Source organism: Gobius niger (genome assembly GCF_951799975.1).
Source record: "Gobius niger genome assembly, chromosome: 1".
NCBI classification, from domain to species: domain Eukaryota; kingdom Metazoa; phylum Chordata; class Actinopteri; order Gobiiformes; family Gobiidae; genus Gobius; species Gobius niger.
In genome coordinates, this window is record NC_136852.1 from 28,839,107 (window position 1) to 28,983,285 (window position 144,179).

Genomic DNA, 144,179 nt, shown 5'->3' on the forward strand with positions numbered 1-144,179 from the left:
AAGTTTTTGATGGTCATTTTTCTGTTTTTGGTACTCAATGTGTTAATACAGCTTGGCACCTCTGAGGGATTCCATAAGTCCCACCAGAAGGCAGTATTTGTCCACATTTGTTCTCATCGCGGCTTACAAAACTTTCAATGATGATCTGTACAGCGTGCTCCTCCATGGGGGCGCCGCCCACAACAAATGCACATTCTTTGCTCCTGACTGGTTTGGTAAAAAAAACAAAAAAAACTGATTATTATTAAAAGTAATCAAGGTTGAAGAACATTTAATAATATTACTTTCAAGCAGCTTCAGAGCAGGTATGCCTAATAATGAATCACACGTGGCACTTTTTGAAACGATACCATGACTTTCCCACAATGTTGCACGCTCACTGACCCGTCCCGCTGTCGTCTTTGGGACGGGTCATCACGAATGACTTAAAGTGATGGATAAGACTTTTTTTTCACGAGGCACCGAAAGATTTCTTCTTCTTCTTTTTTTTGTTTTTTGTTATTGCACTTTTGGTCAGCTGCTGCCACGTCCGCCGTCTTGGTCCCCAAAGTTTCCCTCGCGAGTCTCGGAGTGACTTGTGTGACCCGTTTCCTTTTGTTTGTCCGCACAAAAAAAAAAAGAAAAAGATCTTTAAAGGGTTTTTCAGACTTTTTTTTTCTTTCCTGGAAGTCTGTGATCGATCTAGCCTATCCCCGCTTTACAGCCACCTCTTCATCTGTCACTCTCCTCGCCGCGACCTTTGAGCTTTCCGAGTCCTCCGCAGACGACTACAAAAGCGTCCCAAAACATCAATGAAACAGGAGAGAGCGGGGGAGGGGTGTAGCAGTGGACACTAAAGCTTGGAGATATACTTACTGTTTACACATACATGATAATCATTAAGTATTTTTTCACAGTGTTCTCTATTTTGACGCTTTAAGATTTGGGTAAAGCCAAACTAGAGAAAATGTGCTGGGCTCAGGTGGGGGTTAAGAGACTGGAGAGTTGATTTGATTTGACTTTGGACCTTGTGAACAAATTTGACCGTATCCAGGATAATCGTTTGCTCTCTACGGCTTTTCCTGACAAGTAGTTGTTTTTAAAAGTGCATTTCACATGATGCATTTTCCCAAGGATGTCCCCTAAGTGCTCACAAATGGAAATAATGATAGAAACAGAAACTCAAAAAAATCAGATGTGTCTGTACTTTTCTAGAAGATAAAGGTTGAAATAAATGTAGCTCAGAAAAGGGTTACCTCGAGGATCCTGCCCATATTTACACAAAGTGATCCAGGAAGCTACAATACACTGAAATTCCAACATTTTACTGATGAGTTAGAAGTACCCCTGATTGGGAAACACTGCTCTAGAGTCTATGTCAGGGGTCGGCCAGTGTGCGAGGGACGATTTTCTGTATTGCCAAAACACCATCTCATGGAGCGTTTTGCAAGAAAACACAAAAAATATTGAGAGTTTTTTTCATGCATCGTTAAGAGTATTTGAACAGGTAATGATCCCGGATTTGTAATGATATTCCTCAAATATCATGTTGGGGGCTGGAGATTCTATGCTGGAGGGCCGGACTTGGCCCACGGGCCTGACGTTGCCTATCCATGGCCTATATACGGGGTCTTACTACAGTAATAAGTTACAAAAATATATTATGTTAGTTACTATTTTCAGTAACTTATTACTGAAACAAAATACAGGAATATCTTAGTCAATATAATTTAAATAACACAAGTTTCAAGTGCATTTAAATGGTTTGTATTGATGTATGAACAGAAAAATGCCAAACTCCCTACAAATGAAATGCAGCACCAAATCAAGTTTGACACAGATGTAAAACATCTGCAGCTGCGTGTAGCTAACGTCGTCATGACAACACACCAGAGAATGGAGAGAGCGAAGGAAAAGGAAATCCTTTTCTTTCTTTTTTTTTGTCGGTGGCATTATTACTATTTTCAGTTTATATTAATACATTTAGTAACCACTAAAAGTAGGTAACTTTGAAACAGTAATATGTAATACAAACATATTACATTTTAAATCAGTAACTACTAATATAGTAACTTGCCCAACACTGCTTATCTTTCCTATATCTCACAGTGACGCTGATGCGTGTACATGCATATGACTTTGAGCCCCCCCGTCTGTGTCTTTACTGCTTTTTTTAACGTGTTCTTATTCAGCGTCATTTTGGCGACTTCCTCAGAGAAGTGGAATTATCTGCCTTTATTTGTTACTTGTTTACTCAGTACTTTGATGGCTCAGCTCGTGAAATGCAGCTTTCAGCATCGGAGAACAAAACAGTAAATAACACTGTTTATTATTGGTAAAGCATGAGCACTCTACCACGTTGCTTTCATCCTAAAGTAGCGCAGTAATGTAACCAATTAAGTAACTTTAACAAGTACCCAACAGGGCAAATATACCTGCACTTTACCGATATAAATGTCGTAACAGCAAGTATATCTCCAAGGCTTTAATAAAACCAGATTGGCTCGGAATCAGTCCCTTTTTCAGATCCCCCTCCCCGAATACAAAACGAGAAAAGTTCATTTCGTGGTCCTTACTTCTTCCGTGGTGTACAGAAAAAAAACGCTCTTTAAGACTCTGTAATGTCCATTCATCGTAATGACGTTTAAAAATTCCTTTGTTTACTCCTCCATTTAGAAAGCACACATTTAGTCCCAAATGTGTCCCTGGAATCGGTTAAAAAAACAACAACAGCATTTTGGTCCAGAATTTGGTCCATTGGAAATGTCCCCGGGGGCCCACACATCGCTGTAGTCCAGACTTTAGGTGATCTCGGGCCTCAGATAAGGAAGGGCACCTGTGAAAAGCCGTGAAACAGGTGTGAAATTATTACCAGCGAAAAGGGAAAAGGCAGAAAGACAATAAAAAGAGATATATGGCCGTAGTAAATTCGGGAACATGTGGACTGTGTTTGCGCGCGAACAGAGGTTTGGGTGTAAAAGATCGTAGGGTCAAGAGAGAACAGAAGCGTGACGCAGTAAATTTTCAGATAAGACATGGCAAAGTATTTATTTTATTTATGTCGATGTGATTGGATATTCCATAGAGCCTATAGGTTAAGGGGAGACACTGCTGGCAAAACTCATTTTTTTCAGTTTTCAGGTTTTGGGCCAAATTGGTCTCTGAACATACAAGCTTTCACCCGGAAACAGAAAATATGCCTAATCTTCACAATAACATGTTTAAATATTGCGCTGATTCAATGTTCCCCCATAGACTTATATGGGAGAATGCAAATTCAAGGGCCTTTTTCTCAAAACACATTTTTCTGTCATTGTGGCGACACTATGTCCACGTCAGTCGGACCTAAAGACTTCACATTTTCCAGCCTTGGACTGAACAATATTTGGAAGATTTTTTCAGAGGGATTTTTTATTATTTAATTCCTAAGCCCCATTTATTGAGTTTTGAATGTCAAAAAATGAGGCGAAAATTACATTTTTTTTACACATTTTTCCACTAAAAAACAGCTTATTTTAAAACCAAACAAAAAAATCCCAAATCCCCTCTAAAAAAATCTTGGTAACTCATTCATCAATAAAATGAAACAATACATTTGAATGTAGCTCTATCCATTATTCAGATTTCGTCGCCGAATAGATGGGAAATTTGGGGCATTTTTAGGCATAAAACACCTTGTTCTTATATGAAAAGATAAAATGACAGAAAACTTGCAATGTATTTTTTTCTCACATTTATGCCAGTGATCTACAGCAAAAGTTTCAAATTGATATCTGTAAATTTAAATTTTTTCCCTATTCACCTGCAGTGTCTCGCCTTAATATTTATAAGGCTTGTATACCGGAATTGTAACGCTTGTCCCATAAGCAATAGCCTTTCAAGACTGTCCGAAGCTACGCAAAATCTGCATAAACTCTCTTAATTCAAGCTAATCTAACTTAAGCGTCGGACATTTCTTTCTATGTTTCTGGGTGAAGAACATACAGACCACAGGTGTCCAGAAGAATCCCCGCAATGATCGCAACAGAAGTGGACCTTTCTATGGTCCCATTCAGCTCCAGTGTTGGTCTACGAACTTAGTTAGGACCCTCTTCCTCCACATCTGACCTCGGCACTAGCACCTGTTTCCAATATCCACCCTGCCACGGGCTATTAGGATCAGCCCCCCCACCCCACCCCTTCAAAAATACCCCCAACCGCACACCGGCTGTACGCACTACCTGATTAATCGACTCAACATGGCGCTAACACGGTGGAAGCGCGTCCTCGTGCTGTTAGCGCTACGCGGACATCGACTTCCCTGTCAGTGCCTTCTCTTCCGTGATCCCGAAGCAAGTCATTTCTCCGGACAAGCGCGGCTTTTGGGATATTTAACCCCGCTGCTAATTTGATACCCCCCCCAAAAAAAGCCCCGTCGCGGCTCGCTCTTTTGAAGGCCCGAGTCGTCGCGAGAGGTTGCCAAGAGGTCAGCGGATAGACAATTCTGATTGGCGCACCCCCCACCGCCCCCCCATCCCCCTACGGAGAGAAAGTTTTGGACGTTGGCTGCAATCACAGGGACGCGGCCGCCGCCTCCTCGCGAACTCGGAATTGTCGTTTGAAGTTGATTCCGTTAGCGGTGATCCCGGGCGACAGGTTCCCCCCTTCGCGGGTGACGAGATTGGAAACGACGCGCGCCCGGCAAAATTGTAGCTAACTTGATTTTTCGGCTTCGACGCTGACCTGATTGCTTTTGGAGATGCAATCAGACGCGCGCAATTAACCCCGACACTTGAGGCTGCGCGGTCCGAGGCGGGGGAACGGGCCGCGCCAACGCCGCGCCCAGACCGCAAACAGTTATTTCGAAAAACGTGATCTCTTGATTTACGTTTAAGTGAAATGGGAAGGTGACCACACGGTTTTCTAACTTCTAATTCCGCTCACATGTTTGGTTTTATGCATTGAAGACGAGGAACTGAAACATTTCAATTTAAACATTTTGTTGTAGCTTACGAACATAAATATGGAAGGAATTCTATGGATAAAAAACAATTTGAACTATGGATAGAAAGAGTCTGAGTAGATTTGGTCTGGTCTTCGATAAGATAAAACCGTTTCAGTCATTTTGAGAGATTTGTAAGTCTTCGCAAGAGATAAAGTCTGACAAAGTTCGCTCCGTTTCCGAAATGGTGCTGGCTGGAATAGTAACAAAAAGCCGTATTGACCTTACTTTGTGCGTACTGGCTGTACTGGTAGTGCCCCACGTGGTCCACGGTGTAGCCCGGGGAGGGGTAGGGCGCCGACGGGTGGTAGGACTGGGAGCTGGGCAGGGACGGCAGGGCGGACATGGACGGAACGCTGCTCAGCCCCTCCAGGCCCTTCAGGTGCTCCAGGCGCTGGCTGCAGCTGGACGCCACGCCGGCGGGGGGCTCCAGGGCGCCGGTGAGCGGGGAGATGGCGTAGTCGCTTTGGGGCTGGTGGGGGACGCCACCGGGATTCAGCAAACCCATCACCTGCAGGAGAGAGAGAGAGAGAGGACAATCAGAAGACGTTTTTAAACGAACACACCTGGAGTATAATATTTCACTTCATTTACGCGGGTTTGAGCAATCGTTTTGACTTGGGGTTTCTTCTTCTATTGCAAAAGTGCTCCAATCTATTTGGTTTTTTTGCATCATAGTAGAAACACGAAACTGTCCAACTTTTTTTTTTTCTTAAAGTCTTCCATCTCGTTGTTCTGCACTCAACGCATGTTCATCAAGGCGCCATTGATCAGTTGTGAATAGCATGCAAAAGTGAATAGAGTAGGTTTCCGCTAATGCCTACAGAGGGCACTCCAGGTCGATTCAAAACCCTGAGCAGACAGACAAATCCAATATAAAAACATAAGACAAGCGACTAAATGTGTCAGCCAGGTAAGTCAGCTGAGAGACAAATCTCATGTACAATGGCCACAGTGTGAAGAAGCAAAACATACAAAGGCAAAGCATGCACGCTGATCACGGAGTATCGCAAAGATCACATTTTCAAAGGATGTCACTGACACAAAAATAGTTCCGGAAGTTTAGTTTACGGAACTTCCTCCATGAGCCCGCCCCAGGGCAGCTGTGCCTCCAAGTGTGGAGAGCGAATAAAAAAGCACTAGTCTAATGCATTGTTCCCAAACCAAAGTAACTGACGAGGACCCATGAGCTGACCATGAAAACGACGCATGGACTTGTTGATTGTAATAATTTCAGGCAAAACAAATGTCCTTAATTACTGATGAAACTCAATCCAGTTGTGTTCAGAATCAGAATCAGAATAGGTTTTATTGCCATGGTTTGAGAACAGGTTCACAAACTAGGAATTTGACAATTTGACATTGAACAACACCGGGATTGTAGGCCTATAAAGCAATATAAAGTGATATAAAGCGATTTAAAGTGATATAAAGTGATATAAAGCGATATAAAGTGATATAAAGCGATTTAAAGTGATATAAAGTGATATAAAGCGATTTAAAGTGATATAAAGTGATATAAAGTGATATAAAGCGATATAAAGTGATATAAAGTGATATAAAGCGATTTAAAGTGATATAAAGTGATATAAAGTGATATAAAGCGATATAAAGTGATATAAAGTGATATTAAGCGATTTAAAGTGATATAAAGTGATATAAAGCAATATAAAGTGATATAAAGTGATATTAAGCGATTTAAAGTGATATAAAGTGATATAAAGTGATATAAAGCGATATAAAGTGATATAAAGCGATTTAAAGTGATATAAGTGATATAAAGCGATTTTAAGTGATATAAGTGATATAAAGCGATTTTAAGTGATATAAGTGATTAAGTGATAGGGCGATAGCAGCGGATCTAAGTGTCGGCACACCACACAGTGCAAGTGCAGATTACATCTACATGAGTCCGTAACTAAGCTGAGTCTGTAAAACACTTGTGAAAAAAAAAAAAACACTGCTGCTGCGTGGCGTATGAGTGAGTGATGAGTGGTTGAAAATCTGGAAGTAACATTTTTGTGAAAAAAAAAAAAACAGTTTGCTAATTGCAATTGCTAACATTACCTGGTCATTCACTGACAGCGACTTATTCCCATAAACAAAAATAAACAAAAAGTATCACAGTTTGGACCACAACTGATTATTTAAAATAAGCTTCATGTTTTCAGTTTGAAAATGGGTCAAATTTGGTACGGAGCCTTTAAAAATGTGCGATTTGCACGAGAAACTGTACTAAACACACACTTGTTGAGGAGTAGTCACAGATTATGCAAAAAAAAATGTACCTGCCAAATTTAGTACAATGCAATGTGTAACAAAATGTTTGATAACTTGTAGCTGTACAATAATGTTTATTTGTAGTTTGGATGTACACAGTGTAATAAGACAAAAGACTGTAACCCCTGGCCCTAAAGGTATTTGGTCTTATTACATTATGTACCTCCAAACAACACACACATACTAGTAACCCATTGGCAAGTTATCACACATTGTTACACGCCAAAGAAAAAAAAAAAGATTTTGTGGCTAAAATGTAGTAAGACAAACCCCTCAACGTGTGCTTGAGACGCTATTTTTGAGCAGAAAATATAAAAAGAGAAATCCATCTTCAGAATGTCCACAAGGCCCTGCTTCAAACCCGGCCCTTTATTAGATTACCAGGGAAGTTGGGTCACTATTGAGTTACATTCTCTTGCCCAGCGTTGGCGTCTGTGTTGCATCAGGACGGGGGCGGCGAGGAAATCCCCCGCTGTGCACTTCAAACGCAGCTCAGCGTGGGACGTCCCGCACGCAGATAGCTCAAGACTCAACCAATTTGTACCAACTCGGCGTGGCCTCACTTTCCCTCGTTCTGAGATTCCTTTTCGCCGCCGCTCCGAAGCGTCTACGGCGCGAGATAGCGGCGACTTATCTCCGAGCCGTAGATGTTCGGACGGAGATAAGTTTTAACAAAGAGCGAGGGCCGCGGTTTTCATGGGAGGGGGGAAATCCTCCGGCGCTTGACCTGGTCTGTATTAGCGACAGGTAATTGAATTTAGCGGGAATATTCTTTGGGCCACGAAAAGGATGGAAAAACACTGCGGGGCTAAGCGGATTCCAACACCACGTCCCCTCTTTATTTAAGGAAATGCAGCGAAAACGCCATTCTTTGAAGGTCGGACGTAAAAATGGAACATTCAATTAAAAGGGAACATTTAATCTCTACAGGTGTTTATTTAGGGAAACACATCATCAGCAAATCCAGTTTCAAACTCCCATATAGTCTTGTTGGCTCCGTCTTTAAACTGAGACAACAAATTGATCCCTTTCCTGGAATAGTTTATTGAAAATATTACCAACATCATTTAATAATTATCTTTTTAAAATAAATAGGTTTGATGAAGGCGGGCAGATAACTCATAATATCTAAAGATGGGATAGCACCTTTTGATTGAAATCTAGGGCTGAAACAACTGATCGATTAATCGACAACTAATCGATTATTGAAATAGTTGTCAACTATTTTAGTAATCGATTAATCGTTTTCTAGTAAACACAGACTTAAAAAGAGCAAAAATTACATGAACATTTTTTTTATTTTTGATGGAAACGGTCTGTAGAGTTTTGTACATTAATAATTTCATAGATATCTGTCTGTGTCTCATCCAATTAATAAAGCAGAACTGGCACCACAAAAACACTTTACAACACAGTTTAAGTTTACTCCATCAACATGTCCTCAAGAGATGCCACTTTAGCTTTGTGTGATTCAAAATAAATGAAAAAATACAATTTTCATACACCATTCACAGCCAAGCGATTAATCGATTAATCGTAAAAATAATCAGTAGATTAATCGATTGCCAAAATAATCGTTAGTTGCAGCCCTATTGAAATCCACCAAAATGACAATGGGACTGATTTAACGCCTTGAAAAAAAAAAAGGTGTCTTCAAAGTGATGTTCAGAGGATGAGGAGGATGAGGAGAGCGGGCGCTTTTGGGAAAAGTCCGGATCACAATGACACTTCTGCCTTTTCTGGAGTAATCTGACCGTAAAACGCTTGATACAACCTGTCACCCTTCATCTCTGTTGCTAATACTTATGTATTTGAATTCATTTGTTGAATTACTAATACTTTATTACTTTGTTTTAATGAAACTTGCCTCTAAGAATTGCGTTGAAACTAGAAGGAGCAGTAGGATCAATGTACATTTTATTAATTATGAAGGAAGAGTGTTGTTGTCATTTCTATTGTATTCTATTCTTTTATTGTATTTGTAAAAATACAATAAAAGAAACAGGGGAGGCGAGCTATGAATCTGCTGAGAGAGACCCTCCCAACGGTCTCATGAACTCCGTCTTTTAATGCACCACACAGCATAGGAACATCATCTACAAAATCAGCTGTTAGGGCAGCTGGATGCGGGTTAGTGGATAAGGAGCCACCGCCCTCTGAAACTGGCCCCCTCTACACCCTGGCTTTTAACGCACTACACTATGTAGGGCTTACATCATACAAGACAAATTGTACACAAACAAGACTAATACTATAATGAGGATGGAAATGACAACTGGGAATGAGCAAGATCACGGAGGATAATGGGTGCAGTAATGTGCCATTGTGACTTTCGGTTATTTTAACAAGGTTTGGCGTTGGGAACCTTCTGAACGAAATATAATGATCGCCTTTTGTTGCTTGCTTTGTACAGGACATCGTACAGGAAAAAGACCGTTGTTGTAGTAAGACACATTGAAGTGTAACAAGTTCTCTTTTGCCAATGAGACTAATCACAATATGATGTTGCTAAATGTATGATTGATAAAGTAATGCTATAGGCAGTTATATATCTTATTTAAAGTAAATGCCGTTAAGAGTGCATATCATTTTTTGCTGCTGTTGTTTGTTGTTGTTTTGTTCGTTTTGTACTATGTCCTTGTGTATTATTGTGAGACGTACATTTTGATTGTATTGAGTTGGGGGTGGGCGCTCATAAGCTTCTTGCTTCGGCCCACTCCTTTTGAGCAGAATGCTCAAATAAACAATTAAACTAAACTAAACTAAAACTTGACTAAACTGTTTTGAGTTATCATCGACTAGACTAAGGCTGTCCTTTTTTACTTTTACAGTATTTCTGTCTTCTCTCACAGCGTAATGCTCCTGAACGTTGCGATTTCATTTTATTTGATTCATTCACTCATTTGTTTTCATTTTTATTGTAAAATCACATTCCGATTTATTCCTATATTGTTCAGGCGTCGTCAGTGCCTCCAAATCGAAGTCATGAGCAACACTGTTTCCAAACGCATTATATCTGTGTGTGTAAAGGGCTGAGGGCCTGATCCAAACCAGGTCTAAACACGGCGGACACGGTCCTGCAAACACACACACACGGTCCTGCAAACACACACACACGGTCCTGCAAACACACACACACGGTCCTGCAAACACACACACACGGTCCTGCAAACACACACACGGTCCTGCAAACACACACACGGTCCTGCAGATGCAAACACACACACACGGTCCTGCAGATGCAAACACACACACACAGTCCTGCAGATGCAAACACACACACACAGTCCTGCAAACACACACACACACACGGTCCTGCAGATGCAAACACACACACACAGTCCTGCAAACACACACACACGGTCCTGCAGATGCAAACACACACACACACAGTCCTGCAAACACACACACACACACGGTCCTGCAGATGCAAACACACACACACGGTCCTGCAGATGCAAACACACACACACGGTCCTGCAGATGCAAACACACACACACAGTCCTGCAAACACACACACACACACGGTCCTGCAGATGCAAACACACACACACAGTCCTGCAAACACACACACACGGTCCTGCAGATGCAAACACACACACACACAGTCCTGCAAACACACACACACACACGGTCCTACAGATGCAAACACACACACACGGTCCTGCAAACACACACACACGGTCCTACAGATGCAAACACACACACGGTCCTGCAAACACACACACACGGTCCTACAGATGCAAACACACACACAGTCCTGCAAACACACACACACGGTCCTGCAAACACACACACACGGTCCTGCAGATGCAAACACACACACACAGTCCTGCAGATGCAAACACACACACACACACGGTCCTGCAGATGCAAACACACACACACACACAGTCCTGCAAACACACACACACGGTCCTGCAGATGCAAACACACACACACGGTCCTGCAAACACACACACACACACAGTCCTGCAAACACACACACACACACGGTCCTACAGATGCAAACACACACACAGTCCTGCAAACACACACACACGGTCCTGCAGATGCAAACACACACACACGGTCCTGCAAACACACACACACAGTCCTGCAAACACACACACACGGTCCTGCAAACACACACACACGGTCCTGCAAACACACACACACGGTCCTGCAAACACACACACACGATCCTACAGATGCAAACACACACACACGATCCTACAGATGCAAACACACACATGGTCCTGCAGATGCAAACACACACACACGGTCCTACAGATGCAAACACACACACACAGTCCTGCAAACACACACACACGGTCCTGCAGATGCAAACACACACACACACACGGTCCTGCAAACACACACATGGTCCTGCAAACACACACACGGTCCTGCAAACACACACACACGGTCCTACAGATGCAAACACACACACACGGTCCTGCAGATGCAAACACACACACACGGTCCTGCAGATGCAAACACACACAAGGTCCTGCAAACACACACACACACGGTCCTACAGATGCAAACACACACATGGTCCTGCAAACACACACATGGTCCTGCTTTAAACATTTCCACACTGGGAACAGACGGAGGTGGGCGGTGAGTCTGCAGACAAGAGAGTGATATGTGGAGCGTTGTCATATCAATGTGATGTTGTACGGGAGTGCTTTTATTTCCTTACCAGGGACCATTCACATTACGTTAAGTCATTCATAAAAGGATGTTTGAAGCTCCGCCTAAAACTAACTAGTTTAACAAACTGGTTAGATTGCTGGTACACTTGACTGCAATATGGACTTTGTTGGGTAATAATCAGTTACAGTACATGGCCTTGAGAACCTTTTTGAAGAAATGTAAGTTCATATTTGAAGCGTCTGTGAGTGAATGTGGCCAAAGGTTTACGTTGTTAGAGATAAATCAGACATTTCATGAAACAGACAGAAAGAGAACTGGACAAAACAGGAAACATTTTGGAAAAAATTCAACTGAATGTTTTCGATCCGCGACCCGGACCCCAAAGCCTTTTCATCCTCTCAATATACTTAATATCTAAGACTGAATTAACCATTATCTGAACAACTCTAATAACATTAAAATAAGATCAAAGGTAATGGCACAATTGTGGATTCATTAATCGGTTCTGTTTTGTAATTAGACAATCTTTTAAGAGCAATGGGTGCTTATGTCCGGACCCTGGACACATGAGGAAAGTCAGGAAAGTAAACCTTGAGCTGATTTACTTGGGGATCCCTGTTTTAGATCATCATTTTGGTCTTTTCTATGAACTTAAACCTTTTGAGTACTGTCAGAATTACCCAATACATTTAGAATTGAATGCCAGTTTTAATGCTTTTCAATGCCATGCGGAAAACCTTTCAATGTTTTGTATTACTAATGAAAATATCACCGTTTTTGAACACCTATCACACTGAAACTCAAACAGAACTTTGCCCGTAAATAGTATTTTCACCTTTATTTTCTCACCGTCTTGAGTAATGACCTTTTTTTTTATTTCTGCAGGAGTAAAATGATCTACCTGAGTAAATATTTCTGCTGCTCAATTGAACAAAATGCAATGTTACATTTCTCCATGTTTGCACTAAAAACCTCAACACTCAAGGGGTTTATGTTCTCTATGCCACAGTGTTTCTTAATATAAAGAGATCCCAAAGACAGGACGACTAAATCTTATTTCATCTTGTAAATACATTCATGTTTTATACATAACTCTTTCATTCATTGCAGTCTTAAACCTCAAATGCAGAGTCACTGTTTCCCTCAAAAAAAAAACCCGTCCACCTTCTCCGGCTCGTTGTGCAAAAGGAAATGCGTCGTTCAAAAGCTCTTCTTCAAATGCATTTCTGAGCGCTCGCGTCATGTTGTCTAGTCTTTGTCCCGAACACGAGTGGATCGCCCTCGGGCCCCAAACCCTCTGCATCGGGAGCACAACGGCGAAGAATGCCGGGGACGCCGGACATTCCTGCCTTTCTACATGAAATACAAATACGGGCCTTTCAGAGCCAGGAATGCCCCGCCAAATGTTTAGATGATACGGTAACACGGGGGCCTCAGTGGACGCCCGGTCTGTCTGAATATTAATTAACAATAATATTTCATTTATCCAATTAAATGATCCTGTGTGTTGGGGACGCTATGAATATTAAGTGATTTAATTTAATCAAAAACACATGAGAAACTACAATGAGAAGAGCAATACACACTTTAGAGTGGTCAATAAGTAGCAACATTTTTAAGTAAAAATTCTCACAAAGAAAATAAAAAATATTGACTTGATGTTCATGACATTTCATGTAAAATCACGCGGTATTAGAATTATTTCAGGACCTCAGGTCAAAGGTAACATTTTCCTTGGACTTTCTATGCCTGTGGGAATATGCCGTGTCAGCAATTTGCAGCAACATTTGCCCAGATTTTTACTGTTCGGATGATTACAATAATAATTACGATAAATGTGTGAATCGATACATTAAATATAATATAATAATATTGGGAGTGGGACTTTAACGCTTAATTTCGATTAATTAATTACAAAGATTTTAACGCGTTAATTTTTTTAACGCAATTAATCATATTTCCCCCGATTTCCCCCCCAAGTCGGAACTCCCGAGCCGGAACCTTTCTATTTGCATGTTTCTGGTACGCCCGTATATCTGACGCACATCCGCCCACAACAGCGGTGGACGGAGACGCTTCACTCGGTCCGTCGGGGACTCAGTTTAGTTTTAAAACATCCTGATGGGACGATGGACAGCTGCACGGATGTGGGCAGGTTGTGTTAAAAAGAGTTCTCCTTCCACCGGAGTTACTCAAGTCTAAAATACCATCTCAATGTAAAACATGTTGGACAAACACAGAGACGTCCTCAATGCTAATGTTAGCGTTAGCCTCAAATATACGCTCCAGCCACGCCCACTGAGCCACAATAACCCTAACCCTTGTCAGGATAAGACATGGTGTTTTGATTTCTGTTTACTGCAATTGTTAAACACCTAACGACTCTGTTTTATGGCCCTTTTGCTTTATTTATTTCTTACTTTTATATAAATGTGGCATCATTATTACTGTTTAATGAACTCTACAAGTTTGATAACTAACCAGTATGATAAATAGCGATTTAATGTTTTCCTCTATCCTATGTTAACACTTTCCATCTGCAACGCTCCAGGATGTTTCATAGGCTTTCAGGTGGGAGGGTTCGTCAGCAGGAGACACCTACCAGAAACTCTATAAACAATGGATCCGGGAACCAAAGGCGCCATGCTAATCACTCATATAGGTCAAATATGCAATCCAAAGCATTACTCAGACTCCATTTACCAATATTAAAGAGAGAGGAACAATGTTACGGACGTGACTCGGAAGTAACTTGGTGGCTCTTTGAGAAAGTCTGGATGTGTTGACTTTAGAACGAGGAGGCAACAGGTATTCTACGAAAACAGGAAAATCACAGATGCATATACACGCAAAAGATCAGTGCAACGCTACCAACATCAACAGATAAAGGATTGTCGTCATCATTGTTTTTTACTATTACCAGTCCATCATTTCTGGAAAAAAAGCACCCACAAATGAGTGAGTAATGAGTGAATGCTAATTCCATTTGAAAGCCCATAAAATTTGACCAACGTCCAGTATCAGTAATTCTCATCCCGTGCAAATGGGGCTTCAGCTACAAATTGTTTTCAAAAATGAACACCGGACCTACATAATATTCAAGCTCTGAGCTGCAGCCCTCACCTGTGGAGAGAGTCCGTTTCCCAGGGCCTGGTTGATGGCGTTGGCCGGTCCTCCGGGGCTCACGAAGCTGTCGGAGTACCCGGAGAAGGAGTGCCGTCCCGAGGCCAGGCAGTAGGCCGAGCTGCCCTCTGCCTGGGTCGCACTGGAGCTCTGGTGTCCCGACGACGGGGGCAGAGGCTGGGGCCGGTGCACTGTGCTGGGGGGGTCTGACGGGGGAGAGGGGGCAGATGAGAAGATTATGGATTATTTATACAGTTAAATTCCAGTTTATGATAACGGTTATATCGGATCGAAAACCGACTCTCGTTTTCACCTACAATCCAGTGTTTTTCTTTTGGTTCATCTGGGTGGGACAGTAATTCCGAGCTATCATAACCATGACAAAGAATACTTACGACGTATGCAAGTGTAGTTATAGTAAAATAACTAAAGAGTATTTTTTGCCAGATCTCTGAGTGCCTCTAGACCTGAATTATCTCTGTGAGGCGGTTTAAGGTTGTAACTTGGTCTGCACAATCATTAGTTGCAGATCGAGATTTGCCCAAAGCAAGGACAAAAATATACATGTAATTGTAGAGGAGCCTGCTTTTAGTGGGAACGTTCAGTTTGAGAAGCACTGGACGAGACTTTGTACATTTGTGTGAGCACTTTTATACAGTACCGGTCAGAAGTTTGGATTCCCACTGAAGGCATGGAATTAAATTTTAAACCAAAAAAAAGGTGAAATAGATTCTTCTTTTGCCTATATACCGCTTTGCACTTTGGACATTTTCTCTATGAGCTTCACGATGTAGTGACCGGAAATGGCTTTGACTTCACAGACTGTTAAAAACCATATCAGGTGACGGCCTTATGAAGCGCATTGAGAAAAGGCCAAGAATAAAGGGCGGCCATTTTGAAGAATTCAAAGCCGCTACACCGGATATTTTCTAATGGTTGAAAGAAATTTGTTTTGTCCTCCTTTAATATATTGTAAATGCAGACATTACAGGGAATGGGAAAACATATGCATCGAATTTAAAACATTTGTATCGATTTCATGAACTTGCAGACTAGTTTTGTAGCATTTGTGTGAAAGTGACCCCTCCCATTGTGAAATGTGCCTGTATATTCGTCCCTGTGAAGAATCGGGATGCTACAAATATGTTTGGAAAAGTCGGGAATGATTTTGGACCACAGCGAACATTTTAATTTCCTGGATTCCTTTTTCATTGTTTGGCATAAAAAATAAAACATAAACAGGCATAGGGCCTTTAAAATAAAAAAAGCTGGAGTTATTTCACCCTTTTTTGTTTCCTATACAATCCCATATGTGACTTTATAGTTTAATGTCTTCAATGAGGATCGTACAATGTAAATATATATAAATAAATGCATGTTATGGTGGGTGGGTGTACTGCCTATAGCATCAGCAGCGGTACTGTACCTTGCGTAGACGTGTAAGAACTCTCGGAGAGCTGGTAGGGCTGCAGGCTGGACATGGCTGAGGGAGGGAAGCCCCCGGGGATCAGGTGATTAAACGCCATCAGCTGATTGGCTCCTGCCTGCTTCCTCCAGCGCGCTCGCCGGTTACTGAACCACACCTGCGACGGCACGGGGATGGGAGACCACGGTACACGTTGGTAACAGTAAAAAAAAAAAAAACGTCGCCAAAATGATGTTCTCAGATGGATCACACACAAAAAAAATACACTGAAGCGACTTATGGGCTACATCTGGTCAGAGAATTCTTTTTACGTATTGCAATATTCAAAGGGCACGGAGAGGCTGGATCGCACCACGGGGACAGGGATGAGCCGTGTGTGTGTGTGTGAGAGTGTGTGGGATTCGGCATCTCGCAGCAGGTTAGAGCAGTTAAATAAAGGGAGAGTCTGTTAAAAAGTCTATAAACGTGTGGGAGGGGAGGGTTACAGTGTGTTTGCTCAGATGTGAGGCTGAGGTCACACGGCATTCCCCGCACGTGCACTTATGAAGGCCTTCTGTAAAAATGATGGTGGAATTCGTACCATCTGAGAGAATGGGAAGGCTCGCACGTTACTGTTTCTTTACCTTTCTGTGTGAGAATTTCGATTCTTGTCTGAACTAAGAACATTTTGATTGAAGCCATACGTCTCCATAAGTTTTCTCACTGATACGACGGGCATAAGAATAAAGTAACTCTTTCAAATGGTTCGTGTGTCTGCGCAGAGCGATCCAGTTTCTCCAACCGCAAAAAAACATGTGTAATAGGGTCCACTCTAGCATCAGGGCTCAGGATAATAATGGGAGTAGCTAGTAGTCCGAGTGGCTAATAATGACAGTCGCTAATAGTCCGATTAGCTAATAATGACAGTAGCTAATAGTCCGAGTGGCTAATAATGACAGTAGCTAATAGTCCGAGTGGCTAATAATGACAGTCGCTAATAGTCCGATTAGCTAATAATGACAGTAGCTAATAGTCCGAGTAGCTAATAATGGGAGTAGCTAATAGTCCAAGTAGCTAATAATGGGAGTAGCTAATAGTCCAAGTAGCTAATAATGGGAGTAGCTAGTAATGAGAGTAGGTAGTAATTGGAATGGCTGTTAGTGGAAGTAGCTAATAGCCCGAGTAGCTAATAGTCCAAGTAGCTAATAATGAGAGTAGCTAATAGTCCGAGTAGCTAATAGTCCGAGTAGCTAATAATGAGAGTAGCTAATAGTCCGAGTAGCTAATAATGGGAGTAGCTAGTAATGAGAGTAGGTAGTAATTGGAATGGCTGTTAGTGGAAGTAGCTAATAGCCCGAGTAGCTAATAGTCCGAGTAGCTAATAATGAGAGTAGCTAATAGTCCGAGTAGCTAGTAATGAGAGTAGCTAGTAATGGGAGTAGATAGTAATGGGAGTAGCTAATAGTCCGAGTAGCTAGTAATAGGAGTAGCTAGTAATGGGAGTAGCTAATAGTCCGAGTAGCTAATAATGGGAGTAGATAGTAATAGTTAGTGGAAGTAGCTAATAGTAGGTGTAGCTAATAATGTGAGGAGCTAATAGCCCGTGTAGCTAATAATGGGTGTTAGCTAATAGTCCAAGTAGCGAGTAATGAGAGTAGCTTGTAATGGGAGCAGCGTGTAATGGGAGCAGATAGTAATGGGAGTAGCTAGTATACTTACAGTGGGGGAAAAAAGTATTTGGCCGAAATCCAATACAAAGTCTATGGGGATTTGACCAAATACTTTTTTTCCCCACTGTATGTGAGTAGCTAGTGATAGGAGTAGCTAGTATTGAGAGTATTTAGTAGTGGGAGTAACTAGTAATGGGAGCAGGTAGTATTGGAATGTCTGTTCGTGGAAGTAGTGAAGTATTAAGCAGTAGAGTGATTTGGACACGGTTCCTCCATGACCTCCGTGACAGGGTGTGCGTGTCACCTGTACTCTGGCCTCCGTTAGCTTAGCCCTCTGCGCTAGCTCCTCTCGCGTGTAGATGTCCGGGTAGTGCGTGCGTTCGAAGGCCCGCTCCAGCTCCTCCAGCTGCTCCGCCGTGAAGGTGGTCCGGCTGCGGCGCTGCTTCCTCTTCAGGGGCAGGTCCGGCTCCGACTCTATGTCCGAGCCCTCGTCCGACTGCGGGGCTGCAGAGATTAAAACGAAACATCCAAATTAGCTTCTTCATCGAGCCGAAGTCACAAAGCACCAAGAGGATCGGAGTTTGCGTAAGCTCGAGTTTGACGTTAAATTCGATTAACGTTCAGTTGACCGAATCTTAAGTAGATGGTCGACGTCACGCTCCGGGAAGTTAAGTATGAAAGAAGAGAAAGAGTTCCCGGATTACGCTTTGCATGAGCCGGAGTCTGATGTTTAATTAGATTAGGTTCAACTGGTTAAAGACACCAACTGCCGTCACACTGCTGCATTATGGGACTATACACAATGTCATGTTACGTTTGAAAGTCTGGCTTTTGTGTTGAATTACCTTGTACACAGTTGACTAAATCTATTGACGTTATAAAAGTGGCTTAACATCAAAAGGGATCCATAGTTCTATACCGCAAAGTGGAAAGAGTGAAAAGGGTTCTCAAAATATTCGCGATCATTTGGATTGGGAGAATTACATTTTGTCCAGCGTATTCAAAGGTTCACATTAGGCTTCCGGAATGGCACTCTTCACAAATGAAAACCCGCCCCAGCTCTCAACCCCTTCGATAAACAAAAAAACTGGATTCTGCGGCTCCGCGGGTGTAGCTACTGTCGGACAGGGGCGGACTGGCCATATGTCCATTCTGGAAGAGCACAGAAAGGGCCACCGGCTCTAGGGCCACCGGTCTGGCCTCTCACTTCACCTTACCCCGGGCGTTTTATCCCAATCTAAAAGCTTAAAAGAAAAGCATCCAAAACCAAAAATGTGCTGGAAAAGCAACAGAAAAGTGACAAAAACACAACAAAATGTGAAGGAAACGTGACGACAAAGCAGTGAAAAAAGCGAGGAAAAAACAACAACAAAAAGATGACCGAAAAAAAAGAAAACAAGAGACGAAAACACAACGAAAAAGTGACAAAAACATGCCATAAAGCCACAAAAAATTAATGAAAAAGCAGCAAAAAGCAACAAAAACATGACAAAAATGCAGCGACAACGTGACGAAAAGTTACCGTGACTTTTCTAGATTTTAGCTTTCAAATGAGGCGTTACAGTGTTGCCTTCCAGTCAAGAAGCCTTTAGGTTTGGGTAAAGCCGAACTGGGGAAAATGCTCTCGGTTAAGGCGGGTGGTAAGAGGTCAACATGTGTCTTTGTGGAAGTGTCGCATTTACGCTAATTTGGACCAGGCTGGCCAGAGTGCAGGGCTGTTTTTCAGTCCCGGTCCGCCCCTGCTGCCGGACATCAGGAGGGGCCCCGGTGAGGCTCTAGCACAGGCATGTCCAAAGTGTGGATCTCAGATAAATTGTCTGTGGCCCTAAGGTGTCTTGTTTTATTGGCACATAAGAGATGGTAGCCTATGGTAGACAAAATATCACAAGTTATATTTAGTTTGGGGACCACCAATGCATTTTCTCGTAGGAGAGATGTGGTTTACGATTCCATAGCCGTTTATTGGGCGCTATGAATGTCTATATGTGTATCTGCACGTCGCCACAGCCAATCGTATCATCGTATCAGATGACGTATGACGAACCCGCTGTAAACTTTCAAGCTAAACTATTTAGAACACGGCCTAAAGCTTGATCAAAATATGGCGTCGCCGTATGGAAGTCAAATGCATAATTCTCAAAAGTCAACTAAAAATACATAATACATTATCAAAAAGTAAATTGCGTAACACATGGTAGAATGCATAATTCTCAATAGCATTGTAAAATGAATAAAGAGACCAAAATCCCATTGCAAATATGTAATGCAATCAAAACTTTTACATTTAAAACATAAATAAAATATGTATTGGCAAAATGCATATACATAATGCAAAATACATCTTTGTAATGTAAAATACGTTTTTAAAATGTAAAATGCATGTTGACAATACATATTGCAAAGACACATTGCACGGTGAAATTAAATATTGCATGGCCAAATGTCCAATACAAATCTAAAACGCATACCGAAATAACATAATGTAAAGCCATTTGACAATTGCGTTACAAATCGAATAAAGCTACCAATACGCTTCCATATCGCCGCTGTCATGTTGGATCTGTAAATAAACTAAAAAAAATAAATGTTTTATCTATAAACAAACTACAAGCTTCCGTATGTGGGATAGTGTGTCATCGTCTTGCCGTCCCTCCTCGTTCTGTGATTGGTCCCAAATCCATGCGAAGCGTCCGGCCACGGTCCCCAGACTGTTGTGCAGTTGGCATGGGTATTCCCCGGCTAAAGAGATGGTACTTTTTACTGCAATCTTTACTGCAAACTGCAATTCTAAACAAAGGAGTGGAGCACAGTTTAAACCTCTCTGAATGAATGTACACATGTCAATATGCGGCCCTGAGTGAAAAGGTTTTGGACACCCCTGCTCTAGTGCATGCTTTCGCCCCTTGTCGCGCTGCGATGGAGGGGTACGGATGGAAGCTGCAAGGCAAGAGTTAAGGACAGCTCTTCCTGGTTACGTAAGGCCGCGGCAGGGGAGATAAACCTGGCCATGGATCACAGAATTTTGAATGGTTGCCACGAGAATGTCAACACTCATCCACAAACCTATACTCAAACAGACATGAGTGGATGTTTTCGACGAGGAAACAACACCCGAAAGCTCTAGACAGATATTCGAATCAACAAAAAGGTGTCACTAGTGTTTATACTCTTAGCTTGACCATTCCAGATATTGGTGATCGTTCCACTTCTCAACTTAACACAAGCCCAGGGTCCGCTCCCCTTTAAGGCCCTGCTTCTTAACACGCCGGTGCTTCGCCCGGGTTTATTGGCGCTCCGCTGGGTTCACCAAGGCCACGGCGCTCGCTCCTTTTATTTTGGGTGTCACACTTAATTAATTCCCCCTCGGCCCATGCAAAGGAGTGGGGGGGGGGGGGGGTGAGTTTTGTGTGCAACAGTGTATTAGTTCCCCCTCGGAAACAACAATCAAATACAAGGGAGAGCAAATAGCTGCGGGCCCCTCATGTGAAACTGATCCGCCGGATTCGATTGGCCGGCAGCGGTGGGAGTCGACCGAACACGCATTAGCGGCTAAATTGGTAAAGAAACACTGGAGCCATGAGAGCGGGAGAGGGCCAGAGGAACAATATTTTCTAAAGGGGTGGGGGTAGGGGGGGTGGGGGGGTGAACGGGGACGCTTTCAGGAATTTCGGTAAAACCCGTACAGTCGAATTAGCGACGTGGAGGTCGTTTTGTTGAGATTTCAATTCATTTGCATAATTTTCACTTAATGTGGCCAAATCCCAGGGCGCTATTTCTGTAATTATTCATTTTGTCAAAGATAAAGCTCCTCAAGCTGTCATCTGTACTGGGTTGTCGAGGATGACGGTTTCCCTCTCGCCTCAAGAGGCTTCATCGGCAACTAAGGATATTTCAGCAGCAGGCTGTATTTATGCATTGATTCTCTACTACAATCTACTTTACTACACATTACACATTTGTATTATTAATATATACAGCATTTATTTTGTGATCGATATTTTTATCATTGAAAAATACCTTTTTACAAAATGAACAAGCATCTTGTTCAAAATAGGTTAGGTCCTCATCCAAAGCCAGTCTTTGATTACCCACTGCAAAAATCACATTTTCTGTCTATCTTGTCACTTGTTTTTGGTATTTGCAGGCAACAGTAGAATGCAAAATGTTATGCAGTGTGCCTTTAATGGAACATACTCCATTTAATTGTTTAGTAAAAATATGTAATTACTCCTCCTGGTTACCTTTAAACTGTGCTTTTTAAAGTGGGTCCTTGTAACTATGAATGTGTGGCCACTGCAGCAGGCTGTATTTGTGCGTTGACTCTACTACAATCTACTTTACTACACATTACACATGTGTATTATTGATATTTGTTTTTTAAGTTATAACCTGATTTAGTGAGCTTTTACCGCAAAAATACAAGGCCGGATTTTACTTTTTACAGATTTATTGTGAAGGAACAGCTTTAAAAAGTTTAAACTGTGAGTGAGGGATAGTTTCCTGAAGTGGAAAAGTGTTTTTATGATGTGAGTAAAGTAATACTTTCATATGTTATTATTGTATTGTATGTTCAATTCTAGTCTTGTTTTAAGTCTTGTTTTGACACAATTTTCTGGATAACTAGTTACAGTTTGTGTTTAATTAGAACATATTGTGTTGAAATGGTTTAGTGAAATACACAATATATCGTTATTGCGATATTGCACAGTGGTATCGCATATCGCAAGTTACTTCAATATCGTGCAGCCAAAGTGGAAATTAATTTATTTTTGCTATTACCTGGCACATGACATCTCTTTTTTAGACTTATGTCTTTTGTGCATTGTCCCTGATCAAATAAAATACAATTCCAATTCAAAAGTAAAATACAAAAAAATCTTAAATGGAATGTCCACAAAATAAAGCTAGAATTTTAAATGTAGCTCTAATGATAACTCTAACTCGTTTAATAGAGTTTTTCTTCATTTTTTAAAAATATCATTTATCGTCAGTCATCTCCAGCAAAAGTTTGGAATATCTTACTGGTGTAAACACAGGTTGCTCTTGTTTTTTCCCAGAGGGGGGCAGCAGTGGGGAATGCTTTTCACTCCCCACAGACTTTCATGGGCGCTCGCGTTCCTTCGAATTTCACAGGGATTTGGCTCCTGGGAAAAGCTCGAAAATCCTTAATCACTTTGGAATTACCCATCGGTTCGGAGCGCTACTGGGATTGTGGGCCGCGACTGAGTGGCACCTCGGACGGTTTTCAGGAGTCCAGTCTTAATAAGCCCCTCAACTCTGCTCCCAGCGGAGAGGACGGAGGTGCCGCCTTTGTCCCGTTGCTATCTGCGGCACAAAGACTCCAGATGGAGCTGTCATGGAATTTTGTTCATTTTTTACCTTAAATTGACTTGTAGCACCACAACGCCACAGTTTAGGCTAGCTTCTTTTTTAGTCACAATTTAGTCATGATTTTCTTAACTGAACCTTGGTTTGGTCCAAATCATTTGTCTTGTTTTCACACAATTAGACGATCAACAAATTGCTTACAAATTTAAAGCCGCATCGTGTAACATTTCACACAATAAATGGAGTAAAAAAAGGTCCTCATCCGAACCCAGTCTTTGATTACTCACTGCAAAAATCGCATTTTCCTGCGTCTTGCAAGATAAATAACTTTTGTCACTCTATCACTAAAATATTCAATCAAAATATTCAAAGCATTTACTCAATTACCTCTACTCAGTGGGTTCCTGGTATAGATAATCACGGACTATATGTTCAGAACTATGTGAGTACTTCACAAGAGGACCGCATTCATCGGGCTGTAGGCATGTTTGTAGAGCTGATATGGAAAAATATGGAAAATGTTAAACAAGGGGATATTGTGTTGGAGAATAGTGGCAAAGTTCTTGGATTTGATTTGCATCCCATACGATAAGTGTGACGTGACGACTTCCGCTTCCGGGTCCTAGCAGACAGGCAAATATGCGAGAAAAAACATAAAAAAAACTCTTAAAGCAGTACTAAGTAACGTGTTTACCTTAGTAAATCCTTTTCATAGTCCCTGTGGGGGTAATACAAGTGTTTATGCGATGATTGGAGGGTCTTTCATCCCCCCCTGGTGTCTTTGGCCAGAAAACCATGTTTGCAACTTGACTGCCACCGGTCCGGAGAAAGCAATACACACTAATGGAATCACGAAGAAGAAGCTAACCTGCTAACGGGCAAAGCTAACTGCGGGCTAACGTCACTTTAAACAGTATTTACAGCCAAGTTTGAGTGAAAAAAAAAAATTTCCATTGTATAATTGGATGCACAGTGACCCTGTCTCCCTTCGCCTTTCCTGTCGGCGTAGTATTTACTCTCCAAGACAATTAATAAGTTAAAAAATCGTAACTTGCTACGACACCTGCAGTTGCGCTTATGGCCTCTAGGGGGAAGAGTTACTTAGTACTGCTTTAAAAACAACCATCAATATTTCTGAAACTCAGCAAAGAGTTACTGACCCGACTTATTTCTCAGACTCATTAGCCAAAAACCTACTGCTAAAAAAGTATTATTTAGGCTAAAGCCGGTACTTCCGGGGGTTAGCGTAGCTGTTCCGCCGTTAGCATTTATCTTGGCTCGGATGTAGCGACTTTGGTAAATATTACTCTTATAGCAGTAGGTACAGCATTTTTGGCTAATGGGCCTGATAAATAAGTATGTTCAGTAACTCTCTGTTGAGTTTCACAAATATTGATTGTGGTATTGAAGAGTTTTTTTTTAAGTTTCTCGCACATCTGCGGACCCGGAAGTAGAGCTGTGACGTCACCACTTCACAAACGTATTGGCTTTGCTTTAGGTCACATGTGTCAAACCCCGCGAGATGATTGAATCCGGTCCTTGACTTGTAAAAGCATTTCTGAGTATGTCAAAAAGAAAAAGTAAGTATCAAGCCCATTCCTGTGTGGAGTTCTGAATTATGAAAGAAACAACCAGATGCTCATTCCAGCCACTAGGGGGCAGCCAAAATATAAAAAAAAATAAAGGGAAACAATTCCTCACATGTCCAACAGAGGGCACTGACATAATAAGAAATCATAATATAAACCAGTGGGGTAGCAGGGGGTACTTGGAACTATTTCAGATTTAAAAAAAGGGGAAAATGTAACATAATTTTTTATAGGAAAAGCTATATTTTCCAGTAAAATGTGTTGCTTTGGGAGAATTTTAGGTTTATTTTGACTCTAACATTGTCCTTTTTCTTACAAATACCACTTTTAAGTAATTACTTTTTAAATAAACTGTAACACCCTTGAGGTAGGGGGTACACGGTTGACCACTGAAAGGCCAAAGGGGTACGAAAGACAAAAAAAAAATTGGGAACCACTGATATAAACAACACATTATAGCCACGTGGTAATGGTCAGTCTGTGTGGAGTGATTATTATTTATGAGGCTACAGTCCTTTATTGAACTCTGGTATTTTCCTGTTTACATTATATGCGGCCTTGGGGGAGCAGACACCACACTGGCAGATACACGCAGTTTGTCACACTTTTTAAGTTTTAGCAATAGTCTAGCTTTGGGTTTCAATCCTGAGTCTTTTACCCCCCAGATTCACGAAGGGAAAACTGTTCAGGAAACAAACACAACAAAAGCAAAGGGAAACGGTGAAGCGTATTCCCGACAGGCCCCAAAAGTCCGCGCCAGGTCTCTCTCAGTGAGCGCATTCTCTGAAACTGGGCGCACGTTTTCTGCTGACTAAATCTTTCTGCCACCGCCACCTCACCCCCCCCCCACCCCCCGACATCGACGTGAAGCCAGCGAGAGCGACCACAGACTGTATCCAAGGCAAACAATAACGCAGATGCCCTTTCGCTGTCCCCACGGGCCTATTTTACAACCCCCCCCATCCCAATACTGTCCCATGAACAGTATATAACAGGGATGGTGTGGTAGAAAATGACCCCCCCCCTCCACCCCACCGTCCCTCTCCAAACTCCCCGGGAGCACCCCCCATGGGGCAGGTGACAGGCCCCCGCGGAGAGGGGTCGGTCCGGCCATGACGGATTCCACAGATGGAGCGTGGAAATCGGCGACGCAAAGACCCCAGCGCTGTCCTCCGGCGGCAACAAAGAGCCAGGGAAATGCGGGGCAGAAAGGGGAGAGGCGAGGGGAAGGGGGGAGGAAAAGTACTGCGAAAAAAAAAAAAAGTATGTGCACGAAGGACTAGGGCTGCTACTTCGACAAGTACTACGAGAACTGCTCGGTTAGCAACAAACCAGCGAAAGGACGGGGAAAAGAGTTACGAGGGTATGGAAACAGGCTGACTACAACATATACTTATACTGAGAGCTGTGGAGAAATACTTTTACACACGATACAACTGACGACAACACATCAGAGATCCTGCATCAAGATCGGAAAAAAAGAGTTACTACTGCGTTACTCTCAAGGGCTGCATTGTGGTCACCCAAAGCAAAGGACCTCTTGGCGATGTGGTCAAAAGCAGATCAGGGAAGAGCTGTTTCTTAACTGTTTGGCTTCGTTTCACTTTTTTCCAACGCAAAACCTCAAATGTTGTGCCGCCAGATCAAGCAACGCTCATCCTTGAAAGTTTTACACTGGGAAAAATAAATAACGCGAGCACGGAAATTGAAATCTAAGTTGCTTTGGCTAGATACGATGTAGCCGGACATTTTCCCTAGATCGTTTCAACGCCTTTTGTCTTGATTTCAGAATCTTTGCTAATGGGATAAGGAAATTGCTCCTGTCCCATTAGGCAGTTTTACTTTCCTACTTCAAGCGAGACTACCTTGAAGTGTCAAATGTCGTCAAACAAGCAAAGTAATCTTGATCAAGCCACGGAAAAGTCTAAATGAGTGAAAACCGATCACAACAACATCGATATTCTCTATTCAAGTCATTGAAACCCATGCTTGATATTTGCTTTTTTGTAGTGTCCTTTTGATCAAAACCAGTATGAACAGGCAGGGGCGTCGAAATCCTCCTTCACATCATCATAACTCTTTAATGCAAGGATAGAGAAACGTTTCAGACGCTGGTTACCAGGATATAGTCCAAGTATGCATTTATTCTGGGTGTTTTACATTGATGAAGGGAGCAGGAACTTCCACGATTCTCCTCTGCGTTCACATTGTTTTGTCTTTTAAGTGAAGTTTCAAGTGAAAACAAAAAAGCGCGAAAACAAAGGAACAATATACTCCTGGAGAACTTAGTTGAAAGAGGGGGAGAAGTATAAAATGGACAGCTACAGCGTTGGTGGGAGTGGGACATCACCAGCTGTTTGGCCTGTACGCATCATCTGGACTCATATTGGTGGTCAGGTGGGAACTATTGTTTGGTCATTTGTTTCCGCTCGTGCGCTTCATTGAGATGCACGCCCCCACAAGAACGGTGAAGCATGGCGAGTCGCGGCGAAGGAAAGCCGATCCAAGTCAATCGAAGTTTGCAAAGTGCAAGAGTTTAAAGTCGTCATTCCCGCCTCAGTACAAAGTCAAAGAGTTCAGCATGAGGATTCTCCAAACAGTTAAAAACAGTGTAAACAACTTGTGATGATAAAAAAAAAACCCAGGCACATGGCTGTCACATGTCCACTGCTCGTCTTCCACGGACTCCTCTGACAGAGCCCGTTCACCCCGAGGCTCCATTAACAAAGCGCTCCCTGATAACATCACTCTGAAAGCTTAGCTCTTAGTAACTGGGACTTTTATCGTCTGTTCAACAAACACAGACTAGAATACTCTGAGACTTGTTAGAAGCAAGAAAGTTTATCAGTGTAGTGATATATGTGCGATACCTCGAAGAAAAGGCCCAAGAGACAGTGCACAGACTCAAAAGGAAAGTGCAATGTGAAGTGGCTCAATATCCATATATCCCAGTATATCACAACATTATTCAATTTCTTTCTGTGATTTACACATTTTTTGCTTACACAGCCAAAAGCAAAAAAAACTATTCAAATTGTTTGTTAAAACATAGCTATAATATCAAATCATTAAGGCAATATATCAAATATTACTTAAACTTTTATTAAATCTATTGTCAGTTTAGCTTTGGTATTTAAAGTCTTAAAGGGGGGGTATTATGCAAAATTGACTTTTTCAAGCTTTACATCATGTTATTATGTCATTCCCTCATTAAAAACATGCCTGAAGTGTTGCCTTGGCACATTCACGTATTTTTTGAGTCATCTGTAAAAACTCTGATGGCAGCCATTTTAGGGACAGGTTTGCCTGAGTCCTCCTAGGAACGCCCCCACCTCCTGGAGACGCCTCCGAGCTTTCGTCACCAGCCGAGTAACCAACCACTGCTCCTCAGCAGAACCCCCTCCCCACTGACGCCACAGACAGCGTGTGGAGGGGGCGTGTCGGAAAGGGTCAGAGGTTCTTAAAGAGACAGAGGCCTATTTCAAGACATTCACTACAGCCATTTTGAGAGAGCAATTTTATACAAGGCAGTTATTCTAATTTACTGCATTTACAGACCAACAGAAGGTTTTGTCATCATTGTAGTGTGATATAGACTGGTGCCATGTGATTGAAAAAAGCATAATACCCCCTCTTTAAAACTTATGATATACACATAAAAGGCTTTCTAGGAGAATGGACTAGAGCAGAGCAGTTTGAGTGTAAGGTAAAAGGTAAAGGTGCTTATTATCATTATACAACACTGCGCGACGTCCTCTGCATGTGACCCATCCCCACTGGACGCCACTGGGGAGGATTCACCTATTGCACATGTTTTTTGTGGTAGGGGAAACCGGAGTACCCGGAGGGAACCTACACAAACTCCACACACAGAAAGGCCCCGTCCAGGTGAGAAAGGCTAAGGAGAAACACTGTGTGCAAAGGGAAGACATCAGGTGGACCAGAGCGTGTAGGATTTGTAGTATTTCACGCATGACAGAAACGTGTTTTTCATCTGGACGCAGGGTTGTAACCGCTAAAAGTGATGTAGCAGAACAAAAGAAAAAACGCCCTTTCAAACCAGCGCTTATAAACATTCTCCTGGGTATTCTATAATTTATTTTACAAGTTACATCAAATTGACCTGGAGAGCCCTCTGCAGGCAGCCGGATAAACGACCCATGATGAATAGCTTTCACTCTTCGCCCACAGTACGCTGCCAAATCGACGGCGTTGTGATGAACACGCTTGAAGTGCTCCGAACACTTTCAAAACATGGAGGACCGTTTTGTGTTCCCTCTTTATAGAAAGGTACAGATTGAACTGGATTACTCAAAACTGTAATAAATTCAAACCCGGGCATGTGTGTAAGGAGACAACGTAATGACATGGTTAAAAGCTCCAAAAAGCAGCCATTTTGGATCATCTCCAGCCTCTTAAAGCTGCGGTTTCGTACAGCGCCCCACCACTTCACTTAAACCTCTATCCGCCAGATCTGATCACACCGATTTGGCGCCGGTCAGATAGCCGCTCACCCAATCAAATTATCCACTTCGACTTCTGCCTATCTGGCCCCCATAAGCACACTTTAGGCCTGCCGTATCTTAAAGCGCACTACTTAAGCCCGCGCTCAGCTACCGCGCGACTTGAAGGGCACCGCGGGTAACGGATTCCCCCCCCCCCCCCAAAAAAAAAAAAAACGTCTCTTGTCGCTTCATCGAAAATGCGAGCCTTAAAAGGTTAAAATGATTCCTAGCGGGGGGAAGAGAATTGGAAAAAGCGCGGTGCCCGGGAGCTGCGTTTAATAAGCCGCGGAATATAAGGCGAGGGGAGGGGGGCGGGAGCGAAGGAGAGGAGAAAAGAAAACTGTTTAATTTAACCAAACTCCAGGCGCTGAGAGGGAGAGAGAAGCCAAAACAACCCCGTTCCCGAGCCAAGGCAGACCCAAAATGGCTCCTGCCGTGCGACGGGAGAGAGGAGAGAGAGGGGGATATACTTAAGGCTGCTGGAAACAAAACGCTGGATTCTGAGAAGGGCTCAGTGAGCGAGACAGGAGAGCTAAGGCTGCAACGTTCCACAGACTTTAAGATGCATGTACGATGAGGGAAAAATGAGGAAAAAATAATTAAAAGTAGCATTCTTCCATTCCACATCCTCCTAACTCTGCCCCTTGTACTTAAGCTGGATCGCAAGAGCAACAGATGGTCGAGTCCCTTTGACTCTTTCAGTGTTACAGCAAAACAACCACTCTTCAAGTTAGGACTGAATATTTAAGGCAATGCTATAGCTAATAAACTCTTATTTTTCGTTCCATATCTGGGCGGATTTGATCCTTTTTTTTTTTTTTTAAATAAGTCGAGACACTACAGGTGAATAGTTTTTTCTTTTTTCTTTAAAGATATCTAGTGGAAACTTCTGCTGTAGATCACAGGCATTAATATGAAGAAAAAATGTATTGCAAGTTTTCTGTCATTTTATGTGTTCATACAAAAATGACCTCATTTTTGTATTCGCCTAAAAATGCCTGAAATATTGCATTTTGAATAATAGATTGAGCCAGACTCAAATGTATGGTTTTATTTTGTTGATATATTAGTTACAAAGACTCTTTTTCAGAGTGGATATTGGATATCTTTTTTTTGTGAAAAAAATCTGCACAAATGTAAATTTTGCGTTGCTTGTTAACATTCTCTAAAAATCCGGCTAGGAATTAGATTTTAAAAAATCCCTCTGAAAAATAAAAAAAATCTTCCAAATATTGTTCTGTCCAAGGCTGTAAAATTTGAAGTCTGAAGAATGAGCTCAGACCTGTTCACCACAATAGGTCTGGGTTAAGACCTATTGTGGTGAGCAGGTCTAAGTAACACCTTTTTGAGTGACAATCCTGCACTGTCACTCAAAAAGGTGTTAATTCAGGTCCAAAGTGCCGTCATGCCAATGCTTAATACAGAAGGTGCAGTTACACCTAAGACCTGAGGTGGCAGTAGTGAGTATAAAATGACCAACTTGCATCCAGTCTCTTTAAGGCAACATACTTCTTGGACTCTTCAGTTATGTTCATTGTACTTGTTACAGGTATAAACTTCAAGGTTCATTTAGTCAGACGCTAAGATTAGAGATGTTGAATTATTAAACCTTTACACGTGGCGGAAAATGTAAAGATACAAAAATTCAACATCTCTAATCTTAGCGTCTGACTAAATGAACCTTACATAGGCTGACCCGACATCCCGGGACAGTCCCAGTCCCAGTTTTGAGCTCTCTGTCCCATGTTCACGTGGATTTCTCCATAAACATTGTTTTGTCCCAGTTTTCTACAAATTCTGTCCGAGGTGTCCCGGTTTTCCACCACCCCCATGCCCCATGTCGTGATTTTAGCCATGTGTACATGTTACCGCGGCTACGACACAGATTAAAGAGCACAAAGTCTTTCACTTTTCTGTTGATTGTTCCATTGAATCGACATTAGACTTTTATACAAACAATTTATCACTAGAAAAAGAGAAAGAATACAGTTTGGCTCTCTCCATCAATCCTTAATGGATCACAGTTTTTAACTTGAAAAATCTGCGCACCCTAACCTTACACATCCATGTATCTTTGAAACTTTTCCAGCAGAAAACAAAAATGTAAGGTACAAATCGAATTCAAATTGATTTAAACTGCCTAAAATGTGAACCAATGTAACAAATCATGATGATTTAGTTGAACTTGCCATACAAATCTAACAAGAGAGTTAGTATCCTATACAAATCTATGGAGAAACTGAAATATTGAATGAATACTTTGTCCATTACTTTTACTATTTTAACTGAAGCACTTATTATTTACCCAGATCTGATGAAAAGAGAAAAAACGTGTGTGTGTGTGTGCGTGTGTGTGTCCAATATCGGCAGCAGGGGGGGGGAGAATAGAGTGACCATATGTGGACCATTTCACACCCCTCTCGGCTTTCGGACGTCCCACTGAATCTCCGGGGTTAACAGCGGAGGGTAAACGGCGACACGCTGCTGCCCCCTCCTCCTCCTCCGCCAAAAGGCTCTCCAAAGGGGAAAAAACGGGCAGACAAAAGGCCGACAGGACAGCGTTTTCATGGGCGGGGCGGACCGCGCTGCTGCCCATTCACGGGACGGGGGCCTAAGTGACTGCGCCACTGCATTAAACAGTACATAGAAGTCAGGGACAGGCAGATGCTGGGGCTGAGATAATGGCCTCGCTGACACATTATGGGCCCATCTGTGGAACTTTCCGGATAAAAGATGGCAGTGTGTAAATTTAAATGGCTTTTTTTGAGGGGGGGGTGGGGAAGGGGCACTTGACTTGCTAAGGAGGAGAGCGACCTTCACAGATGCCAGGGAGAGAAGAGTTGGCAACGTGGCTGGAGTTGATAGAAAGAAAGACAAAATATAGGACTTGATAGATCCGTGGTTAATGTCAGGCTCCATGGTAGGAATTAACTGCTTGTAAAATAATCTTAAATGTAACTTTACACAACCCCTTAACTCCCACCTGTACCGAGCACATTTTCTCCAGTTTGGCTTTATCCCAGTCCAAAAGCTTCTGGAAAAAAGCTGTGAAAATAGCAACAAAACTGAGACGAAAACAAGGATGGAAATGTGACAAAAAAGTGAGAAAACATTGACAAAAAAGGGACGAAAAATTGATGAAAAAGTGGCAAAAATGCCACAAAAATGTCACAAGAAATTGACAAAAAATTGCTGAAAAAATGTCAAAAATGTGACAAAAAAATTCAAAAATGTGACCAAAAAATTACAAAAATGTGACAAAAAGTGACAAAAAAATGACAAGAAATTGCTGAAAAAATGTCAAAAATGTGACAAAAAATGTCAAAAATGTGACAAAAAAATGACAAAAATGTGATAAAAAATTGACCCAAAAAATACAAAAATGTGACCAAAAAATGACCAAAATGTAGCAAAACTTTATCATATTTTTTATCACATGACAAAAATGTGATAAAAATGTGACAAAAAATGACAAAACAAATGACAAAAAATTGATAAAAATTTGACAAAAAATTACCAAAAAATAACCAAAAAAACGACAAAAAATGTGACAAAAATGTGACAAAAATGACCAAAAAGTTATAAAAATGAGTTGAATACCCCACAAAAAAATGATGGAACAAAAATCTGATGACGTGAGGGAAAAGATCCTCTCGGTTCAGACGGGAGTTAAGAGGTTAAAGGAACAGGCCACCGTCTTTCCATACTGAGATATGTTCATACCTGAGCCTAGACGAGTTGATGTGTACCTGTCTGTTCTTTACGCGTGCGCTCAGTCACGCAAAAAGACCAAAGATGTTGTTAGCATTTAGCCTCTCCTCCTCTCCTCTATGGGGCCAAACGGGGTGAAGTTAGAAGCGACCGAGCTCTTCCACGTTTTCCCGTAATAACACCTTAGGAGCACTTCGACATCCGCGCAGTCGAAGTGCTCCTGGTGTTACTACGCCTCACAAAATAGTCCCCTTTTTATCTGCCTAGAAAATCAACAAGTTTAATTTTGTGTGACTATACTTGGATCGTGTAGCTGCTCATGTAACTGTATTTAAATAGGAAAAACATGGAAGAGTTTGGTCGCTTCTAGCTTCACTCCTGTTTGGCCCCATAGGAGAGAGAGAGGAGTAGAGGAGGAGAGGCTAAAGGCTAGCAACATACGACTCCTACGATTAAAAATGTGGACCGGGTTCCTAATGACTCCTGATATCCTTAGGTTTTTTAGATGGCTCACATTTGTCTCCGCTCTAGGCCGGATAGAAGGTTTATGCACAACTGCAGCCGCTGGAGGGTCCTACACCTTCAAATATCTGTTTGCATGCTTTGTAGCAGCTGTTCTCTTAATCTGATGTGTTTGTCTGGCAGAAACCGTCCTCACTGTGCCTTTATCTGCACAAACCCGCGTGTGCTCTGAATCAGTCACACATCTCTTGACAGCACAATGATTACACTTAATCTTTCGTGAATTATTGATTTTCATACCTAGACCAAGGCGTTCAACTATTTCACGCTTTTCATCGGCAGAGAGATCTTTTTTCTTTCCTATATTGCTTCAAAATGGTGGTCTGCTTAATAATGTGGAACTTAACTGGGCTTAACCTGAAAACTAATCATCACAGGCGTCTGAGATTGATGTCAGTGATTTAAAGAGACACAATACCATCCATGAGTATCATTGAAAAACTTTTCTTTCTTTTTTTTAATGACACTGAAATATCATGTGCATAATCATTTGGAACGCAGTGTAGTGTGGCTAGCCAGTGATCCAATTCCTCATTCCGAACTTTCCCCACACATTTTTTGCATTCCATTTCTTCACCGGGATGGGTTCAAAACCATTTGACAACTTTTTGACAACTACTAGTTCACTATTCATCAGCGGTGGTCAAAGTACTTGAATTCATTGCTTGGGCAAAAGCACAGATACAACTGGAACAAAAAGTTGCTCTGTCAAATAATTACTCATGTACTGAACTGTGAACAACTTAGCAGCTTCAAAAATGTAAAAACTGCGTCCGAATTTGCTCCCTGTATGGCAACACAACGGGGACAAACCTTCTTTTTTGGTGTGAGTCAGTGGCATTTGACAATACACCTGCACAGCGCCACCTTTTGTTCTGGAGTGTGCATTGTTAAATCATTATTTTTCCTCAATGGGGGAAAAAATCTTGGGAATCCCGCCTACGGTTGTTCTCCATTGGATGAATTCAGGATGTGGGGAAGCCCTTGTTGTCAGACAGGACAGAGGGGGGGGGGGGGGGCGACCACAAGAATAATGGCAGGAGCTTCAGCCGAGGCACTGGGGGGTTGTACAGGAAATAGTTACCTGTCAGTTATGTCTAAATGTGTCTTTAACCCTGTTTCCTGTGCCAGCGCTGGGGGACTCGCAGTCACTCTGACCCCCCCAGAGTCCTGCGCTGACTGGAAGACCCGACACGACCACTGGGGAGTACCAGGAGAACTCATCCATCATCACACGTTCTCCCTGTCAGGGCGGGCCGGTCCCGGACCAGGCTCAGGGTGTAAGGCTGTCCGGAGGAGATACAGGGGGAGAGGTTCTCAACAGTCTCAGCGACACCACCCAAAGAAAACTTTACTTTCAACAGAAAATAAAGACTATAATATAACTGTGTTCCAGTACTTCAGTCGATTTCAGGTATTTGTACTTTACTTGAGTATTTATTTTCCTTTCTGCTCCTTACAATTTCAAAACAGGCTCCTTACTTTTTTTATATACTACTACTACTACCACTACTACTACGACCACCACTACTGCTATACTACCACTACCACTACGACCACCACTACTACTACTACTGCTACTACTACTACTACCACTACTACTACTACTACTACTACTACTACTACTACCACTAATACTACTACTACTACTACCACTAATACTACTACTACTACTACCACGACTACTACTACAACTACTACGACCACTACTGCTACTACCACTACTACTACAACCACTACTACTACCACTACTACTACTACCGCTACTACAACCACTACTACTAAGACTACTACTACTACCACTACTACTACAACTACTACCACTACTACCGCTACCACTACTACTACCACTACCACTACTACTTCTACCACTACTACTACTATTCCTACCACTACTACTACTACTACCACCACTATACTACCACTACTACTACCACTACAACTACTACCACTACTACTACCACTACTACCGCTACCACTGCTATTACTACTACTACCACTACTACTTCTACCACTACTACTTCTACCACTACTACTACTATTACTACCACTACTACCACTACTACTACTACTACCACCACTATACTACCACTACTACTACTACTACTACTACCACCACTATACTACCACTACTACTACTACTACTACTACCACCACTATACTACCACTACTACTACCATTACTACTACCACTACGACTACCACTACTACCAGTACTACTGCTACCACCAAATAAATCAGTTACTCAGTTACTCCCAGTACTCCAGCAACATTTTCTCCAAGTACGTTTTCTCTTCTACTTTTCTACAAACATTTGGACCACTACTTTTTACTTGTGTAAAATTATTTCAAAGTAACGTTACTTTTACTTGAGTAAGTATTTTAGCTACTCAACAGACCTCTGCACATGGTTTAAATCAGCACTTAAGAACAAACTTAAAATGATTCAAATATAATGAAGAGCCTAAAATGTAATGCCATATTTAATAAAGTTCCACCACCGACTGTTTTCACTTTTTTACTCCAGTACATTACAAGTCGTTTTTTACTTCACCACAACGGCCTCTAAAATCCTGCACTGTCCCTCAAAACAAGTCACGTCCGAAGTGCCGTCCTGCACAAGTTTAATATAGAACCCGCAGTTACGTGTACGACCTAAGGTGGCAGTAGTGAGCATAAAATGACCAACATGCATCCAGCCTCTTTAAGTAAACGAGTTACAGCTGTACTTTTACTTTTACTGGAGTCATTTTTTGTCAGTACTTCCACTTAAGTATTGAAATCCAGTTTTGCCATCTCTGTTTTGAATACACAAAGAAAAACTCCAAAATGGTCCAAAAATGTAAGACCTACTCGAGAGCTTGTTTTCATCTTGCACAGTGTTTTGCAGCCACGACTAAGAACATTTTTGGCACGTGATTCCTGTTTGAACAAGAACAGCCTTGTAACGTCCACTGCAGCCTTCAAACGCTCCCCACTTAATGGATCCGAACATGTTTGACTTTTCTGTACGGATCGAAAACAATTTCAAACGCTCTCCTCGGATCCAAACGTGGGCTGGATCTCTTCCCACTTTGGCGCAGACACACTGAGCCTCTGTTCCACAATGGCAGCGGGAGCTAATTAGTTAACAAAGCCGTGAATGAGTCAGGCTTCATCTGTCACGTGATTGACAGCTGACTGTCCCGCCCCCTCCTGTCCGTGGGGAGGGTGCGTTTAGTGGCCCTGACGAGACTGTGTAAACATTGGCACTCGGCTCTAACCTCTTCTGCTATGGCTGCCAAGGAGATCCATGTGTTTGAGTATATGTTTCTGGTCAGATGATTCTCCAATAAAAGTGAAAAGTGCTCGGTCAAATATTACTGAACAGTAGCGTAGCAGTTAGCGCTCTCGCTTCTCAGCTAGAAGGTCCCGGGTTCGATTCCCACCTGGACGGGGCCTTTCTGTGTGGAGTTTGCATGTTTTCCCCGGGTTTGCGTAGGTTTCCTCCAGGTACTCCGGTTTCCCGTACCACTAAAACATGTACAATAGGCCAGGATGAATGATGTGTGTGAATGGGTGGTCAGAGGGACCTTTGCCGCAGACGTGTGCAGTTGTGACAGCGCTTCTGTCAGTCTCCCCCAGGGGAAACTGAAGCTACCAATGTAGTTTACCACCACCGAGTATGGAGTGAATGAACATCGTCTCATGTAAAGCATAAAGTAAAGTAAATAAATATCACTTAAAGGCCCTATACCTGATTAAAAAATAAAACTTAAAAGCCCTATACCTGATAAAAAATCATCACTTAAAGGCCCTATACCTGATTTAAAAAAATCACTTAAAGGCCCTATACCTGATTAAAAATTATCACTTAAAGGCCCTATACCTGATTAAAAAACATCACTTAAAGGCCCTATACCTGATTAAAAAATATCACTTAAAAGCCCTATACCTGATTAAAAAACATCACTTAAAGGCCCTATACCTGATTAAAAAATATCACTTAAAAGCCCTATACCTGATTAAAAAATATCACTTAAAAGCCCTATACCTGATTAAAAAACATCACTTAAAGGCCCTATACCTGATTAAAAAACATCACTTAAAGGCCCTATACCTGATTAAAAAACATCACTTAAAGGCCCTATACCTGATTAAAAAACATCACTTAAAGGCCCTATACCTGATTAAAAATGATCACTTAAAGGCCCTATACCTGATACACAAATATTACTTAAAGGCCCTATACCTGATTCTTTTTTTTTTACTACAAACAATCAAATTCAATAGTTAGCTGTGATCCAAACTCATTCCTAACTTTTGAAACATATTTGTAGCATCCAAATTCTTCACAGGAACACATTTATGTTTAGGCTCATTTCACAACTCGAGGGGTCACTTTGCAAGGTCACTTTCACACAAATGCTACAAACGAACGGAAAGAACTTCCATACTGTACCAGTGGGCCAAGAGTGAGCCACACATTCAGGACTGTGATGTCATATCGCTACAAGCATAATGGGATTTGCAGTGCGTAATTTTTGATTGATTGTTTATTCTGAGTTCAATGTACATATACACATGTCTATTTAATATGTCTATATATTACTGTACATAAACTGGAAAAGGAGTGGGTGGAAGTAAACTTATAAGTTCCCACCCTGTATCATCATTGCACTAGCTTGGTTAGAAGGGCAATGCACAACAACCTGATGGAACGATCCTAGCCAATCAGCTGCAGCCGACAACGCAACGACACACCAGCAACGACACACCAGCAACGACACACCAGCATCGACACACCAGCAACGACACGCCAGCAACGACACGCCAGCAACGACACACCAGCAACGACACGCCAGCAACGACACACCAGCAACGACACGCCAGCAACGACACGCCAGCAACGACACACCAGCAACGACACACCAGCAACGACACGCCAGCAACGACACACCAGCAACGACACACCAGCAACGACACGCCAGCAACGACACACCAGCAACGACACGCCAGCAACGACACACCAGCAACGACACACCAGCAACAACGCACCGAAACTGCCGAATAAGTGATACAAACAAGTGACAGGACGCCACGTTTCAGAAACACTGTAGGTCTGATGTGATGGATTCGGGGAACAGGCCAAAACAGTTGCCGGAACACTCTCATTAACCTCTTACCACCCGCCTAAACTAAATGCATTCTGTCCTCTTTGGCTATTATATAGGCCCTCATTTGAAAGCTAAGACCCACAAAACTGATCTTTTTCCTCGCGTTGTGTCACCTTTTTTTGTGTTTTTTTTATTTTTGTTTTGGTCACTTTTGTTGAGTTTTTGTCACATTTTTGTTGAGTTTTTGTCACATTTTTGTTTAATTTTTGTAATTTTTTTGTTGAGTTTTTGTCACATTTTTGTTGAATTTTTGTAGAATTTTTGTAAAAAAAAAATTGGGAATTTTTGTAAAAAAAAAAATTGAATTTTTGTCACATTTTTGTTGAATTTTTGTTGAATTTTTGTAATTTTTTTGTTGAGTTTTTGTCACATTTTTGTTAAATTTTTGTTGAATTTTTGTAATTTTTTTGTTGAATTTTTGTTGAATTTTTGTAATTTTTTTGTTGAATTTTTATTGAATTTTTGAGTTTTTGTTACATCTTTGTTGAATTTTTGTCACATTTTTGTTGAATTTCTGTCCTTTTTTTGTTGAGTTTTTGTCACATCTTTGTTGAATTTTTGTCACTGTTTTGTCGCGTTTACATCCTTGTTTTCTTCTCATTTTTTGTGGCTGTTTTGGTGCTTTTTTTTCCCCCAAGAAGCTTTTTGATTAGGGTAAAGCCAAACTGGAGAAAATGGGATCCATTCAGGTGGGAGTTAAGAGGTTAAACACCATTATATCAGACCAAATATTTGCCGGATCCTCCTTCCTTGTTCACATTAAAACATCTGGACACTACATGTGTGTGAGATGTATCCTATTTATCAGTAGTGACTCGACAGCTAACACCGGAGTTGATCCATGGCTTTTTTCTTCACTTTTGTGTTTATAGCTAATGTTTGTCTATGGAAAATGTATGAAAACATGGTAACAGTGGATTTTCCCAAACTCTATGGAAAATCTCACAGTTTCTATTTTTGGTCTATACTTCTGTCTTTCTTTTGATCAGATAAGCTCAGGGTAGTCTCGTCAAAACCTGTCAAACTAAAAGACATCTCAAGAATGGCTTACTTTGATTCATCCAAGTAGCAGACTGTCACAAGCAGGACACGAACCTCTGACTAACATTTTAGCAGCTTTTGATGCTATCTGGAGTGCCCGAACACACGCTTTAGCGCCCAGCTGCAGCGCCCCTGGTGTGAACCCTCTCCTCAGATAAAGAGGGGCCTTATTCTAAAGCGCCACGATTCCACTTGACCTTCGCCGGGCCATTCACTCTGTCACCCTCCGTAAAACCTTTCTCTTGTTCACACACACACATGCACACACACATGCACACGCACACATACACACACACACACACACGGAGAAATACCATGAATCCTCAAAATACCCCCTCCGCCTCGAAATCAAACCGACTTCAAAGTCACGTTTCAAACATTTCCCTTTGAATTGAAACTGTGAGTGAATGTGAAATACACTCTGCTATCACATGTTCACTTTATTTTCTTATTTAGGTAAAAGTACAGATATTACTGATCAAATACTACTCAAAGTGTCACTGAAGATCGAACCACCGCCACATTTGCAGTCTGAAATTGCCGCCAATGACACGCGCGCCTGATGCTTTGTGGATGTAATACTGAAACAAGTAGGAGGAGAAGGAAAAGAAGAGGAGGAGAAGAAGAAGAGGAGGAGGAGAAGAAGAAGAACAACAAGAATGAGAAGAAGAAGAAGGAAGAAAAAGGAGAAGAGGAAGAAGGAGGGGGATGAGGAGGAAGGAAGAAGGAGAAGGAAGAAAAAGGAGAAGAAGAGGGAGGAGAAGAAGAAGGAGGAGAAGGAAAAGAAGAACGAGGAGAATGAGAAGAAGAAGGAAGAAAAAGGAGAAGAAGAAGGAGGAGGGGATGAGGAGGAAGGAAGAAGGAGAAGAAGAAGGAGTATAATGAGAAGAAGAATGAGAAGGAAAAGAAGGAGGAGGAGAAGAAAAAGAAAAAGGAGAAGAAGGAGAAGGAAAAGAAGAAGGAGGAGGAGAAGGAAAAGGAGAGGGGCAGGAAAAGAAGAAGAACAAGGAGAATGAGAAGAAGAAGGAAGAAAAAGGAGGAGAAGAAAAAGGAGGGGATGAGGAGGAAGGAAGAAGGAGAAGAAGGAAGAAAAAGGAGAAGAAGGAGGAGGAGGAGAAGGAAAAGAAGAAGAACGAGGAGAATGAGATGAAGAAGAAGAAGAAGAAGGAGGGGGATGAGGAGGAAGGAGAAGAAGGAGGACAATGAGAAGAAGGAAGAAAAAGAAGAAAAGAAGAAAAGGGAGGAAGAGGAGGAAAGGAAGGAGGAGAATGAAAAGAAGAATGAGAAAGAAAAGAAGGAGGAGGAAGAAGGAGGAGAAGAAGAAAAAGGAGAAGAAGGAGAAGGAATAGAAGAAGGAGGAGAAGGAAAAGAAGAAAGAGAAGGAAAAGAGGGAGGAGAAGAAGAAGAAAAAGGAGAAGAAGGAGAAGGACAAGAAGAAGGAGGAGAAAAAGAGAAGGAGAAGAAGAAGAAGCCTTTTTTCTTTGGAGCCTTTTCACAATGTAGCGGAGTAACTTCTGGCATGTGTTTATTTCCTTCACCTGGTGCTCTGCAGACACACTGTCCGATGCCACCCACTCACAACAAGGAAGAACGTTCGTCCCGTTGCGTTGCCGTAACGATGGGGTCAATTTTGGTGCTTTTGATTTTGCTAAACTGTAAAGTAAAAATGAAATGAGCAATTTTTTTGTCCGTTCGCTTCCATTAGTCATGTTGAATGGAAGGGACAGAAGGATTCATTTGGAGACTGGAACAAGCCCTCGCCTGGAGGGAGAGGCAGCAGCTCGATTGGAGGGACAGCACACTGGGCCCCGGGGGGCACGTAAAGGCTGATTCGGTGCTCCCACTTGGCCCTGGTGCCCCGCGTTGCCCCTCGTTGCCCTCGTGCCCACAGCGGGACTATAAGACACACATTCATGGGGTTGAATGGACAGAGAGAGACAGTTAACCCGGGTTCAGAGCGCAGAGAACACAATACTTCAAGATCAGCCCAGACTTTATCGGTTCATTTACCGACACAGACGTGACCAAAAGGAACACATTCCTAATCCTACAAATTTGTTTCCATTTTGAAATAACTAATGTAAGGAGGCGATCCAGGCACAATCAGTATCGCAATTCAGATTTTCTGCAATCTACTACATAGTACAAATTCTTCTACTACCTACTGCTACTTCCTCTTCCTGCTGTTGCTCATCTGTAAATACCAAACACACTCGAGTGCCCATGATATTACATTATACAACTGCAACTACAACAACTACTACTACTAAATATATACAGTGGTCTGCATAAGTATCGGCCCCTGAATGTTGTCAACATGTGTGTAATCTAATGCCAGAGCTGTTACCAAGTCAATGACGACCCTGGATGAACTGCGGAGAGCTGCAGCTCAGGTGGGGGAAACTGTCCACAGAACAACTATTAGTCGTACACTGCACAAATCTGGCCCCGTTTTCTGGGACTTCTTGTGGTTTTCTGTTAAAAATGCAACTCTTTCGTAAAGGCCATATTTGTAGTTGTTCTGTGGACAGTTTCCCCCACCTGAGCTGTGTCTCTCTGCAGTTCATCCAGGGTCATCATAGGCTCATTGGTAACAGCTGTGGTCAGTGCTGTCCTTGTTCGGTCAGTAAGTTTAGGAGGACGGCCGGGTCTTGGTAGGTTTGCAGTGATGCCAGACTCTTTCCATTCCTGGATGGTGGATTTAACTGTACACTGAGAGATGTTCAAAGATCTTTTATATCCTAACGCGGCTTTATACCTCTCAATAACTTGATCCCGGACCTGTCTGGTGTGTTTTTGGACTTCATGATGCTTCTGCTCCTCAATAGTCTCTTTACAGACCTCTGAGACCATCACAGAGCAGCTGTATTTGAACTGACATTAGATTACAGACAGGTAGACTCTATTTAATCTTCATTCAACTTCTGAAGACAGTTGGTTGCAGTAAAAGTAAAGGGGGGTAAATAGTTATGCACATAACACTTTTCAGTTTTTTAATTTATCCAAAAAAAAAAATCTATATCCTGTACAAATTTCACTTCACGATTGTGTGTGGCTTTTACATACAATTTAAATTAACTGACTTAGATTGATGGTCCATAGTGTGGCAAAATGTAAAAGTCAAAGGGGGCCGATACCCACTGTACCACGTACCAGTCAAAGGTTTGAGATGTTCTTTTATGTATTGTTTTTTCTTTTGTTTCAAAACCATTTACATTGTAGATTCTCACTGAAGGTCGAACATAAAAAAGTTGAAATAGATTCTTTGGAATTTTACTTGAAGAAGGAGAAGGAAAAGAAGAGGGGCAGGAAAAGAAGAATAACGAGGAGAATGAGAAGAAGGAAGAAAAAGGAGAAGAAGAAGAAGGAGGGGATGGGGAGGAAGGAAGAAGGAGAAGAAGAAGGAGTATGATGAGAAGAAGAAGGAAGAAAAAGGAGAAGAAGAAGGAGGGGGATGAGGAGGACGGAAGGAGAAGAAGGAGGAGAATGAGAAGAAGGAAGAAAAAGAAGTAGAAGCAAAGAAGAAAAGGGAAGAAGAGGAGGAAAGGAAGGAGGAGGAGAAGGAAAAGAAGAAGGAGGAGGAAGAAGGAGGAGAAGAAGAAGAAAAAGGAGAAGAAGAAGAAGCCTTTTTTCTTACATAAAACATAAAAAAGTTGAAATAGATTCTTCGGAATTTTACTTGGTACTTTTCAAATTTTCCCAGTGAGCTTCACAATGAAGAGACCAGAAATGTTTTTTTCACTTCACAAACCCTTTCAGGTGTGAAGCTCATGGAGAAAATGCTGAGAATAAGCACATTACAGGGCGGGGGATTTAAATATAATGCTTCCTGCATAATCCCACATGTTCATTCACAGTTTAACGCTTTCAAGAACAATTGTACAATTTAAATAGTGTTGACAATAAAGAAAAGCCAAACGTTCAAACTGAACTCTTTAATGCCATTTTCAGGTCCAATTTCTGCTTCAATCTGTTGTTTTTGTTTTGTTTTTTTGCCACAGCTGCAAAAATTAAAATCACCTAAACTCTGAAAATGTCCCGACAAAAAGCGGGTGATTGGCAGATTTAACAAATGCACAGAAAGCAGCAGATGTGAGCTGAACTGCCACACGGTGCAACAGGTTATTTACTGTTCATGAGTCTGATGGCAGAAGGAGGGGGGGGGGGGGGAGCTTCCTCTCGTCACTAATTCCTCTGTAAACACCAAAACCCGCTCGAGTGTGCCCCCCCCCCCGATCGCCTCAATAGACTTCCCCCCTTTTTCTCCTCATCATCATTTACACAAACAATGTCCCGCTCGGTTTGGGTCCCAAAGCGGCCTAAACCCTCTCTCCCCTTTCATGTATTGTGTTTTCCCCCCGAGTTGCTCTTTTGTCCCGAAGGCATTGGCCCGGGCAGCGTTTCACAATGAGCTCTCGGGACTTTTAAGGAGGAAAAAAAAAAAAAACAGAAAAGAAAGAAAAGCGGCTAGAATGAAGGAATGCGCTTCGATAAACCTAATTATGACATGATGACCGGGCGCAGCGGGCAAAGAGCCGTTTTTGAATGTATCCGATCCTGATTCGATTAGCCTTTTCCAGGATCCCCTTTCACCGACGCAAAGCCGCCCCAGAGACTGTTTGCATTGCGACCGCTGAGGGAGCGTGTGCGAGCGGACGGCCCGAACTGGGAGGGGGGGAAAAATAGGCAATTGTAGATAACTGTTTGTAGAGGAGTTTACAAAGAATCAGCGGAGACAGACTTAGGGATAATGCACCGTCCAAATGCAGGCAATTTCCTTTTGGAGAGCGGGGCACGATCCCAATAAAGACTTCACAGACATTGTTAGCATTTCCGGCTAATTGCCAAAGTAGAATCTGGTCACAGATTGAAGAGCGTTCTGCGACAATAACGCCGTCGTCGTTTGGAGCTCGAGGTTTGCAATGTTACGAGCTTGATTCTTGCTGGTTTCAGTCACATGACCTTTCTCTGTTCTGGACCACATGTGATACAGGCTCTTCCTCAGGCAACAGCGGTTTCCTCTCGGGAGTTGAAATATATATATTCTTAGACGTAGAAAAATATGTACTAAGAACATGGAGCCGTCCGATATTCACTTACAGCATGTTAGAAAAAGATTTAACGGGACTATACGGAGTTTAAAAATGTTAAAATGAAGTATTTTCCTCCCCCTACGTCAGGGGTAGGCAACGTCAGGCCCGGGGGCCAAATCCGGCCCCCCCAGCACAGAACCTCTGGCCCTCAAGACGATTATGAGAAATATTATTATGCAAATAAGAGATAAAATACATGATCAAGTACTGTTAAAACCCTTAAAAAACCCAAAGGTGGTGTGCAAAATAATTTAAAGTGGGACGCAAGCCTACTTAAGCCTACTTACTACCTAAGGAGCTTTTAAATGTTTCAATTTTCTATCTGAAACTGCATGGAAATCACATGGGAGTCTGTTAAAATTAATGTTATTGGGTTGTTTTGATCTCTCAAAAACATATCTACAACTTATTCAATAAAAACTTGTGTGAAAAACCAATATTTTATACGATATATGGAAAATGACAATGTTTCATTTGGGTCGTGGCTTGTCATCAAGGGTTAATAGTGGGTCCCGAAGCCGTACCACTTGAGAGCCACAGATGTAAAACACTGGCATTGGCAGAATAAAAATATACTTTAGGCTACTATGGTGAGGTTCGGCCCTTGATGTTTTGGCAATGATGAAAATCGGCCCTCCACGACGCAAACTTGACGCCCCCTGCCCTACGTGTTCCAACAATGTCCTAGTGTGTAGAATGAGCTCAGACCTGTTCACCACAAGTCAAAAAGGTGTTAATTCAAGTCTGAAGTGCCGTAATGCACAAGCTTAATATAGAAGGTGCAGTTACACGTATGACCTGAGGTGGCAGTAGTGAGTATAAAACTGAGAACTTCCATACAGCCCCTTTAAATACCCCACAAGAGGAGACTTCTGTGTTTGAAGCTAAAGGCTAAAGTTAGCGCTAATTAAAAAAAGCTCCACCATTTTAACTAATATTCTTGAAAAACTCTCTAAATGTGTTTAAAGCCACACCGCGTAGAATTTTACCCAATGAATAAAATTGAAATACAAGCATTTATTTTATGACAGATATTTTCATCGTTGAAAAATACCTCATAAATGTGCAAAGAAACATTTATGAGGCTCACCCCTCCTAAGATATGACTGTAAGCTTTACTGGGAGTGGGTGCGTCTCCAGCTCGTCTCCATGGAGAAGTTGACGAAAGGCAGTAGAAGTTGAGATTTAAACAGGTCAGTTTCTCATCCAAGTCCATTCTTTTATTACACACTGCAGCAACAGCATTTTCTGTGTCATTAGGAGCATGTTTCGTTTTGCCGCAACAGTATAGCCCAAAATGTTACGCAGTGTGCCTTTAAACAAAAATACCTTTTGTGTCAAATCTAACAGGTTTGCCTCTTTTCGTCTCATTGACTTAATGAAGTGATGAAGTTCTCGCATCAGGCTGATTTTTTCACAAAATACGACTTTTACAACTTTTCTGGGGCAAAAATAATGCTATCCTACAACACACACACAAGGCCTTTCATTTTCAATTTGTATTAAAATGTGATCAGGAAGTTGCCACCATAGATACAGACGGCAATCGCCCATATATGGTCATTTTTGAAAACAGTTAAGGGGGAAAACAATTTTGAAAAAATGTAAATTTTCTCTAATTATTCAAAAACTACTGTAACAAATGCTGAGTTATGAATATAGTTTTCTACTAAATAATGATACAAAGACATGGGGATGAGCAAAGTGGTTCAACAGCCCATAACTACATGAATAACGGAGAATGCTAACTTGATGCTTCATGTTAGCATCGGGCTAATGCTAACGGTTAGCTAGCGCTTGCTACAACTGCCGTTTTTTCACTTCTACTGAACAATCTGTTGCGACAAAATATCCATATGGGCCCGATTTACACTTGACTTTATTTATATGAGATAAATAAGTTGATATTCCACCAGAAAATGGCTAAAAAGAGTGAAAAATTGTGTTTCTCTAAAGATTCTATTTTCCCCCTCAGTGAAGCCACGCCATCTCTATGATGAGATGCCGTCTGTATCTATGGCCAACATTCCGTGCATTGTCATTTGTTTCTCCATGATGCAAAAGTTACTCCTATAACTTTTGCATCATTCATTTTTTGGGGGAAAAACAAGTTGTCCCTTAGCTTCATTTTTTTTTTTTTTTTTTTAAATCACATTCTTCTTCTAAAGTCACCCTCCTGCAGTGCATGTCACAAACTATTTCATTCTCTTCATTTTGCAACTTGTTTACCCGCTCAAAGCTGCAGACTTTCCATGTAGCGACATCACGTAGCAACACAAAACAAACAAAACAAACCTGACGCACGATTTTACAGATATTTTTCACCAATAAAGTCATTAAATAAAAGCTTGTCTTGTTCCTTTTTTTTCAGTGGGAAATATTACACGGTATATGGCGTTAAACACGGGCTCTTCTGGAAGCCGTCATTAGAGTTAAAGGGGAAAATACTGTATTGGGGGTTTTTCAATAGTGCTGTTATTGTATGGATGTGAGTCATGGTGGCGGGGCTCCGGGCCCCGGCTTCACCGACAGGGGCCCGTGAGGCTTCGGGCGCAGACACTTTAAGCGGCCCCGGCGAGGTCGGCGCGGCTCCTCTACATGAAAGCGACGGCAAATAAAGGGCTCGATTTAATCTGCTTGAAGAGATTTGTGGAGCGAGAGAAGCAGCAGCAGCAGAAGAAGAAGAAGAAGTGGGGGGGGGCAGGGGAGGGGAGGGGGGGGGGGGGGGGGGCGTGAGGGGGGGAGGAAGGGAGCAGGAGCGTATACAGCGTTTGTGGAAATAGTGAGGTCCGGCGTAATGGGTCATATCCCACTTTCCTCTGAATCCCAACTGTTCGTCACATAGGACTTAACAGGGGGGGTTCGGACATCCCCCCAGGAAATTTAAAAGGAATTGACACTATTTTCAGGCTTTTTTTTTAGAGTACTTCAACAGGTATTCGGTCTTATCGCTGGGCAAGAGGTTCTGTAAAAATGCCATTTCCCTTCTGTGTTGATAAAGTTTCCTGACTGGGATTAGTCCTGGTTTGTTCTGGTTCGGTTCAGTTCGCGTTTAGACTCGGGTTTTGAACTAGTTTAGACCCGAGAATAAATCCGGTTGGTTTGGTCCCTGTGTAGTCCGAGTTTACAGTCCACCACTTTAGACGAAGCCCTGTTTGAGTCCTGTTTTGGTGACTCAGTCCGGTTTAGGCCTGTTTAGTCCCGGTACAAGGCAATACGTTATATGTGGTTGTTGTTATATGTGTTCATTTGGGAAAGCAAGTTTGAAAATCTGCGAAAAGTAAAAATGAAAATGACTCAAATTACAGTCAGATATTCCTAATTTGAATAAGTTTCATCGATTATTGAAATAGTTGACAACTATTTTAGTAATTGATTCATCGTTTTTCGAGTAAACACAGACTCAAATCGAGCACAAATGACATGACAAATGTATTTTTCATACTTATATTAGGGTATGTAGTGTTTAGTACATTGTAAATTTCATAAAAAACGCACAAAGAGAGTCCTACAAACTCTCCGTGAACACGTCCTCAAGCGGCGCCACTTTAGCTTCATGTGGTCAAACAGAATTGTCATGCACCTTTCACAGCCAAGGGATGAATCGATGAATTGTAAAAAATAATCAGTAGATTAATGATTACCAAAGTAATCGTTAGTTGCAGCCCTAATATGATATCTGCAGACAGGGGCTCGTCATAGAATTAGAATATCGGGAAAAAGTTCATGTATTTCTGTAATTCAACTTAAAGGGACCATACGGAGTCTGAAAATGTTAAAATTATGCATTTTCCTCCCCCTACATGTTCCAGCAATGTAATAATGTGTAGAATGAGCCCAGACCTGTTCACCACAACAATCGCCGTCATGCACGAGCTTAATAGAGAAGGTGCAGTTACACGTATGACCTGAGGTGGCGGTAGTGAGTATGAAATGGCGAACTTACATCTAGCCCCTTTAAAATGTTAAACTAATTTATAATACAGACTCATTACATATAAAGTGACATAAAACCCTTTGTTTATGCCTTGATGATTATGGCTTATGGCATTTCTGAAATATTCAAATTTTATGAGATTTTTAATTTGGGGTTTTTACAAGCTGAGCCACAATAATCAATATTATAACAAATAAAGACTGTACATATCTCACTTTGCATGTGATGAGTCTATATCATGTATTAGTTTCACAGTTTAAGTTGAATAACAGAAGTGAAGGCACTTTTTCATGATATTCTAGTTATATGGCGAGCACCTGTATTTGTCGGACTGTCCTTGTTTTGTACTGGATTAAATTGAGTCCCGGTTTATTCCTGTTTTTTGTTATTATTTGGTTTAGAGGTTGTCTTCAGTCCAGGTTCAGACTTTATATTCTTAGCTTTCACCACAGTTTAGAACCAGTTTTGTCACATTTTGTTTTTTTGAAGCTGCATATTGTCCTAAGTCCAGCCATATAGTCCTATCACTTTACAGCAAACTCACTTGTAAATAACTGAGGGGGGCCCCGGGCCTCTTCCCCCCCCCCCCCCCTCTGGGTTGCACATATACGGCCGTGGCTGGACGCCCCATTGAGGCGCACCGCTCCGGGCCACATCTCGCCTCTCCGGCTCTCCGGGGAGAACACAGCGAGCCATTGATCCCCAAACGCTCTTTAATACGCCGCCGCTGTCATTATAGACGCCGCGCGGGACAATACGAGCGTCATTTACAGGCCATTATTAATGTTCACAAGGCCAAGGCCAGAGTTCAGCGCGCCACGAACCCCCAACCCCCCCCCCCCCACTCCCCACCCGCCCATGACAGATCCGGCCCGCGGACACCAGCTCGCGGCGAGAATTAGACGACTCTATTATGACACATCGAGGCAATTAGGCGTAACAGCTAAAAAATGTTTCCTTTTCTTTTCAAACTGCGCATCCATCACGAGAGGCCTGGTCACATGCGGAAAACCGACCCAGGAATTTAGACCTTCCTTTTTTTTTTTTTTTTGCTAGATCGCTGACACACTTCTGCTCGTAAGCTGGAGTACATAGATCTGAGAACATGGAATTCACGTTCTCTATCATTAGTTTTCATGTAGAAATAAGGCATTTTATAAATTTTCATTTCCAGGGGTTTTGGAGTTATTTCGGAGGGTCGGGGTTAGGGTTAGGGTTAGGGTTAGGGTTAGGAGTTAGGGTTAGGAGTTAAGGTTAGGGCTAGGTTTGGGTTAGGGTTAGGAGTTAGGGTTAGGTTTAGGTTTAGGTTTAGGTTTAGGTTTAGGGTTAGGGCTAGGTTAGGGTTAGGGTTAGGGCTAGGGTTAGGGTTACGGTTAGGAGTTAGGTTTAGGGTTAGAGTTAGGGTTAGGGTTAGGAGTTAGGGTTAGGTTTAGGGTTAGGGCTAGGTTAGGGTTAGGGTTAGGAGTTAGGGTTAGGGTTAGGGTTAGGGTAGGGTTAGGGTTAGGGTTAGGAGTTAGGGTCAGGGTTAGGAGTTTGGTTTAGGGTTACAGTTAGGGTTGGGCAGTTCAGGATATCTCAGAATCATCTTGCTCCGTTTTGAAATATCTAGTTCTCGTTGAAAATCAAACTGTAAAAATGTGTCTGCAGGTGCCACTTTAAAGGCCCCATAGATTTTAAACTGCATTGTCCCCCAAATACATTCCAAATGCAAACGTTCCTAACTCGTTTCTCTCTTCACATGAGTCGCAGTAGTGTCACAGTAATGTCAGCGAAAACTAAATCTGCTACTTCATGACCAACTAACAGGCTTTGTGCTTCCATGCAAACTGTATCCCAGACATTTGCACTGCTGTATGTCCACACTCACATCTGCTGCTCACACTTAATCTGTAAATGCACTCACGCTGTTGTTCTGCGTCACATTGTCGTCTTTATCAGAATTTAAATGTAAGGTCGCGCTTAATATTAAGGCGAGCTCGCTAAGTATTAATAAGGTATTAATAAGAATTAATAATATGCTTGTAATGTTTTAACACACTGCTTAATATACTTTTATCTGTTAACACACTAATAGGCCATTAATAATACACTTATTCATAGCCAAACCCTAAAATGATTACTAATGATAACTTATTAATACTTCATGAGCACACCTTAATCTAAAGTGATACCAAATGTAATCTTCTTGCATGCCCTTATAGTGTTATTGTCTTTATTGTTTATTATTTATCTACGTTTTCTGTTTTGTGTTTTATGTGTCATGTTTTGAGACTGAACCGCAAAAAAAAAAAAAAAAGGTATCACTTTATTTTACACCTTGATACATTGTACCTAACAAAATGTGGTACAATGTAATACGCTCTGTAATAACTGGTAATAACTTGTACCTGTGGGTTAGATACACAATGGAGTAACTTGTATTAGTACTTTGTAAGTATAATGTAGTATCCTTAGGGCTAGAGTTATGTCCTATTACATTATGTACCTACAAAGTACACATACATATTATTCCATTGTGCATCTAACCCATAGGTACAAAGCTCATTACATTGTACTAAATGTAGTTAGAGACAATGTATCACGGATAGTGTAAAATAAAGTCTTGCAAAATAAATGGTAGTTGTGAACCTGTTCATGATAATGGACCCTGATTCTGAAGACAAGAAAAAATAAACAGGTTTAAGTTGAAGGTCTTGAATGGCAAAACAAGTGCTGCATAATGAAATCAGAGTTCATTTGCAAACACAGAAATGTGCCACTGAAAAAAATTTAATTTATGCTCCAACAGTTCTCTTTACATAGCAGTGTTTTCATCACCAGATTTGTTTCAGCGCTATAAAAATATAAAGTTCTTAATTAAATTCACACGACTTTAGCTTTATAAACATCTACAGTTACAAATATTAAAAATAATAATAATAATAATGATAAAAATTCAAAAAGCTCTTTAACATAATACTGCATCTTGCTCTACAATTCCACCGTCATGTGTCGCCTATTTCAGTGACTTTCCCGAGTGCTGAAGGGAGCAGCCAAAGTCTTCCAAAGTTCACGTGCGCGCCTCCCCCCTCCTCGCGCTCTCGTGTACGTGAGTGGACTTCTGAAGCCCGACTTGTCATGGCGAATGGCAAGCGACCCCCCAACCCCAAAAAAAAGGGGGGGAAACATTTTGTAGGTGGAAAAACGGCCACTTTCTGCGCCTCTCGAGTCCAGCCGAGCGCTCCCTCCCTAAATAATTCATCCCTCATTGCGGCCTCATAATGGCCCCGCGGAGCCCGGGCCATTCTCCTCCGTCCTGAATCCTAAACAGGCTCGCCTCCTCGGCCAAAAAAAAAAAGCTGCTTCCAAGCTGGGCGGGGGGGGGGGGACCCTTCATTCTCATTATTGTTCGCGCGCGGGGCTCAAATATAGACTCGGGCCTTTGTCTCCCAAGTTCATCCCCCGCGAGCTGCGTCTTTGTGCCGGGACGGAGACCGTTGAGCAAATGTTTGATCAACTCATCGAGGGCACAGTTTGTTTGCGCGCAACACGTTTCCTTTTCTATCGGTGATGCGGAGAGCGCGCCGTGCGTAAAACACTGTTTCAACCGAGAGGAGTTTAAATGATAATAATATTAATATTAATAATTGGTTTGACTCACTTCCAGACGCGGGAACGAACACATGGACTAAAGTCACATTTTTAGGAGAAACTTTACTTCCACTTGAGCTGCGTAATATTGTTCTTATTGAAGCAACAGTTCTCTTGCGTAAACCGTTTGGTCACTAATTCCAGCGTAAGTCGTCGATCTATAAACATGTAAAAATGAGCGCAATTTGATTCATCTAAACTTAATGTGTATCAGAGCTTTCACGTTATTGTTTGATCTTCTAAATGTTACATTAGCTAATAATAAAAGTTATCTCAAACATTTACCCACAAACAGTTACTCAAGTAATTTCGTGGAAAAGACAACTTTTTTTCCCCACTTGACTGAATTGATTTTTAACTAGGCTGGTTTATCTTAATTGAGTAAATATTTCCGACAACTCACACATCACTAAATGTAAATAAATAACAAAACTGTGGTGTAACAAGCAAAAGTTGTGGAGTATCTGTTTTGTTTTCGAGCATGAAAAGGCAAAGCGAAACGAGAGTCAAAGAGGAGGAAAAGAGGCCGGCCGTAATGCATCCCTGTTTGGAGAGGCACTTTGGATAATTTGCGAAGTGTAAACGGCGCGCGTAAAGCGCTCTGCGGTGGCTGCCGTGGCCAATTGCTCCTCTGATGACACCGAGATAAAAAACTGAAAGCGATGACGTGGTTTTGGCGAGAGCCAAAGGGTCCGACTCAAATGAACGCACGGCCGCGCGCTCTCTTCATGCCCGAGTGCGTTACACTGAGAGGCCACGTGCTGCACTTTACAGGCGATACTTTCGTGGAGTTACAAAACACTGCGAGCCCGCGGTCTGAGCAGCCATTGTAAGTTCTGCACCAAAAAGGCATGAGCTGTTTGTCATTCGAATTAGCGGCTCGTATAATTATACAGCGTGTTTATAGACTATCTGTGTATGCAATAATAACTGCACCAACTCACTTTTACGCACGGCGCGCTCATAAATCCACTAAACATTCTTTGAAAAGTGTGAAATATAGCACAGTAAAAAGCAAACACAAAAAAGTCTTTAAATCCCACGCTGAAGAGGCCAACAAACGGCTTTTACTGTAATGCACCTCGCGCGCGCACGGACACGCGCACACATGTTGGTTTCCCCCGCGCACAAAGCCGTCACCTGCTGTTTGATTTACGGTACGCGCGGCCTCATGGGAAAAGCATTAGCCGCGCGGAGAGATATTCCACATAAAGGAGTCTCGTAACAAAAGACAAAACACACACACAACCTTTACCACCACCAGCACCAGCACCCCCAGCGCGCAACTTTTACGCACGCTTCCAGAGCACATGTTCTGCGCGCACTAACGTTTACAACCACCTGTGCACGACACCGCGAAACTGATCAAACTTACGTCACCAGTCATGCTCTGCACAATAGGCTATAATAAAAAGCCATGTTCCTATAAGCCAATACTCTTCACTTTGACGCACAGGACGTCACAACTTTGCGCCCTACTAGCTCAACTGGCAACTTAAAAAAAAATGCAAGAAACAAATAAATATATGTATCAAATGTAAAAGCCAAGAAAAAGTTATTAGCGACAGCATTCACGTATTCTATGGGCATGTAGAGAAAACTCTCACAGTAGAGGGTATACATGTGATGTCCCAGCATAGCAACAGCATGGCAACAGAAGCCAAATGAATGGAACCTTCTGCATATTGCTGCAGCATTTTGAAAGTTTTCGCGGGCGTTGTTACTCACAGCGGTCGCCCAGAATGCCCTCGATGCTGTGCTTGGCTCTGCTCTCCTCCAGCTCCTTCTTCTCCAGCTCCTCTTCGTCCTCCTCCTCCTCGCACTTCCCCCCAAACTTACTCCTCAGGACGCGGCTGATGGCGCTCACTGTGTCAACAGAACAAGCCGGCGGTTATAGAATGGGCAAGCGTCAGAAGTTTGTGTGCAGTTTTTGTAAGATGTTTCTGGCAATATAAGCTCAAGGTGTAATCTGGAGCAAAAAAAAAAAATTATATAAGAACAGACAAATGACTCTGGTGGAACTTCTGGCTGTTGCTCATTTGAGATTTGTTTTCTTGCTGAGATTACATCCATTTTTGTGCATCGTTTTACCCTGTTTTGACATTGTTTGTGATGTTTATATACTGACCTTTGGGCAGAGAAATGTATATATAAGTATAAAATGTCCATAACTTTAGCCATGCAATCAATATGAGGAGCTCCAACATAATAAAAGTTAAACTTTGCCTCAAATTAAGCAATACTTAAAACAAAACACATCCCCTTTAAGGCTCTACCTGCATTCTGAGTAGTTCTGAGATATTCCAGTTTAAAGTTTTGACCAATCATAAAACAAAATGGAAATGGATGAAATGTTTTTGCTAAAAAAAAACACACACATGCACCGAAATCTCCAAAACTTTGATATTGTGTACACAATGTCAAATCCAGCTGTGTTATTAAGGGGACAAACAATAAGTCCTTTCAAAATGGGATTCACGTTTTGTTTTGTTTTTCTGACCATGAAGTAGATTTTTCAAATTGTCATATGGTTGGTTGATACTTTCTGACTTAAGTTAAAACATTCTCAACTCAGAAACTAAACCTAGCCCAGATGACACCTGTGGAAAAACTCCAGCTTCTAACATGGGAAAATAAAGTCGGTGTTTTGCTCATGAAGTTATGGGGTCATGTCACAGGCCCTATAAAAATGCCAACAAATGAACAATACAAGCCTGTGAGTGAAACACCGTGGCGTTTTACCGGAGGGGACGTTGTTGCGGTCGCAGAGGCCGTCCTTCAGCAGCCGGTCCCGGATCTCCCAGCTGAACATGCCCGGGCTCTCGCGCTTGTAGTCCTCGATCCGCCTCTCCAAGTCCGGTGTCGCACCCTGCTGCAAGAGAGGGGGGGTTTACTCACTGCCTTTGCACCTCCAGGGCTTTCTGCGCATCGGCAGCAACAGGTTTGAGCGCAACACGTGGGGATTTTCTTCAACTCAAAAAGTGTGTGTGGATTTGAAACATGGAGAATATGTTGCATTCAGATATTGTTTGCCTCAAAGCAGAACGCAGAGGTGGTCAAAGTAATGTGAGTCAATGTAAAGATACTCTAGGTCAAATATTACCAGAGAAACAAGGTGAATTTGTACTTAAAAGGTACTTTTGAGGACCTGTACTTTACTTGAGTAGATTTTTTTTTTTTTTTAAACCTAAAGCTAAAACTTTCTACTCTGCTACAATTCTATAATAACTTCAAAACAAAAAGTAAAACTTTGTTGCATATTTTGTCCTTTAAGCCTCATAATACTCACTCCAGAACAGTAGATGGCAGTCTGCGCATTTGCCATTCACAACAAAGAAGATTTGTCCCTGCCCTGTTGCCGTACAAGTATATATTCAAATGCAAATACCTCTGTACTTTTAGTAGACTGAGATACTTTTACCTGGAGTAATTTGACTATAAGGATCTGTTTTTTTTACTCTAGCAATGAAACTAAGTTCTTTGACCACCACTGAATATTACTACACACAGAAACACAAAAAGTTGCGCAATCAAATTAGGTCACTGTCTTTGAGTTTTCAAACTGCACCTGTATGGCAACACTATGGGGACAAAGCATAGTCCTTGTGGTCAGTCAGGGATACTGCATTAACTTTGCCTACTGGGACAAAACGCAGCCAACTTCGTACTTTTTAGTTTTAATTTTGGAGCCTTTTAGGGAGTAGAAGGTTTCAACAATAATACTACTCAAGTAAAGAACAAATTCTCAATAAATCTGCCGGAAATAAATGCACTTTGCTACTGATCACCTCTGTGCCTATGTCATGCTTTCAAGATTTTCAGGCAAATCCATGGAACCAGGATTTTTTTTTTTTTTTTTTTTTACCAGACTCAATTTAATTATTTATGGCATTATTGCTTATTTTTTTAGTATAGTAATGTTTATATTAAGTAAAATGCGACCAAAAACGGCATATTAATGCCTCGATCTAATATAAGTGTATCAAGAGTCAAAGGGTTTGGCAAGTCGGCTAGTGTTGGTTAATGAAGTCCTGTTGTGAAGTCGCATAAAGATGACTTAAACTGAAGGTTTTCTAACTAAACAACTCAAAGGACAAAGGACAGAGCCAAATATCTGAGGAATTAGCAGTGTTTGGAAAAATATATATAATCTCAATCTAGCAACAAGAAAAAATACACTTATGGTGCGAGGCAGGCATAGTATTTAGTTAGTATAGTTTTAAATTTCCATCTCAAAAACATTTTATAGTAGCTTGAAAGGCAGAGATGCGCAAAAAGAAAACGGATACATTTGAAAAGCCAAGTACAACGTCTAAAACGTCTCTTTACGCACAAACGTCCTCTTCATGGTTTGACCAACTTGCGCACAATTGTAAATCCTTCGTCGTTGCGCTGTTGTTGATGTCTCATGCCAAAATGCTCGGTGCCTACCTTGGGCTTGCTGCCTCCGATGGCCCCGGGCCGGATGGAGCCCGTCTCCTGGTAGCGGCACAGGATCTTGGACACGCAGCCGTGAGAGACGCGCAGCTGCCGGGAGATGACGCACGGCCGGATCCCGTGGTGCGCCATCTCCACGATTTTGTGCCTGATGTGATTCGGCAACGGCCTGCCATTGATGAACACTCCTCCGAGCTGGTTCACGCGGCCTTGGCCCAGCGGAGTAGACACTGGAATAAGTTGTGGGGGAAAGTTTTAGTTTCATCGACGCGCGTTTTCGTGCGTAAAGATGACACAGAAGATCAGTGATGTTTAGCTATCATTTTAGTTTGTCTGTAAATCAACATGCAGGCCCTATACCGGTTTTTCATCCATTCTCATAGAGGATTTAATTTGTTTTGTATTAAGTATATTGTAAAAGAGCACATTTGTGTAAATAAAAGACTTGTGTGCGCTGTGCGTAATTGTAAAGCCTCTTTTTTAATCATAAACTTTCAGCTACTTTTTGTTATATTTGTTATATTATCGTGACAGTGTTGCTCCCTGAAGTCGTGACATGTGCTTAACTAATTATCCATGTGAAGAATTGGAAATTGCGTTAGGAAAGTTAGGAATGAGTTAGGACCAAACTAACAATTGAAATTTAACGCGCTCCCTTTTGTTTTATTGTTTGCAAAAGAGACTTGATGCTTTTAAAATCTCATCTTACACTTGAAAGAAAGAGACTTAAGTTGGCAAATAAAAGCTATAAATTGAAGATGGTCAAAAAAATAAAAAAATAAAAATGCAGTTTCCAACAAGAACTTGAAGTCTGGCGCCTCCGTGAAACTTTCTCTACATATATATATATATAAAAAAAAGATGAGCCTGTATTTAGCAGCCCAGCAACAACAAATGACACTGTCGTCTCGCCCCTGGCAAACCTGACGCTGTTACCTTCCAGTGGGAAGCCGCTGCAGGGGTAATTCTGAGCCAGCGTGGGTCGCATCATCCTGGGTATCGACCCCGCCAACGCAGTCATCCCTCCCTCCACCTTCCTCCTTGCTTCCTATACCGCTCCTCCAGGCCCAGCGCTGGAGAGAGCTGCTTCAGGGACACCTTCCTTTGGGGTAAACAACAAACAAAAAAAAGTTTCCCTGAGTCGCTCGCAAAACGCGCTCCCCGGGAAGAAAGCCGTGTGGAACCGCAACCGAAGCGCGTAAATCCTGCTCGTCTCCAGAGAAAAGATGGCGTTGAAGTTTGCGCGAAATGAAGAGGATTGGCGGATGAATGTAATGTTTTCTTCACGGTCCTCGATGACAAAAAGTGCCTTTAAAACTATTGTGAAGATGGCGCGCTCGTGGTAAATATTGTTGTTTGTTGACGTCGGGCGTAAAGTGAGAGTGCGTGGAACAAAAAAAGTAGCGGAGCTCTTCTCTCGCCCACTCAGCGCACACGGCCGGGATTGGTCCGAAAGCGGAACCCTGACGCCGCGACTCGACGGTGGCGATTGGATGTGATGGGGGGAAACTTTGGACCAATCGGATTCGTCTGGTCATAGAACCACGGAGTGTTAGCACCGAGACGTCACTGATGGATGTTTTGGAGCCACTTTACTGACGGAGGGATGAAATATTGATAAGCGTATGGGCATTAGCGAGCGTATCGATACAGGAAGTAGCCTGTGAGAAAACAAAGACGGATGCACGTGGGTGACTTTGTTACTACACATTACTCAAATATTAGTATTGGTCTAAGCCAGGGGTTCCCAAACTTTTTTTGGCTGGGACCCCAAAAATGGACACATAAACAACTCGGGGCCCCTATTGTATAAAGTTATTGCCTCTAATGCTACTTTAGGGCAGAAAAACATATTTAAATCAAGTTAAGATGTATTTTAACTGCGTATATTAACTAATTCAATGGACTTCACAAATTATAGGTTGTTTTGCACCTAAAAATACACCAAAAAAGTAGTATTTTTCTTTTTGTTTCATCTTGAAATCATCTGGGGACACTCATCCAAGGCCGAGGGGTCCCAAACCCCACTTTGGGAACCACTGGTCTAAGCCAGGCATGTCCAAAGTGCGGCCCGGGATCCAAATGCAGCCCTCAGACCAGTGTTTGTGGCCCTCAGGCTTCTTGTTTTATTGGCTCATATCAGAGATGGTACTTTTTACTGCAATCTTAATCATTCCACACAATTAAAACCTTAAAAAGCAACATTTATTGTGAGACAGAGCTAGCCCTATGGTTCCAAGCCTAAATAAAGATGTGTGGCACAGTTTAAACCTCTCTTAAATACAACCAGTTGAATGTTTGAATGCACTGACCACTGATCTGTGGCCCTCCATGCTCTAAACTCGGTGAAAGAGTGCATTTCTCCAGTTTTACCCAAATCTAAAAGCTTCTCAACTGGCGCTTGCAGCCTATCGGCCAGAGTAACCTCTCATTTGAAAGCTAGGACCTACGAAACTGATGTTTTTCGCGTTCATCGCTCTTTTGTTACTTTGTTGTTTAGTTTTCATCACATTTAAGTCCCTGTTTTCTTCTCGTTTTTGTCGCTATTTTGGTGCTTTTACTTCGAGAAGCTTAAGATTTGGGTAAAGCCAAGCTGGAGAAAATGTGCTCGATTCAGGTGGGGGGTTAAGAAGGTCACCTGTTGCTTTCCAGTGTATACAAACAATAAAAGGGAGTTAGTTGTGCCGACACAAGGTCCTGAAAGCCAAATTCTGACTTTTAGTTTTTCTTCCCTGATGGCACGGCCGTTTTTTTTCCAAAATGACAAAGCCAGGATTCATCGGGCTCACGTTGAGTTGAAAGGGTGGTTCAGGGATTATTAGATGGATCGGCCCCCACAGAGTCCAGATCTCAACCCCATTGAGGATCTTTGTCATGTGCTGGAGATGTGCTGTGCGAAGTGGTCGCACTCTCACATCGTCAACACAAGATCTTGATGGATGCGTGCTGTAATCACAAATCAAAGCTACAGGAGCTACAACCAGATGTTAGAGCACCTGACCTTTTCTTTTGTTCCGGCTTTTTGTTGTTGGTGAGGTCGGCCTGTCACCATAGCAAAATCTACAGTTCGATATATTGAGGCGGGAAACTATCGCGATATACAACATTATTGAAGACCGTCTGATTTTAAAAAAGTTCCATGTCTTAAAATATCCAACAAAGAACATGAAATACGAGACATGACTCTATTTGGGTAAAAAATAATTAGATTACATTAGGAAAAAATGGGGAAATAATGCTACTAAATGTCTAAATGCCTAACTCATTTTTGTTTTGATTTTGGAAAACATGTAAAAAGACGTTTTATAGGAAACACATTGTTTTTCACCTATTGCCATTTTAACAATACAAAATGACGTAGGCAGTTATGCTATGTGGCTAACGATATGGTAATTATCGTGACAGCCCTATGGTCAGGCAGTGTAAGAAGCTCAGCGCACCAAGGCCTTTTCCTACAAATGTATTTTTTTAACACTATTCCAGAAAAGGAAAGAAAAAAACAGGTAATAGGCTTTTAACTTGGCTTTGGAGCAATTTGAGGATTCCAACAAGCGCCGTCAATCTCGCTCTCAAGTTAAAACAATGGCTTTTAAATAACGCTGCGTAAAAGTCTCGTCTCGTTTTTTTTTTAACAACATCGTAACCGTCTCGTTTGCCCGCACGCCCCGCCGAACGTGACCCCTTGTTCGCCGCCCATGTGTGTGTGTCCTCCTATAACGCGTCCAAATGGCGTTAGGGGGGAGAGAATGCCACCGGAGGTATTTATAAGTGTCGTTCAGGATGGGCAGCGGCCAGCGGCGGAGGAGAAGTCCGAAGGGGCGTGCGCCGCACACAGCAGGACACGACGCCAGAGCGGGCCGTAAAGGCAGTCTATACGCTGTCCGTGCCATCCTCTACCGATGCGCGCAGTTCATCATCCAGAGACCATCATCGTGAGGGGATGAGGACATGAGGTCTACTGCGCTTTGTCCAAGGCATTACGGCATTTGCTACAAGTTGTTTCGGTTGTGCGACGTGCGTGCGTAACGGTGCCGCAGTATTTTCTGAACTTACGACTCTGTGCGTAAAGGTCTGTTGTATGTTTTAGCGTTCATGTCGGGTGTTCTTGTATAAAAAGAATAATTAAATGGCAGGCCTAGATGAGAATAAATACGCTCCCAGAGATGAGATACAATTGATCTGAGTTTATATCAAGCTTAACTTTGATGAGCGCAAAGGTTACGCACAGGTTGTGATTAAACATTTCCGAGAAAGCACCTAAACCACGCCTTAAATAAGTGCATTTTCTGCGGTTCAGCTTTACCCAAATCTAAAAGGTCACAGCCATAGGCCATTTGAAAGCCAAAGACCAACAAAACTGATGTAGAATGATCTTTTACATCACTTTTTCGTCGCTTTCTTTGCTGATTTTCTGTTACATTTATGACGCTTTTGGTGTCACTTTTTTTGTTTGTTTGTTTTTTTGTAACTTTGTTTTTTCTTTCGCTATTTTGACGCCTTTTTTTTTCAAGAAGCTTTGATTTGGTTAAAGTCGAACTGGAGAAAATGTGCTCGGTGGAGTAAATGTAACCGAGTACTGCTCTGCACCCAACTTTACTCTTTGTAAACAAGTTCAATAGAGGACTTATAGTGTAAGTTTATCCTTAGTTTCCAACCATAAAGATGTGACCAAAATGTCGCCAACTTGATTGGACAAAGCAATTAGATAAAGAGCCTCCGCATCTTGAATAATCACTGCATGAAAGTTAGTCGGTTGTGTCCTCCAATAACAACAAATAGGAGGCATCCCATGGTCGTGCTGAAGATAGTTAATTTATTTGAGAAGATAAAATATCTAAGGGAACTAAACTAAAATTAGGTCCAAACGCATAAACCGGAAGGAAAGTTCAACTCAAACGACCAAAACAAGATCTTGCTGCAAACACTGGACGGAAATCAATCCGATGACATTGCAGAAGCTTGTCGAAACAGAGAAACTGCGGATACGCGCCGTAAAGAATGCTCGGCAGAAGGCGAGCGTGCGTAATTGCGCAGTTGCTTTGGACAAACGGTTACATGGTAAAGGAAAATGAAGTTTTTAAGCATATGCGCGCACGCTCTGTTTGAGACTTATTAAACTGACAAGTTGCAGGTTTGTTTTCTTGTTTACATTCTGATTCCTGCCCCCCCCAAAAAACACTGTCGAACCCTCCTCCCATGGGTCGTGTCAATGGACTGTCAATGGTCAAACGGCGGTCACAAAACAAGCCTCTTTGAAGCCGTGTTTCTGAAAGACAATGGCGGCCCTCTGCGCAGGTAAAAAAAAAAGAAAGAAAAAAGACCCCTGTTATCTTAAACCCAGGAATTAGTCGCTAAAGACCGACATTTTTGAAGTGCGTAAAGTGAATTCAAACTGCGCCCGAGGGGGGGAGCGCGCTTTATCCCCGTGCGTAAAAAAAAAAAAAAGGAGAGCGTGAATGGCACTGGCTCAGCGGGGAGGCACTAATATTGCCCCATGATGCCATTATCATGTATATGAACGGGAAAAGGTGAGGCGATTATAAAGAAAAAAGCTCATATGGTTAAGTGGATCGCAGTCTTTTATTGGCACGTGGTTCTTTTCGTGTTTATTGACATTCTTTTGGAAATGACCCATTTTACGCAGCCTTTCCTTTTACTCTGCAAACCATGGGGAAATGTTTGGCACTTCCAATGATGCGCTCAGAGGCAGTGGTTCTCCAACTTTTCACACCAATAAGTTACATATTTGACCTTATCATCATCACCAGCTCCACGAGGAACTATTTATCACCGTTTGGATTCTGTCTGGCAGTTTTTAGGGTCGAAATTGAGTGCTCGTTCCTGGACCCCCACTCATTTATTTATTTTTTCTGTGTAGATTTGGAAGCGTTTGGGGGGTTATTTTGTTTTTAAATGAGCAAAAACGAATTCCAGAGGTGAAGAGTAACCAAAATATTTAGGCAAGGTTTACTCACATGTGGAAATAGACATGCAGTGAATGCAATGAGTCTGCCAAGCTTGAAATGCCAGGTTGAAATTGACGCGGAAAAAGTAAATATAATGAGTGTGTTGAACTTAAACTTAAACTAAAATGTTTAAGTTCAAATTGCCCAAAAAAAAAAAAAAAAAAAGACAGAAAAAAAAGTAGTTTGTGATAGGTCTACTCATGAGTCCACTGAACCTATAACTTACAGGTTGGATATGACGTAAGCATTTTAAAACATTAACTCAAATTTTATAATATAGTTTCCACAAAAGTGTTGGGTTTACTGAACTTGTTTGGGTTTACAGTGATAGATACTTCATTTTAATGTTACTCAAGTAGAAATAAAAAAGTACTGTATGAATAAAATACTAATTGCAGGTGCAGTTACTTCAAAAAGTCACTCATGTAAACGCAACTAAGAGGCTCCTCAGTCACATTTACTCCAGTGCATGTAATGAAGTAACTTTTTGAACAAATTGCATTTATCATACAGGTCTTTTTACTTGAGAAAAATTATAACGAAGTATCTCTAATCTTGAGTAAAAAAAAAAAATTGTTACTTTCCCCACAGTAGTAAATATTTAAAGGGGAAAATTTTGATCGATAAAATAGATGTCGAAAAAAAAATTAGACCAGCAAGAAAGGCGTGAACATTAGATAAAACCTGCCAACTTGAGCAATTCCGTCGCGAATGACCGCATGGCCTTAACTTTCTCACGACCAGTGTTCTCTTACGCGCGCGCGGACGTGACGATGCGAGCGCGAGTGATCTGATTGAAACTGGATATTGGGTCGAACAAACTGCAACAAAAAAAAAAGAAGGGGGGGGGGGGGGGGTGGGGGGGTAAATCGAAAACAGAGCGAGGGCAAAGCGCGAGGAGCGGGGAGGAGGGGGGTGGAGGAGGAGGTGGTGGAGAAGGGCCGGGGCGCGCATACCTCCGGGCCGTCACCGAATCCCCGTGTCCAATCCATTACCGGGGGATGAAATTCAAAGTCACAGGCGGCTCTTGATGAGAAATAAATGAGTGGCATCACATGTTCGACGCGGGAGAACACGTTTTACTTAAAAAAATAAAATAAAAAAATAAAAAATATTGGCAAATCAATTAGGCTACAGTATTGGCTCTTAGAAGCAGAGTTGCGTCAGCGTCAAACGCGGTTGGAATTCATACACGCACTTTCGAGGCGCCCATGATTTTAATTAATGTATTATTATTCTCTCTGTAAATGTTTTTTTTTTTTTTTTACGAGTTAAGAGGAGACACTGCAGGCAAAACTCATTTTTTTCAGTTTTCAGGTTTTGGGCCAAATTGGTCTCTGAACATACAAGCTTTCACCCGGAAACAGAAAATATGCCTAATCTTCACAATAACATGTTTAAATATTGCGCTGATTCAATGTTCCCCCATAGACTTATATGGGACAAAGCAATTTCAAGGGCCTTTTTCTCAAAACACATTTTTTCTGACATTGTAGCGACACTATGTCCACGTCAGTCGGACCTAAAGACTTCACATTTTCCAGCCTTGGACTGAACAATATTTGGAAGATTGTTTTAGAGGTATTTTTTTTATTATCTAATCCCTAGCCCCATTTATTGAGTTTTGAATGTCAAATGATAAGGCGAAAATTACATTTTTACAAATTTTCCACTAAAAAACAGCTTATTTTAAAACCAAACAAGAAATCCAAAATCCCCCCCCTGAAAAAGTCTTGGCAACTGATTCAAATGAAACCATACATTTGAATGTAGCTCTATCCATTATCCAGATTTCGTCACCGAAAAGATGGGAAATTTGGGGTTTTTTTAGGCATAAAACACCTTGTTCTTATATGAAAAGATAAAATGACAGAAAACTTGCCATGTATTTTTTCCTCACATTTATACCAGTGATCGACAGCAAAAGTTTCAAATTGATATCTGTAAATATATATTTTTTCCCTATTCGCCTGCAGTGTCTCGCCTTAAAATGTTAAAATCCTAGCTTTTGTAGGAGGCAACAAAGCGGCCATAAATTGGGTTATTTCCAGTGTTGCCTTTGTGCAAGTCCCAAGCATAGTTTAAAAAATAACAAGAGGGCTTTACAGTTTTCAGAGGGAAAACAGATTATAAAAACAATTTTAAAAAAAAGTTCGGACTAACATGAAGCAGTTGTTATGCATATCCTCACGGCCCTCTCTCAGATTGAGGCAGGAGAAGCTATTTCCTATAAGGCTGAGGTGTATTGCCCAAAGAACCAACAGATTGTGCCAGTCGTAGCTGGATTCCCACTGCCTGTTGTTGGATATGGATGAATGTGCCGCCCACTGAGCTGCCTTTAAACCTTCAGCACCTGGCAATAGGACCTGAGATGTGCCAGGGCCTTTTCTGTCGGAGAGGCCCCCGTGGTTGGTTTGTGCCACAGTGGAATCAGAAGGAATGAGTTTGGACCATTGATGAATGATGAATGATTTAAAATTGTGTTTAGAAAAAATACAGGCATATGGATTTCATGGCCAAGACTCAACGCATACTTAACTTTAACACTATTCTAACATCCGAAGTGTCCACAAGAATGTTAAAAAGCACGTTTGGCAACTTTCAGGGAGCAAAACAGAGCTAGTTCACCATCCATGAAAATGCTCAATAGATGAACAGTGCACAGAAGGGGGACAAAAACAGATTTCCATCCATTTTCTTCCTCTTTATCCTGGGCCGGGTCGCAGAAGCAGAGATGCCCAAACTTCTCGATCCGCGCACACTTCCTCCAGCTGTTCTGGGGGGACCCGGAGGTGACACCAGGCCAAACTCAGAGACATGGACCCTCCAGCGTGTCCTGGGTCTTTCCTGGGATACTCCTCCCAATATGGTGAGTGTCTGGAAAATTTCCCGAGGGAAGGCGACCAGGAGGCGTCGGAAACAGATGGTGGAGCCCCCTTTCCTCTTGATGTGAAGGAGCAGCGGCTCAACTCCGAGCTCCTCATCCTATCTTAAAGGGTTTACCCATCCATGATCTTTAGGTGAGGGTGGGAACGATCGGTAAATCGAGAGTTTTGCCCCCCGACTCAGCTCTTCCTCTTCACCACAACAGACCGATACAGCGATCGCATCACTGTCGACGCCGCACCGATCCGTCTGTCGATCTCACTCTCCATCGGTCCCTCTCTCATCATGAACAAGACTAGAGACTATCGCCGGCCAATATTTGGGTATGTTACAATGTTGGCTATCAGCCGATCTAACGCCGATAAAAGCCGATATCTCCGGGTTCCGAAAATGATAGCGATTTTGCATTGGAAAGAGCTAAGTCAGGGCTTCAAAACGAGTCCCCCCACAACTTCTCTGGGGAACAGAGAAACGTCATAATGAAACTTTGTGAGCTACAAGTTTGTGACACACAGTAACACAAGTTTCACTAAACCTGGATGAATATGGACACGCTGCATGCCATTTTGAAGCACAGAACCTGGAGAATTCTATCACTGAGTTAGTTTTGACCTCCGGAATTGTGTTTTTGATCTCCGCATAAAAGGCTGCGGTCAGCAACAGTATGCTAATGCTAAGGGCAGCTAATCAAGGCTGGAGTGGCCAAGCATTTTACAGGATTACAGACCACACATTTGGAAAAATCTCGGCCAGGCATATCGTTATCGGTCAGTAGAAATCCCCCAAAAATCTGCATCAACTTCAGCCATCGAAAAACCCATATCGGTCGACCTCGAGATACTTGAACTCATCCACTTGAGGCTGCATTTTCAAGGTGGTGTTGCTGGATGTTGTGATGTCCTCTGAAACCTATCAATGGAAAATGTAAGAAAGAAAGATGAGGTAATGGAATGAATCAACACTGTAGTAAAGTACACGACTCTAATACACCGAGAAGCGCACATTCACCCACGCAGCTGATGCTGTTTGTTTTCATGGCATATTCCCAAGAAGACTTCTGCCTCAAACTGTGGCCCAATGGAAATTACAGCGGAGACACAATGGGGCTTTAGTGTTTGGGTCAATCGGCTTTTTTTACAGACATGGAAAGAGTGTGGCGCTGCACTGTCCACCTATGCCCTCAAGATACGGCCGCAATTAGAGCGTGAAGACTGCGCGGCGAATTTATCTACGCGCTCGGACGTTTGGGTTTGAAAAAGGCCAAAAATGGTTTACGGGGCGGGGGTTCTCGCTGAATGGACGGTTTTATGCGGCGTATAAACGAAGCCTTGTGTCCAGGTGACCATGTATGAAATGTATGACTGGGATATTAAACGGTCAAATGCTTCCGATGTTTGCTTTTAATCACGCGGAGCGAGGCGTGTTTGCAAAGCAGGAGACCTAAAGGACTAATTTAGATTCAGAAATCCAAACATTATTGTCACTGACATAAGGCTCAGGACATTGGGTAGTTGTGTCCTTGGGCAAGACATTTCACCCATCTGGCCTGTGTGTGAATGTAGCGTGCAGAGTACTCGCGTATACTACACGCACAAGAGTAACTTTTTGTATAACCAGGAAAAACGACCATATTAGTCCAGTGCTCCGGTCTCTGCACTGGCTTCCTGTCACTCAGAGAATAGACTTTAAAACAGCTCTGCTTGTTACAACTCTTTTCATGGTTTAGCACCAAAGTCCATCTCTGATATGTTAGAGCCGTATGAACCATCTCGGGCCCTGAGAACTTCAGGGAGGGGCCTCCTGGTGGTTCCCAGAGTCAATAATAAACACGGTGAGGCTGCGTTTCAGTTTCATGCAGCTAAAATCTGGAACAGTCTTCACAAGGATGTGAGACAGGCCTCAACTCTGACAATGTTCAAATCCAGGCTGAAAACAGTTCTTTTTACCGATGCATATGACTGAAAGTATTTTATCTGCACTCTCGGCTTTTACTGTAATTGATTAATTTTATGTTGATGTTTTTATTGATTCTATTTGTTTTCAACTGTGAAGCACTTTGAATTGCCTTGTGTATGAATTGTGCTCTACAAATAAACTTGCCTTGCCTTGCCTTGCCTATAGACTGTACTTTTTGGACGTTTTGTAAAACCTTAGACTGTGTTTTTACTACATTTGATGAGGCGACTCTTTCCACTGTGAGTATATGTGACCTTAGCTTTGTGTTGACTCAAAGTGCATGTGACAGGTTTAAATCCTTTTGTACTTATGACTTATCTCAGTAATAATCATAGTTTTACTTCAACAGTTGGCAGGGAAAGTGAGTTTTATTAACATTTTTAACTTAATGGCATAGATAAAGGGATAGATACAGTCGGCATCGCGTTTTGGGACACACAATTTTTCAGTCTTTTTAGTCATTTTCTGCCGGAATATAAACCTATTTATGGCACACACATAAAGTCAAGTCTAAACTGGTTCTATATGGATGTTTTTTTTAGCAGATTGTTCAGTAGAAGCGAAAAACGGCTGCCACAGCAAGCGTTAGCATGTAGCATGATGCTAACATGAAGCGTGTTAGTGTTCTCTGTTATTTATGTAAATACATACTTTGTTGTAAATACTTTGTTATTTATGTAAATACATGTTTATGTAAATACATAAATAACAAAGAACACTAACACAATGCCTCATTTAATGGGTTGTTGAACTGCTTTGCTCCTCCCCATGTCTTTGTATCTTTATTTTGTAGAAAGCCTGACTCACTTTATAGGAAGTGGGACATCTCCAGCTCGTCTCCATGGAGATGTCAACTAAAGGTTTACCTTGCCAGCCACCTGAATATGTGTGTATATATTGTACAAATGTATACATGTCATTTTTTCCCACCAATCTTAAGTATATGACTATAGGCAGACAGTTTGTATTTGTATATGATTATGAGCTTGCACACATGGGTATATTTGGTATATCAGGGCTGAGCGATACTGAAGTGTGTGTATACAGTATATATATATATATATATATATATATATATATATATATATATATATATATATATATATATATATATATATATATATACACACAACATTTAAAAAATAGGTTTGGTCATTCTTTGATTACCCACTGCACAGATAAAAAGCCTCCTCTGTCGTGCTGGTCATTAGGACCATGTTTGTACTTTTGGTTGGTCAGTGGGCGAGTCAAAGTCTGGTCAAATTCCTACTTTGATAAGCCAGATGTGTTTGTTATGGTGGCCTCATTGTCCTCTAAGCTGTGTCAAACCTCCACCCGTTTATGTGACACTCTCTACATTCACCACAGGTTTTGTTTTCAGTCATGTAAACGTGTAGGCCGACACAGTACCGGTCAAAAGTTTGCTTTTCTTCTATTTCCAGACTGTTCACATTGAGTGAATAGTCATGAATAGAACATGAGTGAACATATATGCTTTTGCTTTGATCACTGTTTTGCACAGTTTGGGCATTTTCTCAGTGGGCTTCACGATATACTGCGCTCATCAGAAATGGTTTTCACTTCACAGACTTTATGAAGCTCATTGAGAAAATGCCAAGAACAGTGAGCGGTTATAAGAAAGACCGCTGTCATAATGTTTTGGCCAATTTCTTCTATAAACGGAACATTGTAGCGTCCGTCATCATCCAGCAGGGGGCAGGTTTGACGCACAGCAGGGAGCTTTAATCGTCAGACCTGGATTCATTTTCACTGGCTTATGTAGAACAACCAAACATCTGGGTTAAACAAACAGCAGCAGGCCGGACACTGGAGAGATACAGACGATTCCTTTATTACTCAAACGCATCGATGTAAAACAGCACATGAAGAACGCCTCACAGAGTATTCTCAGTAAAAACATCATAAAGATTTGCCCCCCCCCCACACACACACACACACACACGCCCACACACACACACACACACACACACACATACACACAAATAAATAAACAAACAAATAAACACATATATAAATAAATAAACACGATAGCCAAAGAATCCCCCTTACATTTTGGGAAATAAGAGGGCGAAAGTGCATCTAAAGTGGGGACAGGGATCAGGGAGGATTGAAGCTGAAAAGCTGATGGCCAAAAATGAGATTGTGGTTTTGCCGTCTCCTCGAGGCGGCGTTCAATGGCATCAAGGGCTTAGATTCTGGTGTTTGGGAATCCTTGGGCGCATTACTTACTAAAAAATTGAGCAGAGGCATTAAACTCTGAGCAGCGATGGCCGACAGTACTGTGCAAGAGGCTTCAAAGCGGATATGCTTATCATCAGTGTTGGGGAGAACACTTTGTGATCCTATTTACTTATAATACTTGCCTTAAAAATGTATTTTGTAACATATTCTTTCCTTTGTCCTACAATTGTGGTCTATAAACATTCTTCAGGGCACCCAGGGCTGGATTTGACATTTCATAATTCGAAGTTGTGTCTAAAATATTGGCAATAAGGAGTTTGAGAGACTGGTTTGTTCAGGATTGAGGAAAAAAGGTAAACAAAAGCTTTCACTTCGAGCTAAATAATAATAATCATAATGCATTGGTTTTATATAGCGCTTTTCTGGACACTCAAAGACGCTTTACATTGCATTATTCATTCACTCCATTGGTGGTGGTAAGTTACTATTGTAGCCACAGCTGCAACCAGTCTGCGCCATCGGCTCCTCCGACCACCACCAACCACTCACTCACTCACTCCATTCGCCAGGCTTCCTGGTGTTCCCAAACGGTCTCCCATCCAAGTACCGACCAGGCCCTTCCTGCTTAGCTTCCAAGGTCTGACGGGATGGGGCAGAGCAAAGGCCTAAATCAACAGTAGCGAAGAACTGCTCAGAACTAGTCCAGGGAGGAATTGTCGGCTTTAGAACTTGGGGAGGGGCACTGCAACATAGCGAAAGCTGGGAAATACAGATTTAGCAGTAGAAGAAGAAACGACCAAAACGGATGACTCAAAACCACTTCCAGCCAACTTTGAAATGAGGCTTCTTTTTTTTTTCTTCTTTTTTTTTTTTAGACGATCTCTCATTTGTCAAGAGCATTCTTTCCACTTTTACCCGCCTCTGCACAGTACTGAACATGCAAAGTTTTGTTCAAGCGCCAAATGTCGTGCGCTCGCCGTAGTGGCTCGTGACTCCCCCTAGTGGTACAAGTGGCACGTTCTTTGGCCGCCATGCTTTGCCTCGCTAAGGTTGACTTTGCGTTCAAATCAAATCGTGGCAGAGACGTCTCGCGATTGAAAAAGTCAAAGCTTCGGATTTTGGGGGGGGGGCGGGGTCCCTGTTTTTCGTCACGTGGGGGCGGGAGACTAGCGCGACGCAGGCTGCTGCGGTTACACTCACGTTTGACTTCGGTTGGCGACAAAGGTGAGGCACACGAGTCGAGTGAGGAGACAGTTCTCTTGAAAAAAACAACTCCAAAATAAAGTGCAGACCAGTGATTCTCAAACCGCTCGATTTGAACTTTTGGAGATGAGTCATGAGGGGGGATGGGTCGGAGATACATTTTCCAGCAGTGATTTTAAACCAGACGTCAACCGAGATCAAACTGAGAAAGAAAAGTGTCTCGAAGTGCTAAGGGTCGTACCTCAAATGTAGGGTACTGTTCTGGGCCTCATTGCCTCCCTTGACAATGCACACTCTTTCGAGCAGCACTAACAAAGCCTCTGGGCCAAAAAAGCCCCAAAAAACAAGAGAAAGAAACTGTCTGAAACCGTCTAGACCAGAGCTTCAGAAAAGTCTACCCGCTGACCTAAATCAGATCAAAATAGGATGAAATCAGGACAAAGCACAAGCCCGCCCCTGATGGAAGGATGGGTCAAATGCGAGCGGACCAGATCTACGAAGACGGTCAAGGTCTTACAAAGCTGCAAATCCCGTCTGACACGACTCCTACAGTTTGAGAAGCACTGGTTCAAACGAAAGGTGCGCTTCTTGATGCTCGGAAAGTGGTTCATGCACAGAGAAAAGAAAACACCGCTTTGAGCAAACAGACCGGTGTTTGTGGGTGAACCCGCTCTGACGCCTCGGTCCTTATCGCTCCTCAACAGGGCGGTGTTTCCCAAAGGCGGTGACCAGAAGTGTTGTTTTGTGGAGCAGAGGTGGGTCATGAATCATAACTCTGACAATAGCTCGAAATGACTTTGCTATCAGGGAAAACCCATATCGGATTTGCTTGACTCGGATCTGGAGATGGGAAAGGTCGTGGAATGTTTCGAGAAATCCCTATACACGCCACCCTTTAAGTTTATTTTTGCACCTTTTCTGGACAAATATTTAGTTCATCCCTTTAATGGTGCACAGCGGTTTAGTCTTTGGAGGACGAGTGATGATTACGCTAAATACTAGGGCTGAGACAATGCGCTTTTGTCGCGATCCAATACGTATCACGATACCCAGGGCCCGATACGATACATATTGCGATATATAATATGTTCCAATGCACAAAGTATTAAATTGCTGATTTTCCATTGAAACAAACTGCAATCATTTACCCCGAATGAGTTTACTAGGAAAGCACCAGTTGAGTTTCCAAAATGTTGGAAAAAATTAAAGATAAAAATCAGTTAAAGATAAAAAAGCGCAAATTTTTAAAGTTTGTCACTTTTGTTGAAACCAGTCAGCACAAACAAAACTATCTTTAGGTCAAAAACATGTATATATGTATATATTTTTATAATAACTGAGTTGAGTATCAAAAGTGATACATAGTTTCCGATACAATAAATGTATAACAACAACAAAAGTATTCCGATATATATTGAAAAACAATATTTTGTCCCAGTCCTACTAAATACTCATCAGGGAATTTTGTGATATATAAAGTGTTAACCTTTTCAAAACAGTAATAGTTTAAGCGTGTTGATGTGATGTGAGATTTGAGATCTCTACAGAAGCCTACAGTTTAAAATTGAGGTGGTGGACAGGTTAGAGTTCCATGAATGTAACAATGAAAACTCTTAAAAAGCACATTTTTTTTCCACCTTGGTTTTTCGGGCTAATATCTCTGTCGTTACTGGGACAATCCTCATGAAATAAAAACGCTCACCAGGCTCAGTGTCTTTTCTGTCAGCGCGGATAAACTAGAGTCCAATTACTTTCTCATAGAGGTGTCCAAATGTGATGGCAATATTCAGCCCGATGTTGGTCAGATGAAATGACAATGAGTTTGTTTAATCTAATCACTCCCAAATAATGATCAATTTCAACATTTTTCAATTGTTCTTTTGGAGATTTCTTTCCCATTGAGTTTAAAAGTGGAATTTGCTGATGCCAAAATCACAGAATGGGGGACAGGGACCAAATACATCTCTCTATGGGAAAAAGAACACACATAAAAATCTCATAAATGTAAAGTCCTTATCCATATTTGTTTGTTAGCTCCACAAACCTGCCATTGTAATGATTTGGCTGAAAATCCTTCTAACTGACCAGTATTGTCACCACTTTTGGACACGCTCATGAGAAAACAATAAGACCTTATAGTCGTGACCTCAGTGCTGACAGTTCCACATGGATAGGTCCCGCTACGACAGAGATATTAACCAATAAACAAGGTGCAAACAAAACTACACGGTTACCATAGTTACCACAGTAGATATACTAAGCTGCCCGGCCATTCAGTTTTAAACTATAGGCTCTATGCATTATTAAAAAGAAGAATGTTACTTCCTTTTATCAAAATAGTTTTCAAGTTATTTATCTGATCGACCCACCTCTGCAATGTTGTTTTTGTGCCAGTTCTAAGCCTGTGTAATCGGAAAGAGTTGTGTACAGGACAGGCATCCAAGGCAACCGAAATTGAGAATGCAAATCACAGTCAACGAGGTCAAGATCGTCACAAAACTCACAAAAAGTGCAGTAAAAGTCTAAAGTAGTTCCTCAAAAATGGGGTATCGGCCCATTCCCGCGGCTCGCCGGGAAACACCGCCCTAAATCTGGATTCTCAACCCTGTTTGGACCAGACCAGGACCAGGTCTCGCTCTGACTGGAACCTGAACCCAGCACATTCCTCAATTATTTACAGCCCGCTCTCTCTGTGGATTCCAGCCCCAGCCCTGTCCAACGAGTCTGTACAAATAGTGCCTGTTTACAAAGTGAAATGGCAGGTATCATACAGTGAGTGGCATAGTGGTTATGCATATCATCATCATCATCATCATCATCAGCAGAGGAAGAGAGAGGGGAGAGAGAGGGGGGTGAACCCTGGAGAGAAGCTCTGGACATTCACAGTCCTCACACCAACAGCCTCCACAGAGCAGTGACGGGCAGAGGGATCATGGACCATGGCCTATTGCTCCGACATGAAGGCCTGCGGTGTTTGCGATAGTCAGACAAGGCCATTACGGGATGTTGTTCCTACAAAAGTAAAGGGAACACAGTCCTATGTACACGTGAGAACAACAGCGCAGCGTCAGGCGTTTCTCCGGGAGTTACTGGTGGCAGACGTGCGCCCCGTCTCGTGGTCCGGTCTATATTTGAGCCAGCAGATGAGCCACGTGACCACCACAGAGAACATGGCCAGGATGCTGGCCACAGACAGGCAGATGGGTCCGGCCGGAGAGGGCGGGATGCTGTGGCTGTGCACGAAGATGAGGCCCATGAAGAGCAGCACGAGCATGGACAGGAAGGAGAAGATGACGCACACGCAGCCCGTGGTCAGCGCCACGCGCTTGCAGCTCTGACAACTGTCGTAGCGCACGGAGTCCTGGGACAGTGTGGTGGCGGTGGACACTGTGGTGGACGGCGTGGCCTGGCTGTGGCTCACGCTGGACGTGCCCGACGCCTCCTCGCGGCGGAGGGCGACCAGGGCCGGGTGCAGGGGCGGGGGGTACGGAGGGAGAGCGTCCTGCGGGAGGGGGTCCGAATCGATGTACAGTGGGAAGTCCTCCGTCACCTTGGTGTTGTTGGGCAGGTTCTGGATCCGGTAGTCGGGCACGGGGGTCCGGTGGCGGCACACGGGGCAGCTGATGCGCCACGGCCGCTCCTCGCGCAGGTGCAGGGTGTTCAGGCACTCCTCACAGAACGTGTGCAGACACTCCAGGATCTTAGGAGCCCGCCGGTCAAGGTCGAAGTAATTGTAGCAGATTTTACACTCGTACTCCTCGTAGGGGAACGCGGAGGACGAGGGGGGGTCCGCTCCGGTGGATGCCAGCTCTACCTCTGCCATGTCATCTTTCGCCATTCACATTCTCCAGAGAAACACAAAGGGAGCTGGCTGATGCTGATGACGGTGCAGTCTGCGCTGCCCCCTCCTCTCCGCGCCCTCATTCACACGGCATCACGTCCCGCCGCCGCTGATCCGCTCCTTTGTGTCTGAAACGATCGGGATCCCGGCTCGGTTGTTGTGTCCCTTCGCCCATTCGCTCGTGCGTGCGTGCGTGCGTGCGTGGGGGATGGATGATGTAATGGCGACGCGAGGCTCATCCAAACTCGCGCAGAGGGAGAGAGGCGTCCGTGTGTCGCTGAGGAGCTGATGCTGTTTGGGGATGTGCGCCTCCGTTACGCACAGCACGCTGCACAACGGGATGAGCTTATTTGGTCAACAGGGGCGTCATCTCACTCTTCCTGTAAACACGTGCCTATTGTGCCAAACAACACACTTCTACACTCGCATCTTTATAACAAACATCACATCTAAACAATCAATAAAAAGTGCTTTTGATAAATGGTCAGTCACTGTCTTTGACTGAGAACACGCTGAAGCCTCAGACACATCATTAAAGCTATGATTACAATGAAAAGAATGGTCTTGGATTTGACGTTGATTTCAGAGAGGGTCAGACAGAGGAGGGTCAGACAGAGGAGGGTCAGACAGGGGAGGGTCAGACAGAGGAGGGTCAGACAGAGGAGGGTCAGACAGAGGAGAGGGTCAGACAGAGGAGGGTCAGACAGGGGAGGGTCAGACAGAGGAGAGGGTCAGACAGGGGAGAGGGTCAGACAGAGGAGAGGGTCAGACAGAGGAGGGTCAGACAGAGGAGGGTCAGACAGAGGAGAGGGTCAGACAGAGGAGGGTCAGACAGAGGAGAGGGTCAGACAGAGGAGAGGGTCAGACAGAGGAGGGTCAGACAGGGGAGAGGGTCAGACAGAGGAGGGTCAGACAGAGGAGGGTCAGACAGAGGAGGGTCAGACAGAGGAGAGGGTCAGACAGAGGAGGGTCAGACAGAGGAGGGTCAGACAGAGGAGAGGGTCAGACAGAGGAGGGTCAGACAGAGGAGAGGGTCAGACAGAGGAGGGTCAGACAGAGGAGGGTCAGACAGAGGAGAGGGTCAGACAGAGGAGGGTCAGACAGAGGAGAGGGTCAGACAGAGGAGGGTCAGACAGAGGAGGGTCAGACAGAGGAGAGGGTCAGACAGAGGAGAGGGTCAGATAGAGGAGGGTCAGACAGAGGAGAGGGTCAGACAGAGGAGGGTCAGACAGAGGAGAGGGTTAGACAGAGGAGGGTCAGACAGAGGAGGGTCAGACAGAGGAGGGTCAGACAGAGGAGGGTCAGACAGAGGAGAGGGTCAGACAGAGGAGGGTCAGACAGAGGAGGGTCAGACAGAGGAGAGGGTCAGATAGAGGAGGGTCAGACAGAGGAGAGGGTCAGACAGAGGAGAGGGTCAGATAGAGGAGGGTCAGACAGGGAAGAGGGTCAGACAGAGGAGGGTCAGACAGAGGAGGGTCAGACAGAGGAGAGGGTCAGACAGAGGAGAGGGTCAGACAGAGGAGAGGGTCAGACAGGGGAGAGGGTCAGAAAGGGGAGAGGGTCAGACAGAGGAGGGTCAGACAGAGGAGGGTCAGACAGAGGAGGGTCAGACAGAGGAGGGTCAGACAGAGGAGAGGGTCAGACAGGGGAGAGGGTCAGACAGGGGAGGGTCAGACAGGGGAGGGTCAGACAGAGGAGAGGGTCAGACAGGGGAGGGTCAGACAGAGGAGAGGGTCAGACAGAGGAGGGTCAGACAGAGGAGAGGGTCAGACAGAGGAGGGTCAGACAGAGGAGGGTCAGACAGAGGAGAGGGTCAGACAGAGGAGAGGGTCAGACAGAGGAGAGGGTCAGACAGAGGAGGGTCAGACAGAGGAGAGGGTCAGACAGAGGAGGGTCAGACAGAGGAGGGTCAGACAGAGGAGGGTCAGACAGAGGAGAGGGTCAGACAGGGGAGGGTCAGACAGAGGAGGGTCAGACAGGGGAGGGTCAGACAGGGGAGAGGGTCAGACAGAGGAGGGTCAGACAGAGGAGGGTCAGACAGAGGAGAGGGTCAGACAGAGGAGGGTCAGACAGAAAAGGGTCAGACAGAGGAGGGTCAGACAGAGGAGGGTCAGGCAGAGGAGGGTCAGACAGAGGAGGGTCAGACAGAGGAGAGGGTCAGACAGAGGAGGGTCAGACAGGGGAGGGTCAGACAGGAGAGGGTCAGACAGAGGAGGCTCAGACAGGGGAGAGGGTCAGACAGAGGAGAGGGTCAGACAGAGGAGGGTCAGACAGAGGAGAGGGTCAGACAGAGGAGGGTCAGACAGAGGAGGGTCAGACAGGGGAGGGTCAGACAGGGGAGAGGGTCAGACAGAGGAGAGGAAAACTGGCCAAGAAACGTTAGCTGTAAAAAGGATTATTTGTATTGATTATTTGTTGACTGTAACAGGAGCTACAGGATGGTGGAATAGTGTGTATAGGCCACCAGGAAGTAACAATCTGCAGTTATGGTAATTGCATTGTTGTAATTGTAGAACAGGAAGTATCCCCTATAGCATCCAGACTTAGTGACACATGACTGAATGATTTTAGTTTAGTCTATTTCTGAGCAGTTTACAATCGTAACTTTTTACAACGGTAAAAACAATAGTCCCGTGTTCCACTATGAGCAAATATTTAGGTGACAGAAGCTTCAGTTTGATCTGTTAAGATGCAGTTCATCTCTTGCGCCATGTTCGTTACAATTATTTTGCTTTTTTTGTATTTCATGTTCTGTTTCACACGATTCATGGCGTCACTGGAAATAAATCAGACTTTTTTTTTTTGCTCAAACAGCTACTCACAGACCTCAAGTTTCATTTTTTTTTTTAACTTTTACTACTACTTTTACTTTTAATTGTCCGAGTCAGCGCAGAAGATCGTCTCGGACTCTCGGACTACAAGCGCTGGAACTCCTCAGGGCTGTGTACTTCCCCCCTGGCTCTTCTCAATGTACACAAACTGCTGCACCTCCAGTCACCAGTCCGTTAAGCTGATCAAGTTTGCGGACGACACCACCCTCACCAGGCTCATCTCGGACGGTGATGAGTCCGCCTACAGGAGCGAGGTGGACCGGCCGGCGTCCTGGTGCAGCCACAACAACCTCCAGAAGACAGTGGAGATGATCGTGGACTTCAGGAAAGACATAGCCCCATCGTCCACCCCTCGCCCTGACAGACTCTCCCACCCCCATCTCCGTTGTGGACTCCTTCTGTTTTCTGGGCACCACCATCACCCGGGATTTCAATGGGAGCCAACCATCGGCTCCCTCATCAAGAAGGCCCAGCAGAGGATGTTCTTCCTGCAGCAGCTGAGGAAACTTAAGCCGCCGATCAAGATGCTGGTGCAGTTTCTACACGGCCATCATCGAGTCCATCCTCTCCTCCTCCATCACCGTGTGGTACTACAGACCGGGAAGCATTGACTGCAGCGCATTTCTCCAGTTCAGCTTTACCCAAATCTAAAAGGTTACAGCATAATCATGAGTAATGCCTCATTTGAAAGTTACGACCAACAAAACTGATCTAAATGGATATTTTTCCTTGAATAGTTGCCGCGTTTGTCACTTTTTCATCACTTTTCTGTTGGTTTTTTGTTGCTCTTTTGTTGCTTTTTTATTGTACTTTCAACGTTTTTATGTGACTTTTTCATCCTCGTCTTTTAGATTTGGTTAAAGTCAGACTGGAGAAAATGTGCTTGGTTCTGGCGAGGGCTAAGAGGTTAAGTCACTTTTGTGCTGGAAGTGACATCACTGTAAGTCGTGATTAGAAAAGGTTGCTCAAAAAAAATTGCAGACACAAATTGCCACAATTTAATTGAGCAACAGTTCCATCGTTAGAACAATGAAAGTGCACTCTGAATGATTAATGAAACATCACTCTTTATGAAGAAGTAAGGTTTCATTAGAGTAAAGTTTATTCTAATCAGTAGACCCTAAAATACCTCAGCCCTTACAGGATGTGTGTCCCAGTTCCTCTGAGTCGTGGTGCGGCAGAACAGATGTGGACGGGCCCATGTGTAACTGTTGACAGTACAGTAAAAGAGGACCTATCACAATCCTGTCCACATCTGTCATGACCCACCATGACACACCATTCTCATGTTATGTTAAGAACTATGCTAACAGGACTAAACAACTTTTAGCTACCAGCACGGGCCGGCATCCAACATGCCAAGCTGCGCAATTACGAATGGATTATATTATTCACCTTTTGGGTTTTTGGACCAAAATAAACACGGAGGAAAAGCTCTTGTTGTCCATGGATGATGATAACAACCTACCGCGATAAAATGCAGACTGCAGAGGGAGACGTTCGGACTTTGAGGGGCGTGAAATGAGTAGCAGGTATGTTTTTGAAATTAAAATATAACTTTACTACATTCATTTAAAAATCTCCAAAAGGTAAAATGTGCAAAATATGGGCAATTTATACACACGAGGTATCGAAAAAAGTACCGTTAAGGTAGGCTACCGGTATCGAAAACGAGGTATTGTTAAAGTAGTGGTATCGAAAAAAACCTAACGGTACCCAGCCCTACTCACTAGGCCTACTTACTTTAGTTTCAGAATTTACAGCACATGTGTAAAGTTCTGTCTAAAGCAGAATCTCCATGACTTCCTTCTTCACCTGTGAAGACTGAAGCACATGGCCTCAGCCTTTTTACTGAATATAATGGCCACAATGTATTTAACGTTATGTTACTGTCACTCATGGTTTCTGACAGAAGCTAACTCTGAAAAAAGCCCGGACCATCACAGCAGGTCCTGTAAGGGCTGAGGTATTTTAGAGGCTACTGATTAGAGTAAACTTTACTCTAAGTCATTAATGAACCTTAGTACTTTGTAAAGAGTAACGTTTTATTGAGCTTTAATTGTTTTAATTGCTGCCATTTTTTTGAACAACCTTTACTAATCACAGCTTACAGCAGCTAATAAAAAAGATAAATAAATAAAAAGGAAACACGTTTAGAGTTCACCATGTGCTTACAATCCCCTCCTTCCCTCTTAACAATAACACACTGTATGGCACGTTTACAACCTTGGGATAAAGGTTACACGCTTTACTGCTGCTTCAAAGCCTTTTTGCCCCGCCCTCCCCCCCGGGGCGGCGCACCTGCTCCTCCACAGTGCAGGTACAGCCGCACCTGAGCGCTCCGCACCACAGCTCCACTCCCAGTCCCAGTCCCCGGACGGTTCAGTCGAGACATGAGTGCGCGTTTGTCGGACTTCCTCGCCTGCCTACAGGACTCCGAGCTGGTGGCCCGGTTCCAGAGGCGCTGTGGGCTGCACCTGGTCGTCCATGAAGAAGAAGAGGAAGAAGAAGGAAAGGAGCATCGCATCCACGCTTACGCCGGCGAGACGCGCGCTCAAACCGGAACCGAGGCTCCTCCGCGGGGCGCAGACGCACGTGGAGGAGGGCTGCGGCGGCAGAGGTTTGAGCGCCTGCAGGACAAGAACTCCAATGTGGAATACAGACAGAACGGACACTGCGTCAAAGTGAGTGGGCTGCTGTTGAGTAAAGGATGAAGTAGCCAGTGTTGCTCGTGAGGTAAAGTTGGCTAGTTTTTTTTCTAAAAAAGTAACAACACACCAGGTCAAACTCATGTATTCCCCCTTGATTTTCTGTTTTTGGGACAGATTGACAACAATGTAGCATGAAATGTCACTTGGAAACAAACACATCGAGAAATCTTATCACTTATCACTATAATGTGTTGAAATATCTCACCACTTTAACCCCTGTCCATAGATTTCATTTCCCAACATTGTGTCCATGACATCTTCACTCAGTTACACCTGCAGACACGCGGATATTCCAGACTTCTACTTTTCCTAACACATTTAATCAACTTAAAGGTGCACTATGCAGCTTTTTATGTGAAATAAAAAGTTGATATTTGTGTGTATTTGACCTTGTAGTGACCAGGGCTGCATGACTGGTTAGCAGGGGCGGACTGGGACTGAAAAACAGCCCTGGACTCTGACCAGCCTGGCCCAAATTAGCGTAAATGTGCGCATTTTCTCCAGTTCAGCTTTACCCAAATCTAAAAGCTTCTCGGCTGGAGAGCAACAATGTAACACCTCATTTGAAAGCTAAGACCTACAAGAGTGATTGTAGCTTTTTGTCAAGTCGCCGCATGTTTTGACATAGTTTTATTACTTTTTGTTGTGTTTTTGTCACATTTTTTTGTTATGGTTTTGTCACATTTTTGTGGCCTTTTCGTTGCTTTGTTGTCGTGTTTTTGTTGACTTGCATCACATTTTTTGTCGCTTTTTTTTTGTTGCTTTTCCGGCACATTTTTGTTTTGTTTTCATCCTCTTTTTTGGTCGCTATTTTGATGCTTTTCTTTTTAGCTTTTAGGTTTGGGTAAAGCTCGGTTAAGGCGGGACCGGTGGCCCTAGAGCCAGTGGCCCTTCTGTGCTCTTCCAGAATGGACATATGGCCAGTCCGCCCCTGCTGGTTAGTGAAGTGCCTCTACTTTCGATCACAGTGGTCTCTACGACACTCCAGGATCAATTGTTTTCCAGTGAGGGGGTCCAAAGCTGTGAAAACCTTCCAAACAATTCATCCTAGAGCGTCCTAAAGTCCACTGTGATGGAAAGTAACGGCACCATAGTAACCAGTCATACTGCCACTTGGTCACTACGAGGTCAAATACACAAAAAAATCAACTTTTTGTTTAGCTTAAAAAGTTGCACAGTGCACCTTTAAAGTCTGATATATGTCGCTTGGAACTAGGGCTGCAACTAACGATTATTTTGGTAATCGATTAATGTACCGATTATTTTTTCGATTACTCGATCAATCGCTTGGCTGTGAAAGGTGCATGGAAATTGTATTTTTTTCAATTTTGTGGCAAAAGTGGCGCCGCCAGAGGACATGTTGATGGAGTAAACTTAAAGTAAACGTTTGTAGGAGGCTCTTTGTGCTAATTCTGCTTTCTGATTGGACGAGACAAAGACAGATTATGAAATTTACGATGTACAAAACACTGCAGACCTTCACTTTAAAAACAAAGTAGGTTTTCATCCAAAATACATAATTGTCATGTCTTTTTTGCTCAATTTTAGCCTGTGTTTACTAGAAAACGATTAATCGATTACTGAAATAGTTGACGACTATTTTAGTAATCGATTAGTTGTCGATTAATCGATTAGTTGTTTCAGCCCTACTTGGAAGCCCAAAAAACAAAGCAAAGAAGTGGAATTTGTAGCTATTTTATACAAATAAATAACACTTGTGCTCTGGAATAATCTTTAAATCTAATTAGTCAATAACTGAACCCAAACTTTGTGCTGCACTTTTTGGTTCACCGGTTGCTGCATGGGGGCGTGTTGCGTGAGGCACGTTTCTAACTCGATACACAAGGCTGAAGTTAATTTTCCTACACGGCGAGATTTAGATTAGATTCACAAACAATGCAAAACACGTGCGGCGACTGGCTTTTCCCGTCGATCAGGCTCGTCTCACCCGGACACCAGCGCACACACACTGTTTACATTCCTCCAGTTCCACGTCAACCTCGGGCTGCGCGTTTGGACCGGGACGAAAGGGTTTCTGCTGAAGAGGAGGTTGATCTGTTCCGTGTTGTTTGTCGTTGAGCAGGAGGCGCGGAGCCGGCTCGGGTACGAGGTGAGGAGTCGGCCGCTGCACCTGCTCTTCCTGTTCTCCGCCGCCCTGGGGCACGAGGCCTTCTACATCTCCTGCCTGCCCTGGCTCCACTGGAACCTGGACCCTTTCCTGTGCCGCCGCCTGGTCAACATGTGGACCGTAAGACTCTCTTCTTACCCTGGTTTAGCCATTATGTGCCGTTATAGGCCAGTTGGCTTTAACCTCTTAAGGCGAGACACTGCAGGTGAATAGGGAAAAAAAATAAATGTAGAGATATCAATTTGAAACTTTTGCTGAACATTACAGATATAAATATGAGAAAAAAATGTATTGCATTTTTTTCTGTCATTTTATGTTTTCATATAAAAATAAGGCATTTTGAGCATTAAAATGGCCAAAATTGCCTATTTATTTTGGGCAACGAAATCAAAATAATGGATTGAGCCAAATTAAAATTTATGGTTTTATTTTATTGACACATTAGTAACTAAGATTTTTTCCGAGGGGATTTTGGATATTTTGTTTAGTTTTTCAATAAACTAATCATCAGTGAAAAAATCTGTAAAAACTCAAATTTCGCCTGTTTTTTTGGTTTCAAAGTTGAATAAATCAGGCTAGGAATTAGATATTAAAGAATCCCTCCGAAAAAACCTTCATAATATTGTTAGGTCTCAGACTGGAAAGTTTGGAGTCTGTGGGAGCTACTATAAGGGCTCACTCGCTGCCCGTGTGCGGCTTCTATCATTCAGAGAAAACCAGCCCGGAAGTTTTGTAGCGAGTGCGCATTCTTCGACTCTTCAACACCAGCGTCTTGTAGGAGGAAAAATACCATATTTGGGTGGAAGCGTCATCACGAGGACCCTTAGCAGGACACATGGATGTAAAATCTGTCAATATTTATGAATGAAAACCCGCGGGATATCAGCTAGCCTGCATTAAAAACAATCTTACGCACTCCACAGAGCACCTCAGGCAAATCACTTATAACACCAGACTAACGATAAAAATGTCTGTGTCGATAGAGTAATTTTAACCATTTTGCATTTAAAATACTGTATTTGAGCAGCATCTGCTTCGTGTTTGTATAAGCGACGCAGCAGCGGAGTGATCTGCAAGAAAGTAGTCCCTCAAAATGCGATCATTCATGTGATGCAAGGTTATAAAGTTATATTCCAAAAATTATTCTATCGACAGACATTTATATGGTCAGTCAGGTGTTATAAGTGATTTGCCTCAGGTGTTCTGTGGAGCGGGTCAGACTGTTTTTAATGCAGGCTAGCTGATACCATAGAAATGCGCTAGCCTTGCATTAGCCTAGCGCCACGAAACTCTTCAAACAAAAGAACTGCATGAATTACGAAAATAAATATCTCCTGGTATCAGCAACACTCTGGATAACTAGGAAATGAGGCCCTATGTCAAAAATCCTGAAATATCCCTTTAACCTTTGATTGCAGCGGCGTTCCCTGTGGTGTTGTTTCAATAAGCTTCTGCAATGTCAAAAGATCCAGTGTTGCATTCTTTTTTCACCAAGATCTTGTATTGATGATGGGAGAGTGTGACCACTGTGCAAACACATCCCAAAGTTTCTCCCTGAATCACTATTTCACAATGTGAGCCCGACGAATCCTGACATTGTCATCTTATTCTTATGAAATATGCCGGTGCCATCAGGGAAGAAGAAACCCCTTGATGGAATAACCTGGTCATTCAGGATGTTCAGCTGATCTCATTCTTTGGTCTCATAGTGCGGCCAAACCTAGACCTGACCAACTGCAGCAACAGCAGTTAAATCCAGGTGGACACGTTTATGGGGGTCATATAGACCTCGCACATGAAATAATGACTGAGTGAAATCTGAAAGAACTTTCACGTCACACTTCTCATTCATTGTCCTGTAGTCTAACTGGGAGGTACCATTTGACGATAAAATAACTGTCCAAGTTTAACACCACTCCAAAGAGTTAGTCCAATACTGCGGAAATAACAGAGAAGTGGCTTCGAAAGGCAGTAGCGACCCATGTGCAAAAGTGGATAAATACTACTTTTTTTTATCCCTTTAACTGGTTGCTGACTGTGCAGAGGTGTTTGTCCCAGTCAGATGATGTGTGTAGCGGCTCATGTGACAGACAAATAAAAAGCAATCAGCTGGAACTGATTCTACAAGCTCAGACTGAACGCCCTGCGAGATGAGCTCAAACCCTCCTGATCTGAAGAGAGATTTCAAAGATTTTTAGGACTGATGAAATGCCACTTTATTTACACTGCCCTTGATACACTGCACCTAATACAATTTAGTACAATGTAATGTGTAACAGTCTGTAATAACTTGTACCTATGTAAAACATACACAATAGAATAATGTGTATTACTACTTTTGGAGTACATAATGTAATTAGACATAATACCTTTAGGGATTTGGGTCTAATGTCTGATGTACCTCCAAAGCACTAAAACACAGTACTCCATCATGTATGTATTTCCAATGACAGTAATTCTGTTTGGAAACCTCCTGCCAGTTCTTCGAGGATGCTTCATCAGGCAGTGGCACAGGACAAAGTCCACCCAGAGTCACTCTGATCACCAGTCCATAGAACATCAGAAGACTCTGTCTTTAGAGAATTTCCGACCCAGACTCATTTCAGCTCATGATCAATAGTGATCGGGTTTCCACTTTCCACATTAATAATGTCTCTTGGCACTGAACGCTTTGTACTTCTGGTCAGTTACAGCAATGGCAGCAGTGGAAGCTCCTGGATTCCTGGTGTTTCCACACTTGATTTTTCTGAAGTCTTTGACCGTTGCATTGTTTTAAGGGGCTCTGCCTCCCATAACAATTTGAGTTGCTCACATGTCTTTTCCTTCTCATTTGTTTGTGAGAGAAACATCCCCGTCGCCTGTGACGCTTCAATCCAACAGCCTGGGATTCTTTATCTTCCTAAGTCCTGGTTTAATCGTGGTTTAGTTTCTTCACGCACCCAGCTCATGACCGGCCTGTCCTGGCAACCGTGAATCAATGACGGGAAGAGTGAAACAGAAGAAGGAAGAAATTCAAACAGGGAATATTATTTACAGAAGTTACAGAAGTCACCATGTGTGGACACCATTATGGACATTACTGATTAAAATGCCATTCAAAATCTGAAAGAGGAAGCAGTAATCCTCAACATACATTTACTCCAAGATCCAACTCATACCCCTCTGACCCTCTATCGCCCCCTGTCTGACATGTGAGTGACTCTACTAGATCTCAAAGGGAAGTGTTTTCCTGCATCTGTGGAACATGTCTACAATGCCACTGATCTCTCTCTCTCTCTGGTGTTGACCTCTTCCCCTCCTGACCTTCTTTCATCCTGCCACCCTCCTGACCTGTCTGTGACTGCAGACGGTGTGCACATGTCCTCAGGCTCAACGGCACAAGGGCAGAGGGGCAGCGGGCCACACAGGAGCTCGCTTTAAATACAATCTGGCTCATTGCTCAATTTTAATGGTTCAGATTTTCAAACCTTTCGATGTGGAGTTTGTGTGTGTTCTCCTTGTGTCACTTTGGTTTCACTCTGGTTTTCCCCGTCGACCAAAAACACGGTGCCGAAAAAGACTGAATGCAACACTGGATCTTCTGACATTGCAGAAGCTTTTTGGAACAATGCCTGAGCGAAATGCGAAAGCTACAGGCGGTCCAACCGAATATTAGAGCCTGTGACCTTTCGGTATTAGGTTCATTAGGTTTATTGGATTCAGTTGTTTTTCCCAATTCAGTTGGAAAGACTGTGCAGACTCGTGCACTGAGACCACCAAAGTGTCCCACATGTACGCGCTGTAGCCCACACCCCTAAGCTTTTGTGGTGCACACTGTGCCTTATCTTCATCTGCCAAGTCCTACATACAAGAACTGCAGGGGAACTGGATCAGCAAGTGACTCCGTAAAATGCTTATCGAACAAACTTGATCACCTTTATGCTTTGGTGATATCTCGAGCCTAGACCAAACAGATGAAGGATTTGAGTGTCGATGTTAGCCACGTAACAGAGGAATCATCCTTTCTCGTGCGAAGTGACAAAGCCCGCTGTCACTTGGCGATGGCAGCGGGTTGTTGTGGTGCCCTTTCCGTCCTCACCCCCTCCAGCTCTGGGAGGGCGCCCTGACTCTGAACCCTCGGTGCTCCCCCCCCCACACCCTGAGGGAAGATTCCTCTGGACTCCCGACAGTGACAGGCCCCTGGGTGAACTCCCATCAAACACACACATAACCCCCGTCCACACAGGCAGCATTCAGGGCAGTAAACAGGCCGGCCCTGGTTAGACATTACCAGGCCGAGCGCCCGCCCCGTCTCCGCCCTCTGTCCATCTCCACTGGTTTATTGGCCTCATCACAGCTTTCTCTGAACTCGCCCCCAGGCCTCGGCTAACCCGGGACAACTGCTGTCATGCTACAGACACGCTGCGGTTGATTTTCACAAATATCTTGATACACTTTTTGAAATTGTAATGTGTTTGAGAGAGGGCCGTCAAAAGGGGACGCTTAAACTCACGATTCGTCAAAGAAAATCCACTAATCAATCATGGATCACCTGTCAATACCTAAATGCGGTTTGATAATACCTATTTTAGTGTTTTATGCTGTTATTTGGTGTAATATACTTTGATAAACTGTTTTAACCTCTTAACTCCCACCTGAACGGATGCCATTTTCTCCAGTTTGGCTTTACCCTAATCAAAAAGATTTTGGGAAAAAAGCACCAAAAATGTGACACAAATTCAACAAAAATGCAACAAAAACTCAACCAAAGAGTGACAAAAATTCAACAAAAATGTGACAAAAATGCAACAAAAATGTGACAAAAATGCAACAAAAATTTGACGAAAATGTGACGAAAATGCAGCAAAAATGTGACAAAAATTCAACAAAAATGTGAGAAAAATGTGACAAAAATGCAACAAAAATGTGACAAAAATGCAACAAAAATGTGACGAAAATGCAACAAAAATGTGACAAAAATGCAACAAAAATGTGACAAAAATTCAACAAAAATGCAACAAAAATGTGACAAAAAATGCAACAAAAATGTGACAAAAATGTGACGAAAATGCAGCAAAAATGTGACAAAAATTCAACAAAAATGTGACAAAAATGTGACAAAAATGTGACGAAAATGCAACAAAAATGTGACAAAAATTCAACAAAAAGTGACAAAAAGCTCAACCAAAAAGCAACAAAAATTCAACAAATATGTCACAAACTTAACAAAAATGTGACAAAAATTTAACAAAAATGTGACAAAAATTCAACAAAAATGTGACAAAAAAAAGAAAAAAAAAACATACAAAAGGTGACACAACACAGCAACAACGTGAGGAAAAAGGTGAGTTTTGTGGGTCTTAGCTTTCAAATGAGGTGTTACACAGCCAAAAGAGGACAGAATGCATTTGGTTTAGGCGGGTGGTAAGAGGTGAAATGACTAAATGTATAGGTACTTTTTCAGTATTTAAAAAAAAAAGGGTTTGCATAGTTTACACAAAAGAAAATAAAGTTTGTTATTTGTCGTGCAGAGGACAATGCATTACTTTGATTGGCTGATTCCGACGGTTCATCTCGCAGTTGTCATTGGCTCGTGGTTCCTCTTGAGCTCAGTAAACGCGCTGCTCCGCTCGCTCTGGTTACACATTACCAGGCCGAGCCCGTCTCTTCCCGCTGTCCATCTCCTCTGGTTTATTGGCCTCATCACAGCTTTCCCTGAACACGCCCTCAGGCCTCGGCTCACCCGGGACAACTGCTGTCACACTATAGAGAGCAATGGTTATGGATCGGGTCATTGGGAGAGTTAAATACACTGCCTGACCCTAAAACAAAAGTCCAACCAAATATTAGAGGGTGTGACAAGAAAAAAAACACAAAGTAACTGTCATGAACCAACCACCAACCTATTGATCAAGACACATAAGCTGAGATGCTTAGACTGTGTCAGGAAGGATCTAAAGTCAGATTTTTCAAAGGTTTTAAGGACTGACTCTGGATGGACTGATGAATGGACTCAGTAATGAAGCTCTACTCTGACGTTGGCGCCTGCAAGATGGAGGAGGGGCACTGGGTGGGCAGGTGTCGTTAAAGATGAGTTAGTTGGACCATTTCAAGTTGAAATTGGAATTGAAACCCAACTTAAGATCCTTTCTGACACAGTCTAAACACCTTAGCGTCTGTGTCTTGATCAATAGGTTGGTTTTCCCACATTGGCGATGTCTCGAAGCACCTGACACCTTGTACTTTCTGGACACTTCAGGACGGCTACAGCAGCTGAACATGACAGCGCTGGTAGATCACGGAATCCTGACGCTTTTAAGCTTGATTTTTGACTTTGTGTCTTTTCATGTCATCTCACTTCTTACGACCCTGTTGGCCGTTGGCATCGAAACGTTTGATAGTTCTGCGTCCCGTCCCAATATGTTTTGATATTTCAAGGGAGCCGCATCCCTCTGTGAACAGCTATTAAAAATGTGTGACTTTTTCAGACGTTCCCATTTCGATGAGGGCTGCATAATAATTCTGCACACTTTTTATTCAGAGCGTTAACCACATTTTCTCTCATTACAAACATCACCAGGGGCGCTTCCATCCAACAGCCTTCAAGTTTTACACCATTTGAAGTTTGAAAATGTGAAGTGTGAAGAATGTGATATTAGCTGGAGACCGGGTTAGGTCAGTTTAGATCTTTATGGATCTTTAGCGTACAGTTTTGTTTTGTTTTTGGTCTAGATTAAGCCTCACTTTATAGTGTTTTTTTGGTCTTGAGTTTGTTCTGGCTGGTTAAGTCCAGTTTTGGTGGGAGTCATTTGGCATTGGCATTACTCTTCTTCTGCATTGTTCTTATTGAAGATAATTGGGCCGTACTTTGTCGACTGCATTGATTAAACCTATTCGCAAATACAGTACAATGTCATTCATTCAGTGACCTAAATGTGGTGCCCGTCGGAGCACTTGATTCCCGATGCACATTGCGTTATGAGCTCATAGCAAGTGTCAGCACTGTCTTTTGGTCCTGGTTTCGTCCTGCTTTACCTCTTTTTTTCATCCTTGCTTGCCGTCCAGTCTTGCTTCAACCCCGCTTCAGTCTAGTCTGGCCCAGTTTGTGCAGACTCCTGAGAGCCGTCTCTCCTGCTTCAGCCCTGGCTTCGTCCTAGTTTAGCCTCATGGAGCCGTCTCTCTCCAGCCCCCTCTGTCCCGGTCTAACCCTGCGTGGGTGTAAATGCACTGAGGTTATCTGGGGTTAACCCATGTCTGGGCCAGTGGAGGGGCTGCTCTGCAAACACAGCTAAAGTCCCACAGCCAGTGATGGGAAGAGAAACTAAACACTGCTCCACACTCTGGCGCTTTTGTCCTGCCCTTAGCTACACGACGCTCTGTTACTTTAAGAGGTGACTTTGGCTCAAAACAAAGCTCGTCCTTAACCATATGCTCTGCGCTTTCAATGCAAATCACATCCGGACCGAGCGGCGTCTGGAATTTAAATTGGGAGCTGCCTTCTTTCACACAGCGAGGGCCGAGAGATTCAGGAGGTGCAAGGTGACTCCAGCTATTTGCACTTGGTGAAGAATATTTGGTTTTACAAGTGGCTTACAGCCTTAAATGAACTAAACCAGGAGAACATTGAGACTAAAAGTGATCTAAGGGTGAAACTCAAAGAAAGAGCTTCACTTGTGGTTTGAATGGGTGCAATAATGACCAAATTGCAACATATACAAGTTATACTGTAAATACAATGTCCAGATGTTACTACTGTTACGCCTCATTTGAAAGCAAAGGCCTACAAAACTGATCTCAACTTTTTAGTCACGTTGTCGTCGCGTTCATGTCACATTTTGGGGGCTTTTTTGTTGCTTTTTAATCGCTTTTGTTGCGTTTTTGCTTGATTTTTCTTGTTGTTTTGTCTCATTCTCATCGCCTTTTCATTTTGTTTGGGTGCTTTTTTTTGGTGTTCCTTTTGTGTTGTGTTTTCACTGCTTTTTTTGTCGGGATTTTGTTGTATTTTCGTCGCTCTTTTTGTTATGTTTTTATTGCTTTTTCGTTGCGACAGCATATAGGCCAGTGCAATGCCTCATTTGAAAGCTAAGACCCTGTAGTTTCTGACAATATGTGTATGACCTGTGTGAGTAAAACACTACAGGTGGATGGCAGGAAACAGGTTAAATGTTAAATCCTTCTGGACAAGTTTGAAACAGGCAGAGAACTGAATTATTGACCTTCATGAAAACATACAGCGGTAACCATATGTTTACATACACTTCCCTCACTGTCTGACATGAAACCAGAATTAACTTTATTTTTTATTTCTTTAGCTCAATTAGAAAAAAAAATAAAAAATCTATTTGTCAAATGCCAGAAGAATGAGAGATAAAATTTTCTACCCAATTTTTTCTTATTTTTTACACAGTCAGAGGTTTACACACACTATGACTATACCTTTAAACAGTTTGAGTTGATGTCATGACATTGAAAGCACAAGTCTGGTTCATCCTTGAGTGCAATTTCAAGACACTTGAAGGTTCAGGTTCATTGGTTAAAACAATGATGGAAATGTCCAGTCATCACACAGACCAGAAAGAAGGCGAGATGAACGTGTTGTGTCTGAAATGTAAATATCTACCCAAGAACAAAAGACCTGGTGAAGAGGCTGAAGAGTTTGTCATTATCTAGAGTGACACAAGTCCTGCACAGACATGGGCTGAGAGGGAACTCTGCCAGGAAGAAGCTCTGACTCCTAAAGAAACATCAGAAAGCCAGTTTGAGTTTGCAAATAAAAAAAAGGATAAAGACAAATTTTTGGAGACATATCCTGTGGCCGTAATGACCATCGTCACGTTTGGAGGAAAAAGCCTGAGAACACCATCCCAACTGTGAAATACGGGGGGGGCAGCGTCATGCTGTGGGGTTGTTTTGCTGTGGGAGGGACTGGTGCACTTCACAAAATAGATGACATCATGCGAAAAGAACAATGCGTGGAAATATTGGAGCAACATCTCAAGACATCAGTCAGAAGGTGAAAGCTTGGGCGCAGATGGGTTTTCCAAATGGACGATTCCCAAAGCTTGCGGTCAATACTGGTTACAGAGTGCCTTAAGGAAAAGAAAGTCAATGTTTTGAAGTGGTCATCACAAACTCCTGATCTCAATCCAGTTGAAAATGTTTGGGCAGAGCTGAAAAGGCATGTGCGCGCGAGGCGGCTACAAACGTGGCTCAGCTAAACCAGTTCAGACAGTGACAAAAAAATGTATGTCTTTTTATAAAGTGCATGTAAACGTCTGGTTCCCGCTGTAAGTCACGCGTCGACAAAACTCTTGAACAGAGAAGGAGAACTTGGCCTTGGTGACTTTTTCCCAGTCATTTCGTCTTAGAGCATCAAACACATCAGGATTTGAGAGTTGACTCGGATTGACTTGACGTCCAGGGCTAGAAGACTCAAAAAACAGACTTTACAAAGTGCTTCACATCAGGTTTAAATACATGACTCAGCAGGTGCAAGGGAAATGCACATGTACTTGCGAAGAAACATTTCCTAGACTTTTATAGACCATATAGTGATTTGACTTGGGCTCAAACTCTAACTTTATTTGAATGAGTCGGGTTTGGATTTGGACTTTCACACTTATCATTTACCAAGCGCTTGGGTAAAATGAGTAGCACGTGCAAAAGTTAATAAGCAGCGGAGTCATTTAGTCACACAGCATTTCTCTCTTTTACATTTCAGATTTCAGGCCCTAACACTTTAAAACGGGTGATTTCGAATGGTTGATTTGGTTAAACATGTTATACTCATAAATAGCTTTCCTGATCAAATGCCTCCCCCAGAACTTGGATCCCACTCCGACCAGTCTGACTCAAACGCTGAGGACTCCAGAAACGGAACCAGGACTAAACCAGGCCCGGACCGAAACTAAACCGGTTTTGATTCCCTCTGCTCTCGCCCAGTCAGTGCCTCTCGACAAATCTATTCTCTTCATCTGCGATAAGATCTGTGAAAAGAAGTCTTAAGACCAGTCACAAGAGCAGGAGCGGTGAGTGGGGCAAATCCGCTCCATGCTCCCAAAGCAGTGGCACTAAAAATATCATGGGTCTAAATCCCACTATTAGTTTTGTCCTTGAGTACATTGTAAAAATACCTTTGTTTCTGTCACAGTATTGCTCCCTGTGAAGAACAGTGATGTTAGAAATGCATTGAGAAAGTTAAAAAGGAGTTGGGATGGGATACTTTAGTAGTTCTTGTCTTGTGACCTTGTAAGATCTGACCTTTTGTGTGGCTTTAAGGCGAGACCCTGCTGGTGAAGGCTGCCATATGTTCAGCAACGAAATCTAAACTATGGAAATTTAAGTTGTGACCCAAACAATTACTCAGGTAAAAGTCAAAAAGTCCTTGGAGAAAATGTTGCTCGAGTAACTGTTTGAGCAAAAGTGTCTGATTTTATTTTCAATGACGCCATAAATTGTGTGAAACAAAATTAAATCCTGCGGGAATTGTGATATTTACAAAGAGAATTCCCAGAAAATGGCAGAAAGTACAGAAAACATGAGAATTCTAAAGATCAAGGCGCACGAGACGAACTGCATTTATTTTATCGATCAATATTTTATTTACTCAAGAGTACAGATACTTTATCATCATTTGACTCAAGTAGAAGTAAAAAGTACCGCTCTGCTCTATATCTGGCTGCGAGCTGAGCTAAACCTTAGTTAGCTGACGAAGCCTTTTGGATCAGAGGCGAAACGTTCGACACTTCAACTACCGAGTTCAGAAGACGACTCAAGAACCTTCATCAAACATGTGTCTGTATATTCGCCTTTCGTGCTACACGTGGATACCAAACATGTATGTTCTCCCCGTGTCTGCAATAGGCCAGAATGAACAAGGGCGTGAGTGAGTGATGGGATGGACCGATGGCACAGACTGGCTAGTCTCGCCAACCAGACTCCGCTTCTTTACAGAAGAGGGTCTGGAAACGCTCCATTGTGCGCTTTCAAAGGAAGTGACGCAGCGATGTGGAGCCTACCGACCAATCAGAGCAGCTCCCTGAACGGGCGTCACGTTGTTGCGCCTTTGTTTTGTAGTTTTTCAACACAAGCAACCACTTCACGTAATGCTCCGGTATGCTTGTATTCTTAAGTTTTTCTGACATAAACGACATAAGTCATTTACTGAACTCCGTGTGGCAGGAGCGCCATTGTTAATGTCCAAATGACGACAACTTTCTTGTCGCTGTTTCTGTCGTCACATCCGCTATGTTCTCATTGGCTGCTGCGCTTCGGTTGTCCCACATTAGTCCCGTCTCAAGCAGAAGCTTTTCTACGACAGGGTCGCCAGACTAGTCTCCTGTTTATTAATTAATAAACATCGGAGATTAGTCTGGATGCCAGGCTACAGACTGGCAGCCTTGCTTCCGTCAGTCTACCCCGGTGCAGCTGTGACTACAATAGTAGCTTACCACCACCGAGTGTGAATGAACAATGGTAGCGCTTTGAGAAACTTGGTAACATAGGCTTGTAAAGTGCACTACAAGTGTAAGCCATTTTAATGTATTATTATTACTATTACGATGGGTAGTGCTTCTGGACGGGGCTTTCTATGTGGAGTTTGCATGTTCTCCCCGTGTCTGCGTAGGTTTCCTCCGGGCACACCGGTTTCCCGTACCACTAAAAACATGTGCAGTAGGTGAATCCTCCACATCTGGAGATGGGTCCACACTGGTTCTTACGGGTCGCCCCGGCGGCATCAAAGGTAGGGTCAAATGCAGGGGACAAATTTCCCTTGGGGGACAATGTAGTATACAAAAAAAAAGTGAAAAAAAATGTTTTTAAGCCATGAACATCAAATCAGACCCCAAATACGATTTCCTCACCCCAAAAAAAATAAACAGGCACAAAGTCGGAAGCAGCTCATGAGATAAAAATCACCAGTCGCGCTTTAAGATCAGGCTTTTGCGCTGACCGCACTGGCATGAATAAGTCATGTCCAAAAGCAGACGCTCCCTCGACTGTTCTGAAAAGTGCAGCGCTGACACACTACCTGCAGCTAAAATAAGAAAAGATTTGGAGATTTGCTGATGGCGCGTCTTCAGCTCTGCCTCCTCGGGTCATAATAGCACAATACGCAATAGATACGCACTCTCTCTGCAGGAGCGCAGTGGAGCCATGGGGGGAAAACGTCTGACTTACAGCTTTTATTTTCCCGGCATTGTGTTGCCTGAATAGCCTTAGAAACATTTAAAAAAAACATTTCCCTGAGTATTTCTGAACGCTGGAGACATTTGAGTGGGATTTGAGAAAAATCGCATGTGAAAAAGTACCGTAAAGACCCATTATTTTATGAGATTTGTACCTTTGCAGATTTCCCATCTCTGCCTTGACTCGCCTCCGCTCCCTCCCTCTTCCCTAAACTCCCATGATCCTGCGGGGCTGCCTGGTTATTTAAAGCAGGGCCTGTATATTTAATGAAGGCCTGCCTTGTGGAGCTGCAGAGCGCGGGGCTGTGTGGGTAATGTGTGTGTTTAACAGTGACAGTAGAGTCGAGGCCATTACCGTCCGCTGACACTAATCACTGAGCACAATGACATCTGTTTGGAATAAGGCGAGGCGGCACAAAAGGGCCGGGTGAGACCAGCTGAAATGGAGTGAACTGCACTCGACCTGCGCCTGGGACTGAGTCCTTTCAGTCACGACCCAAAGCTCAGCGGTGAGAGTAAGGAGTGCAGATTGACCAGTAAAACGAGAGCTTTCGCCTCGGCTCCTTCTTCACCCAACAGTTCAATACAACTTCACCAGAGAGTAAATCGGCAAAGGCCACTCTGAAACATACAGCGGCCGTTTTTGATATTGGCCACAAAGTCTGGTGGGCGGCATAACAGAGAGAGAGAAACAATGCATTTTTGCTCAGTAGTTTCATCCAACTAAATCATTATTATCCACACATCTCTCATAGCAAACTTAAAGGGATATTTCAGGATTTTTGATATAGGGCCTCACTTTCTAGTTATCCAGAGTGTTGTTGATTTCTGGAGATATCTTTTTTATTCATGCAGTCCTTATATTTGAAGAGTTTAGTGGTGCTAGGCTAGTGCATGTCTATGGTAACTAGTAGCCTGCATTAAAAGCACTCCACAGTGCACCTGAGGCAAATCACTTATAACACCAGACCACAGATAGAAATGTCTGTGTTGATAGAATCATTTTTTAAATATAACTGACCCTGCATCCAGCGCCGGCTTCAGAGCAAACTGACTGAAGGTGCTTTCGAGTTTCAAAAGGGTGCAAATGGAGTTCCTCGCCATTAAAATGCATTGCGATGCCATTAAAACATTTCAAAATGAGGTTGCAATGCACCCTCTCGCACCCCCGTAGATCCGGGCCTGCCTGCATCACATGAATTACCGCATTTTGAGGGACTATTTTCTAGCAGATCACTCCGCCGCTGCGTAGCTTACAACCACGAAGGTGATGCTGCTCAAATATAAGTTATTTTAAATGCAAAAAGGTCATAATTATTGTATCGACACGGACATTTATATGGGTAGTCTGGTGTTATAAGTGATTTCCCTCAGGTGCACTGTGCTTGGGTCAGACTGTTTTTAATGCAGGCTAGCTGATACCATAGACATGTGCTAGCCTAGCACTAGCTTAGAACCACTAAACTCTTTAAATGTAAGGACTGCATGAATAAAAAAGAATAATAATAATCTCCAGAAATCAAAAACACTCTGGATAACTAGGAAATGAGGCCCTATCCTGAAAAAATGCACTGCTTTTGCGAAGTTTCGGTCCGCGCTGCACATTGCCGTAAGTCCATGTGTTTACGGTGAAGGCTACACGTGCGGCTATACTCACGCCACTGAAGAACCAAAACAATGTGCACGTGCAGGTACACATGATTCTGCTCACATCCCGCGCAAACATTAGGGCAGAAAGTAGGAGCACAGCCAAGGTGATCCTTTGTTCATAAAAGTGGTGACAGTTGTTCAATACAGTCTGTCCACTGTCCGCATCGCACCAAGCCGAGCGCAGCCAGCTGCTGCAGCACAAACCAGACTTTTAGTCAAAAGAGCGTTTTGTATTGAGAAATCTGTCTCCTGCTCCTCTGAAATTAACACTGAAGCTTCAAATCCTGTTGATTTAATACTCGCCTTTAGAGGCTGCAAAACTGTAAAATACATATATTAGGCCTTTCAAATATAAAACTATGCAATAAAAAAGGGAAGAGTTGAATTAATTGCCATTAAAATGGTCCTGCATTTGCATTTTGAGTTTGGTCGACCGCTGGATACTTGTGTTTTGACTGTTTTTCTGCCAAACATCGGCAATGGTACAAAAACGACCATTTGCACAGTTTTCTGGTGGACTTTTGTCTTGTGATTCGCCAGTACGCGTTAATATCCATGGCACGTGTTCATGATAATCATTTCCTTTTTGCCCTACCAGCTGGTGATGTACGTGGGGCAGGTGTTGAAGGACCTGCTGAAGTTGCCCCGCCCTCTGTCGCCCCCTGTGGTCAAGCTGGAGAGACGCGTCGATGCCGAATACGGGCTGCCTTCCACTCACGCCATGGCCGCCACCGCCATCGCCTTCACTGTGCTGTACAGCGCCCCCGCCAGGATACAGGTAGCCCACGTGACCGTCTCACCAGCTACAGGTCAATATAGACCACAATGCATTGCGATGCTACTGTCGGAGGAGAACCCGACTGGGATTGCAGAGGGCTCAGCTTTATTTGGTCAGAGGGTCAGGTCATAAGTGATATTTATTTTTGGAGAAAATTCATCAAATATGACGACAGGTGCATTAAACACTCCCATTTCACTTTATTTGTTTGAAATAAGTAATTATCACGGGGGGTGAGGAGACTACAGCATGTGCAGGGGAGGGGGCTTTAAGGAAAAAGGTTGGGAACCACTGGTCTACTACATAGTGCAGGTCTTTATGATGAAGAAGGGGTTAGGGACTAGAGTGGACATGCGGACACAACCATTGGTTTATTTGTTTGTAATAACTCAAACTCAGATCATCAAATACATCACTTGTACTGATGTACTGATGATGGGAGAGTGTGACCACTGCTTCATGACCATCACATCCCAAAGATTCTCACTGGGGTTAAGATGTGGACTCTGCGGAGGCCAATCCATGTGTGAACAACTCTTTCACAATGTGAGCCTGATTAATCCTTTCATCATCTTGGAAAAGGTCTGTGCCATCAGGGAAGAAGAAATCCATTGATGGAATAACCTGGTCATTCAGGATGTTCAATTGATCTCATGAACCAACTACAGCAAACAACAACAATTCCTGCATCTTTAACAGTACAAACTGCTTATACTAGTGAGAGACATGAAGCTGGTCTTTGGACAATATTAGCCTTTTAATGTGTCGGCTGCAGCTCGTCTGTCATCAAGGTGTGAGTCAGTCACCTGTGAGCAGAGGCGTAGCTTGCCATAAGGCAAGGCAGGCAGCTGCCTGGGGCCCCCAACAGTCAAAGGCCCCCATGAACCAACCCGTAATTTAGAAGCCTCCAGTAAATGCTTAGATATACACAGTCTTCCTAATAATTTTGATGATGCAGTACATCATCTCTCCACCAGTTCTCCGTGCCGCTGTTTATCCCCATCCTGCTGCTGCTTTAGTGAGTGATGGTTCCCTAATGTTAACTTACAATGAGCAGTGGACAGACTTTTTTACTTCACCAGTAGTGAAACCAGTTTTTGTAACACTCGTCATGACCTAAAGAACCGCAGCCTTCTGTCCTGAGGGAAATGTATGCAGAGAACTGCATGATGGGAGATGTAAGGTGACCCGCTCCTGCCCAAATGACGTCCTCTTTCCCAGTGCGCAGTGCACTGAGCGGCCACCAGAGGGCCCCCTACCAATTCTTGCTTGGGACCCCTTGGAACCCTTGCTAGGCCACTGCCTGTGAGTCTGTACTTGTTGAGGGTCACAGATGTAAGTGCTTCCAAACTGTGTCCTTTTACTTGGACTGTTGTTTGTTTTACTTCGTTACTTTCCACTACGACAGTGCTTATCAGTGTCATGGCGGCACCTGTATCTACAGCACCTACCTTTGTTGATGTTTTAAAAAACCTTTGCAATAAAAGTTGGAACACTGAGAAAGTCGATGTGCTACATCGCTCTGTGACTGATAAACCACCGAGCAACAACAGTGTTTCCTTAACTTTCTGGGAGGAGCGAAACAGTGCCCCCAATTTGACACTGGTGGCCAAAAAGTACTGCATTCACACTGTAGGGATTTACCATTGAGAATGAATGGGAAAAGTTAAGAGCGAGTATGTCACCCTCTGGAGGGCCAAAAAAATTGTTCCGGCGGGCCAAATTTGGGCCCCACTGTTGGCACCCCGGAATAGGGCTTAAAATTGCAGATGACACTTTGTTTTTTGTTGTTGTCTTTTGTATCAAATTGCACCAAACATGGCATAACAAGTACAAAATCAGGACCAAAATGAGGCTAAAATGGAACCAAACCCGAAGTACAATGAGTAAAACTGAGCTGCTGCACATTTTAAAGTAACCGCTCAATTTTGTTTTGGGCTTTTCTTTCCAAAAAAATGCAGAAATGTCAGTCTGACGGACAACTTTTTTGCGAGATGATCACGTCCCAATATTGATTTGCCGATACGCATTCTGCGCTACAGTGTCACCCCGCAGCCTTTGTGAGCGACACAAAAGCAGCAGCAGCGGAGTGGGCGGCGTCCGACCTGCCAATCACAGACCCCACGGCAATCTGTTGGACACAAAGGCGGCGGTGGGCGGGGCCGGCAGTCACCATCCGTCACCCGTTTGGCCTCGTGATGGACTGAGCCAGAGTCAATAACTGTCGTCCACTCGGTCAATGGAGAGGGGGAAAAAAACGTCCCCGGCCTTTAATCTCAGTAAATGAAGACTCGGCGGAGCGAAGGCGCGGCGGTTTACAGCCGCCGTCGTGTCGCGGTGATTTGTGGACGGGCCGTTTTAACCGCGTCTCTGTCACATTTTCTTTGCCCTCGGGGGTCGGCAAATCATCCGCCGAGTTACATAAAAGATTCTTCAAAAGCGCCGAGACTTCCAAGAGCTCCCTTCTCGTAAATCCTTTGGTTTTCAAACTGTCGCGGTTCAGGGCGGCGGGTTTCATATGGCACGGACGACCATACAAGAATATCTCAGCCAATTCAAACACAATTCTCTGATGAATAAAGCAAAACTTTTTTTTTTACACCCGGTTTAGTCCTGATGAGAGGTGGGAAGATCCATCCGTCCGTCCATCCATCCATCCATCCATCCATCCATCCATCCATCCATCCATCCATCCATCCATCCATCCATCCATCCATTTTCTTCCACTTTTCCGTTGCCGGGTCGTGGGGGCAGCCATTGGAGCTGCCCAAATCACATTGCACCAGCCCCCGATGGCTTCTCCTGCTGGTGGTGGGTCTATAGAATGGTTCTAACCAGACCTGTTGGTCTCTCAAGGAGTTTCTGAACCGCTCTTTGTCTGACCCGTCACCTAGGACCTGTTTGCCATGGGAGACCCTACCAGGGGCACAAAGCCCCCGACAACAGAGCTTCCAGGATCATTTGGGCGCTCAAACCCCTCCACCCCGTTAAGGTGGCGGTCTCTTGTGAAGATAATCGCAAACACACAAAAAAACAGGCCAGGGGAACATGGCAATATGTAAAGTTGTGCAACTGCCACACCTTCATTTCATCTACAAAACAATTAGTCTGATTGTGAGAGCGTTTGTATCGTCCGCAGTGCCTTCAGTCTATGTTTTAACTGTTTGGGTTTACGGTACAGTACCGCTGCTCCCTATATGCTCTTAACGCCCTGTGTCGGGCATCCAGCCTCCGAGGGACACCACATTGATGTCACTGTGACAAAAGAACGGCTTGTATTCAGCGAGAACGTTGAGAAAGAGCTACAAAAATGTGGTCAATGTGACCGATGATACAACACACGTAAAGGAATCTATGTACTGCGCAAAGTGACTTCATACAAATGTTGTAAATTTGCTGCAAACTTGAGTTCAGATCCTTACAAAACGTTTGCATCATATCATGTTCTCAAGTGAAAAAGGACAGAGGGGAAGGCGCAGAGAGGGAGGAAACATCTGCGCTGAAGTGAGCCACAGCTGAAGGGGCGGAGCAGTGAAACCAACTGTTACAAATACGAGTCATTTAATTCTACAAATATTTTGTAGTTTATTTTGTTTAATGATCAGGAGCTACAACCATCAAATATTTATCCTTTGGGTGCCAAAATGGCTTGCAGCGGCCCTGTAGTGGTTTCCTGTAGCTGCTACAATTTTTAATGCCAAGTATTTAGCCTCTACACCAGGTATCTCCAACCAGCAGCTCGGGAGCTACCAGTAGCTCGCTAAACATCTTCAGGTAGCTCGCCAAAGACTTTCTACATCTCTACAAGCTTGATAAATCAAATTTCAGATGCATTTTCTGTTTGTTTTGAACTTGCTGAACACAATTAGTGAACAGTTGGTTCAAATATAGTAAAGTATAAGGACGAAATTCAAGTTACTTTCTTTCAAATACCATCTTGGCAAATAATTCTTCTGCGAAAACTCTGCCGAAGTTGCATTTCACACAAGTGGTTTTGAAGCATAAGTACTGTAGCTCTCTGATGTTCATGTTGTGGCAAACAAGGTTGGAGACAACTGCTCTACACAGTCAATCGCAGCAGTTTGCAGCTATGGGCTCCAGTCTCTCTTTTTTTTACCCATTGTGCACCAAATGATGGTGATATTCAGTTTAACATATCAAGCAAAAATAGGAAATTGTCCAAGATCATGGTGTCAGTGTTTCAATATCGCTCCATGCCGAGGCCTGATTTGATCTTGATCTAAGCCTGCTGGCATGTGAAAAGTCAAATATGTCATGGCAAGGTACTGAGAACTCTGAGAAGAACTAACCTGGCGAGTTCAGGACTTTATCGCTAAGCTAAACCTGCACGTACTTGCGGGTCATGCTGTACGTTGCTGCGTCACAAGAGCAACACACGGCTGTTAACGCTGATAAATAAACATTCCGGAGATACCAAACGTGCTTCCAATGATCAGCGAGACGACGGCAGTGCTGCTTTTTCTGTGTCGTCATAATAAAGCATTTAAGAAGATGGATCTTGTTATTTCTATTTGACTATATTCTGCTAAAGTACATTGGAAAAACGTGAAAGCTGAAAAAAACAATCAGATATATTGGCCACATTTTGTAGTACTGATATTCACACGATACTGCAGTAAACTTCCACTGGTGACCTTGGCGTTCATGGCCCCACTGTACATTTGACTTGTGGAGATTCCTCTGTAGATGAAAGGCTGTAGTGGACCATTGAGCGGCCGGAGCGGAGCCTCGGGGCACGTGAAGGCGCTGTTCCCGGGGCAGGGGTCAGATGTCAACGACAGTCAATCAGCCAGTGTCGCCCCCTCCTGGCCCCCCGCGGCATCCCTTTGTGCCCATTCACCCAAACCAGCCCGGTGGTTTCATGAACTCCCCGTGAATGGGCCTCCAGCTGCGGCGGACAGGAAAAGACCTATGAATACGACACGACCTCGGCTACTGTCATTGAAATGGGGAGGGAGAGAGGAACCAGGATGCAGCGGTCACACGGGGAGGATACGTGGGCAGAGGGAGTAGGACGACCGTCACAGGAGACGGATATAGACATAGTGCGGATTCCTTTTATTACTTGGCTTTTATTTGACCAGAAAGTGATCTCCAGATCTTCAGAGAGGTTTGGTCAGGAGTACCGAGTGGAAGGATTGGACCTCTAGGGGTCGACCGATAGGCTATATCGGCTTGCAGATATATCAGGCCGATATTTGGGCATTTTGCAATATTGATCTATTTTATGTTGCAGCCTTTTTTTTAATATAATTTCAGAACTATTAGAGATAGAGACTAAAGGTTTTTTTTGTTTTGGAATGTGCTGATTTTTGTCTTTTAAACAAGCCCCCCTGTCCTGAATAAATCAGCTCTCTGCCTCTAATAAAGCGCCCCCTGCTGTCACAGTTCAACACTGAAACATTTTACAGTTTAGAAGCATCGCACACAGAATCATAGACGAGACAAAATCGGCAGAAAATATCGGCCTCGCATATTGGCATCAGCCAATAAAAAAACCCCAAAATTGGCATCGACCAGAACAAAACAAAGCCATAACAGGCCTCTAGATTCTCATTTTTTTCACACCAACTACGAATACCGACCGAATTCCGAATACCGAATACTGAAGATGATAAAATTGAGACTACGTGACTACTATGTCCAATCCTGGAAAACGTTTAATGAAAGCCTAAACCCTACATAAAATAAAGAAAGTCTTGAGGAATCCGAGTGCCAACGAACCATACAAGCTCCACACAGAAAGGCCAGGGAGTCGAACTAAGGACCTTCTTGCTTTGAGGCGGGAGAGTGCCAACCAATCAGACCAAGGCAGGATCCTAACCAAACGCTCAGCTCATTTAAGAAGAGTTTTCTTACCATTGTCCGAGCAGACTCCCCTCAGGCTGTCTCTCAATAAGGGATATTAAAGGGGTGATTTACCGAGCGTTTTCTCACATGTAGAACAAGTAGTAAAAGTGGATCATAGGGCTGGGCAATTCATTTGAAATATAGTGAAAATCTCAACCTCTACTTCAATCAATCTCAATAATCGTCATGAGACTTTATAATCGTCAGGTTTACAGTCATTTATTTGGCAGAAACAGCTCCTGGTTTTAGACTTTTGTAAGTTAAATGAAACTGGAGGGAAGCATTTGTTTTGTTTTGAGCTGTTTGTATAAAAGTTCATCAAACATCAGCGAGATGTATTTATTTTTTCATCATAAAAAATAGAATAGAATCGAAAAAAGCGATCGATCAAGATGAGAAAAACAAAACCGTCGTACATTTTGTTGCCATACCGTCCAACCGTTGTGGCTCAGCATCCGAGTCATTTCTGCATTTGTTGATCACACGGCGTTCCCTCATCGTGTCTCCTCTTCCTACAGTTTGAGTTCGAGGTGGGCCTGGTGATGGCCGTGACCTTCTCGTCCCTGGTGTGCCTCAGCCGCATCTACACCGGCATGCACTCGGTCCTGGTGAGTCCCCGCCATCCCGTCCCTGCTTCCGCTTTGTTTGTTTTCCTTCTTCCATCTTTCTGCATTTCACTCTCCTCTCCCTCGCTCTCCCGTCCTCCTCCATAAAACATTCAATGTCCCGCCAGATCCATAATTCATATCAGTGTCTGGATACGCCGGAATTACAGGGGGACAGATTTCCTCATGCTAAAGTAGAGTTCATTTGGTGAGTCTCTTAACTCCCACTTGAATCGAGCACATTTTCGAGGAACAAAGTGACAAAAGCATGACTAAAAACGGATGAAAAAAAAGCTACAAAAAAGCCACAAAAGAGCAGTACAAAAGTGACAAAAGAGCGACAAAAACGTGCCAGAAATGCAACAGAAAAAAACAACAAAAACACACAAAAAGCAACAAAACCACAACAAAAAACTCCTACAAAAACAGGAGCAACAAAGAAGTAACAAAATAATAACACAATAATAAAGTGAAGAAAAAAAAACACAACGAATATGTGTCAACAAAAAGTGACAAAAACGCATCAAAAACACAATGAAAAAGTGAGAAGAAAACACGACAAAAATGTGGCAACAATGCAACAAAACACTTACAATCTGCTTTGTTTGTTGTTGTGCTTTCAAATGGCTGGCCTGGCTGTAGGCTGTGAACTCCAGTCGCGAGGCTTTTAGATTTGGGTAAAGCCGAACTGGAAAAAGTGCGCTTGGTTAACAGGTTAAAGTTTTTGTCATCATTTTTGTCAAAGGAACAGGCTACGTAATAAACTAAAATCAGACAAAATCTAAAAGTGATTGCTTCACTAAAACTAAATTACATTGTCATCAAAAGACAAAGGCTAAATTTAAGAAACTTATTTTAAACATATTTTGTCAAAATCAGCACTAGCGATACAATAAACATCAAACGTCAAATAACTTCATCTAGCTCGAGTTATTAGGCCATCAACTACTCAAAAATATTAAATAGTAAAATAAATAAAAGAAGGAACTCTCCCAACCAGTGTTCATTTGGACGTATTTTAGTTTAGTTTTAGTCTTGAGATAAAAATGTAGTTTTAGTCTTGAGATAAAAAATAAGTTTTAGTCTTGAGATGAAAATTTTGTTCTAGTCTTGAGATGAAAGTGTATCCTAGTTTTAGTCAGATTTAGTCAAATAAGTACTTTTGATCTAATTTTAGTCAATGACAAAAATGCAAATTTAATTGTCAAAATATAAAATGAATTTGGTCGCCTTTACTCTAATTGTTTTCTGAAATTTTAAAATGATTCATGAACTTTCTTTCACACGATCAAAGCACTGGACTTTAAAATAAAATACGAGGCTCTTCCAACTTCAGTTTTGTTGTTTCTTTAGTCTTTTTTACTTACTTTGGATGTAGTTTTAGTCACTATAAATATTACTTTGGCAAAAAAAAGGTAGTCGAAAATGTAACAATGCTCCCAACAAAGGCGCTAAACCAGGTCTAAAACAGTTCTGGATTTGCCAAACAGTAAGAAAAGCGTTACTATCTAAGGCGACAAAGTAAAGGCCCCTCGTTTGATCCATGTTTGTGGCCCCTGGTGGCTATGGGTGGAAATGCTATGACATAAACGACCGGAAGGGAATAACAAGAAATGAGAATTAAACAGCTCAAAATACTTGTACTTTTAGCAATGCAGTAAGAAATAGATATTGTTTGTAGAATGCATGATGAAGGTATAAAACGTATCCATTGTAATTTTTTAAAATCCTTTGTTTCCAGGATGTCATCTGTGGCGTCTTCATCTCCTCCACCATCCTGCTCTTCACCTATCCATACTGGGACACCATCGACCACTACCAGCTCACCAGCGCCCTCTCCCCTGCGTTCGGGATCGGAGTGCCCCTCCTGCTCAGCTACACCTACCCCGCCCTGGACCACTACAGCACCACGAGGGGCGACACCACCACCATTTTAGGCGCCTGGGCCGGCTGCTGCGTGGGATACTGGTTCAACGTCCAAACGGGGGAGACGTTTGAGCCCAAAGACCCGCTGCCCGTGCCCTTACCCGCGGTCACCGCAAGCGGGTTAGCGCTGGGAACGACACGCTTCGTCCTGGGCGTGCTGGCGCTGGTGGGGACGAGGCAGCTGATGAAAAGCGCCAGCCTGCGCGTTCTGTACTGGTTTTATGAAGTGCAGAAATCGGACGTGAACGCAAGGAGGAGAAAGGAAATCGAAGTGCCGTACAAGTTTGTAACGTACACATCAGTGGGATTGGTGAATTCGATACTCGTCAATCGAGCTTTCATGTGTATGGGTCTACTATAACCATAGTACTAAGAGTTAACAACGGCAAAGTACCTCATATTTATTAGGCCCGAGCCCGGAACCAGTACTTGGCAAGAGACGTTTGTTCGTTCCCGATTTTCTCATGAGGCTCGAGCAGAGACGTATCAAAAGATGAAGATATTTATTTATATAGAAAAAACTCATCGCAAGCCTTCATGGGGCCCTAAGCGTAATATTGGCTCTATGACGTCAGTGCCACAAATGATTAACATTCCACCTAAAAAACAGCCGTCAACCTTTTTCGCTAAAAGAAGCATTTATTTTTTTTATTCTTGTTTTTCTATTTTATTCTTTGTCTGTGTACCATGTTGTAAACTGTTTGGTTGTTTAAAATGTGCTATATAAATAAAGTTGGATAAGACACAAGAGCTGTTCTTGAGGCAGATGCTGCCTTCATGTGCTTTCATAGATATAAATACCACTTGCCAAGTGGATAATCACACATGAACGCCTCCTCATTTCTTGGTTTCCACTGGGAAACTGAGAAATCATTTTGACGCCCGAGTTCTTGATATGAGATAGCCTTTGACCTTTCCACACGACAGAGCAGCAATAATATATATATTTTTTGAGTATTAGCTGAATGTTATGAACTATTTAGCCACTTCATTTGAATCATCATCTCTTTTTCCACTTATCGTCATGTAAAAAAAAGGCATGTTTTTATGATCAAAGCAGATACAAAGTAGCAGTAGTTTCGCAGTTTGCAACTTTCTCACAATAACTTATTTGTTTATAGTGTATTGTTATTTTTTTAATGTTTCACTTTGTTACGACACAAAAGCACTTGAACACAATACACTCATAATTTTCACTACAAACTGGAAATGATCATCTTTAGCAGAACACTTGAAGGCAGCAGGAGAGCACCTGGAAACACATCTGCAAAGACCAGGGCGGTCCCTTTGAATTCTCATCTACACAAACCAAAATCCTGCACATTTTGTTTGATTGGCCGTCATTCACTTGTCTTACAGAAATGCGGGAACTTGGCCTTCACACACTCGCACTCTCATACCTTGATCTGTGAAAGATGCCGAGGTAGCCTCTGCCGGCCTATAACCACCTGTGAGGGGCACTGAAGGCAGGCCCCATCGCACCAAGCCAATATTTTACGATAACTCTGCCCATAAAGTTCATTCCTCCACAACAACACAAGCATCAGCGGATCTAGACCACAGTGTTGACAGAACAAAGAGGATGGGGATGGGAAACACATCCTTGATTTAGCCATTTCAGAATGCATAAAACTAACCATATTCACATGTTCAAAAACAATATTGTGTGTCAACTGGACTTCTTAAGTGTTTCAGCAATGATCCATCATCAGTTAGAGGTCCAAAGACTGACAAAGGCGTGGCCCATAAGTTGTTACTTGCAGGTGCAGGTGTGAGCTCTATGTTCTCGCTAAAGCTGTTCAAATTCAAGCGGCAGATAAATCATGGAAGAGGAAGCCAGCAGAGAAATGACATTTGCTTCATGGACTTATGGACTCATGTAGTTTGAACTGTTCTCCTATTGAAAAATGTAGCTATTTTCTGTTCAAACACTTCCCACTTATGCTTTTTCTGTACTTTTAACACATTGCAGGCACAGACTTTGTCCAATCTTTGTCAATTTTGATCACACAAGCCCGCTCAAGGCCCAGATAAATGGATAGAGCTCAGAAAACAATAAAACTGAGTGGCTACTCCTCTCGCATCATAGCAACAAGATCCCAGGTTAGATTCCCAGAGCCTTCCTGTATGGAGTTCGCTTATCTTCTCGGGTTCCTGAGTCTGAATGGGTTCCTCTATCAACCCAAAACACGAACAACTGGATAAATCTGTCAGCTAGACACTCATGACCAAGATCCTCTACCTCAATGCGTCCTTAGAGGCTGTAACTGTGAATGCTGTCATAAAGTATATCTACTTTCAGCCTCTTGAGTGATTGACAGGCGGTTGTAACCAATCACAGGGAGGTGTGAGCGTTCAGAAGCTACAGATTGCTTTTCTACAGCCACTTAAACATAATTGTAATTTGACTTTTCCTTGCGACAGACAAATGGTTTTGGAGCGTTTGTGTCTGGCTTTTTGTACAAGTTCCAACAAGATATAGGTTTGCAGTCTGCAAATGCAACGGCCCCTTTCTGTTCTTGGATTTTACAACATCTTTAGATCAAAGTATACAGAGAAGCACAGAACGTTACGCCACAAAGTCTTTCCAGCCTTTTGATCGTTTGAGACAAGCTCAATACGCAGGTTAACACATAGTCAACAGTGCAATGAGACGCACTTGGATGACAAGAACCTTCATTTTGATGCAATGTAATGACTTTTAATGCCTCGTGGAAACCCTGATTGCTCAACTGGCTATTGTGTTGAATCCTTGTGTGTACAGTGATGTATTTCACAACAGTCATGGGACAGGTTTGGACCGGTGCTCGTGTAGTCAGTCTGCGTGGGTTAAACTGTCTGGGTTTGGAGGAATGCTGATGCACCCGTCTTACCGCCTTTGCCAGATGCTCCTTATCCTCAAAAGGAGGTCTTGAGCAATCAGGCAGTGGGAGTGGAAATAAGTTGGGGTAACTGCTCAAAGCCACACTCTGTCACTTTTCACCCAGTAAATACTATAAAATACAAGCACTGAATTGATTACTGGAGTTTTTTTGTTAGTTTGAAAGCTAACCCCAAAACCATAAGTTCTTACACTGAGCAGTTGTGGCCAAAGTACTTGATTGTGTTTGAGTAAAAGAAGAAAGGGAAAACATGGAGATCGTCTGCTAGGAGATTTCTTTCCAAAACGGTATCTCCTGAAGTTCAACGCAAACTACTCTCAGCATTAGTTGTCAACTCATGATGAAATAACAGACCTACTACTGTACTTTCTCATCTTGTTGTGATCATATATCAAAATACTATCTATTCAGTCTGAACATAATTAAAACAATCCAGGCATTCTGTCAAAAGGTATATCCCTTTATTTGGTGTTTTATCAAAAGACATCAGTTTGAACAACCACCCATTTCTTGTCAGATCTTATTGAAAGCGGCCACATCCACAGACTGCACAAGGTCGTCGAAGGCGGTGATGGCCTCTTCCAACATGTCCGTGCCCACTTTGTCGTCCTCCACCACGCATCCGATCTGCAGCTTCTTGATCCCGTAACCCACCGGCACCAGCTTGGACTGGCCCCACAGAAGCCCCCCCATGGCCACGCTGCGAACGCGCCGCTCCATCTCAGCCATGTCCGTCTCGTCGTCCCACGGCTTGACGTCCAGAAGGATGGAGGACTTCGCGATGAGCGCCGGCTTCTTGGCCTTTTTGGCGGCGTATTCGTCCAGACGTTGCTGCTTGAGCTTTTCCGCCTCTTCGTCCTCGTCGTCGGAGCCGAACAGGTCGACGTCGTCGTCATCTTCGTCCTTCGCTGCATCGTTTTGAGAAGCACTAGCGAGCACGAATTTGCTGTTTGTCGCCGGTAGACTGGATTTCTCTCGACAGAAGGACTTGACGTGTTTGTACCAGCGTAAAAGATGGGCAAGGTTCGATTGTGGCGTGTCGGGGATGGCTTCGAGCACTTCGATGTCTGCTTGGGACGCGGAAAACCCCTCGATGTAGCTTTTATCGGCGAGATAATCGTTTAGGGATTTCAGGCCGGCCGGGGTGCTCATGTCCCCGAAGATGGTGTTGGTGGAAGCTGGTCGGACGGGGGACTGCGAAGATTTCATCGAGAACTTGTGCTGGATGGTTTCCTTCATGGGAACGTCGTGGGATAGGGAAATCTCAGTCGTGTGGCCACTAGAAGGCAACAAAGCAACACGGAATGAGTAACTAATTACCAGGCAACAGCTCCAAGGCACACACTTAACGGGGATTTGGCATGCATTAGAGCCCACACACCGGGAGCACAGCACAAACAGGCACAGAATCAAACTTGAGGTTTTAATATTTTACTTTGGGAACAGGTTAAATATCATCATGCAACACATAACTGTACCCAACTCACAGGAGGTGCATCAAGAAAGTGTTGAGAATGATGGGAGCAATTTGCTTCCAGGGATAATTCCAATTCTTTACTGTGCCAGCTAAGTGACGGCTCTTATTCAACAGCACTGTTTTCTAAACTACACAAACAATATCCTTTCTTACAATGATTATTTTTGTTAATCATCCTCGACAACTTTAGATGGAGGGCATTATGTTCAGACAGACAGGACAGTGACTATGTCCACAAATTCACCTTAAAAACAGAAGACAGTTTTTTCCTTTGGGACTCATTATGTGGGGGTAAAAAAGTTTCAAATTGGTGCAGTGGGACTGTTTCAGGTGGTACCCGACCCAACATGAAAACCAACCAGCTGTGCCCTGTTGTGTGTCATCACCCAATTCTACATAATTTAGACCAGGTTGCTTTTAGATGCTTTTATACATTGTTTAATCCTGATTTGATCTCGACCTGGTGGAATTTGGAGGTGGTACAAACAGCTGAATTATGACAAACTCAAAGGTGTGACCAGTCCTCCGCCTCAATATAACACTACAGGTTGTTCAGTATTATATATATTAAATTCTCAAAACTTTATGCACACGCCTTGGGTAGTTTTCAAAGCAGGTGCCTTGCCTTTTTATCAATGTCATTTCCTTCACATCCCAGTGAGCGCAGTCCATCGAAAAGTGGTCAATAGCACAGACTTAACAGAGTGAGCAAGGTCTAAGGCTCCATGGATGAACAGACTGAGAAGTGTTGCAGCAAAGGTACAGCGGAATTGTAACAGAAGATATGATACGACATTGAAACACAACTTTGCAAGACACCCGAGCTTTGAGAATCACCCTTTGCACACAACAACGACGACAACAACAACGCAAGACTTATGGCTTTAAAATCATGCCATGGAAATATTTAAGAATGCACTGTAGTTTGTGGTATACTGAGTTATAAATATAAAAGAGAATCACAGGAATGGTTCGAGGTCCATCTCCAGCGCGGAGCAGGGCATGGTGAGCTCGAAGCGCGTGATCACGTCTGGATGAAGGACCCCGAGGCGCCCGACACTCTGCCCGCGCGCAAAGATCTCGGCACAGCGGCCCGGGAAGAAGGTGGAGTCTGAAAGAACCAGAGCAAAAGAACGGGTCAAAAAAAAGTGGCTCATAAATATAACATCATACCTTTAATTTGTTATGCACTTTACATGAAAAACTCAAAATGCTAAAACACAAGTGACAACTAACAACATTGTGGGTCAGTTCCGTTTTTGTTCAAACAGCTCTAAGAAAGGAGTGCCAAATGCTTCAAGAGCTTTCCATGTTTTTTCAATAACAGGGACGTAATAGTTAGAGACGTATTCTTTAGCCTAAATCAGAATTCATGAAACAATTCAGAAAATACTGGTTTAAAGAGTTGCTTTTTGCAAGTATTTGTAAATAATCTTATCACTATATTACACACACTTAGAGAAGTGTGTGGCCCAAGTGCCTGTGTCTGTTTTTGATGAGAGAATTACATTGTGACATGGTTCAATGCTCTAAAAAGTCAGTCTTGCACAATACTAGTGATGTATGCTTTGAAGGACAGTTGTTCTCTGGATGTTCCATTGCATGAATAAATAAACATTTCTCCATTAAAATTGTTGCCATTTGCCAATAAGACAAATGCTGTTCAAACCATGAAACTGAAGCGCTTTGGAACAGCAGCAGCTCGGAACCCGGAGCGGTTTTGAATGGATGATGTGCGTAGAGATGATCTAGACTTTGTGTAGATGGGCCCATGTTCCACTCAGGAGCCCTGAAATCAGGCAATGGCTGCTCTCCTTGTTAAAGTAAAGCCTTTCCCTTGGCCGCTGTCAACGGATTTAACATCTCATGTTCAGACTACTCAGTACGTAGGACTTCGGTCAACTTTGGTCATTGTAAAGTGAACTTGTAGCAGCCTTGATGTCGACTGTGAGCGGTGGAGGTCAGAGGGGATATAGACACGGAATGGAAACCAAGCCAAAAATGGATAAGCTTATTTGATTTCTGTTACATTACATTTTTGGGGTGGATTTTTGGAGCGGCAAATTGTTTTGAAGTCCATGAACAGCCTGATGAAGATGTAAAACAGCCCCAGTTAATGCCCTTTCCCGGCAGTGCTTATGAAGGAACAATTCATTTGCATTGAGTAATGGCATCATTTGAAAGCAATTGCCGCCTACACCTGAGCACATGTAATCCTTTTGGGCGAAGGCGGTGTCAGCTGAGGACAGTCTCCGGTCATGTTGAGTAAATCACACATCACAGTATCTTTAATCTTTGCTGTTTTATTTGAACGAAATAATAGATTTTTGCAGGCTTTTGCTTTTGTTCCCAGGTGAAAGCTTGCACATGGGCCTGCAGTGTCACCCCAAAATATTTTGTCTTCAAGAGATCCCTGAGCGGATATTGTGACTTCTCCCCAAGCCGCAGACAGTCTGCTTTCATGGACGGATGGGTCTTAAAGATAATGGCTACTCTGGCAGCATAACTGTCTCTTCTCCGGAAGCTTTGTGGTGAAATTGGGTTTCCGTTCGAAAGTTGGCAGAGAGTAGGAGGGAAAGCGGTTGATGATTCGAGTGGAGCGGGAGATTCAGTGACCGATTGGATATTTAAGATGCTCGGAGGCTATTTATACAGTTGCCATGGTGCGGCCGGTGGTGACGCGGGAAACCAACGCAGGCAATTTTCAACCAGTTTGGCTCACCAGATAACACACAGAAGCGATCGCAAAAGTGAGGAGGCAGGACTGGGTCAAATGGCCTGACCACTATGGCTGCACTATTTGGGGGAAATAAATAATAATATATGTAATACTGATTATTCTCTGCTTGTAATTATGTGAATAGTTAAATTGGACATTTCAAATAAATATTCAGTTCATTTCAATTTTAAGAATTTTAGGAACAGGACGGCTGGTGAACGTGGGCCTGTAGATACTCTCTGTCACTGCATCCAACAGATCAGTTTGTGGATGCAAAACCACTTTCTCCAACTAAATTCAGACAAAACTGAGATCATTGTTTTTGGCCCACAGACACAAAGACAAAGTGTTATCAGTCACATTGAGTCTCTCTCTCTAAAACCAAAAAATCAGGTTAGAAATCTAGGAGTAATCATGGACTCAGACCTGAACGTAAACAGCCACATCAAAGCAATAACATCAGCAGCTTTTTACCATCTGAAAAACATGGCTAAGATCAGAGGAATAGTGTCAAAACCAGACTTAGAGAGACTGATCCATGCATTTGTCTCCAGCAGGTTAGACTACTGTAACGGCTGCTAACTGGCTGAACCAGGAAATACGACCATATTAGTCCAGTGCTCCAGTCTCTGCACTGGCTTCCTGTCACTCAGAGAATAAAATGTAAAACAGCTCTGCTTATTACAAGTCTTTTCATGGTTTAGCACCAAAGTCCATCTCTGACATGTTACAGCCGTATGAACCATCTCGGGCCCTGAGAACTTCCGGGAGGGGTCTCCTGGTGGTTCCCAGAGTCAGGACTAAACACGGTGAGGCTGCGTTACAGTTTCATGCAGCTAAAATCTGGAACAGTCTTCACGAGGATGTGAGACAGGCCTCAACTCTGACAATGTTCAAATCCAGTCTGAAAACAGTTCTTTTTGCCCGTGCATATGACTGAAAGTCTTTTATCTCAATCTTGCCTTTTACTGAATTTTATGTTGATGTTTTTATTGATTTGATCTGTTTTCTTGTAATTTTATGCAACTGTGAAGCATTTTGAGTTGCCTTGTGTATGAATTGTGCTCTACAAATAGACTTGCCTTGCCTATGATCCATTGGGGAGGGGATATTGCATAAGCTGCCTATATAATTACAGTCTATTGCCAATGTCCATGTAACCAGAGACGTATTCTCCCAAAACACTGACAGAGACACTTAGTCAGAAATCAATCCTTTTAAAATTATGTAAAGCCCAAAATGCGGCAGCTCCCTGAACCACTCTTTCACATTGAACCCGATGTATCCTGGCAGTGTCATCTTGGAAAATGCCCGTGACATCAGGGAAGAACAAATTAGCATTAGCCATCGGACTTTGCAAGTTATAATTGATCCAGATGTTTTCAGCTGTTGTCAAGTCATCAACCACATTAACATAATGTCGAAGTCAAAGAAATAAATGAATATACAGACCTTTTGAGATTTTACTTTAGAGACAACTGGGTGTATAAAAGTGAGTTCTGAGCTAAAGGCTAAATCATAATCAGCCACGTCTCTGCTCTTTGTAGGATTGAATGTGCACCCAATGCCCCCAAACAACATAAAAAAACACAGAAATTATATAAATGCCTCGAAACGCAGATAACATACCTCGCCATACTTTAGTATTGGGCCTGGCTTCACCATTCATTTGAATGGGGATAGAACGCTCAATTCAAACAGGTCTAGGAGCCATTGGCAAACAAAATCTGAATCTACACATTCGAAGGAACAGGCTCAGATAGATAAGTCTATGGTTAAAATATTGAAATAAATACATATTGCACTTATTTTTACAGTTCCAATCATAGTAAAGAAAGTGCCTGTGGGGAAATTATACTTCCTGATTGAAAATGCATACTGCACATGAGGGCCATGAGCAAGTCCACATGTGGAACTCTCAACATTGCTAACTAACTAAGTAATGATTACAAAATCTATGATATATGACCTCTGAATGTATTTGATATAAAGGTTTTAGTAGCTTAGGTTCTGTTGTGTCTACTTCTTCCTTATAATAAAAATCTTTCGTAGCATTTGCTCTTTAATATTTTGAATGAAAAGAATAGAGCCAATAAAACACGGTTCAACTCTCTGTGGCTGTTCAGCGGGAGCCCTCATGCGTAGTCTAATCAGTGGGCACCAGAGCCATTAGCGAAGCAGCGTGGGCAGAGGCAGCAGTGCATCATGGGAAAATGCCATGTCTCTGTGCACCCCCTCTGTCGTCATAGAAACCCTTTGGTCTGATTAAAATCGGTGACAAGATTTGTGTCTGACTGCTCCCTGTCAATTTGAAGGTTCTGTGGTAAAGGCTGAAAACTTTATCGCTATGGCAATTATAGATGACACAAAATCCGTATCCCAAAGTAACTGAGGTTACCCAGATTTTTTAAATCAAATTATTGAGATAGTGGTTTTGATTCAATGGAAAACACAGTGTTAAAACGGTTGAAAAACTTGCAATGTGGTATATGACAATATTCAGACAGCTAGAGAATGAAGAATATCGCAATTGTTTTCTAGGTTTATAGATGAGGTGACCACTAAAGCAAAGTTTGAAGACGAATGGTGGTGGAAAGACAACTCCAACTCCAAAACAGCACTTCAGCAACAGTCAGTATCAACATCATATTGTAATAATAGACAATATTTGATGTGATCAAATCAGCCTTTGGTGATTAACAGTTCTTCTTATGATTGATTCACAATTGAAATGTATATAGGTATAGTATGGTTTATTTGAACTGGGACGGTGCACAAAAACACATTGACCAGGACAAGTGTAGTTCCTGGGCAGGTTGATCTAAAAAAAAAAAAAAACCCGCATCAGTTCCCTGTCAGAAGACAATCGGGAGGCATAATAACCAGCTCATGGTTCCTTTCTCAAGATTCGTTATTGGGGAAACAGCTCCACCTGGTGGCTGTGCATCACACCGTTTGTGACTTCTTTAATTTGTAAATATTCAGCCTGATTAAACTTCTTCAGTTTTGGGCCTCATTTATGATTCTCTGAGCCTCAAAATGCACTTTAACGATAGCAGTAGCAGCCGGTATATTAGCTTGTGTTGAATGAGACATGGAAATGTATGTAATATTAGCTCTCACAATGTAGAAAACAACAACATAAGCTGCATACATTTGATTCAATAACAACATAAAAGGGTCAGGATAAAAGCTGTATCTATAATTACATTATAAACCCACAAAAGCAAAAGTTACACAAGCAAATGCTACTGACAAGTAACGGCCACAGTGGGTCAACTGCTCAGTTCAAACGCCTCTAACAAAAAGTGCTAATGTTCATCATCAGTTTCAGATAATTCAGAGACTAGGTCCGCAAACATTGAAGTCCTTTAAACTGACAATTGTGCTTTTATGACCGAATAATGCCACCAATCCTACAATTTCATTACTGACCTGTCATTCATTTTGATAATTAACTATAGGGTCATCATTACATGAATGCAACCTATTGTCCAGCAGAAAGAGGTAGCGTCGGGATTGTAAAACTAAATAATCAGGACATCCCTAGTGTCAAGACAAACACTATTGATCATATAATGGCCCTTAGTTCAGTTTAAAGAGGTTCCAAACACAGCTTTATGGCCAGATCCACCAGTAAAGAGGTGCATGAAGCTGAACAGAGGTCAGAGACTGAACAAAGGGAACATGTGACCGACTCGTCCCTCTGAAGGGAGCAGGGGCCAGGACCTCGCATTGGACACGGTTGTTAAGTGAAACAGACGCATATGTCTTTTAAGTGCTGTGCATTCTGTGCCTGATCGTTTTCTCCAAAGTGCATCGGCCCAAAGTTATGCAGAATAGTATTTTATGAGTATTCACAGCCTCCAGGGAGCGCCCCACTGAAATGGCATTTATTCCCTCTCCACACTCTCTGAGCTGGGGTGATGTTGACGACACTCGACAGGAGTGCAGTGACAGAGCTCCAGTGAAGGACAGATCCAGAGGAGAGAGGGGGGCACAGGTGAGCTCTCAGCCCGGGGCACGACCTCATAATGGGGTCAAAGTCACGCCGACATATGGCTAAGCGGTCGGGCTATTGTGGAAACAGGAGAAACGAGGAAAGACAGTCTCCTTTTGGTCATCCAATCAACTAAAAATAGGTTTTGAAATTGTTGCCTTCTATCATTGACTTCCACAGGCTTTATGGGCTGTTTAATCCGCTCGTAAAAAGCCCTGGCACAAACTGTAACATTTCCTACACAAGTCCGAGAGCCTGTGTCTGCCGGCGGTGGCCAACAGCGTGGCACTTTGGGACTCCGTAGCGTGGGCCCTGATCCTGCTTTGTCCGCCAGTTGTGTGAGGCTGAAGAAATCAAATAGGCCAAAGAGGAAGTCTGACTCCGAAGCGCTTGAGGGTTATTCAAAAGAAAGCTACATTATTTCACGCCAATAGAATGGGTATCTTACAAAATAGATATAGTGGCAAAACATGCAAGCAGTGGCACCACTTTGATGACAATCCAAACAATGTATAAACAAAACAATTATATGATTGTTGAGTTGTCAAACTGCCCAAGTTCCAGAAATACCTTTGTTGCGTCAGTCTTCCTGGGAGGCAGTGTGTTTATCGTCTCTCCATGTTTCTATGAGTCAACCTGTTACTGCTGGAGTTTAGTAACCTTGCGCTGAAAACTGGACTGTTGTGAGATACAAATGTTCAGTCTTGCATAAAATCCATCTGGGAAGACTTGGACCAATCGCGTGGCAGTATTGCTGAGAGTGGATGGGTTGTACACAGCCGACAACAAGAAGTACTTTAACTGATGTCTAATTAACGACACAGAAATGGCGGAAAAACACCAGCCTCTGTATGCTGACTAACAAACGCAAACACCATTTTTTAATTTCATTTGTTCATTCATTTGTTGTTCTGCTACATTATGAGACTGGCCGTGAACGAGGTGCTGTAACATCAATCTGAGTTTCACCAGGTTATGAGTTTAAACCTTTACAAACATTCGCTCTAGCATAGCAGTTTAATTCTTCCTCTCCATTCTTAATGTTCATGAATGGTTTTAACAAAAAGAACTGAATCATAAATTTAATAAAAAAAAAAGGTCACACTATTTTACTCTAGCTTGATGCATTGTACCCAGCAACATTTAGTACAATGTAATCTGCTTTGCAACAATTACCAATTGCCAATACACATTATATTCTACTAAATTTGGCAGGTCCAATGTATCAAGGGTAGTGTAAAATAAAGTGCTACGATTTTGGTAGGGTGAGGGTTGGCAAACAACTGATCTGCTACAGCGCAAAGGAAGCAATGCCCAGTTTGTGAACATTGTTTTTGCCAATCATATTATATTAAATACATCAAATTGCCCTCGGATGAGACGACATCGCGATCGCTCATAAAGCAATCCTTTGTTTTGCTTTCGGGCCTCTGTCCCCCCTCTCTCAGTGCGCGACATGCATTTCCTGCACCAACACTGCAGACCTGTCCCACACCTCGTCCCCCCTCTTGTCCCCTAAGTCCTATATCCTCCCAGCTGAGAATCCTCTCCTGCTCCCTTCCTCGTCTACATGAGCAAACGTCTCCTCGAGTCTCCTCTCTGCTGCGCTCGTTTGCTGATACTTGAGCGCATTGATTTGCAGCAGTCTGGAGAGGAGTGGATATTCAGCCGTGTGACCTTGACACGTGCCGGACAGGGATGGAGGATAGAGGGGTGAGGGGAGAGTGCGAGCGTGACAGGCTGCATGTTAAAGGGAAACTGAGCAGAAGATTTTCTCACTTTGTTTGGACACTGTCCCCGCACATTTTGCTTAAACGCTGCACTCCAGGGCGGCTCCATTTGGCTGGAAATATCTAAATGCAAAACATCCTTATTTCAAGATTCAGTTCATATTGGAGAAATTAAACCAGTTTGGAAGCACTGAAACTTTTAGAAAACTTCAAACGGTGCATATTTCCTTGCTTAATATTTGCAAACATTCCATCAAACACATGGAATGACGCCAAATTTTAATGTAACATATGGAGAAAATGAGAAACCTTTGCGCGGAAAGTTGTGTGCAATTTCAGCCAAACAAGCTATCTTTAGATCCAAGTATTGATGTTGTTGGTAAGGGGAAAGCATTAGGGAAGTGACTTAGTGGTTTCAGCTCAGATTAATGATTTTTTGTGTTTTATTTTGTGCCTATTTTTTCCCCATTTTTTGCCTAGTGTTTGCTGCATTTTTCTACACATTCTTTCTTACTTTTGCCCCAATTTTTTCTCGTTTTCTCATTATTTTTCCGCTCATTTTTTTATTACTAATTTTCCCAATTTCCCCCAAATGTATTCCCCATTTCTATGCCTCATCCGTTTACACATTTTTTCCTTATTTTTGCCACAATTTCTCCCAATTCTCCACAAATTATTCCCCATTTTTCACACATTTCTTGACACTTGAGATGAACCCAGTACATTTGCAGCTCTTCCACACATTGTTCGGTTTTCTGGTTCTACAAGACAAATATTTATGTAAAGGTTGTTCAGGTATCGGTATCGAAAAAACCCCCAGCCCTAATTACTACCGACTACTAGATGATTCTTAACACAAACACTAGAAACGACTGATAAAGCACACTAAAAATTGCCCGTAATGTGACAGATTTGTTGAAAGATGCATCGTGTGGCCGAGGCGCACTTCAAAATAAGATGATTTTCCGCTCTAAACCGGTTCACGACTCCGACCGACATCAATGCTCATCAGATTAGGGCTGGACAGCGGAGTGGGAGATGGCGGTAACATTATCTTTACACTGGAGCGTCTCACGTGTCTCCCATGTTTCAGTAAGCTCCTTTTGTTTTCACTTCCCCCCGGTTTTCAATAGCATTCGAAGCTGGAGACTATGTGTTTTCTGTTTTTTTAAATATATTTTTTGGCTTTTAGTTTGGATTTAGCATAATCTCAACGCCCCCCGATTTGCTACGACCGCGGGATCCGCCCTTTCATGTTCCAATCCAGCCTTAAGATATTTATCATTTAAGCTTCGGCATACTGCAGTGGAGGTTGTGGTTGGTCGCCCCTCCCCCTGTTGTCCCAGTAAGGCGCACACTTTGGTGACTTTTAATACACATCAAGATTCAGTTTATGTGGATGAGCAAGAACGACCAATACAAGAAGATCTAAGATACAAGATTAAGAGAGTTTTAACACAATATAATCAAATAAGACAGTCCAATTAGTTGTTTGTAAAGGATATGGTAATTGGTAAATATAAAATGGCCATTTCTATTCAGTTTACTATCAGCTGTACAGCCATATTTCCCAGTAGAAGTCATGTTTTGCATACTTTTGAAGCTTTAAAGCTGCCCTAAGCTATGTCTTTTTGAATTGTTTTGTCAGTAGGAGTCAGTAGTGAAGCCTGGTGAGGAGGCAGGTGGGGGTGAGGGGTGTAGTGGTGGGTGTCCTGTGAGTCAGGGGGGGGCAGTGTTTGTCTTCCTCTAGTACAAAGTTCGCTCGCCGTTTGCGACGGTGGCTCCATCTAGCGATGCAATGTGGGAATGCTGCCATGCTGGTCTGGCAAAATGTAGTAGCTTTAGCCCCTTTTTCACAGACAGACACAACTGAGCCCAATGCCTGGTTAACCCTGGTCTGGAGAGGTAGAATATTTGGCATCAACCTCAGGCTGCGTGACTGCGTGGCTGAAACGTGACTAACATGACGTGAACAGATGCTGGCATCAGAGAGAGGACACCTCACTATAACTATACAGATTTAATATTTCACGTCATACCGCTGTTCTAAAGGGGAATTTTGCCGCTGCATTTAGCCGCTGTTAGCGCACCTTTGGCTGGGGTTAGCATAACATTTGTATGTGGCTTACCTTCATAGTTTGTCTTTTAGCGGCTTCTATTTTGTTTTATTTGCCTTGGCACCTCTGAATGAGCATTTGTCCACATTTGTTCTCATCAAGGCTTACAAAACTTTAATGACGATTTGTACCACATGCTCCTCTGTGGGGGTGCTGACCCCAACAACTGCGTGGTGTCGTGTAGTTGATAGACAAGCGTGTACTGGGTTGAGTCGATATGTGACAAAGCGAGTGGGTGCGGTAGAGCCGTGTTCTGTGGATCAACGGCTTAAGAGTAGAACTACTACTGGACACATTTAACCATGGCATTTTGCATCGTTAAGCTTAAATTTGAGTAAAATATTTTAACCATGTTCCACTAAAGAGTGACTCAATTTTAATTAAGCTTTGACTAAAACTAACTTTTTGTCAACGAATGAAAAACTAATCAAAATGAAAGGAAAGTTATTAAAAATTAAATTAAATTAAATTAAAAACATCATTCAAAATAATTAAACTAATTTGAAAGATGGACTTTAACAGCAGAAAAATGGACATACAGTATTTGTTTTGATATATTACAGAACAAAATCCAGGATTAGAAGAAGAAAAGTCTAAATAAAAGTGATTTACCATAACCTGTCAACCTGAGGTAAAAAAAAAAAATCTAAGACAAAAACAAACAAAGCGTACCTTAAAATATCTTCAACATTGCCCCGAAAAACCTTCCCTTGAACAGTAGGACCTGCATCTCCCACGCCTGCGCGGCACTCACCGTCTGCAGCCCGGATGTGGTATCCGTCTGTGGCGCCTGGCTTCACCTCCAGCAGCTGCATGGTCCGGTCCAACAGGCCGTGGATCACCTCGAACCCCGGGCTCTTGCTGTAGTAGACCGCGCAGAAACGCCGGCTGTTCCTGGCTCCCACATCTGAGGCCACAGGGGAGCGGAGTGTCAGCAGCGGGTTTTATATGAACAATATTAAAGTTGTGGTGATCAAATGATTTTCTTGTAGCATAGTAAACTTCATTTGGGACCTTAGGTTTACATTGTAAACACTTCATCTGTGAAATAAAAACAGAGCATGTGGATCAAAATAAAGTGCTTTTTCCTCCAGCGCGAAGCAGGAAGTCAGAGGCTAAACTAGCACAGCGTTAGCATTGACGGTCCATTCAGAATGTGCGGAAGTGTCTGTGAGAGCTAGAAACGAGTTAAGGCAACAGCTGAGAGATTTTACTCAACTATCTCCGACTTTAACAGTTTACGCAGGCGATGCAGCATGAAATTCAACAAGAATTTCTTTGAGGAAGGTTTTGGCCTTCAGTAACAGTAAATGGTGACCACTTGACTTCACAAAATTATATTATCGGTTTCCTGGCTCCAACTGTTTGCTAGTCTGAAAGTCCTGTCTAAGTAAACAGGCCAAAAATCCTTAGAAAAAAGGTGTTGTTCTGCCTGGTTTGACATTGTTTATGTTGTTGTGGGTACAGAATGTGACATGACAAAATGGCCATATTTCTACAACTGTTTGCATGCAAACATTCTGTACCAAAGGGCCATGAGTGAGTCAGAGTGTCACTAATGCCACTTCACTGGAGGAAATCTTTAAGCTATACTTTCCACAGGAATCACATGGCATTAGTTCTACCCTGTAAACCAATCTAAAACAAACTTTATTTGAGATTCCCACACAATCTAAAGCCTGTCGAGCAGAATATCATCAATTGTCTGAATAGGAAAAACAGTGTCCGCCTGATTTGTCTGTTCGCCCAGTTGTTTTCACACATTTTCTCCCTCCCCTCCTACCTTTCTTCTGATCCTTCAGCACCACATCAGAGATCTCAAACAGCTTGAGCGGCAGAGGCATCTTCCTGTTGGCTGCAATGGTTTTCAGCAGGCCGGGCAGCAGGGTGGTGCGCGCCACCTAAAGGGACAAGCAGGGAGAGTGAGCGGGGATTCTGACAAGAGGGAGATGGCGCCCTCTGCTGGTACAATGGTATTAGTGCTCTGTTTACCTGGAACTCTGCTGTCTTGGGGTTGGAGATGTGAACAGCCTTTGTGTCCTCTATCTTCTTTCCAATTTTGTCCGCGATGTCTTCTTGGGAGCACTAACAACAACAATAGGCAAAGTTTAGAGGTTTGTAAAGAACGAAAGAAAACAGGAATTTAAAAAAATTATCAGACATTGTTCGGTCTAGGTGATGGATTTCTTACCAGAGCAAAGTTGAGAGCTTCTGTAAAGCCAGCTGCGGCCAGGTCTTGTCTCAGCAGCTCTGTCAGTTTATTTAGAGGGAACTGGAGAGCAAAAGCAGACCATGACATAACATATAACATATAGTTTATTTACTCAGCATGTACAACCATTCATGAACATAGACTCACCAAAAGCAAGGAGCAAACGGATTTCCATAAAAGTAAATATCAAATGACATATACTAGGCTCTTCTATACGGACAGTATTTTTTTTGCAGAACATAGAACCGGAAACTGTCAATAAATTCAGGACAGTTTGAAATCCTGATTGTTGACCAACACACAAGCATCAACTGGCTTTTTCATATACATACACATTATTTGAAGTTATAAAACATCAAAATGTGGAGGTGCCCAGGAGAAGTAGTGGTGGAGGAGGTTTTAAATGTTCAAAAGTTAATAAAAATACAGGAGCAAATCATCGACTGAAGTAGAATTTTCAAAAACAAACCCACTTTCAAATGTGCATTAAGTTATAAAAAAGTAGTGTTTGACTTTCAAAGAGTTAAACAGAAATATTATCATCCACATACGTTCCTGAGCATTGATATTCAACATCTTATAATTTGAAATAAAGATTAGAAAGTTGTTCTGTAATGGAGGCCTGGGCTGATGAGGATTTTGGTTAGTTCTGATCTGAACAACTGTGCTTTTAATCCAGTTCATAAACGTGGTGAAGTAGAAAGTACATAACCAAAGACGAAAAAAATTCCGACCTGATTGGCGACGGTGTAGGTTCTGGGCGTGGTGCGGGCGATGTTGTTGAACCCGTAGGCGATGGCGGCGTCCTCCATGATGTCGCAGGCGTGGATGACGTCGGAGCGAGTGGGCGGGATCTCCACCTCGATCTCGTCGCCGGCTCCCGTGGCCGTGGACTTCAGGCACATCTTGGTGAGGAGCTGCGCGATCTTCTCCGTCGATTCGCTGGGGTGAAGAAAACGCAAAAAAGAGTGAGAGAAATGAAAGGTTTGTCCGGTCGAGGCTCGAGAACAATGAGCGCAAACGACTCACTTGATTCCCACTTTGCGGTTGATGAAGTCACTGGACAGTTTCTCCGTCCTGTAGGCCAGCTCCTGAAGTCATAAAGATGTTTAGCATCATTTTTTATATGTACTGACCGTGAATTAACCTGAGATAATAAAAAACCTACTGGATAAACGTAGGTCTTGCCGTCTGGGTGCACCACTGCAGCCTCCTCGACCCTGGTAATTAACAAAAATCCCTTTAATTCCTCTTTTTCTCAGTACTTTCAGTTCGAACATTAGGTCAGGTCTCTAAACTGTAGCTTGGGAGCGACCAGAAGCTCTCGACATTCTATATTTCTATAAAAGCTTGATGAGTCACAAAGTTATTTTCTGTCCGCTACGCATGAGCTAAAGAAACAACCAGCACACAATGTTTTGAAAGACCTTTTGAAATAATTAGCCCCTTGGAATAAAGTTGTTGTATTTTGAGAAACAATAAACAGAATTTTGATGCAGAAAGATTGCCTTGATTTTTCATCTTTCTCACAAGTTTTTGCTAATTTGAGTTTTGCTTCAAACCAAAAATCCATCTTAAAGGCTCAAAGAGAGATGGATGGTTTAAAACTAAGTATTTAATGACTTTAATGACTTGGCTGTTATTGGTTGAAAGATAAACACAAGTATAGTCTTAAGAAGAACCTAAATTTGTTTTTTTTCTTAATTGTGGAGGTTGGAGGCAGTGACTTACGTGAAAGGCTGAGAACAGTACTCGCTGAACATGGTCACCATCATGTCCAGAACGATCTTGGCCTGTCAGCGACATCAGAAAGGTCACTTAGTGCAAGTCTGCTTAGCTTTAAGAACAAACCAACGTGTGGAGAGCTGATCACTTCACCTTGGTCAGGTCCGTGGCAGTGCATTCAATGAAAACGTTCTTGGTCTTGAGGTTGATTTTTGAATGGTCCCCTGGAAAATAACAGCAGAAATTACAACTGACATTGAAATTGAAATCAAGGCTGAATGCTTAATGCTTGTTAAATGTAAAGTTTTTTTTTACCATTCAGTTATTTTGAATAATTTATAGAGGAACAAAAGAGGCATCGATCGAGCTTTTCAATTCCACATGATAATTACTGTCTCTGGATTGCAGTGTTAAACAAAGACACTAATTACTATCAGAAACTCCGCAACAGCATTACATAAACTGTCAACACTGAAATCTTCATCAGTAGTTGAGTCTCCATCAAAGAAAATGGCGCATCAATCTAAAATTTGCATAATGCGTCAAAGAAAAACAGATTTACATGTGTTTCCATCAAAGAGCGGTGGTTCCGGGTTTTAGGCAGTCGGCTGAATGCTGCAACTGCAGCATTTAGCCAGCACAGGGTGATATAACTAGAGGTGTGAACCTTTTCTGTTTTTGACCACAATAATAAACCTTGACAGAATAAGTTGTTCTTTTTCTTTTACCTGTAATGCAATGTTTGTTTAGGCTACCTACATGCTAAAGCGAAGAAAAAGTATCTTAACTACTCTGAAGTCTCGCAGCACTTTCAATATGGGACAAACTATACCAAAGTGTGTTTTCTATGTTTTCTAATGAAAATCTGGAAGTGTCTGCATCTCTGGGCTTTTTAACTTCACTATTGAGCTCCGTTATCAGGTGGGAGGGGTGAACTCCTTTGAAACGATTGGATCTGATTTTCGCTAGTGTTTGGTCGTGACGTATGTAATGCGCCCGAGTGAGCGAAGCAGCCATCATAATTCTTGGGAGCATTCCTTGCACATTCCAAGGCTTCAATGTTCATTTCTGGATATTAAGGAGCCGAGCCAGGACGGATTGAAGAGCTTCCATTACTTTCGTATCCGCCGCCATTGCCAAACTACAACCCGCAAATCGGCGCAAATGCTTGACGTCACCGATAACACCCGCCTCCCCCGCTCGCTGAATGGTAGGTAGAAAATCAACCGATGTAACGCGGCCACTGAGATCAAGCCCAGACGTACATGTAGGGAAATGATAAATGACCAGAGTTTACGGATGGATAAGGCCAGGCTAGTCCTCTCCAGTCTCCAGGTCGCCTCTGCCAACAGTCACGTGTTCTACTTATTTGCTAAATTAAACTCTATGCCATTAATCTGTTTCCAACTTCCAAAATGCACATAAACGTTTATTTGCAAAAATCACAAACCACCACGAGCGAGAGAATAAACTTTTAAAGCAAATTAAGGCTTTTAAATGCAAAATTTGGCGTTTTGATCCCTCGTTACATATACACAACTTCCAAATGCACATTAAAGTCCAGTGCTTGAAACACAGTTAATGACCAGTAAATTGTCTTTATACTCAGCACAATAATTGTCAACTAAAACTCCAAATAGGTCACATTCAAACTGCCGGTCTTAATGATCTATTCCCATTTTTGGTAATGAATCAGTTTTCTTGCGAAATAAATGTGGACTGAAACACAATTCCCCAGATCTGGTAATGATAAAGTAACTGTAGGAAGCCAAGACATTAATAACCTAATCATTTAAAGGAGACAGTTTTTTTGGACTATGCCGTTTTGTGGTGACATGAGAACAGACCAAGGTGCTGCTGTGGAGCCCAGTCTGAACATCACCATTTATGTATCCAAAACAATAATCCCGAGACCTGTTGCACTTCATTAAATTATCAAAATCCATCTACGAACCGTTGATGATTGGAGGCATGGAGAGAACGATGCCGTTGCTGTCATAGATAACGGGATACACAGGTTTGTCTTCAATGATGTGCAGGTAATGTCGGAGATGGCTGTCAGTCTGGAAAACAAGAAAAAGCACCGTTATGTTTCATTGTTGCCAGCAGAGGGTGCCGCAACCAAACTTTTATGTCTCTTTTACAAACATACAAGTTATTTCAGCTTCAAAAAAGGGAAAGATCAATGATAAAGGACCCAGAAGCAGGTGTAAACAATGACTGTGTCCTCCTCACCTTGTACAGAGTCATGAGCTCGGTCGCGGTGTATTCTTTGGTCTGGTTGAGGGGTTTGAAGCAGATCTGAGCAGGAGGTTTGGCGGTGTAGGTGAACGGACCGGAGATGGTGTCCAGGTCATGGGTCCCAATGGCCACGAGGCTCCTTTTTCTAGAACATCAGCAGCAAACAAATATGCACTGTCACTTAAATGTGCAAAAAGTTTAGTCATGACTTTCCTAATTTAGTTCCGTTTGAGTTTAGCCTTTCTGACCTGCAGATGTTCTGGTGGAGTTTGTCTTGCAGTTCAATGAAGCTGTCGTATCTCTCCTGAGTGAAGGTGATGTTCCTCAGCACAGCGGCGACGGCGTGTGGTCGGACGGCTGCAGTCTGGGAGAGAGAAGTCATTAAGAATAGATTTGATAGGGCCGAATGATAAACAGAAGCGAATACAATCCAATATTTCACCTCCTTCGTGATGATGAGTTTCTGGGGCTCTCCACTCGCAGGGCGGACACGTCTGTATCGCGGGGCCTCCAACCTACACAACCAGACGTTACATTACATCAGATTAGATTAGATTAGATTAGGGCTGCACGAAAAAAACGCCTCGAGGTTCGGTTATCACAGTAGCTAAAACCTCCATTTCGATTCGATAAAGGTTAATCGTGGAGCCCTAGATTAGAATATACAACTTTATTTTCATTACATGTATAAGCACAAAGCAACAAACAACAGTACAGAGAAGAGCAGCACTATAACACAAAACATATTGTATCACAATAAAAGGTAATACAATATCGGTATCGCAAGAAGTCTTTCATTTTATGCAACCATAAAGGCACGGGACTCATAAATCTGCAAAACTTCAGCTTTAGTTATCATTTCCCAAATTGAGTTCAATTTTAGCCTCGTTCTGGTGTTGCTTTAGTATTTCTTGAAGTCTTGTTTGGACACAATGGGCTGAAAAACAAATTACTTAAGATTTCTGTTAAAGCAGTACTAAGTTACTTGTTGACCTTAATACATATTTTCCGTAGTCCCTCTGGGGGTAAAACACGTGTTAATGGGATGATTGGGGGGGGTCTTTAGAAAACCACAATTGCAGCTTTCCTGCCTCCGGGTCGGAGTCACCAATACACAACCAAAGCTAACTGTGCGCTAGCGCCACTTAAACAGTATTTAGAGCCAAGTTTAAGTAAATAAAATGACCTCCATTGTGTAATTGGATGTACAATATCCCTCTCTCCCTTTGTCTTTTCTGTCAGTGTAGTATTTACTCTCACGGACAATTAATGAGCAAAAAAACGCAACTTGCTATGACACGTGCAGTGGCGCTTATGGCCTCTAGGGGACATAATTGCTGTATTGCACACTCATAATTGCTCTTAGTTGGTGTGCAATTTTCTTTTTATTGACATTATATCAACCCTTGCCTGTGCAGCACTTGGTAAACTGTTGTTGGTTTATAAAATATTTATTGTGTACTGACAAAGAGTTTAACTTTTTAGCAGAACTAAACCATTAGAACCAAGAAAAACCCTGTTCCAACCAGGACAGCATAAGATTTGTGGTTCCACAATTTCAACCGTACTTGTTCTTGAAGACCTGGAGTCCGCGGACCAGGCCCTCGAGGCAGAGCAGGTCATAGCGGTTTGCTGGAACATCGATTTTGTACAAGATTATGTCAGACGCCTCGGACGCTTTGGAGTCTCCTTGTTCTTTGCTGATTATTTCCTTCTCAGATGTCTGGGGGAAATCACAACAAAAAATAAAGATACAAGTAAAATCACAGCCTAAATCAAAAGACTTCGGTCACATGCAATTTACTTACAATTTCATCGAGCTCGAGGCCAAATTCAAAGCACAGCTCGTCAAACTCTTCATCAGCTGGAAAGACAGGGCAAAATGTGTTAAAAATTTCCAAAGATTGACAAAGCAGCGTTCTCCGAAATGTGAAATCCAGTTGTTTTTTGTTTTTCATTATATAACTATACTATTAAACATAAACTGGACACAAAGAAAGGTCCAACCTACACAAAATTCAATTCAATAAACAATCCTCCACAGATTCACAAGGGAAAATCTGTAATTTAAAAGTCTTGGGACAACATCTCTCTTATGAGTAGATTAAGATGCACTAAAGTTTTTTACAGAAGGATTTCAGGGTTTCTACAGGAGCAGCAAGTCAAATGTAATGCTTTTTAATTCCATTTTAATGCCTAAATACTATATTTTTAATGCCACAAACACAAAGAATCTCGCCATATTTAATTCGTAGGATTTGCAAACATTCCAAACAGGGGAATGGGGGATATTTTGATATTCATTGGACAGAATGGTGAACTTTTCTGCCAAACATTTAGTAAAATTTCAGTCAGAACGTGCAGATAATTTTTTTTAGACCATAGTTTTTGACAAATGTTTGCAGTAAAAAGAGTTGAGAAATATCATGGCTGCGGGTTCTGTCTAAAAGAATGAATCAGATTTTCAAAGAAATGTTGATTGAATGGCAGTTTGAATCAGATCTAATTTGACTTTTAAGGCCTTAAATTTTGCAATATTTCATATAGTGACTTTTAATGGTTTCATATTCAAACCATGTTAATAATTCCATAACATATTAATAGAGTTCGGGAAAGTCCACAGTTACCATGGAGATCCGCCATCTTTACAGCTGTTAGCATACATTTCCATAGACTAACATTAGCTAAAAACAGTATAAAAAATGGAGAAAAAAGCCGTGGAACAACTCCGTTAGCTGCAGAGTTACTGCTGGTAAATACATCTAACACACTGTGGTGTCCAAGTGTTTTAATGTGAACAATAACTCCAGTATTTTAACTTTTAAAATCTCCATTAATTTACAATTGCTGCTAATCCCATAATGCTTAGCGATATGACGTCACATTCCCGAACTCTAAATTAACTTTTAACCCAATAAAACAAGGTTTAAGTTTTACAGATGTTTTTTTCCTGCAATAACAAAAACTCCTTTCTGTAATAACATGTATAAATGTCAACGAAATAAAACAAACCATTTTAAGCCGGACTTTACAAGAAATCTAATGTAAATCCTTCAAACAATGTGGGCCATATTTGCATATCAAATGCCATATTCTTCCTCTATGAAATCATCAAATAATAACAGTTAAAAAAAAATGTTTTCCTATGCACTTGCAGAGCCATTTTGTTTCTAGACCAGTATTCATTTTAGTTATTTAAAATTGGACAATAAAGAACTTCACTACTGAATCACTACTACTACTTCGGCTGAATGAATGACAGGACACAGCATGATGCAACCCCGCTGACATGTGTGTTGTGTGTCACTTGATCTACGTAATATCAAATCTGAGTAAGTAAATCTATCGCCAAAACACTGTCCAGAATATCACACACAAATTAGTGACATAAAAAATAAAATGACAACACTGCCTTTCTAAAACTACATGTGAGTAACGTCACCATGGATGGATGCTAACCGGCTAATAAGTGAACTTTTCGTGCTTTATCTGTAAATGGTCACTCACAGAGGGACACGCATTGATAAACACGCTTTGCCCGTGGTGTAAAAGTACATTATACTCAAACTTACTGTACGTTTTGCCCAGGGCTTTGAAAAGAAGGTCCCGTTTTACCCCGACAGTCGGCATGTTGTTGCTAATCCTGCTAGCCCCGGCGGAAAGGACCCGACACGGGGGGTTTAGCTGCCTCCTGCTCTGCCTGACTGGAATGAAATATTATTATCAATGTTTTATTAAACTGTTTGATCCTTCAGGTGGAACTCTGGTTTAATGTATTTGAATATAGCCTAATTACCTTCTTTTTTTTTCGCTTGGCCTTGTTTACTTGTATGTTAAATCTATGGTTTACACCCAATTTTGGTACAACTGAGTCTGGGTCTATTTTAGCCCATTTTACTAGGGCTAGTTACAAATACAACATACAACTGGTTACAAATACAACAAGATCTCATGACTGCAAATATTTTAGTTCCAGGGGCACATTCTTAATATACACTAAAAGAAACAGAGGAGGTTGTATTGAGATTAAAGCTGTTAACTACAGCTCCCATTACCATCAATAACAAACCAATCAACAGGTGGAGTCTTTCAAATATCTGGGTGTGGTGGTAGGCCGTCCCTTCTCTTGGAAACACCGCATAGACTTCATCTGTAAAAAGACTTAACAAAAAATGCACTGTATTTCCTCCGTTGTCTGCGATCTTTCTTATCAGCTTCTGTGCTTCACTTCTGTGATTCTCAGTGTCCTGCATTACTGTAGTACCTGATTGTACTGCGGTACTGTAATACTGTGTGGTATTGCTGTCTCTGTCACTGTCAAATCTGGACTGAAACACTAGTTTAAAATCTGCTCAAAGATAGTAGGACAGCCCCTGGATGAACATTACGAGGCCATGTACCATAATAAGAACTGTCTAAGAACATCAGCTCAGACCCCAGCCATGTTCTGAACTCTGAATGTGTACTGTCACCATCAGGGCGCTGGTACTGTGTGCCACGCTTTAATAAGGTCAGATTGAGGAACTCCTTTGTTCATCAGTCCATCCATTCATTGTATTGATATGAATAAATGCTTCCATGAGAATCCGCCAACCTTTCAGTTACAGGTTTTGACGCTGTAAGTCAACTATGGAGTTCAGAAACAGTCTGGAAGGTTTCCATAAGCTCAATGTCTCGAGTTTGTTTGTAGGCTTAGCTCCTCAAATGAAAATGAAATGCAAATGTTTTCTCACAGACAGACCAACTGTAGGTTTTCTCTCCTGGGTGAACCTGAATGTGTCTTTGTAAAGTTTGTTTAGTCCCAAATCTCGTTCTACAACCAGAGAACTGGTGCTTCTTCTCCTCGGCTCCGTGTTGGCTCCTGACATGTCTCCTGTTTACTGTGGCACTCCTGTCTGGTTTGGCAGAGGGTTTGCCGCTCCTGTCTCTGATCTGGACCTGGCTTCAGCCTCTGTGTCCTTCTGAACAGCTGAATGGAGCTACTGTCTGTGGCTAGGTTTACATGGTCAGAAAAATCAGATATCTAAGTAATCAGATAACCCAATAATCAGATCTGATGCGTTTATATTCACCTCAGAAATCTGATCTCCGGGTTTTACATGAGCCAAAGCAGTTTTAAATACAAAATAAACAGAAAAAAATCTCTATATTTAAACTAATCAGGAAAATAAAATTACTGCTTATCTTAAGATATATCTTTGAATCTTTGTGATCAGTTTGGCCTTTGAACTTTATTTTCCTGGTTAGTTCATACACAATTGTGAACCATCTGAAAGAAATCTGACTCCATATCAGATAATGTATATCAGAGTATGCTGTTGACATGTCTCTTCAATAATCTGAGAACTATCAGATTAGGATATCTATGACAGTGTTTTTCAGTCCCTGTGCTGATCCTGGAGTCGCTGCGCTGTCTAGTGATGGACAGAGTAACCATGTATTACTCTTCTATATCAGTAAGTGGCTGGACGTAGTTCATTTCTTTGAGACAAGAGAATTAGTGATTGATGGATACGATTGGTGTGAAATGTGCCTTGGCTCAAGAAAGGTTGAAAAACACTGATGTATGATATCTTATAGCCACAGGCTGTGTGACGCTCTGTCCCTCAGGCTCTTCTTCAAACCGTGGCGTCTCTATCTGCACTCATTCTGTCAGACAGTGCACATCAGCCTGCTGCTCATTCACTAAAGCTGAGCGACTGGACTTCGGACATTTTTACAAACTCTAACAAGATGATGATTAGAAAATATTCTTTCAATACTTCCAAGTACTTGTATGTAGTAAATAGTCTTATTTTGACCCAAAGAATAAAGTAAATACATGAATTTACCCATGCCAAAGGTTAAAATGTTATTTCTAATGAAACCGCAAAAGTTGTCATGGTACAAATAGTTGTTGCCTCCCAGTGCAGGCTTCTGTTGATTTCAGGAGAAACCTGTTAGTGCACAAACCGTCTGCCTGAAGAACAAACACTTTCCCTTCAGGCCGACTTTATCTCCTCATCTGCCGCTGTATGTTCAAGAAAATATTTCTATTTACAGTCATTTACGTTTAGGCTTAAACCTGTGTGTTTCATCTGTGTGATGAACTGTGGCATAACTATTATAATGTTTATGTTTTTATCTGTCACAGTCAGGTTTTAAAGATGCTCCGGATAGGATATAAATACTTTACTTTGTAAGGCTTCTGGGGGAGTCTGTGTGAGCTGGAGTTGTATACGGGTGTGAGATTGTTGCTGTTTCATTACCTGCGTTTTGTTCAGTACTTTTGACTGTACCTGTAATAATGTTTATTACTGACATCTGTTTAGTAATAAGACAGGGCAGTGTTTGATATTATGATGGTGTGATCATTGTAAGAGACTGTGAACCAGGTACGTTCTGTTTCTGCATCGCTGTCACATAATGTTAGAGTTGCCTAGAAACTATTTTCGAGGCCAGCTCATCTTTATGCGGCAAACCTTCAGATGCACACACTGCAATACATGGTTCAGAGAATCCGACTGTAAAGATTTTGCACACAGTGCTCTGTAACTTTAGGTTTTCTGTTTTTTCACTTTGTGAGTCACAGACAGATTGTTTTGATTCCAACCTAGGGCTGGGTACTGTTTAACCAGTGTGGTATCGGAAAAAAAATAAACAAAACGTTGGACTATATCCAAGTTTTGATGATATTATCCAGGGACAGCATTGAAAAAAGTGACTTGGTTGATTCTGCTGAAATAAATGAATAGTTTTCATTTTCATTTTTTTTTAATTTTGTTTTCTTATTTTTCCCCCCTATTTTTCTACTTTTTTTACACTTTCCCCTTCATTTTTTTGCAGATTTTTATTGCAAATATTTTCCCCATTATGTTTGCCCTATTTTTGTTTGTACAATTTCTCCCAATTTTTTCCCAAATTATTCCCAATTTTTCCACACATTTCTTGAGATTGGAGATGAACCCAATATTGTAAATTTGCATATATTTCCATTTTAGCAGTGTACAGTGGGGTTGCATAAGTATCGGCCCCCATTTAACTTTTCGACGTTTTGAAAATGACCGAAAAGTTTAAAAGTTAAAAGGGGGGCCGATGCTCCCTGTATTGGCGGAAGTACATCATACTTCGAAATCGGATGATATCCTAAAAAGTGTTGTAGATGCCAAGTTTGAGTATAGCCACTCAGCAGTTCAAAGGTGTCCAGGCCTGACCGGGCTATTTACTAAATTTGATCACCTAACAGGGAAATAATAACTGATCCATTACAGATTAATGAAATATTCCACAATTATTACAGTGACTTGAATACTTCCAAGTCATCGTCATCAAAGGAGGACATTGTGATTTTTTTTAATATATATATGTTAGATCTACCCATGTTGAGTGAAACTGCTGCCATTCGTTCATTTCCAAATGGCAAGGCCTGTGGTCCTGATGGATTTGGCATTGAATTTTATATTCTCATACTGATAAACTTGCTCCATTATTGCTGTGCATGGTTAACTCATCTTCTATTTCCAGAGACATTCTATGATGCAAATATCTGTCTTTTATGGAAGAAAGGAAGAGATGAAACAAATGTTGCTTCTTATCATCCTCTTAGTCTGTTGAATAGTGATCAGAAGATTATAGCTAAGTCCTGGCTAACCGGTTGAGTGAACAAATTGGCACCTTGATTCATAGTGACCAAGCAGGGTTTGTAACGCGGCCACTAAGATCAGAGCCAGACGTACATGTAGGGAACTTATAAGTGAACGGAGTTTACGGATGGCTAAGACCAGGCTAACGCTGAACATGTTGTATTGATTTTGATATTCTGTCTCACCTCTTCTTGAGGCAATTAAAGAATTTGGTCAATTCTCTGGCTTTACCATAAACTGGGAGAAAAGTGTACTCATGCCTCTTTCAGATGATGTAGACAAATATGGTCTTGATAATTTTCCCTTTAAAATTATAACTGAGCACTTTGAATATATCATATCCAAGGAATCCCAAGCTTATTTTCAAACTAAATTTTACAGCGCTGTTCAATAAACTTTGAGGTATTACTGAAAATTGGACGAGTAAATATTGTCAAAATGGTTATTCTTCCAAAATGTATACAAAGGCATAGTTTTTAATTAAAGACTTTTACAGCAATGATCATTTTGTATCTTTTGCTCAATTGCAATCAAGTTTCAATCTCTCTGGTCATTTTGTTTAGGTTTTTCGATTATACACTTTGTACGACAATCTCTCACCCATCTTGACAAATTGCTGGTGTTGTTACTATACTGTAAGGCATAATAATATTAGGAGCACTTTGACCTTGCTGCATGGACTTTGAAGTCCTCCTAAGGTATTGTTACGCTTCACAATATAGTTCCCCTTTTTATCCACTTAGAAAATGGTCATGTTTGATTTTGTAGCTTTTCACATGACCACATTTAAATAGGGAAAACGTGGACCAGCTTGGTAGCTTCTAACTTCACCCCAGTTTGGAGCTATACCTTTGCTGGGAGAGGCTAAATGCTAACAACATTTGCGTGACTGAGCGCACGCACAAAGACCAGACAGGTGCGCATCAACTCGTCTAAGCTCAGGTAGGAACATATCTCAGTGTGTAAAAACTGTTGCCTGTTCCTTTAAGCAGTTCATGGGAAGGTCAAAGTGCTCATAAGAATGCTGTTTACCAAGTGTCTTTTGGAGGTGGTATTACAGCGATGTTATTAACTCCCCGCCATGAGGACCATAGAGAAGGGCGTCCCCTGGTCTCATTTCGTCGGACAGTCTTCTGAATGACGTGTTTTGTCGATTTTAAAAATGTATAAAAAATACGAATTATATTTTACAGTAGGACGTCCTAAGTTGTTGTTCTGGTGATTTCGGGGGTCGCAGCTCATAAAGTTTGGGAACCCCTGCATTCGGGGTCAGTAACATCATTAATAGTATCACCAAACTATAGCAGATGAATTACCAGTGTCTGTGCACATGAGAGTGTGAATGGGTGAGTGGTTCCTTGCTGTAAAGCGCTTTGGGCCTAAAAGCACTAAGCTGAGACCATTTACCATAAATAAACAAATGCCTAAATCAAATTGTTGTTTAGAGACTTGGGCTGGTCTTCATGCCACCACCGCAACAGATACCACCCCTTGACCAGAAAAGGTCTGGATACGCCCCTGTGCTGTAGCCTCCTGGACAGGTAAAGAGAAGGAAGTGTCTTGCCCAAGGACACAGTGACAATATGAACCATTTGATATTGATTTAGAGCTATGTCAGGAGATGAAGAATGTAGCAATTTAGGCTGGGGGAAACCAGAGCACCCAGAAGGCTCCACGACGTATATGCCATTTTTCCTTTTATTTTCTTTCTCTTTATTACGGATCCCCAGCAGGAAGAATAACCCAAATAACACAAACAAGCGTCGTCCTGTTCATTTCCCAGTATGTGTTTTGTTTTTGTGTTTGTGTCTGGTATGTCCCTCATTGAGCCTCTACATAATTTACCGGCCGTGATCCCCTTTCACAGTTCCATCATACTGGGCAGGTGCATCACAGGCACCGCGGCGGATGGTCACGGTTCTCAGGACGGGAAAAGGCGGCACTTCTCTCAGAGGAACACCTTGATCAAACAAAGGCTGCACTCGCCTATTAAAAAAAACAGAATTTAAATCATTAACCATTTTACAATGCAAGAGCACCACCCCGAAGCACATACAGTGCCTCTCGAAAGTATTCATACACCTTGAACTTTTGCACATTTTGTCATGTTTACAACCCTAAACATAAAGATTTTATTTAGATTTTTTAACTGAACGTTCACACACAAGTAACCGACAACTGTGAAGTGAAAGCAAAATGATACCTGATTCCGTTATTTTTCAAAAAATAGAAAAGTGAAAAGTGGGGCGTGCATAAGTATTCATACAGCATTTTCTAAGTGCATTAAATTGCCTTTATAACATTCATAATGACTCCAGAATGTTCACACCTTGGCCTAACCATTAAATAGAGGCCACCTGTGTGTAATCTACTCTCAGTATAATTTCAGCTGTTCTTTTAGGCCCTCAGAGCTGTGGTCGAAGTGTATTGGTCACTAAACAACATCATGAAGGTCAAGGAGCACCAGAGAGGTCAGGGATAAAGCTGTGGAGAAGTTTAAAGCAGCGTTAAGTTACACAAAGATTTCCCAAGATTTAAACATCTCCCAGAGCACTGTTCAATCCATCATTCAGAAATGGAAAGAGTATAGCACCACTGCCAACTTACCAAGACACGGTCGCCCATCTAAAATATTAGATCAAACAAGGAGGACACTGGTAAGAAATACAACCAAGTGCCCCAAGATCACTCTGGAGGAGCTGTGAAGTCCTGCCGCTGAGCTGGGGGAATCTGTACATGGGACAACTATAAGTCTACACAAATCTGGCCTTCATGGACGAGTGGAAGTAGAAAGACATTATTGAAAGGAAGCCATAAGAAATCCCGTTTGAAGTTTGCTAGAAGTCATATGGAGGACACGGCTCCATGTGGTTTGGTCAGATGAGAGAAAAATGTAACTTTTTGGCCCAAATGCAAAACGTTATGTATGGAGCAAACCTGACACTGCTCATCGTCCTGAGTGCACCATCCCCAGTGTCAAATATAAGGGGGGGAGCATCATGATGTGGGGCTGCTTTTCTTCAGCGGGGACTGGGGAGATTGTAAGAATAGTTGGGAACATGGATCGAGCCAAATACAGGGACATTTTGGAGGAAAACCTGCTGGAGTCAGCAAGAGAACTGAGGCTGGGACGGAGATTCACCTTCAGCTGGACAATGACCCGAAGCACAAAGATAAATCTTCAATGGAATGGTTCAATAAAAACATATTAATGTGTTAGAATGGCCCAGTCAAAGTCCTGACCTAAATCCTATTGAAAATCTGTGGAATAATGTGAAAACTGCTGTTCACAAACGCTCTCCTTCTAATCTGACTGTTTTGTAAAGAGGAATGGGCTAAAATGTTGGTCTCTACATGTGCAAATCTTGTAGAGTCAGACCCCAAGACTTGCTGCTGTTATTGAAGCAAAAGGGGGTTCCACAAAGTATTCATTCATGCTGTATGAATACTTATGCAAGCCCCACTTTTCGGTTTTCTATTTTTTGAAAAATAACGGAATCATCTATCATTTTGCTTTCACTTCACAGTTGTCTGCTACTTGTGTGTGAACGTTCAGTAAAAAAATCAAAATAAAATCTTTATGTTTAGGGTTGTAAACATGACAAAATGTGCAAAAGTTCAAGGTGTATGAATACTTTCGAGAGGCACTGTATGTGGGTGAGCAGGGATGTCAAAATATAATAGGTCAGCATTCTTGCCTCACAGCTTCTTTCCCTGTCAAATAAGCCCCTCCCACCCCCTCCTTTTCGCTCCCCTTCGCTGAGCAGCTGTTTCAATAAAAGCATGTGTGAAGCTATGCGAGTGTTTTCGTGTTTTCACTCCGCGATGACGAGAGGATGAAGCTCCCCAAGTGGTGGCGAGAGGACATAGGACTTCAGGAAGGAGCTGTCACACAAGAAAAGATCTAGAGATGACTGATTACAGCATTGTAGCGCGTTGGCTCATACCTCCCTTTTAAAATCACTTGTAAGACCTGATAAGTGCAGGCGTGGGTTGGAAATAGAGTGTGTCCATTGTTGTATTTTGTTGTAACTGTATGAGTATCATTTACACAAACTAGCTGCATTCATTAAAGTGCATTGTTCTCTCCAAATAAACCAAGTAAAGTTAAAAAATGCAACAGGTTCCTCTCTGTGGCCAGGACTTCCCAGTTATGGAGATGCTGAAATCTGTTGGACTTTCTGGGTTAAATAAAGGTCAAGTAAAATGAAATGAAAGGGGATGTACTTTTTAAACTATGACCACAAGGGACAAAACATATCTACAGAGGGACACAGACAAGGCATAAGTTCAACATGAATTCTTTCTTTTTTGTGTGTGTGTGTTCAAGTTGTTATTCCAAAGGAACAACACAAGAACCCTTACCAGCCCATGCCCAAAGAAAAGCAAAGAAGCAACTGAAAAGTGGACCTGGCGAGCCGGCCAAACCGAAACAAAAGGTGCAGCAGCAGGCCAACCCTGTACAGAAGCCACTGCAACTGCGGACTGAGGATAAACGTAAAAAATCATCTAATTCCAGTCCAAAGACAGGGGGAAAAAACAGTCCAAAATGGAGCAAAAAGCTAAGGCTAGTGAGAAGAGCTCAGGCAGCAGGGCAGGCTGAGACAGGCTGCCGGGCCGGAGCATCATGCCTGTGACTGACAGGAGAGGCACGCACATGTACAGCCAGGACAAGGCGCTGGGGAGGGAGAGGGAGCGCGGCTGAACACCGGCCTATTTATAGGCGGGGCAGAGGAAGCGCTCCAGAAACAAAATGCAAAAAATAGCTACAAAATAGGACAGAAAAAAAGAAAAGAAACCAAGAATACTGTAAAATAAAAAAATAAGCAAAAATGAAAAAATAAAACAAAACAGAAAAACGGGCACATAACACCCCAGAGACACTGAAGTCATGAGGGGGAAAAGGACATCGCACAGTTTCAAGTTTCAAGTTTAATGGTTTTGTATAGCCCAATATCACAACAGAAGTCGCCTCACAGGGATGCACCAAACATGAAGGCAATAAAACAGAGCAATAAATATGACAATTACAAGTTCAGGTGAATCCAGGCAAATATAATGTCCAATAGGAGGTAGCGACGAGCGGCGCGGGCGTCCCCCGTCTTTAGACTCTCCAGCACGGCAAGGAAAAACTCAAAAACCCGGCAGGAGAAAAGAGAAACCTTGGGGAGAACCACAGAAGAAGAGATCCACTCCCATAGACGGACAGGCTGTAGAGACCCAGGGCCGAAGGATCCCTCAGCAGACGGGCCAAGATCACAGACCGTCCAGTCCTCAGATTCCAGAATGCAGGGTTCCTCCGTTCACCCAGGTTCCTCCGTTCACCCAGGTTCCTCCGTTCGATCTAGACAGGCACTCCCGAGGGGGAGACACCATGTGAATAGTGATGAACTACAGATAAATTAAATATTGTCACTCATCAGCCTGTCCAGTGAAACGAAACAGGAGCACTGCAGGTAGCCTATAGGCGGATTCATTTAGTTCACCTAAAGCCACACCGCGTAGAATTTTACCCAAAAAATAAAATTGAAATACAAGCATTTATTTTATGACAGATATTTTTATCATTGAAAAATACCTCAGAAATGTACAAACAAACATTTATGAGGCTCCGCCCTCCTAAGATATGACTGTAAGCTTTACTGGGAGTGGGTACGTCTCCAGCTCGTCTCCATGGAGATGTGACGAAAGGCAGTGGAATTTGAGATTTAAACAGGTTAGTTTCTCATCCAAGTCCATTCTTTTATTACACACTGCAGCAACAGCATGTTCTGTGTCATTAGGAGCATGTTTCGTTTTGCCGCAACAGTATAGCCCAAAATGTGTGCCTTTAAAAGGACTAGACAGAATTTATATTAGGACATGCAGCAACGTCCTAATGAGCCCAGATTCACCACAACTGACATGACAGGGCTCTCCGGGCCTGGAGCGAAGGACATCGTTGTAGAGTCGGAGACAGGACTTAGATTTCAACTGACTCCACTGTACAACATTCTCCTGCGCCCCAAGCCTTGAGAGCTCTGTCATGCTAATGAGGCTGAAACTCAGCCCAGGACTGATCAATATAGGCAGGTAAACAGCAGTGATGAGCTGAGAGTAGGGCTGAAACTGTGAGTAAGGTTGTTAGGACTTAGAACTACAAAGACATTTAGCCACAGGTGAGAGTCGCTGTTAGCAGAGGGGAGGGGCTTAGCCAAGCTGAACTCCTCCCAGTGGTCTATATCTAGTCTGCGGGCTGAGCTTCAACTTTGGTGTCGCTGACGAAGCCTTTTGGATGAAGAGGCGAAACGTTCTGCTCCTCAACTACACAGTGCAGAAGATGACTCATAAAGTTTATTTTATTCATTTAATCATTTGTAATAAATAGGTCACTCTGGCGCGCGCATCAAGCAGCGAGAGAAGAAGATCGCTCCTTTTTGACCGTCAGTAACCCCGTGATCTGTCACATCCGACATCTCGGGCCGGCCCACAGCCACGCGCCACCTCCACGAGCCCAATCATAACGCTGCTCCCTCTCCCTCTCCCTCTCTCTCTCTCTCTCTCCCTCTCTCTCTCTCATTCCTCTGGCAACAGGCGGGACGCGCGTGTGCCGTGTGCTCGGTGCGGCGCATTTCGGTGGGGCGATCGCTCTCACTTCCGGGGACTGTCGCTGTCACGCCGCTGGTTTGGCACGGTATCGAGTCAGGGGGATGAATTGGTGACTGCAGGTCCTCACGCTCCTCACGCCGCGCGCGATCCGCCACGAGGTCGCCATAACGCCGACCCCGGAGTAAAGAGGGGAAGTCACGCCTGTGTTTTTGGAGGTAAAGTTAGTCTGATGCTTTTTTTTCTTTCTTTTTTTTGGGAAGGTGCGGTTTCTTTACGTTGTGTGTGTGTGTGGGGGGGGGTGTGGGTTGGTCTTTACGCACGTTGTAAGGAATGCAAAGTGCTCCAATTGGCTCAGGTTGACAGGCCATACATCGCACCTGCATTACAGATCTAGGTTGTAGTCATGCGTGTACTTTGCAAATGTCTCCCTGTTTCCACATCTAACCCACATCGTGCAGCCAATAGTGGAGTCGAACTTTTCACATATGCATGAATATATTTGACCTCCTGCCACCAGGCTCGGTCTAAAGATGTTCTGAAATGGACCTAAATTGGAATGAATTGAGTCTAAACTTGTGGTGTAAATGGTGTTACTAGCAGATATATACGCCTAACTGTGCTGTATTACTGTAGAATAAAGGAAAGCGGTCCAAAAAGTAGTCCAGCAGAAGACCCCGAGCATCACCCGAAGAAGCCCACGTGCCACACTGAGAACCACTGGGGAGTTGGGGTTTATGGCTGAATGTCTCTCGAGAAAAACACAACCTATACAAACCTGTTCTGAAATCCCGGCATTCGTACATCGTTCATGCTGCTGGACCCCGGTGAACGATCGCTACGCTTATTTTACGATCGCCCCCTCTAAAAAGTACTTGGATGATGGTAAATTCCTGATGTAGCCTTATGAAACGATTGTACGGTTTTGCAAGACCGCTGTTTCATAATCGGAGAAACACTTCCTTTAGACGACTTCAGCTTCACTTCAGCGTTTGTTTGGATTTTAGGATGACGGCCAAACCCAATGCCTTAAGATAACCACAGGCAAAAGCTTCAGTGATGAGCATTTTGTTTATATTCATGATCAATTCATTCTTAGGTCATGATTATCTAAAGTCATGCTAAGTTGGCGTAAATCCGCGTCATCTGTTCTGCCCAATAGAGCTGATTGAAGATTGAGGAACACATATGACTAAACCAGGACTAATTCTGAACAGCAGCGCCAGACCTTCGGGGCACAGATGTGTTTGGAAACACATCCGTCTATATTCAGACATGTGCAGCAGGCAGACCGTGTGATCCAGCGAGATCTGTCCACAACGGCCATCATTTTGAGTCCTAAACCAGCATCCAAACCAGAACTAAACTAGATCTGAACCGGGACTGACCCTGGAGTGATCAGAAAGGTCAGCTACGCAAACCTCCTCTGAGCCCGTGCATCTGTTGTGCCTCGTAGCAAGGCACTTCGCCCGCTTTGAGGTGCAGGTGCATGTCTTTCCATCAGAGCCGCAGTTTGGGACTGTTTCCTCAGCTGAAAGGTCCTGAACCACTCCATGCCCAAAGGCGGGTCCAAGCTAGTGCTACGTTAGCGATGGGGTCTCAAACGTTTGCCGGGGAGTGGTCCGCTGAGGTAGGGGGCGCCGCACGGCTACATGTTTATTGGATGAGGGAGAATGCACAGTAAGGCACATAGAACAAGCCTTAAAGGGGCTAGATGCAAGTTAGCCATTTTACACTCACTACTGCCATCTCAGGTCATGCGTGTAACTGCAGCTTCTGTATCAAGCTCGTGCATGACGGCACTTCAGACCCGAATTAACACCTTTTTGAGTGACCGTGCAGGATTTTAGAGGCAGGTGTGGTGAACAGGTTTGAGCTCATGCACATTAGGACATCGCTGGAACATGTAATAATAATATAATAATGCATCGGTTTTATATAGCGCTTTTCTGGACACTCAAAGACGCTTTACATTGCATTATTAATTCACTCCATACTTGGTGGTGGAAAGCTACTATTGTAGCCACAGCTGCTCTGGGGTAGACTGACGAAAGCGAGGCAACCAGTCTGCGCCATCGGCCCCTCTGACCACCACCAACCACTCACTCACTCACTCACCACATTCGCTAGGCTTCCTGGTGTTACTAAACGGTCTCCCATCCGAGTACCGACCAGGCCCTTCCCTGCTTAGCTCCCAAGGTCTGACGGGATTGGGCATCGCAAAGGCGGTATGTAGGGGGAGGAAAATACATCATTTTAATATTTTTAAACTCCGTATAGTCCCCTTTAAAGCAGAAATAAACATACATTTGTTGTATAACCAAGTGCTTACCTGTTTTGACGATCCCTGACATAGTTTGTGGGAATGTCAAGTGAAAGGAGCAGTATCTAATTTTTACCTTTTTTTTTTTTTTTTGCCAGATTATAAATAAAAGGTATTTTGAGGAAAATACCTTGTTAGTCAAAATTTGATGACATCGAAATCTGACAAAAAGTTATACCTCTTTTTGTCTCATATTGACAATTTGGGTTATAATCACGATAATAATGGCTTTCCGCTGTATTGTGTTACCAAGTATCTCACATTGTAGCCATTATTCATTCACATCATGACCGGTGGTGGTAATTGCAGCCACAGCCGCCCCTGACAAAAAACCCAAGACAAATAATCCCCTTCTCCAAAACGAAACCTCGGACTTTACTTCAGGACTTTTGCACGATCTCTCGGACCAGGACTGACCCTCGCCCCGGGACCCGGCGTTTCCCCACAATGGTCATACTTAGCGCCGCTGTGCAAGACTTAAGCCTGTTTAGTCCGGCGGCGGGGAGTAACAAAAGAGGCATTCACAGGTTCTTATGAGGAAGCCATGATTGTGATGCTCGCTCGGCCCACGGCAGCAGCCACCAGTGCGCTCCGCGTTACCCAACCGCACCGTGTCTGCAGCTCCGCGGGGAAAGCTGCCCGTTGAGCAAGAAGAAGCCGCGATTTCTAATTAATAAGAGGTCGGTGTTTGGCTTGGCGGCTTACATAAGTGGCATTTTCAAAGAGACAGGGAGAGAGATGGTTTTTGATCAATTATTAAGGCTTTCTCACAAATTTCGACACGGTGCTTACTCTAA

The 144,179-nt window shown here is 42.7% G+C and overlaps 4 protein-coding genes across 5 annotated transcripts; 1 reads left to right on the forward strand and 3 right to left on the reverse strand.

Moving 5' to 3' along the window:
* Nucleotides 1-2,701: 2,701 nt before the first annotated feature.
* pax3b (paired box 3b) lies at nucleotides 2,702-58,688 on the reverse strand. 2 transcript variants are annotated; one of them, XM_079559808.1, is made up of 9 exons: nucleotides 57,965-58,688; nucleotides 57,023-57,258; nucleotides 55,334-55,463; nucleotides 54,320-54,457; nucleotides 18,385-18,584; nucleotides 16,432-16,588; nucleotides 15,006-15,211; nucleotides 5,189-5,471; nucleotides 2,702-2,815 (listed from the first exon to the last, which is right to left on the reverse strand). In XM_079559808.1, exons 1-9 carry the CDS (start codon nucleotides 58,047-58,049, stop codon nucleotides 2,781-2,783), a joined length of 1,470 nt encoding a protein of 489 aa, XP_079415934.1. In that variant the 5' UTR covers nucleotides 58,050-58,688; the 3' UTR covers nucleotides 2,702-2,780. The 2 variants fall into 2 exon arrangements, with proteins under 2 accessions (XP_079415934.1, XP_079415935.1); XM_079559809.1 differs by having other exon boundaries at nucleotides 2,706-2,815; nucleotides 5,184-5,471.
* Nucleotides 58,689-73,238: 14,550 nt separating this feature from the next.
* On the reverse strand, nucleotides 73,239-75,513 carry rnf228 (ring finger protein 228). Its single transcript, XM_079555643.1, has one exon. The coding sequence runs from the start codon at nucleotides 75,077-75,079 to the stop codon at nucleotides 74,309-74,311; it is 771 nt and encodes a 256-aa protein (XP_079411769.1). The 5' UTR covers nucleotides 75,080-75,513; the 3' UTR covers nucleotides 73,239-74,308.
* A 4,962-nt stretch (nucleotides 75,514-80,475) lies between these two features.
* On the forward strand, nucleotides 80,476-106,110 carry sgpp2 (sphingosine-1-phosphate phosphatase 2; the record flags this gene model as incomplete). The annotated part of the gene is made up of 5 exons (XM_079560229.1): nucleotides 80,476-80,597; nucleotides 82,708-82,872; nucleotides 97,168-97,347; nucleotides 103,737-103,826; nucleotides 105,565-106,110. Exons 2-5 carry the CDS (start codon nucleotides 82,864-82,866, stop codon nucleotides 106,108-106,110), a joined length of 825 nt encoding a protein of 274 aa, XP_079416355.1. The 5' UTR covers nucleotides 80,476-80,597; nucleotides 82,708-82,863.
* Nucleotides 106,111-109,058: 2,948 nt separating this feature from the next.
* Nucleotides 109,059-130,531, reverse strand: farsb (phenylalanyl-tRNA synthetase subunit beta). The gene is made up of 18 exons (XM_079559482.1): nucleotides 130,425-130,531; nucleotides 128,661-128,716; nucleotides 128,421-128,575; nucleotides 127,295-127,367; nucleotides 127,101-127,216; nucleotides 126,847-126,997; nucleotides 126,566-126,674; nucleotides 124,765-124,835; nucleotides 124,618-124,679; nucleotides 124,055-124,106; nucleotides 123,916-123,977; nucleotides 123,621-123,828; nucleotides 122,866-122,946; nucleotides 122,667-122,759; nucleotides 122,458-122,575; nucleotides 121,429-121,581; nucleotides 111,072-111,219; nucleotides 109,059-109,910 (listed from the first exon to the last, which is right to left on the reverse strand). Exons 1-18 carry the CDS (start codon nucleotides 130,480-130,482, stop codon nucleotides 109,145-109,147), a joined length of 2,532 nt encoding a protein of 843 aa, XP_079415608.1. The 5' UTR covers nucleotides 130,483-130,531; the 3' UTR covers nucleotides 109,059-109,144.
* Between the last annotated feature and the right edge of the window lie 13,648 nt (nucleotides 130,532-144,179).

Bases quoted from the DNA above. Each gene is read 5' to 3' on its own strand.
- pax3b (XM_079559808.1), bottom strand. From the start codon at position 58,049: ATGACTGCGTTGGCGGGGTCGATACCCAGGATGATGCGACCCACGCTG. The intron at 54,458-55,333 runs GTAAAACGCCAC...CTGTTGACACAG, and splicing joins CCGCAACAACGTCCCCTCCG to TGAGCGCCATCAGCCGCGTC. The intron at 5,472-15,005 runs GTGAGGGCTGCA...TCTCTCCTGCAG, and splicing joins GAAACGGACTCTCTCCACAG to GTGATGGGTTTGCTGAATCC.
- rnf228 (XM_079555643.1), bottom strand. From the start codon at position 75,079: ATGGCGAAAGATGACATGGCAGAGGTAGAGCTGGCATCCACCGGAGCG.
- farsb (XM_079559482.1), bottom strand. From the start codon at position 130,482: ATGCCGACTGTCGGGGTAAAACGGGACCTTCTTTTCAAAGCCCTGGGC. The intron at 122,760-122,865 runs GTAAGAAATCCA...TGTTGTTGTTAG, and splicing joins AAGCTCTCAACTTTGCTCTG to TGCTCCCAAGAAGACATCGC. The intron at 109,911-111,071 runs GTGATTCTCTTT...GTTGCCTTCTAG, and splicing joins ATGGACCTCGAACCATTCCT to TGGCCACACGACTGAGATTT.